The following is a 144,179-nucleotide window of genomic DNA, read 5'->3' as shown; positions in this document are numbered from 1 at the left end:
AGGCATGCAACATCCCTATAATTGCTGCCTCAAGCCTAACTAGTGTAGATTTTAAATCACTTCCCCAAATGGTTAGATCCTATGGATTCTGCCTTACTACATTTGATTCTAATTCATTTACTAAGTTATCAATCTCCCTCAATGATGACTTGTTTGATTTCTTCCTTGATTGATATGAATTGCTTGGATTTTTCTTAATGAAATCCTTAATTGATTATGTATCCTAGAAATCCTTAGATCCATCAAATAATTTTTCTTGATCCTTGAGGCCTTTGTCTATGGCCAACCTCACAACAACTTTCAAAATTGGAGCAATGGTCTTGTGCCTGGGTAACCAGAAGCATACAGGTTATGACCAAGTCCTTAGCCCTCTCTGGTGTCTAATATGGGCTGCATAATCACGAGGATGATCTTTCCTTAATTGTCCTATGACCAATTGTTCGGTATTATCATAAGCTCTATAGATGAGGCAACCCTTACCGACGTCCATTGGGCATTGACTTGATTCTCCATGATCTCCCATCAACAAGTGGTCAACCAGATGGCCTTCTCCAAGCTTCATTGGGATATATTATTTTCAGAGTCAAGTGTAATACAAAGTGGATTGGCTCAAATGTAACACAAGTCTCATTTGCACCAAACAAAATAAAATAGTCATTTCCCAATAACACAAACTAAATAATTTATGGAACTGTGAAATAAAATGTACACTTTTTTACAAATGGAATGATTAACATCCCCTGGGGTTTAAAAAGAAATCAATCAGCCGACATATTGCCACAAAACAATGGGGCAATGAGATGGTCAAAAGGAGAAGGGGACCTGTATCTAAAGATCCTATGATAATTCTGTAATTACATCACAATCTACATATGCTTCACTATGTTGTCCTTCAACAGAGAAACTGATTCCATCAGCTCCTGCCTTTCTTTTTCTGCACTCCACCTGTTTGTGGGGCTAATCCAATGTGTTCGCAAATAATCTGAAGAAATTTTTAACAGGATACCAAGAACTTGTTCACACTTGGTTAGGTCACAGAAGTTCTGCACAAAAAAGGAATAATGGCCCAGAAATACTGATCAAGTCATTTGCAAGGGGAAAAAATAAAACTTTTCAGCAAACTTTGAGAAAAATGGTGGTGGAAATAAACTGGGGAAAAATTACCAGACTTTGTAAAGTCCCATACTATTAATCTTCATTGCGCCTGGACCGTGCAAAACGCCGACGCCTCCTTGGTCTTGGGGAAGCATCTTCATCCATGTCACCATGTGACAGATGCCAGCCCTCTTCATCTCCCCCAACCAGATGATTTTCACCCCAATGATTCCTTCTACTTGAAAATGATCCAGATGAACGGCGATTCCGTGGCCAAACCCTGGACAAGCCCCTGGGTTGGGAAATATGTCTCCTTGAGTTGCTGCTGCTGATCATCTGGAACAAAAAGTAAGTAGTCCACCATGAATCACTACTTTCCTCGAATTCATTGCTTTCACTATTACCTGAGAATGCATCTCCATTGTCTATAGCATAGTCACCAACAACAACAGCACCTGGCATGGCTGAACGAATAGCACTAACAATGTCACCATATTCCCTTTGGTGCTCGAGATGTTGCCAAGCACGTTCTCTTGATGGATCAATATTGGCGGGGCGTATTGTTGGGTGAACCCTCCTAGCATGTCTCCTAAGCTCCCTATAATTCCCAAAAAATGAGCATGATTCCTGAGAACAGCTCCTGTGTTTCAGGTCAAGATATTGCCTAGCCTCCTTCACTATCTTCCAGCCCTGAACTGATCCTCGGCACAGGGGACATTTCAAGTTGGGCTTGGGCCCCAGTGAACGTAAATTTCCTGAACTAGACTCTTCCAAAATATTCATTTCTCGGAATGACTCAGAATGACTTGTGCCCACAAGATCCCCTCCTTCACTGTGATCATTTCCCCCTTGAATTCCACGAGCTTCAGCTAATTCAGTTGCCACACTCGAATCCAGATGGGGTTCAAAAGTTGGAATATTATTAGGGAACTGACCATCACTAAAAGTGTCTGGGTTTCTAGGAGAGGAAGAACCAAGTCCTGATGGGCTCTTCCCGTTATCAACTCTCAGTTTTCTAAATCGATCCAGACAATTAGAATGCCTGTAACTTGTATCACAGATGTATGACCTGCATCCCTTGTCGTGAGAGCTGCAAAGGAGGAGAACAGCATTATGTGGATAGTCCATGCAGATTGGACATGAAGCCTCATCCAATTCCTTGTGCAGAGCACGGACATCTGGGATGGTGGATGTGCTTCCTTTACAATCTGACATCTTGGACGCACTGTATTAAGTTAATAGAAACATAAAATTATCAGAAAGCCCTGTGCTCCTCTTGATTCAGATTTTAACTTGATTAGAGAACCAAGATCTGAAAAAATTAAAAAAAAAATTGAAAAAAGAAATCCCTAACTAGTCACCAGTAGCAAATTGGCAACTATGTGGCTGGGATTTTGGCCAAAAAATCACAGACCAGCCAAATCTCTGTCAGGTAACGAATTTTCTAATGCTGATGTCATCAACGGTTTACCAGCTTTTCTTCCTTTTTTATTTGGTGCTCCCCTTGGGGGGGGAGTAGGGGTTGTGTGGGTTGGAATTGGCAGATTGAAAGACAACCCATAAATTTACCCCGTTTTTTCTTTTACAACATTTTTTTTTACCTATAATAGTTTATAATGAATCTAACTAGTAGAAAAATAAGCAAAATAACCTATGCACATCAGCATATATCTATTTCTAACTAACCAATAGCCACGCCCATAACTACATTTGTCAACCATTGGTGCTAAGGGCCCAAATATGAAACCTTTGCAACTTCAATATCTGCAAGAGGTCCTAGATCAAAACATAAAATTATAACCTCACCTTGGGAATGAAACTGCTTTGCATTCTAAGTACCGATAAAAAGTTCTCAAGCATGAAGAAGTGATGAGCATACAAAAAAATCAAAACAATAAACTGCATGTACCAATTCTGAAATGACAAATTTGATATGAATTAGTCAAAGTGGCGATAGTGAAAATCATGTCAAAATACTGCACTTGCTATTCTACTATATACTGTGGCAGATCTTTTAAACCACCCTTACCCCATAACTCCCATCCCTCCTTTCCTTTTCCCTAGTGCAAAAGCTAAAATAAAATAGAAAAGAAGGAAATCAACCGTAAAAAATTGCTTTCTAGCAGGGTAGTTAACAAAGTATAAGAGGACTTTAAAATGAAAGATATTACAATTATAATCCTACCAAAGGCTGCAGTTACATAAAACCTCCTATTTGAATGAAAGCAACTAAAATTACAAATGGCCCAACAATTGCCTCTACATATAAATAGGGTTTAAGCTCCCAAATGCACCATGCATTAACATCAAATTTTCCAAGTAATTACAGGGTGCTCATATCTAAAAATATATATAGTTTCACATGGCAAGTGGGCAGTCAGTTTCCGTTTCTCATGACCTCAAAACTGGAACCAAATGAACAAGTCTCCTGTAAATTCATAAACCACATCAGAAGGATAAGGGAAAAAAATTCTGAACCATCAATAAAATTCAGAATGCTTATAACAAACTTGCTCTCTCCCTCCCTTTTTCCCCACTTTGGATTTATGTGATATAGCGACCTCATCATTATTTCTAGTTTTTTTTTTTTTTTTTTTTAAAACCATTGTGCTTTCTTCCCAGATAGTAAAAGAAGTATCTGAAAACTTTAGAATGAAAGATATAGCAATCATAATCCTGTCAGACTCTCATTCTACAAAACCTCCTATTTGAATTAAGGCAACTAAAATTATGAATAATCCAACAATGACCTCTACATAAAAATTAGGTCCCAATGCACAATCCATTAACATCTAATCTTCCAAATAATTATAGGATGCTCATGTCTAAAACTATATATAGTTTCGCAATCCTTTTCTTTTTCTCAACGCAACTATTATGCACACATGCGCATGCACATGCACACACACAAATATATAAAGATGCAGATTTTACATAGCATTCCAGTATCAAAATGATGTCCAACCATTGTATAAGAACAATTAAACCAGCCCAATGCACAATCTAGCAATAGTATGACTAAGCAATTAAACATGCAGTTTGATAAAAAAACTAAGACATATGAGAACATGCATACAAAACATTATTCAAGAAAATAATTCCAAATTTCCAACTATACCCATAATATTCTGTTCAATTTCCTTCTTTTCAAGGGCACAACTAATGACACCAAAAGAAACAAAAATCTAATGAGGAAAATACAGTAATCCATGAATGATGTTACAAATACAAGCATAGATGATTTACTGCAATTTTCTACTCCAAGCATAAGATGAGAACTAATAAATCTATATTATGATAAACTTATAGAAAAGGAAGCCCTTTGGTCTTCTACTATGTCCTGAATTAACCCTCTCTTTCTTTTTCTTTTTCTTTTTCTTTTTTCTCAATCCAAGAATCAAAAGACAATATCCTACAATTGTGTTGAAAGGCATATAGTTTCTCTACAATTCCTATCACTCTCTAACAAACCACTCCTCAAAACCACCTCAAAACTACCTTTTATACCAAAGCCACTATACATATGCTTTGCTTATTATATAATAAAAGCAATACAACTTTCCCAAGGCATAAGCCTTAAATAATCTATAAAAATTAGAAACAAAAACAAATAAAAAAAACCAAACAGCAGAAATAAAACCAAAGCTCATACACGCCACAAATCAAATGACCAACAAGCATAGGCTTTAACATGGACACTCACCTAGAGGATGAACTCTGAACTTTATTCTGTTACTTGTTGCTTCTGAATCTTTAGGAAAATAATCAGCATTAATACGTGACAACTATGATATTCTTTACTTGTTTTGAATCAAATGATGGAGGAAATTCTATACAAGCCAAGCCTTGAAATTATGCTCCAAAAGAATTCAAGAAATAATCCAGGGTCCTATAAATCTTGTAGAATTAAATCCTTTGAATAAAGCATTAACAACTAGTTCACGAGCAACAAAATCACCAGAGTCTTTAAACAAAATCACCAGAGTCTTTAAACCTGCACTTATAGGGATAAGAAACAAAGGTCTTGATTATGAAAATATCATTCAAAAAGAATAGAAATGGCAGGTGACAATAGAATCAGCTTACAAGAATAACCAATGAAACAATTGAAAATTCACAGTGCAAGAAAAAATGCATGATTGAGAAAGGAAGGTAATAAATATTTCAATTGACAAGAATGGAAAAATCAAGGGCACCGAATATAGACATGATTAAGAATTTAATTTTTTAGTTAAGAATAAAATAAAGAAACAAAGCCTTGTGGAGCGGGGATGCTATAATGAGAACAATTTAGTGGGAAAGAAGGAAACTTCATGGGACATTATACAAGCCTTCCAAAGAATACAGGAGAAGAACACAAAAGTATAGTTCAAATCCCATGTTTTGCATTGTAAAATTTCAAAACAACTCTTCGTTTGTGACATAAATCAATGATCAACTTTATTTTATTGGCACCCAAAATATTGACTAGCTATGATTGAATGATTCATAATTTATTTTCATATCTTTATTCAACATTAGCTTAGAAACCAAAAATGGAGCATAGAGGCAATGAAAACAACTAAAGATTAAGGATTGAACATCATACCAGTCCAAACAAAGGCAAAGGTTAAGGCTTCTTACCCCAAAACCAATAAAATTAAGAATAATGCTTCATTTGGTTGAAGAGAAATGAAAAAAAGAGAGAACTTTACAGATGAAAATAGAAAAGAAATGCACAGACTTCTCTTCTTTCTCTCCCTTTCTCTACACTTTTGGAGAGAAACTCCAGCCGTCTTTACCTCTCTTCTATTTTTCTGCACTTCCTTTTTTTCTATTAGCCTTGATTAAGCGAGCAAAGCCAAGGAAACAAATTTCTTTCTATTCTCTTCTAAGGAGCAAACAGCCAAAACCAAGCGAAGGAAGTTCACTTTTTTATTCTCTTTTCTCTATTTCTCCCTAACCATACAGAGCATAAATTACAAAACATGTTATTTGATTCATTTTTCAGGGAAATATAAATAAGACAACAAGGACCAAAGTATAAGCAAGACTAAATTGTCTTCATATCTTTCTCGTTAGGCTGCAGTTGTTTGCATCCCATATTTTCTTTCGATCTGAAAATGTCATTGTTGGTTCAGCATGGATCGAATTCAAATTCAATTCCAGACTCATTGGGGTGGGGGGGTGAGGGGTGGCGTTGGATTTGATGCATCTGACCAGAATTCCAATTACTTACGACTAGGAAAAAAAAAATCCATGCATCAAAGCACAGACTCTGAATTCAAATGCTCACAAACCCTAATAGACCGAAACCTTAATCCGTGCCCCGACCAATCAACAAGAACAAAAATGAAAGATAATGAGCAGATCAACGATCAAAAGGATAGATCCATCGACAAAAACAATTTACAACAAAATAAAAAAGCAAAAGCCAAATCAATAAGAATCCTTCGGAGAGAAAGGAGCCGTCAATCAAAGAAAAAAACAACGAACAAACAAACAAAAGCAACATACACGCACAGAAATAAGATTTTACAATAGCACGAAGGATAAACATCAACAACGACACTCGAGTTCCAATCCCAAATTCCCAATCAAGTGTTCGGATTTTCTAAATTCCTCTCGATTCTTGTTCTCCGTGAAAACCTATATCTCCGGCTGGTGCGGTCATTATTAAACGGAGGAATAGAATTTATAAGGAAAATTCTATTCACCGTTTACAAAGATTTTAGTAGAAATCAATAGGTTTAGCATTATAGAGTTATTATATTAGTTGTACACACATCATGTGTGTGCCTAACTTTTTCAAATTTGTTTTTAGGGTATAATGAGAAGTTTTTTTTTTTTAATTTAAATAATTCCCTGATTTTATTATTTTTTTAACGGAGAATAAGAAGTTAAAAATATTGAAAATCTAAAAAAAAAAAATTTTTAAATAAAAAAAAAATTTTTAACATTATTTTTATGTTCATAATTTGTAAAAACATTAATCATAAGGTAACTTGAAATTTTTGAAAATATATTAAATGAAAAAAGATTACTAAAAATTGTTGTATATTTATATACACATACATGTAGATATAGATACATTAATTAACAAAAACATATTATTCTTAATTTTTAATATTTTTTTTAAAAAAAATTAGTTGTAGAATGCATTAGGTGTGCATTATATGACTTTTTAAAGTTTTATTACTTAATTTAAAAATAAATAAGAATTGAAGATCATTTTAATTTTATTAAGAAAACAATTATGAACAGTTATAGGAATGTTTTAGATATGTGAAAAATAAAACAAAGTTTAGCCCATTTTATTATAACATTAATGTTCCATTGCTATCTAAAAAGTTTAATGTTTTTGTTTTTCCGAGGGTAAGAGTCTAGAGGGGGGTTGAATAAACTCTTTCACGTATTTTGGGCTTTCTCTACAAAATAAAATTATTGGCAAGATATAAGCAATTATATCATAATATATCAAATGTAAATCATGCATAAGATACAAAATAAAGAGTATAAGGTAGAGAAGCTTAACACCGGTGTTTTAATGTGGTTCGTCACCAAGTTTACGTTCACGCCTTGAGACCAATTCAAGAATTCCACAATCCACTATCAAACTCTTTCACTGGCGGAGAAGCCTTACAATACGGGAACAAATCTCTCAACGCTCACCAAGAGTCGCAAGGTTCAATCGGCCCACCAAGAACCTTCAACAATGATTCACCGAGAACCTTCAATACGGGAACCAATCCCTTTACAACAAGAAGATGAGATACAAACCAAATGCTCCTTAAATGAGCTGATATAAAATGCGATACAATCCTCACACTAATCTCTCAAGTAATGAATCAAACAAGATTAGAGAGTAAGACGTTGATGATTTTCCTACTCTGAAGGTTCTTCTTCGAGTCAACGTGGGAGCCAACCGCAAGACGAAATTTGATTCCCTTGTGTCAAAGGTTCTGAGGGCTACGGCTTACTGTAGATGTTGCAGATCTCTTCAAACTGTGGAATCGTAAGTCTGGCGGGTTGTCCAGTTTCGAAAGTTCAATATCAATTTCGATTTAGATTTGCAGAAGCGAAGTTTCATGCTTCTTCCGACACACTTTTTTTGATTGGAGGTTACTTTTTTCTTTATTTTCATTAGTTTATTGTGTTTAGCTTCAGTGGTTGGCTTCATTCTTATAGTTCAATGTTCCAGTTCTTGGTCTGTTCTTTCCTCAGATCATGAGTTGTCGCCTTTCTAGTTTATTCTGTGGGTTCTATTGTCTTCCTGATCAATTTTGTTTTCTTTTTTTTGTGTTTGGTTTCTGTTGCTGCCTTCATTCTTTTTCTTGGTTAGTTCTTTCCTCAATTCATGAGTCGTCTCCTTCCTTAGTTAATTATCGTCTTGTTCGGCGATTACTGTTCTTCACTCACAGGTTCCGATTGGAGTTGGTTTTAGTTCAAGAAGGTGCGGTCCACGTGTTCGATGTTCCGTGTGACTTTTGAATTTCAAATTCCTTCCCACAACAATTCCAATTTGGCGCTTCCTTGACCACCTATGCACTGTGCATTGAGCTTTCGATTGTCAACGTGCTTCAATCTGCCATTAGGGTGGGTGTTTCTGTCAATAGCCCACGTGAATTGGTGTTGTTTCCAAATGTTTGTCTATTGTTATGATGTGTTTCTTTGTTTTAAAAAAGTTTCCTCCAATCAGTTTGATTTTTGAATTTTGAAAGGCCAATGTGTCGCACAGTAGGAGGGGTGGATTGCCTACGTGTCACACTGAAGGAGTGTGATTGAAGAAAGGTGGATGAATAGTTTTCAGTTGTCTCCATCATCGTTCGGCGAGTTGATACTGCGTCAAATATAGTGTCATTTTCCTAGACAATGTTTGGGAGCGTTGGTTAACTTATTTTTTTCCAATCTGTTTTCAGACATATGGATGCTAATTCTTGAGATGTTTTCATCACCATTTGGAGATTGGAACGGTTCAAATATACATGCTTTTGGGGACAATTTCAAAAGCTGTTATGATGACCTCAAGGGTATGGCACAGTGGATAGGTGTTCGTTTCCTGGTTGATGCTTTTAGTCTTGGGTGAAGTGTCCTAGGTTATGTGTTTTGATGAATGCAGATAGGCACTATAGTGTTGATTTTGCCTGCTTCCAATGTGTCTTCAACCGAAGATACTTTGGTAATTTCCATTGTTCTGATTGTGGTCTGAATGGTTTTGACAGTAGGCCACTTTTGGATTGTGTCCTTTTTCTGGGTGAAGTGTCCTAGGTTTGGCTCCTGGTTGATGCTCCTAGTTGTATCCTCCTAGTCTCTAGGTGAAGGTTCCTAGGTGAAGGGTCCTGGGTTCGGTTCCTGGTTGATGCTCTCAGTGGTATCCTCCTAGTCTCTGGGTGAAGGGTCCTGGGTTTGATTCCTAGTTGATGCTTCCAGTTGTATCCTCCTAGTCTCTAGGTGAAGGGTCCGGGGTTCGGTTCCTGGTTGATGCTCCCAGTTGTTTCCTCTAAGTGAAGGATCCAGGGTTCGGTTCCTAGTTGATGCTCCTAGTTGTATCCTCCCAGTTGTTCCACCTGTACTCCTACTGCTCGGGTATGTGTGGTTGTGCAGGTGTTGATTGTACGATTGTAATGGTGCTCAGCTTATCTTGGATTTGATATGGCTTTGAGATCCTAGGTATGCCCAGGTTTTTTTGTAACTTTTGTTACTTGTGTTGTTTCGAATTGGAGCTTAGGTCTCCTTTGTTTTTGATGTAGGTGGCCATTTTGGCTGGCCTTTTGATTGTATTGCTTTGCAATTATGATGGGGACTTGGTTTTCCCCCCCTTTTCTGGGTATGCCCAGTGTATACTATACATATCCATTTTGATCAATACAATTTACCATTTACTGATAAAAAAAAAAAGATTAGAGAGTAAGAGAGAAATTGAGCACTTGGGATGATAAACTAAAATGCAAAGTGCTTAGGGTTGATGTATAAGAGATGTTTTTCACTAAAAACTTTTAAACCCTCAAATTTTTTTGTTAAATAAGTCTATGGACTTGTATTTATAGGCAAAATGTTAGGCTAGCTTTTATGTGAACGTTGGGAGTGAATCCCATTTGAATGGCTCGAGAACTAGCCGTTTTTATGCCCGTTGGATTCAGGTCTTGATGCAAATCGTCGATGGTTGTACCCAATTCGTTGATGAGTTTCCTAGGCATAAAACTCATTTAGCTACTGGCTTAATTCGTCGACAATATCCTCCAATTCGTCGACAAGTTCCCCTAAGTCGTCAACGACTTACCCCTATTCGTCAACGATTTGACTGAGCAAAGACTCACTTTGGCTACTAGTTTAATTAGTTGACGAATACACCCAATTAGTCGACTAATTGCCCTATTTTTCATACTAATGAGCCTTTTAATGAATTAACCAATTTTGGACAAAATTAGATGAAATATATTAATGCCAATGATAATTAATACTTGTCCTTATGAAGTTTCATTTGAATATAAGATATCTTGTGTATGAAAACGCATTTGAATGCTTATTTTGATATATTGTGTGCTAGTATGTCCTTTATAAAAATATACTTGACTTTCTTGAATCTTTAGGACATAAAACTCGTTTTGACACAACCGGGACCAAGTACTTAAAAGTTTGCAATACTAAAATGTTGAAAACTTGTCCCTTATGAAAACATATTTGAGTATAGTTTTTGTCAAACTTTTTGTTAATCCTTGAAAACCATGAGTATTGAGTTTGTGACTTAGTGAAATCCTATATACTCTTGTGTCCTATCATGCACATGCATTTTTCTCAACTCTTCCTCAAAAATCATGCTTGAAACAAAACCACAAGAGTTACAGACGTTCCTACCTCACCCAATCCTCATTACATATAATTCAACATAATCTTCCTTGGATGTGCTTGAGTAATTCTGAGTGAGTGCCCTTTTGATCTTTCCTATTCAAACTCTACTCGGTCTAATCTTTGCCTTTGATACAGTACCTTCATATTTTATCACTTGTACCTATACTAACATGATTTGCAAAGATATGATACACCAGGAACAACAAATAGGTTAATATCATCAAAACGCATTAAACATGATTATATAGCCACTAAGGCTAACATTTTTAATTCAGTGAAATGATTATAACAAAAATAAGTAGAAATTGAAGAGCATTGTTAATAGTTATTATGTTCATATAACACCATCAATATGTGCTAGAGTTTTGTTGGTAAGTAGGAGTTAGTAAAGGTATTATGGTCAGTGGCATGTACATTAAATATTATGAATAGAAAGAGAGATCTATCATTCAGATAAGAACTTTTATTTTACCCAATTATTCAATATCATATTAAAGCAAGATCTCCAAGTTATACGAAAACTGAACCCTAAACTTTAAACCCTACACTGAATCTTAAACCTCTAACCTACTGCTTTAGAAGGATAATCCAAAGCACTAAAGATTAAAAAAAAAACAAAGTCCATAAGTTGTTCAAAAACATTATAGTCATTGGAAAAATCCTAAACATTGCTGTCATTTCAAAAACTCAACAAAGGCCTTTATGCTTTACAAAAATAACCACATAGCCACCCACAAAATGTACTGAACCCCTGCTTTGTGAAATTTCACAATCAAAGAGTGTCCCACGTACCAACCAAAGGTTGATAGTGTCAACTTCAAGCTTCAACATGTGAGAGTGTTTTGAACAAGATTTATACTCCCACTTTTTTTTTTCAAAATGTTTTAAATACCTCAACACATCACAATTTCAAGTTTTCCATCATTTATCTTATTCAAAAAAGTCAACACTTTCGATTGTTCACTCAAAGCACTTTATTAATTATTGTTTAATACTATTAGGATTGTGTATTGTTTTCTAAGGGTTGGGGTTGAGTGTAGGCTTCTAAGTGTCCATCGATGTCCATCTTGACTAAGCTTATATTTGAAGTCTTATTCTATTTTGATGAAAGGGGTGTTTTGGACTCATTTTGGTATTTGATTGGTGAAATTATAAGAATTCCTATAGCCTCATGGTGTTTCATTGCACTTTTATGACAAACATAGGTTTAACTAGCAGAGACTTTAGTAGTTTTTAGTTAATTAGGTAACTGATTGGTCAAAGAAGATAATTAATTAAACATTTTTAGTCCTTTTCTTAGATTTTCACAAGCATGTCTTGGGCTCAGATTAATTTTTCCCCTCAACTTTACATTTTAAGCCCTCTATTTTTGAAATAAAGGTTATCTCTAACCTATATAACATTTTTCTTGTGAGATTGGGAGTACAACCATGCCCCCCCTTGGGACAAGGAGGGAAGCTCCTTGTTCCTTAAGGGTCATTTTTGAAAAAGGGAACTAGAACTGAAATCTTAGCCTTCTAAATTTTATAAAAAATGAGGCTGGGGGTTGCGGCGGGGGGGGGGGGGGGGAGGTAGATAGGAAGACGCTCAACATTGTCTCTTTTTCATCAAAGACACATTGTGCTTTGGAGGCTTAGGATTTCTTGGGTTTTCTTGTCTTGTTCAAGCCTAAGCTTTGCAAGGTATCTCCTTTTTTAGTTCATCATTGCTTATTGATTTTCATTACTTTAAGGATTCGCTGACATGCTTGAATATATTCGTCTTGGTTTGTCATCTTTGCAAAAATCATCATTTTTGTCAACATATATGTTATGTCTCTTTGAATACCTTAGGGTTTAATGGTATTCTCATTATTGCTTAACATGCTTTAATACACTTGTTTCATCTTGTTATTCCTACAAAATCATGTATTTTCATCTAGACCTATTCAATATCTCCATCCCCCTCTTATCTTTTTTTTTTTTTTTTTGTGGCTTGGTCTTCCAAAGAAGAGAGAGAGAGAGAGAGAGAGAGAATTAAGGTTAAAGGAAGATACAAAAAAGAGGAAGCTTAGGAGTTTTACAACTTAAAAGGCAAGGTGATTGGGCATGAGGGCCTGTCGCAGCATTGGGTAGTCATTGTGAGTCTAGATAGGGTTAGTAGGAAGTGCCATGGTGATCTGCAAAAGTGTTAAAGGAGAGAGAGAGAGAGAGAGAGAGAGAGAGAGAACAAGAAAAGAGAGCTTGGAGCTTTGTTCTTTGACAAAGGCCACCGGCATCTGCACATGGCGATCAAAGGCGAGGAATTTCACGAAAGCCCAACAAGGCAAACATGCTTGCTCGCAACCAAGAATGAGAGAAGAAGGGGGGACTTTTCTATAGCATTTCCCAAGAAAGTTGCCAATTAGGGTAAGTGGTATGACTAGAGCTAAGTGACCATTGGATGTCCATGAAGTGGTTAGAGCAGGCCAGTGTAGCATGGGCTAAGGTTTTTGAAACCTTCACAGTTGACACGAGGTAGAAGGTAAGTAGTGCATATCACGCGTAGCAATAATTTCTTCTTTTATTTTATTTTCCTAAATTCAGTTTATTTTTAAAAAAATGTAACAAAAAGTGAAAAAAAAATCATAAAATTCAAGAAAGTCATTTAAAAAAATAAAATAACACAAACCAATAAAAATAGGCTTTTTTTGTAAGGTTTAATCCCTTTTATTTTTTGTTAAGATTATTATTATTATTATTATTATTATACAAAAATATTAGGAAATTTAAAAAATTCAAAAAAAAAAAAAAACTAAAATGTTTTTTCTGTAGCATTTTAAGCTTACAATTGTTGTTTATTATTATTGTCGCTACTATAATAATAATAATAATAATAATATTCATCATCATCATCATCATTTGTTGTGCTATTGTAACTTTGCTACTATTGTTATTATTCTTGTTATTATTATTACTATTATTATCCTTAGTGAGTCCTGACGCATCAATCCAAATGACGGCCAAAAAAGTGATTTTTTTTGTAAAGTTACAATTTAAAAAAATTTAAAAATTGAAAAAAAAAATCTCAAGAAATTTTAAAAATGAAAAAAAAAATGTGTAGTATTTTAAGCTTACAATTGTTGCTTATTATTATTATTATTATTATTGCTATCATTAGAATTATTATTATTATTATTATTATCATCGTCATCATCATCATCATTATCACCATCATCATCATTTGTTGTGCCACTGTAACTTTTGCTACTATTGTTATTATTCTTGTTACTTGTAAGATATTACATTTTTCAAAAATATTCAACAGATTGACCCCAAGCTTAGTATTTTCTTGGATGTGATTAATTCGCCTAAATATGTATCGGTTTTGGTTTGTAAGCTAAACCTAGATTCAAGAACTAGTAGTCATGGTTTGCATAATCCGAGTGGGATGCGTGAGGGGGAAGGCATCAATACCTCCTACCCCTAGATATCAACACCCCCTACGCACCCATCCTAATGAATTGCACCTTATAAACTTCGAATTACCCATTTGAACTTAATTAAATAAGAACTGATTCTTCCATGTTTATTTTGATTACCATCCATCAAATATTGAATAGTCTTACCAATACAGAGGCTTCCAAAAGGATACCATTGTCCACCTTTGAGTTCTATCGGCGGATTCATTTTCTATTGCACACAAATTCAAGCACAAATAAACAATAATAATGGTGTGCTAGAGTGCCTAGGCACTCTCCCATAAGATCTTTAGGAGAGATGATATTTTCCCATCTACAATTTGTGTTTTCCAATCAAAAGAATTTGCACACAAATGCGACAGACTAATTTTGAGCATTTTTTTTTCTATTTTTCATAAAAATAAGGAGAATTAATTGGAAGCATATATTTTTGTATTTTGTTAAAATGTCACCGAAGTAATTTTGACTAATACCACATTTTTTGGGATTTTTAATACTAAAAATGATGATAAAATGATGACAATAGTAATAACAATCGTGATATACATAAAAACCTACACAAATATGCCAATGGATTTACACAACTCGTAAGTTCAAACATATGTATACTATGTATATGGATTTAGAACTCGATACAATGAAAAAATCTTAATATAAGCATTAAATATCATAGCATAATGATCCATGCTTCTAACTTATATACGTAAACACATCCACACATACATGAAAAAATCTTCATATAAACATCTTAACATTTCCATGGCAATATATAAATCTACTCTATGCAGGCATATTCTTAATTTTATTTCAATGTCCAGGGATAGCTCAAACAAAATTTAGTGCTAACGACAAGCTCCCTCATGAGAATGATGCTACAAAGTTTGAAAAAAATCATAGATGTCCAGGGCTGACAAAAACAACGAGGCAAGGATGATAATGCAAAGAAGGAAAAAAAAAAAAAAAAGGCATGGTTATTGGAACAATGCCTTCCATCTCTATGTATATGTATAGGGAAAGTAACAGGAAAGGTGCAGTAATTGGTTCTGAATGCTTACCATCTTAGCACAAAAAAAAAAAAGACATAGTGGTTGGGTCATACTACCGACCATTTCTGCGTAGGGGGGAAAGTAAAATATGCAGTGACCGATTAGGAATGCCTACCATCTTTGCACAAAGAAAAAGGGTCTAGTGGCAATACAGACTTCATACCATCTGTACAATAATAATAATAATAATAATAATAATAAAATTAATTATTAACTATTAATTAATTAATATTATTAAACTGAATTAATTAATTAAATGTTATATACTGAATTTATTAAATAAATAAATTATATATGTCATCCGGAAGCCAGAGGCTTCTAGAGACCAAAACGAATTTGAGAATTAATTTCTCACCCCCCCTCTCGCCAATCCCTCCCTCTCTCCTCCGCCTTCCCTCTCTCTCTCTCTCCTCATTTTCTCGGCAAATACTTGGCCGATGAGAAAATAGAAAATACCGTTGGGTTCCATTCTCTGCCACCAACATTCCTACCAAAGTGGATTTATCGTAGGAGCGACGTAGGCACCACTCTTGGAGTAAGGTAATTTATTTTTCTTTTTTTAGTTTTTCTTTAAATATTTAATCAAATCGACGATCGGACACCATCACGAGGTTCTAGCTTCGATCATCATCATTTTAACAGGAGTGAATTTTCAATTTGAATTTTCAAGACACCACTCTAAGGTTAGGGTAAGATTTAGATAATTTAGCAAATTTGCTATTTTTGAAAATTTAATTATTTATTTGAAATTTAAACGCATAGGAAATGTTAAATAATTATTGGGAATTTTGTGAACCTAAGAATATTAAGGAAATTATAATTTTGGGGTTGAGTTGATTTTATTGGGGATAATGTGATTTCAGGGTTTGGAGTTTTGAACGCTTTGGGCGTGAGTTGGAATTTTTACCAGAATTTTCAAGATTCAGGTAAGGGGATTAAGTTAAGTCAGGATTTTTATTAAATTTGAACCGATTAAATTGGTTTTTGTGTGTGTGTGTCTATATATATATGTTAACTCTACGTATCCAATCCTATTTTGATAATGACAAATCACTTGGTATTTGATCTATGCATTGAGATTGTGAACATGAACTATATTAAATATGCACGGAAGGATAACAAGTCATGGAAGCCATAAAAAATAAAGCATACATATCTTGGCAAGATCCATGGAACTCAAAGGGTACAAGAATGAAGATGCAAGCTACAAGTTCAAGAGCGTCATGAGAATAGGGTTTTTTTTTTTTTTTTTTTTCACACAAATCACTCTCTGTTTCTCTCTATTTTCATTTTGATGAATTTTATTTTATTTTTTCATTTTTGTAGGTTTAATCCATTGAAGAAAACCAAGGACAATCTGGTCGACCCTAAACCCTAAGATAAGTTATTCTTCTCTTGCATGAATTTCTTGAATTTTCTTGCATTTTCTTAGGATCCAAACAAGGTTTGGGGTATTGATTGACCTGGAGTTTCAACCTAGGTTAAGCTCATATCCGGGCTCGAGTTAAGGTTAGGGCTTTGGAAAATGGGCTAGCTGGTTTGGATTTGATGGGCCATGCATGTTTGGGCTAGTGGGCTTATACTAAATGGGTTTTGCATGCTTTTTTAACGGGCTTGGATTAAATGGGTAGTGCAAGTTTGGGCTTAAACTACGTTTAGGTTTATCGAGCCCATCTGGGCCAAGAAACATGTTGATTTGGCTAAACTTACTCAAGTCAACATTGGCTTGAAACCAAGTGTCTTGATGAGTCTCGGGTCTTTGGATCTGGGTTGGGTATTCGGATCAGTTGACTTAGGTTTGGGTTGGTTTGAATCAAGTTTCTGTAACTCCCCAACCTGAATCTACCAAGGAGCACTACATCTCTCCTCCCCCCACTTGGACAAAAAACAAAGGGGGCGGGCCTTATCAGACTAATGACTCGCTCCACAGACCAGCACGTCTTCTTTTCAATGTATTTTTTCCTCACTCACACACTTCTTAAGAAAACTTCCCAGAAGATCACCCATCCCAAGATTACTTCAAGCCAAACACGCTTAACCATGAAATTTTTATGGGAAGACTCTCGAAAAGAAAGGTGTACCTTGTTGATATGGGTAGTAACATCAAATCCTTTTACGCCTTTCTTCCACGGGGTATCATATTTTCCCCCACTTACAAAACGCAACGTCTTCATTGCGAACCCACATTTCCAAACCCAGGAGATGTGAATCTCATCACACTTCTGGCTGGGTAATTGCTCTGATACCATTTTGTAACTTATGGCTACATCTGAAGCATATCAGGGCACTTACCTTATTCAGTAAGTCCTCGAGTGGATAATTTATCTCGTACTCACACATTCACACAAATGTTACTGGTAGAAGTTCCTGAGAATAGGGAAGATTACTTGTCCATACAAGTAGCTTCCCTTTACCCTAATACATTATACAACCCAGTATGGCTACATCAAATACTAATCAAGGCACTCGCCTTTCTCAGAAAGCCCTTGGGCGGAGTGTATACTTCGCTCCAAATAAATATAATACTACAATATATAATATATATTTACTTTACTGTGTATATGTTATCTTTACAGTACTCATCTTTTCATGTTCTCAGTATTTCACATCACATAGTTCATTTTCACATTTCACATTACTCTGATTTCATGCTACTCTGTATTCAAGTCTGCATTCACATGTTTTGTTCTCATATTATTCACTAGTTAAATTAAACAATTATACATTTAGAACTCACTACCAGATGGATAATCACTGTCTTGCTTCCCCCCATGACAGATTGTTGGGCCCGAAGGCTGGACTTAACCTTGGTCGGACCACCAGAGTTAAATTAGAAAATAACCTTCTTAGTCTGTAAGTCAAATTGGCTTTCCCACACTAGTCTAGACTCTTGGAGGAATCTCTACCCTACACAGCTCAATCGACCATCCCATCTCCACACACTCTATAAGACGCGTGAGTGTACTAATCTCTACCAAAATCATACGCAACAGTATTGTGCCTCACTATGGTCCACCGAAATTCTCAAATCATACATTGTAATTTAACATTCATATCCTACTTTGATTAACAATACACATGCAATATAATCCCAATACATTTTAGTATTTCCCAACATGTCATACATATATCACAACTAAATTCAGTATTTTCATTTTACTCATGTCACACCATTTAAGTAACACGCATAATTATATCATTTGAAATAATAAAAGTAAACCCATGTTCATCATCCGCTTTACTAAAGATACACATCAAATTATCCCCACAATTTCTAGAAAACACATTACTTTAATCATTTCATTTTCACAAATAATAATTATAGCCCTAAGCTCAAAAACCACAGTTCAAACGGTTGGCTTTCTTTTAAAACTCACCTAATAATCATATACATTTATAAACACATATATTTTCCATTTAAACTAGTAAATTCATATAAACTACTGGCTTAATCTATTCCCCTTACCTGATTTCCTAAACAACGCTTGCTGGAATCCCGAAATTATACCCGTGACGTTCACCCAAAGCCTGAATCCATAAATCCTAATTTATCAATTCTGCCCCAAATAAAATACTATTTTAATATTTCCTAAACTCATAAACTTCAAATAAATAATTGAATTACCAAAAACCACAAATTTACTAAATTTCCTAAATCTTACCCTGACTTTGGATTGGTGTCTGGAAAACCCAATTCAAAAATATGCTCTACTAGACTTGTAGAGAAATGCTCCTAGAACCACGTGGTGGTTTCAAATCGTCAGTTAGGCTGAAGATTTGAGAAAATTTGAGGAGAAAGAGTGGGTTTACCTTACCCCAGGAGTGGTGTCTACGACGCTCCTACGAAAAATTCACTCTGGTAGGAATGTCGGTCACGGAGATAGGAACTCAACAGTATTTTCCGTTTCCTGGTTGGCTGAATATTTGCCAAAAAATTGAGGAGAGAGAGGAGGAGGGATGGCTGGAGAGAACATGACGCAGAGAGAGCTTTCTAGGAAAGGCGCAGTTCTAAGAATCCAATTGAAATTTGATTCAAATGGCTTCCTATATATATCTTTATTCCAATTAGCTTTTTTTTTCTTTCATACTATTCCTTTTTATTTGTTTAATTAATTAATTAATATTTTTTTCCTGGGTTACTACATTCTTCCCTCCTTAAAAGAATTTTGTCCTCAAAATTTGTGAACCGATAATTCTATTTAGATTCTATTATTAACGAACCACCCCATACACATATTCCAGTATACTTTATAACTACAAATAATTACATTAATCTAAAACCAAAAATAACTATTGCTTATCTCATTATATAAATTTATTACCTGCTCCTGCACCGCGGGCAATGTCCGCACTAGTCAAGATATAAATACTAAATTGGAAAATCAATAAACATCGAAAACCGGAGTCAATGTTCAGAAACATCACTGTCGATGGATTTACTGTGGTTTTCTGAAACTCGCGACTGAATCAAAAAATCATAGAAGTCCATCAAGGGAGTTCTGCCTCCAAGTTACAAAAAACAACTCAGAATTCTTAACAGTATCTTAATCTACCCATTCAGATCCTCGTCCTAACTCGTTCCTATACTCTGATATTAATCCATCCTAGAGTCTACAAAACCTAACAACCAAAGCTCTGATACCATTTTGTAACGCCCCAACTTAGGTCTGCCAGGGAGCACTGCATCTCTCCTCCTCCACCTGGACCAGACAATAGGGGCGAGCCTTATCGGACTAATGACTGGCCCCACAGACCAACATGTGTCATTTTCAATATATTTTGTCCTCATTCACATACTTCCTGAGAAAACTTCCCAGAAGGTCACCTATTCCAAGATTACCAAGCCAATCGCGCTTAAACGTGGAGTTCTTATGGGAAGGCTCCCGAAAAGAAAGGTGCACCTTATTGATATGGGTAGTAACATCAAATCTTTTTAAGCCTTTCTTCCACGGGGTATCACATTCTCCTCCACTTATAGAACGCAACGTCCTCATTGCGAACCCACATTTCCAAACCCAGGCGATGTGAATCTCATCACACTTTTGGTTGGTTAATTGCTCTGATACCATTTTGTAACCTATGGCTATAATTGAAGCATATCATGGCACTTACCTTACTCAGTAAGCCCTCAGGTTGATAATTTATCTCATACTCACATTCACACAAATGTTTACTGGCAGAAGTTCCCAAGAATAGGGAAAATTACCCGCTCATACAAGTAGTTTCCCTCTACCCTAATATGTTATGCAGCCTAGTATGGCTACATCAGATACTAATTAGGGCACTCGCCTTTCTCAGCAAGCCCTCAGGGGGAGTGTATACTCGCCTTTCATGTTCTCAGTATTTCACATCACATAGTTCACTTTCACATTTCACATTACTCTAATTTTGTGCTACTTTGATTTCACACTTCCATATTTCATATCATCCACATTTATTTCACATTTGACATTACTTTGATTTCATGCTACTCTGTATTCACGTCTACATTCACATGTTCTATTCTCATATTATTCACTAGTTAAATTAAACAATTATACATTTAGAACTCACTACTAGATGGATAATCACTGTCATGCTTCCCCCCATGACGGGTTGTGCGGTCTGAAGGCTGGACTTAACCATGGTCGACCCACCAGAGTTAAATAAGAAAACAACCTCTTTAGTCTGTACGTCAGATTGACTTTCCCACACAATTCTAGACTTCAAGGGGAATCTCTACCCTGCACAGCTTAATCGACCATCCCGTCTCCACACTCTTTCTAAGACATGTGGGTGCACTAATCTTTTGCAAAACCATATGCAATAGTACTGTGCCTCACTATGGTCCATCAGAGTCCTCAAATCATACATTGTAATTTAACATTCATATCCTGCTTTGATTAACAATACAAATGTAATATAATCCCAATACATTTCAGTATTTCCTAATATGTCATACATATATATATATATACCACAACTCAACTTAGTATTTTAATTTTACTCATACCACACCATTTAAGTAATATGCATAATTATATCATTTGAAATAACAAAAGCCAACCCATGTTCATCATCTGTTTCACTAAATATACACATCAAATTATCCCCACAATTTCCAGAAAACACATTACTTTAATCATTCCATTTTCACAAATAATAACTATAGCCCTAGGCTCAAAAACCACAATTCAAACAGTTGGTTTTCTTTTAAAGCTCACCTAATAATCATATACATTTATAAACACATATATTTTCCATTTAAATTGGTAAATTCATAAACACTACTGACTTAATCTATTCCTCTTACATGGTTTCCTAAACTATGCTTGCTGGAATCTCGAAATTATACTCCCAACGTTCACCCTAACCCTGAATTCATAAATCATAATTTATCAATTCCACCCCAAATAAAATACTATTTTAATATTTCCTAAACTCATAAACTTCAAATAAATAATTGAATTACCAAAAACTACAAATTTACTCAATTTCCTAAATCTAATCCTAACCTTGGATTGGTGCCTAGAAAACCTAATTCAAAAATCCGCTCCACTAGACTTGTAGAGAAACGCTTTTAAAACCACGTGGTGGTTTCAGATCGTCAATTAGGTTGAAGGTTTGAGAGAAATTAAGGAGAAAGAATGGGTTTACCTTACCCCAGGAGTGGTGCCTACGATGCTCCTACGAAAAATCTACTTTGGTAGGAATGTCAGTGGCAGAGAAAGGAACCCAGCAGTATTTTCTATTTCCCGATCGGTCAAGTATTTGCCGAGAAATTGAGGAGAGAGAGGAGGAGGGACAGCTCGAGAGAACGTGACGCAAAGAGAGCTTTCTAGGAGAGGCACGGTGCTGAGAATTCAATTGAAATTTGATTCAAATGGCTTCCTAAAGAAGCTTTACTAATATATATGTATATTCCAATTTATTTTTCATACTATTCCTTTTTATTTGTTTATTTAATTAATTAATTTAATATTTTTTTAATTAATTAATTAATTTTTTTTTTTCAGATTAGTACAGATACTCTAAATTCGGGTTTGTATTCTAGGAAAATTTTTTGAATTTAAGTGCTAGCTATAGAAATTCAAAATTGAACATTTATTAGAATATTGCAAAATCAAACCTTACTTACCTCCACCATCAAAATCTTCACATCTCTTGAATTTCCTGCTAATGCAATTGCCTTCTAGGTCTAATTCTCGATCCTTCCTCTTTGTCTAAACTTTTCGATTCTCAAGCCCCTGCTGCAATTCAATTCAATCCTTTCACTCTTCAATCATTGATTTCTTCAATCTCAATCTCTCAATAATTTATTCTTGGTTTTTTTTTTTTAACAAAATCCCTCTCCGAGTCTCTCAAGTTCTTAGTTTTCTATCTTCCAATCTCAATGCCTTGTGTCTATCTATCCCCTTTCACCCTCAGAAGGTCTCTATTTATAGGTCTAAGGGATGAAATTTAACTGAATTTGATTGACCAATTAGTTTTAATTTAATCAATCAAACTTAAAACTAATTGGTTAATCAACTTTGAATATTCAGTTTTAAATTGTTCAATCACATTTTTAAAGTTAGCTTTTATTTTTGATTTCCTAACTAACTCTCTTTTGGGCATGTGTGCATGTGCCAGCATGGGAAATTGGAGACTCCGCCTTTTTTTCTTTTTTTTTTTTACTTTCAATGTAAAAAAATTCAATTTCCTTGTATTTTATTTTATTTTTTTATTTTCTCACTTAACTGAAATTAAAAGAAAATTTACCCAATTTTTATTATATAAGCTATAGACAAAATGGGTGTCTACAACATAAATTTGTGATTTGGAATTTCCTCTCTGGTTATGTTTTCAATTTTAGTCCATGTGTCAGAAAAAGAAAAATATAAAGTATGTTTAGTTGTGAAAAATATTTTTATTTTTTATTTTTTGTTTTTAAATAATTATAAAAATTTTAGTTTATTTTTAAATTTGTCAAAATTCGTACTAAAAATGTAAAAAGTAAATAGTTTTTTTAAACGTATAAAGCAATTTTGTATTTTTTATTTATTTATAAATTTCAAAATAATCACAAAAAGATAAATTGGTTTCTAATTTTTAAAGTTTATGTAAGGTAATATTTCGGATTATGATTTTTGGGACTTATATTTGGATTTGTGTGGGTTTAGGAAAAACTTTATATATGGCTAGCACAAATTAAAGTCCAATTAGATCTAAATTTCATACTTCAAAGTAAGAGTTGGAGAACGATAAAAATAATAAAAAGATGTTTCTCAATTTTTTTTATATAAATTTCAAAAATTTTAAAAATAGGGTGACATTTTTTGTAATTATTTGAAAATTTTAAAATAAAAAGTAAAACTATTTCCATAAGCATATAGTGTTAAAATTGTTCATTGTTATACATTTAATTCATCAAAATATTATAAAACTGATAATTTTATTTTTTTTCTGAAAAACTAAAATTAAAAAAAATATATTTTTCAAAACTAAACAAGTCCATAGCATCTCCAGTCATTGAAGTAAGAGGTGAGGATTTTTTGAAAAACTAAATAAAACTATGTTGTTTATTATATTAGAAGACCAGCCCAAAATAAAAATAAAAATTTCATTCCTATATAAAGAAAATCAAATATGATGTGCAAGTTTTTTTTTTCCGACCTAAACTCATCTAAAATAAATACTTGAATTATAATTTTGCATAAATATTATTAAGCATAATTCTTTTAAGAATATTTTATCTTACTTATAAATAGCGAGGATATTTTTGTTCAAAAAATAATTTTCATTATTTATGTTTTTTATGCAGGTAAATCATTTTTTGTCACATATATTATCCATTAGTGTATTGTTGGCGCGAAATAAAATCAATACATTTCTAGAATACGACTCAAAAATTATTATTATTTTTTTTAAATTAATGGAGCGTGTCTTTTAGATTTTGGAAGACGTACTATTCATTCATTATTTTATTTATTTATCTTATTTTTGCTAAAAAGATTATGCACTCATTTGACATAGTCATATTTATTATTATTTTAATAATGAAATATTTAGAAATTAAAATATTATATTACTTTTTTGTCCATATTTAATTTATTGTTCCAAGGGAATTGATGGAACAAGAATATCTTCAGTTGAATATAAATCTTGTAGGAATAAAATAACAACATTATGCCCTAATCAAGTACGAAATGGGTATTCACATGAATATCAAAGGATACTATTGTTCGTTAAAGTTACGTTTGATTTGTGGAATGTCTACTCCTAAGAATGGATTAGTTTTACTAGGTTAGATACAATTAGTTATATAAGAAATTATGTTGTTATTATAAAATAAATAGTAATGTGAAATATTTTATGAGTCCATAACAAGGAATAGACAACTTATTACATGTCGAATGAAATAATTAGGAATATATAAGGAATAATTATTCCCTTAATTCTCAAAATTTAAACTATATTCCATTTCATTCCGATGAATAGCTATTTTGCTGAACCAAACAAGTTATGAGTAACATAGAAAGTGACTTAACCATGCATTAAAGACAATTAATAAAACCTTAATGGAAGAAATGAAGGGATATTACCTCCATAATCATATAGCTCCCTAGAATTAAAGGTAGATTTCTTTTGTTTTGGGAAATTACACTATAAAAAATATTAAGATTGCATTACATATACTTTATACAATACTAACTTGAGTGTTGAACAAGGCTCTTAGAGGCCATTAGGGATCTCCTAAGCAATCTCTATTTTTCCCTTGGTTTCAAGTGATTGTCATGATTTATGGAAGTAGAGATTGGGTTCGATTTTTTGCATCAACAAATTGGCATGTGAAGAATGGGGTTGATTGCTTTCCAAAATAACCATGGCAATTTTGTATCTAGGCCTAAAAAGAAAGTAAAAATACATAAACTGGCTTCCAAGTGACTTTGGTACTTACCTAACATTGACAATGAATGACTTGATGGATTTCATATTAGCTTGTGTGCTTTATCTATGCAATTAAAACAATCAAAGCATGTGAAATTATGAGTCATCGAGTGGTATGTGGGAAATTATACAAGAAACCTACCTCTCCATGTATCTATGTACCTATTGAAAAGTAAGGTGTGCTTCCAAGAGGGGGGTGAATTGGGATTTTAAAATTTTCTTTGAAAACTCTTTGTTTTACAAGTTCTTTAGTTAAGTATTAACCACAACCAACTTTCTTTTCAACAGTCACATAAACACAATGATCAATAATCCTTTGAACTTTAACCAACAATTTTTCTAAGTTCAATTTATATTAATTCAAATCAACTTTTCTTTTCAGATCATAACAAAGTTAAAACTTTTCTCAAGTTTAATCTCAGCTTGTGTATTCAACAATTCAGATTTCAAAGTTATATCAGAAACCCAATCAACCAATCAATATAATTCTTTTAATCAATGTTCCAACAATTCTCAATGAACAATCAGCTCTTAGCAATTAATTAAACATACATGCAATTTGTAGTAAATTAAAGAGAGTAAAGACAAGAGTTGTAGACTGTATTTTTACAAGGTTTGGCCAACGGCCTATGTCCTTGCCTCAAGCAACCGCTGTGAGGATTCCAACTTTCTTTATTAGGCCAAAGTTACAACCTCTCTCCTTCTTATGTGGAGTTCCCTCTCTAACGAGAATCCCCTCTTGCTAGGCAACGATCCAATGACCTTAATCGTCAATACAACACAAAAAATAAGAACAACTTTGGTTTGTACAAGAACACTCTCAGTTAGAGCAAATTTGTACAATTAAAATCACAATATACTTGAATCAAAATCAATATAGAAAGATGAAGCTCAAGTATTTATCACCGGGGTTCTTTCTTAGATTGAAATATTCAATAGAAGAGTTAAGAACCGTGAACTCTTTTCAGCAAAATCACAGCAGGTACTTCAACAAAAGTATTGGCAAAAGAGCATTGGAGAGTAGAAAGAATCTTGCTTGATAACAACTTGTAGGTGTGTGATTAATCTTTAGGTTTTACATGTATTTATAGATAGAAAAACCTTGATTTTCGAATTCCCCAAGTTTACTTGCAATATTTCCCAAGTTTTTACAAAGTTTCGGGTCCAAGCAATCAATTTTGGATATTTTCCCTCGTTGTTTTAAATTTAAATAACCTCAGTCGACTAAACTATCGGGGTTAGTCACCTGTGCCTTTATAATTCAGCGAAATTTCAAACACAGAATGGTGTCAGTCGCCTAATCCTGAGAGGTTAGTCGTCTGATGCTATTGTGTCTGCTCAATTTATTTAGCATAAAAATGTCAGTCAACTGATCAAATATGGTCAGTCTCCTAAGCTTGCATTTTTCCAAAAACTTTGATTTTCAATACTTTGATCCTTATATGAAACTTTAATTTTAAAAAATATTTTCCGGGATTTTCAAAAACTGGTCTCTAAGTCAATAAAGATTCCTAAGAGCTTCAACCATTCATATTGACGTTTATGAAGTACTTACATGAGACTTCTTAAAAGACTATGACTCGTCTAATCACTTAGTTTTCATGTATAACTTCCATTCTTCATGTTTAACTTGACTTTAAGCTTTAACAGTATTAAGTTTTATAAGAACTTGTAACATTAAGCTCGACCTTTTAATAGACTTTCTCAAGCACTTTGATATTGGTCACTTGAGTCATTTGAGTCACTTGATCTTGATACTTAAGTTACCTGAAACATCATTACTCAACCAAATATGTTAAGTTCTCTTGATTTGTTATCATCAAAATAAGATTATTAAACCTTGTTAGGCCAACAATCTTCCCCTTTTTGATGATGATAAATAAGGAGCAAAAGTGAGTGAACCTTAATAAGGTTCCCCCTTACAATAAGCATACTTTTAACAACATTTGAAAAATAAAAACATCGGATTTTATCAAAGTCAGTTTCAGATTCAGTTTAAGTTTATATTTCAAAATCAGTATATCAACCATGAATATTAAAATGTATATGTGTCAATTTCAGATGTAATTAGTTGTGTTGATCTCAGTTGTGCTCAAAAATTCAAATCTCAGTTTTTCTTTAAAAAAAAAAAAAAAAACCTTCTCCCCCTTTTGACATCAATCGAAAATAAGAGTGACAATAACAGTCAAACTAAGGTAAAATGCAATATTAAGCACAAAATAGAAAATGATATTCATCAAGATGTATACAAAGTGTCCAGAAACATTATGAGATACGTTCAAAACTACAAACACAGATCTGAGTTCAAAGTGCAAATAACAACAAAAAGAAACTAATCATCTGCGGCGATATCATCATCATCTTCTCCTTCTTCTTCATCTCCTTCTTCATCATCATCTTCTTTGTCTGCTTCATCTTCATCACCAGCATCAACAGAGCTTATATCCATTGGAGCTTTGCAATGTGAAGAGGATGAGTCGGCCATGTGCTGTTCAATCCGGCCAATTCTCTAGTCTAAATAAGAGTAGTTAACTTGAAGAGATGTGAAATTATCTTGAAGTAAGCTAAGTCCGGACCTCATTTTTCCACTAACGATGGTGAATTGATGATGAAAATGAAGAAACCAAGAGGGTGCAGCATCAACTTGAGGAGCAGGTTGCTGAACTTGAGGCTGTGGCTCAAGAGCTTGTCTTTGACGTCTTCCTCCTTTATGAAACCAACCTTGCTTGTGCTTTTCATATCCCATTTGTTTGAGTGTGGTAGAGAAAAGATCATAGAGGGTACGTTTGATAAACAAATCATTTGGAGAAGTAACATGAAGATGAGCAAAGAGAAGGTTCAAAATGCCACCATAAGGTAGAGTTACTCGGCCGGCTTCAGTTCGAGATATCATCCATTATAGCATTAAGCTCGATAAATCAAGCTTCTTCTCTTTCAACAAATACCACATAATGAAACGGTCCAAATATGATATGTAGTCATGAGAACCAACTTGAGGCAGAATAAATATCATATTTTGGAGGACTTGTGCCTAAAGGTTCAATTGTTTATAAAGTGGGGGATTGTCAAAGTAAATAGGTTCTTCAACCATGATCAGAGGTAAAAATTCTTCAAGAGTGAATCCTTGTTCCATGATTCATGATTACCCAAAGGAGGTACATTCAAATTCTCCTTGGCGGATATTGAAAATAGTGGCTAAGGTCTGAGGAGTAAGGGCAATGGATTTTTCCATAACTTCGGTAGTGGTTATTGACTCTCCTTTAACTATATTCGCATAGAAAATTTTTACCAAATTTGGATAGAGTCCTTTGGCTTGGTAAGTGATGAAATTTTTCCAGCCTAGGTTCCTAAACATGGGTAGGATATCGGGAAATTCTTCTTCAAAGAACGTAGTGTCCAGAACCTTACCGAGAATAGGATCAATTGTATGAAGATGATCTCTGTATAATCGATTTGCTTGAGGAGCGACAAGCCATTGCCTGATCGAAGAGTTATCATCTTGCCGAAAGGATGATGCCTTACGTCCAATTGTTTTTGTTCTTAGCATTTTGAGTTCAAGAGGAAAATAAAATCGGTAAAACCCTAGAATTCGTGAGGGTGAGATGTAGGATGATGTTCTTTAAGTTGTAATCAGATGATTTTGAGTGTAGAAACACTTGGGTTCAAAGGAAAATGAGCGATGAGAAGAGAGAAACGAGAGTTAGGTGCCTGGGGTTTTAAAAAATTAGGGTTTTGTGCACTTGAAGTATTTAAGCGCATTGAAATTTTTCCCAGACAGTAGTATGTCAGTCGACTGATGCTTAAAGGTCAGTCACCTGACCTTGCTCATCCTGAGAAACTAAGAAAGTCAGAAAGGGTTCAGTTGACTGAGACTAATAGTTCAGTCACCTGACCACACTTGCCTTTGAATATTTGCTTTAGTTACTCATCAAATTGCCTTTCTAAACAACTTCTCTACTGTGTAGAAGACCTAGTTCACGTCTTATAGATATAAACCTATCCTCTAAAAGGGGTTTGGTAAAAATATCTGCCCATTGGTCACTTGTATTTACAAATTCAAGTAAGATATCTTCTTTTTGTACATAATCTCTTAAGAAATTATGTCTTATGTCTATATGCTTGGTTCTTGAATGTGATATAGGATTTTTGGAGATATTTATAGTGCTGGTATTATCACACCTTGTAGGTATTGCTGAATACTCTAAATTAAAATCTTTTAAACATTGCTTTATATAGAGTGTTTGTGCACAACAGCTACCTACTGCCACATATTCGGCTTCAGCAGTAGACAGGGCTACAAAATTTTGTTTCTTAGAGAACCAAGATACAAGAGATCGTCCTAGAAAGTGACAAGTGTCACTTGTACTTTTTCTATCTATTTTACATCCAACACAATCAGCGTCTGAATAGTTAATCATCTCAAAGCCAGCGTCCTTAGGACACCATACACGTAAGTCAATAGTACCTATCAAGTATCTTAAGATTCTTTTCACGGCTATTTGGTGAGATTTTTTAAAGGCTGCCCGAAACCGGGCACACATGCATGTTCTAAACATAATGTTTGGTCTACTTGCTGTCAAATATAATAAACTTCCTATCATGCCTTGGTAATATTTCATATCAACTGATTTTCCTTTCTCATCTTTATCAAAACTTATGGATGTACTCATTGGGGTTCCTATACGTTTGCTACCTTCCATATCAAACTTTTTAAGCATATCCCTTATATATTTTGATTGATTTATGAAGGTTCCATTTTTAGTTTGCTTAATTTGAAGTCCTAAGAAGTAATTCAATTATCCTATCATACTCATTTCAAATTCCTCTTGCATACATTTTGCAAAGTCCTTACATAGATCTTCGATGTAGCACCAAATATGATATCATCTACATATATTTGAATGATAAGCATATCTTTATTTTTAGATTTAATGAACAATATGTTGTCCACCTTTCCTCTTGAAAATCCATTTTCCAATAGAAATGCACTCAACCTCTTATACCAAGCTCTAGGGGCTTGCTTTAGTCCATATAATGTTTTTGTTAATCTAAACACATGATCAGGGTAATGAATATCCTCAAAACCAGGAGGTTGTGCCACATAGACTTCTTCATTTATAAATCCATTTAAGAATGCACTCTTCACATCCATTTGATAGAGTTTAAATTCTTTGTGAGATGCATAGACTAATAGCATTCTTATGACTTCCATTCTAGTTACTGGAGCAAAGGTCTCATCGTAGTCTATTCCTTCTTCTCGATTATATCCTTGAGCTACAAGTTTAGTTTTGTTTCGTACTACTATACCATTTTCATCATTTTTATTCCAAATTACCCATTTGGTTCCTATTATTGAATGATCATTGGGTCTAGGAACTAATTTCCATACTTTATTTCTTTCAAACTAATTTAATTCTTCTTGCATAGCTACTATCCAAAAGTCATCACTTAAGGCTTCCTCAATATTCTTGGGTTCTTCTTGAGATAGGAATGCATAATGATTACATAAATTTTTCAATGAAGATCTAGTAGATTCGCCACGTGAAGGTTCTCCTATGATTTGATCTTTTGGGTGATTTCTTACAAACTTCCATTCTTTATGTAGTTCTATAGGTTCATCATTTGAGATTGATTTATTGCTCTCATCTTAGATTCGTTAATTTCTAAGTTTTCTAGTTTTCGTAACGTTTCAGCTTCCTCATTATCAATTGTTTTGGTGAAAGGATTTACTTCATCAAAGGAAACATGTGTTGATTCTATGATTGTAAGTGTTCTTTTGTTGTAGATTTTGAATGCTTTACTATTTAAAGAATACCCTAGGAAGTTTCTTTCATCTGATTTTGCATCAAATTTACCTAGATCATCTTTATCATTTAATATAAAGCACTTGCATCCAAATACATGAAAATAAGATATGTTAGGTCGTCTTCCTTTCCATATAAGGGGTCTTATCTAAGCTTGATCTTATGGAAACTCTATTTATCACATAACATGCGGTATTTACGGCTTTAGCCCAAAAATACTTAGGTAACTTATGCTCATTAAGCATGGTCCTAGCCATTTCTTGAAGAGATCTATTCTTCCTTCCAACAACTCCATTTTGTTGTGGAGTTCAAGGTGCTGAAAAATTATGTTTTATTCCATATTCATTACAGAATTTATCAACTTCTTTATTGTTAAATTCTCTTCCTTGGTCACTCCTAATATTTAAAACTTTAACTTTATACCCTTTTTCATTTTGGAGTCTCTTGCACAAGTTTATTAACATTTTGCAAGCTTCATTTTTGGAGGCTAAGAATAGTATCCAGGTAAACATGGAGTAATCATCAACAATGACAAAAGCATATTGCTTTCCTTCTAAATTTTGTGTTCTAGTAAGACCAAATAAATATAAGTGGATAAGCTCTAAAGGCTTGCTAGTGGAAATATGTTTCTTCTTTTTAAAACTAGTTTTAGTTTGCTTTCCTAACTGACAAGCATCACATATTTTATCCTTTACAAACTTAGTGTTGGGTAATCCTTTAACTAAGTTCTTTTTCGCTAATTTAGATAACAAATCCATACTAGCATGTCCTAGTCTTCTATGCCATAGCCATCTAGCTTCATTCATGGCTGTTAAGCATGTGATTTCTGGAGATTTTAGATTTTCAAAGTTTATACAATACACATTGTCAACACTATTAGCAAAGAATAAAACATCATGTTTTTTTCTATTTTCAACTATGCATTTGTCTTGTTTGAAAATTATATCAAACTCTTTTTCACTTAATTGACTTATGCTTAGTAGATTATGTTTTAACCCATCTACTAACAAGACATCATCAATAGTTAAGGAAGGTCCTTTACCTATTTTTACGATACCAATAATCTTACCTTTAGCATTGTCACTGAAGGTGACATATCCACCATCTTTTTGCATTAGTACGGTAAATTTTGATTTATCTCTGGTCATGTGTCTTGAACACCTGCTGTCCAAGTATCATTTTTCTTTTGAAGGAGTGGTCCTAAAGCATACCTACAAGAAGGGTTCATGGTGTTACTTTTTGGTTCCCAAACCTTTTTAGGTCTTTTTATTTCAGGTTTATTTTCAATTTTGACTTTCCATACTTTGTTGACTTTAATATTTTTTCTTTTAAATGGACATTCAAACTTTATATGTCCCTTTTTTCTTACACAAAAAGCAAGTGGTACGTTCATAGGCATTTGTGGAAGATGTGTTGGCATGATGTTTTGATTCTTTTACAAAGTATCCCATATAAAGATTCTTTTTCTTCTTATTTTCAATTCCATTGTATCCAATTCCTTCTTTATCTAATGACATTCTTTGAGTTCTAATCACCTTTTCAAAGTTTTCCTTTCCTTTTGTAAAATTGTAGATGATTTTATCTTTATCCTTAATTTTACTTTTAAGGTTACTTATTTCTAACTCTTTCTTGCTTTCACTATTTACTTACAGTTTTACCAAATCTTGAGACATCTTGTTTATTTTTTTTATGAGATCATCAATGTGTCAGTCTTTTTCATTCTCAGCTGATTTTGAAGTCTCTAGTTGATTTTTGAGTATTTCATTTTGTTCTTTCAAGGCTAAGTTTCTTTTGGTTACTCTTATGAACCTTTTATGCAAAGAAAATAGTTCAACTTGAATTTCTCTATATGAAGGCAAACTATCACACGACTCACTACAAGATTCATCACAAAATTCTTCAGATGAATTAGAGTAGTAATTTACCTCAGCATCTTTAGCCATGAAGTAGATGTTTGCTACTTCTTGATCACTTGTTTCATCCTCTGATTTACTTGAGCTTGTGTCATCCCACATAGTGGCTTTCATTGCCTTCTTTTTCTTCTTTTTGTCTTTCTTGAGCTGTGGACAATCAGGTTTAATATGCCCAACCTTTTTGCAATTATAACATGTAGGAGGTTCATTCTTAATTTCATTTTTGCTTGTTTCCCCTTTATCAGCTTTTGAGCATTTGAATTTTAGGATAAATTTCTTATTTTTCTTGAGGAATTTTCCAAGTCTCCTAGTAATCAAGGCTATGTAATCATTGTCTAATTCGTTGTCTTCTTCTTCTTCACTAGAATTTTCTTTAGAAGCTTTAAGAGCTATTGATTTCATGTGTTTGTTACCTTTCGAATTTCTTTCATTAATTGTCATCTCGTATGTGAGAAGAGATCCTATTATCTTATCTAGGGAGGTATTTTTTAAATTTCTTCCTTCCGTTATTGTAGTGGCCTTAGGTTCCCAAATAGGTGGGAGTGCTCTAAGTATTTTTTGAATCATCTCATAAGTAGTGTATTTTTTCCTTAATGTGCTTTTGAGTGTTTATGATATGAGTGAACCTAGTGTACATACCAGTGATGATCTCATCAAGGTTCATCATAAATGTTTCATACTCGCTAGTGAGCATATCAATTCTACTATCTTTTACATCAACAGTTCCTTCATAAGTTACTTCAAGTTTATCTCAAATTTCTTTGGTTGATTTGCATGTCATGACCCTATTGAATTCGTTTACATCAAGGGCACAGTATAGTGCATTCATTGCACTTAAGTTTGTTTGCAGCATCTTTAAATCATTATCAATCATCTCTTTTTCTTCTTTTGGTATTTCTTTATTGTCTACGGTTTTGGTAGGGACAAGGTCACCATGTGTGACTACTTTCCAAGCTTTCCAATCCATGGTTTGCAAGTATATCCTCATTTGTTGTTTCCAAAATGGGTGCTCTAGAGGAGGATTGACCCTCAGCAAAAGGAGATACACCTAGGTGTGCCATAGAGATCTTTGTGTAGCTTCTAATTTAAGATTTACTATAACCTTACTCTGATACCAATTGAAAAGTAAGGTGTGCTCCCAAGAGGAGGGGTGAATTGGGATTTTAAAATTTTCTTTGAAAACTCTTTGTTTTACAAGTTCTTTAGTTCAAGTGTTAACCACAACCAACTTTCTTTTCAACAGTCACACAAACACAATGATCAATAATCCATTGAACTTTAACCAACAATTTTTCCAAGTTCAACTTATATTAATTCAAATTAGTTTTTCTTTTAAGATCATAACAAAGTTAAAATTGTTCTCAAGTTTAATCTCAACTTGTGTATTCAACAATTCAGATTTCAAAGCTTTATCAAAAACTCAATCAACCAATCAATATAATTCTTTTAATTAATGTTCCATCAATTCTCAATGAACAACCAGCTCTCAACAATTAATTATACATGCAATTTGCTGTAAATTAAAGAGAGTAGAGAGAGGAGCTATAGACCGTATTTTTACAAGGTTCGGCCAACGGCCTATGTCCTTGCCTCAAGCAACCGCTGTAAGGATTCCAACTTTCTTTATTAGGCCAAATTTACAACCTCTCTCCTTCTCAGGTGGAGTTCCCTCTCTGACGAGAATCCCCTCTTGCTAGGCAATGATCCAATGACCTGAATCGTCAATACAATACAAAAAACAAGAACAACTTTAGTTCGTACAAGAACACTCTCAGTTAGAGCAGGTTTGCACAATTAAAATCACAATATACTTCAATCAAAATCAATATAGAAAGATGAAGCTTAAGTATTTATCACCGGGGTTCTTTCTTAGATTGATATATTCAGTAGAAGAGCTAAGAACCATGAACTCTTTTCGGCAAAATCACAGCAGGTACTGCAGCAAAAGTATTAGCAAGAGAACTTTGGAGAGTAGAAAGAATTTTGCTTGATTGCAACTTGTAGGTGTGTGATTAATCTTTATGTTTTACATGTATTTATAGATAGAAAAACCTTGATTTTTGTATTCCCCAAGTTTACTTGCAGTATTTCCCAAGTTTGGGGTCCAAGCAATCAATTTTGGATATTTTCCCTTGTTGTTTCAAATCTAAATAACCGAAGTAGTCGGTTAAACTATCAGGGTCAGTCGCCTATGCCTTTATAATTCAACGAAATTTCAAACACAGAATGGTGTTAGTCGCATAATCCTGAGAGGTTAGTCGTCTGATGCTATTATGTCTGCTCAATTTATTCAGCATAAGGTCAACTGATCAAATATGATCAGTCTCCTGAGCTTGCATTTTTCCAAAAATTTTTATTTTCAATACTTTGATCCTTATATGAAACTTTAGATTTAAAAAATATTTTCTAGGATTTTCAAAAGCTAGTCTTTAAGTCAATAAAGATTCCTAAGAGCTTCAACCATTCATATTGACTTTTATGAAGTACTTACATGAGACTTCTTAAAAGATTATGACTCGTCTAATCACTAAGTCTTCATGTATAACCTCCATTCTTCATTTTAGCTTGACTTTAAGCTTTAACAGTTTTTAGCTTCATAAGATCTTGTAACATTACGTTCGACCTTTTAGTAGACTTTGTCAGCACTTTGATATTGGTCACTTGATCTTCATACTTGAGTTACCTGAAACATCATTTTTTAACCAAATATATGTTAAGTTCCCTTGATTTGTTATTATCAAAATAAGGTTATTAAGCCTTGTTAGGCCAACACCTATTTTTTGGATGCAAAACATATGCCAATTGTTTCTACATTTATTAGCATTGGATGTATGAGGAACAAGATCCATTAGGCACATGTTTCACATCCAAAAAGGAGGCATATGGGCAACATAGGGTGAAATGACCCAAAAAATTTCTCCATTTTTTTTTAAACCAATAAATTACTTTGATATTCTTGCTATAATCCCTCAGGCCTCAGATAGGCACTGAAGTATATCTGTATGTAATGGGCACACTTATGCAGTGGAAAACATATATCACATAACTATATATACATACAATACCAAAATTTAGTATTTCTCATATCATAGTTACATACACCAATACCATCTCCCCAAAAAAATTCAACCCTCTATACACACTTACCCTAACACAGGGCAAACAAGGGGCCACTCTATCTGCGAGCCTGATCTGCTCGCGCTCGCCTAGCTAGTTCACTTGAAAAATATTAAAGTATGAGATGAGTCAATGGTCAGTAAGTGGAAATATGCTATTACTAGTGTGTGGCGACCAAGTTGCATAACTATATAATAACATTTGAAACTATAAAAGCTGGCAAATCAGTAAAGATACATCTTACATTTATCGTAGCTTGAAATATAATTGTATCATCTAAACTTTCTATTTTTCATATTGCTAATATCATACTATATTTATAAAATGTTGTAAAACTGTATACATATACATAACTGTACTTTTTCCGTGGAAGTCTGTATGTCATGATTTGACCACTCATTATAGGGTTGTGTGGCCCGTAGGCAGAACTTAACTCTGATTGGCCTACCAGGTAAGTCACTATACTCTACACTACCTCAGTCCTACCAAACTGCATCCTCTTCTAGGCATGGAACTAGACTGCTACCTCGTCAAATCGGCCCCCTCAACCCAGAAACTAGAGAGCTGCATCCACTCCGAGTACAATTGACGGTACCCACACACTATCTGAGATATGTAGTTGCACTCTATTCGGCAAATAGCAACGGTACCGTGCTCTATAAACTATATCTATTCGTACTATTTTCTCAGGGATCTGATACTGTATAAATATATATACAATAATTATCTTTACTGTTTTCATCATGTTTCCAAAATAACCATAACACTATAATTTTGTACTATAAATACTATAATATCTGAATAACATAATTGTAGCATCTTGATGCTAAATCTGTATAATCTATCTGTACAATCTGTCTATATAATCTGTCTGTATAATCTAAGTGTTATGGTATTTGGAAACATTGCATTCTATAAATATTGTAATATACTGATCTGAATGAAATTTGTAATATTTGTCTGATAAATATTTGTGTACATCTGTTTATATCTATATATAATGTATAACACGATATGCTAGAAAAAGCAGTATAAATTCTATATCAGGTAAATATCTGCTCAGACCACACAAACATTAAAAACTCTTATTCTGTAAAAACTGAATAATAAATTGGTATAAATCTATATACATAAAATCTCTGATAACATGGTTAAAACTCCTAACATAGTATATTTCTCTTACTTAATTTCTGCAAAAGCCCCTTACTATGCCTAGTCCTACACCCGCAGGGTTCCCCACTCAACACCCTAAAAACAACATCTCCCAAAATAAAATGTCATTATTTTTCTATGTACAACATTTTATATAACTATGGGAAAGGCAAATTCTGAATAAAATGTTTTACCCTGAAATTGGGATGGAATTCGAATTGCTCCCACCAACAATCCATTCCGGTAGACTTGTAAAGAACTTTCCTAAGAGCGTCGTGGTGGCCTCAGATCATCGATCCGGCAAGAAATGGAGTCGGGGTTGAAGAGAGAAGGGGAGAGGGACGTTTAAAGAGAAAGAGAGAGAGAGAGGGGGAAAATTCTTGCACTAGTTTCTGCCAAAAATTCGGGTTTTAGCTATTTATAGCCCCGGGTTCATCAACAAGACACGTCATCTTGTCAACGTGTCCCTGAAGAAGTTCGTCAACGAACCTGCACCCCTCGTCGACGAATTCCAGACTGCCATAAACCCCCCTCTCGGTATCTTCTCGTCAACGAGATCCTCATGTACCCTCATCGACAAATCCCTTGTGTTCGTTGACGAGACCCTGATTTATTATTCTTGAGTTATTACATTCTCCCCTCCTTATAAAATTTCGTCTTCGAAATTTACTATTTATGTTGAACACCATCCATACAATCTATCATCCCATAGAGGCAAACGGTCTACTTATTTTATTACTTACCCTCACTTATGGCGGAGGAATACCGTGGTTACATTCAAGATCCTAAGAGATTACAACTACAAAATAAAAAAATTTTCTCCCAAAACCAAAATACTACCTATTCTAAAGTCTAAAGAAAATTTAACTATACATTCATTATCTTACATTAAACAATATAAAACTATTATTCTTGAACTTACAAACTACTACTATATACCACTAAACAAATGCGGGTATTTCTGTCTAATTTCATCTTCAAGCTCCCAAGAAACTTCTTCTATAGCATGGTTCCTCCACAAAACTTTCACTAGCTGAATTTCTTTAGTGCGTAATTCTTGTGTCTTTTGGTCTAAGATCTGTATTGGTGCTTTCTCATAGGCTAGTGAATCTTTAAGCTCTATCTCTACATAGCTAATTATGTAGGATGAGTCTGGGACGTATTTCCTTAACATAGTAACGTGAAACACGTCATGTATTCTAGACAGAGCTGGCGGCAAAGCTAGCATGTAGGGAACTGACCCCACTTTCTCTAGTATCTCAAAAGGGCCAATATACCTAGGGCTCAATTTGCCCTTCTTCCCAAACCTCATAACTCCTTTCAAGGGAGCTATCTTCAGGAATACTCGATCCCCTACATCAAACTCTAATTCCCAACGGCGAGTGTCTGCTTAGCTTTTCTACCGACTATGTGCCAAACTGATTCTTTCTTTAATCAGTCGGACCTTATCATAAGCCTGTTGCACTATCTCTGGACCCAAAACTCGCCTTTCGCCTACTTCATACTAGAAAAAATGAGAACGACATCTCCTACCATACAGTGCCTCGTAAGGTGTCATGCCGATGCTAGCTTGGTAGCTATTATTATAAGCAAACTCGACTAACGACATAAATTAGGTCCAACTACCCCCAAAATTAAGCACGCAAGCACGAAGCATATCTTCTAATGTCTGGATCATCCTCTTGGTCTGTCCATCTGTCTGGAGGTGGAAAGCAGTGTTGAATGCTAACTGTGCACCCATAGCCTCCTGAAAACTTTCCCAAAATCGTGAGGTAAACCAAGGATCTTGGTCTGAGACTATGGATACCAGTACGCCATGGACACGAACTATCTCCTAAACATATATTTCTGCCTATCTGTCCATGGAATAACCGAATTTAATAGGGATGAAATGAGCGATCTTCGTCAGACGATCAATAACCACCCAAATTGCATTCAATCCTTATCATACAGGTGGTAACCCAGTAACAAAATCCATAGAGACGTGATCCCATTTCCACTCTGGGATAAATAGTGGCTACAACTGCCTGCTGGTCTTTGGTGCTCAGCCTTAACCTGCTAGCACATCAAACACTGCTATACAAATTCGGTAATCATTCCACTCCACCATAAATACTCTCACAGATCCCTATACAGTTTAGTACTACCATGATGAACTTTGTATAGTGATTTGTGAGCTTCCTCTAAAATCGTTCTTTTAATATCATCATCCACAAGCACACACAGTCTGGTGCGAAATCTCGGAACTCCGTCATTAGAGATACTGAACTCCTCTCCCTGACCTTCCTGCATTCTAGTCATAACTTCTGCTAATTCTGTGTCATCACCCTAAGCAGCCTTAATCTTTTCATATAGCATCGGTTGCACAACCAGGCTGGTGATAAATGCCCTTGGATCATCTACTACCAACTCCACGCCAAGTCTCTCTAGATCCATTAGGATCGGATGCTAAACCTCTATAACTGTCAGTGCTGATCCCACTGATTTCCTGCTCAGAGCATCTGCTACTACATTCGCTTTCCCTGGGTGGTAACTAATAGTGCAGTCATAATCCTTAATAAGCTCCAGCCACATTCTTTGCCTTATATTCAGTTCTTTCTGGGTAAAGAAATATTTTAAAGTTTTGTGATCCATGAAAATTTCGCACTTCCCATCATATAAATAATACCTCCTGATCTTTAAAGCATAAACCACTATAGCTAATTATAAGTCATGCACAAGATAGTTCTTTTCATATTCTTTAAGCTGTCTAGACGCATAAGCAATGACTCTTCCCTGCTGCATTAGCACACATCCCAGACACTTCAAAGAGGCATCAGTGGATATCACAAATTCATCCCCTCCTGATGGAATAGCTAAAACCGGTGTCGAAATCAATCACAACTTTAATTCTTGAAAACTCTGCTCACAATCACTGGTCCAATCAAACTTCACATTTTTCCTCGTAAGTCGTGTTAATGGACCCGATAATCTGGAGAAGCCATCTAAGAAGCTCTGGTAATAACCTACTAATCCTAGAAAACTCCTGACCTCCTGAACACTGAACACTTCCCGACCTTTCCCAACTCACCAATGCCCTCTATTTTACTCGAATCAACTGATATACCCGCCTCAGAGATCACATGGCCGAGAAAGGTAACTTGCCTTAACCAGAACTCAAATTTCTTGAATTTTGCATACAATTTTCTTTATTTTAATATCTGTAACACCAGCCTCAAATGATGTTCGTGCTCCTCAAAACTTATTGAGTGGACTAGTATATCATTAATGAATACAACCACAAACTAGTTTGAATATTGATGCAACACCCGATTCATTAAATCCATAAATACTGCTGGTGCATTAGTCAACCCAAATGACATCACTAAGAACTCGTAATGCTTATATCTGGTTCGGAATGCGGTCTTCGAAATGTCTTCTACTCTAACTTTCACCTGATGATAACTCGACCGCAAGTTAATTTTAGAGTAAAGCTAGGTCCCTTGGAGCTGATCAAATAAATCATCGATTCTAGGGAGAGGATATTTATTCTTGACTATCAGTTTGTTTATCTCCCTATAATTGATACACAACCTCATGGTCCAGTCTTTCTTTTTCACGAACAGAACTAGCGCTCCCCAGGGCGACACACTGGGCCTGATAAACCCCTTATCTAGTAATTCCTGTAACTGATCTTTCAATTCTTTCAATTCGACTGGAGTCATATGGTATGGTGCTTTAGATACCAGTGCTGACCTTGACAACAAATCTACAGTAAACTCAATCTCTCGGTCTGGTGGTAATCCAAGCAATTCCTTCGAAAAAACATCTGGAAATTCTCTCACCATTAATATATCAGTTTGTTTTAGTTCTTCTTTTGGCAACTCTTTTATGTACGCAACATACCCCTGGCAACCTCCCTAGAGCAGTCTCCTCACCTGCATAGCCGACACCAGCTGTGGCAAGGCACGCACGCGTGAACCCACAAATCGGTATTTTTGCTCACCCAAGGATCTGAAAATCACTTCTTTATGATGGCAATCTATGCTGGCATGATGAATAGCTAACCAATCCATACCCAGTATCACATCAAACCCCTGCATATCTAGGACCACGAGATCAGCTGGTAGTACTCTCTTGAATACTTACTGGAAAATTCTGAAGCACCTCCCTGCATCTTACCACAGATCCCGTCGGCATACCCACAGACAGTTCTACATCTAATAGTTGTGTCTCTACCCTAGTTATTCTTACATACCCCGCCGATATAAAAGAATAAGTGGCACATGTATCAAATAAAACAATAACTTTATATGGTAAAGTAATAAGGGTACCTATGACTACGTCTCCGACCATCTTGGCATCACCCGACGTCAACGCATAGACTCTCCCCGGCGCAGTATTCCTCTGCTAACCTTCGCGGGGCACTTGGTATCCATCCCGAAATGATCTGGGAGCTGAAGCATAATTCGACGACATCTGACGCGATCAAGCCATATGGTAGGGTCTCTCACAGCGATAGTAAACATTCTCTCCTACCCGGCACTCACCTGGGTGTCTCCATCCACATCTGGGATAAGTGGCAAGAGGCTGTCCACCCTGAAATCCACCGTACTCTACCATCTGCCTCTGACCCCCACCAGATCTATCTCCTTTCCATGGTCCTCAGCTGGACCCCACCTGAAAACTCTAGGGTGTGGTCCTCTTCTTCTGGTTCTGTATCTCAGTCTCTATCGGCAAACTCTCCTCTGCTATTATGGCTCGGTCAACCAGCTCTGAAAAATCCTATATTCTCAATACTACCACTTGTCTGTAAATATCATGCCTCAGGTTTCTCTCGAACATTTTAGTCTTCTTAACTTCATCTGGAACAAAATAAGAGCAAAAACGCAATAGCTCAATAAATTTCACCACGTACTGCTGGACGGTCAATGATCCCTAGGACAGGCTCAGAAAATCCTGTACTTGAACCTCTCTGACTAAGGCAGGATAATATCTATCAAAGAATACATCACTGAATCGAGCCCAGGTCATCGGCACTGGAATCGTCCTCTGCTCCTCCAACAATCTAGTGGTCATCCACCATCTCTTGGCCTCCATTGCCAGTCTATACGTAGCGTATAGGACCCTCTGCTCATCGATGCAGTGAAGTATCGCTAGAATCTTCTCTACCTCTTGCACCAAATTCTCCGCAATTGCAGGGTCAGCCGCTCCTGAAAATTTCGATGGGTTCATCTTCATAAATTTCTCTATAGTACATCCCTAAGCTAGAGATGGACCTCCCTGCTCTCTAGAGCTCTGAGCTATCTCAGTCATAACTTGCTAAGCCACACTGCGTAGCACAGCATCTGAATCCCTACCTCCTGCGCCAGAAGGACCCCGCTCCGTCATCACCACTAGCGTAAGCGCTACTACCTCCTGGGTCCATCCTACAATATTACCAAATTGTCTGAGTAATCGAATCCTACAATACTATACTAGCTAAAATACTCCTCCTCTCTCATTACTAATTTAAGGTCGAGCCCTGCCGCATGAAAATAGAAATCATTGATAGTTTACTATGGTTTTCCTGAAATCGTTGCCCTAAGAAAATCACAGAAACCACCCCGAAACTCTACCTCAAAATCGCAAAACAAAACCCTAAATTCTCATCCTAATTTCCCCAACATCACTTTCACTGATTCACTATGCCACTCTTCTTAAAATTCCATTTCTAAATTCTGGTATTGTTTTCCGCTGCACTCTAAAATCTACAAAATCTAGTAACCTAAGCTCTGATACTACAATGTAACGATCCAAAAAATTTCTCCATTTTTTTTAAAACAAATAAATTACTATGATATTCCTATTATAATCCCTCAGGCCTCAGATAGGCACTGAAGTACATTTGTATGTTATGGGCACACTTATGCAGCGGAAAACATATATCACATAACTATATATACATACAATACCAGAATTCAGTATTTCTTATATCATAGTTACATACACCAGTACCATCTCCCCAAAAAAATTCAACCTTCTATACATACTTACCCTAACACAGGGCAAACAAGGGGCCACTCTATCTGTGAGCCTAATCTGCTCGCCTAACTAATTCACCTGAAAAATGTTAAAGTATGGGATGAGTCGACGCCCAGTAAGTGGAAATATGCTATTATTAGTGTGTGTCGACCAAGTTGCATAACTATAATAATAACATTTGAAATTGTATAAGTTGGCAAATCAATAAAAATATATCTTACATTTATTGTAACTTGAAATATAATTGTATCATCTGAACTTTCTATTTTTCATACTGCTAATATCATACTATATTTATAAAATGTTGTAAAACTGTATACATATACATAACTGAGCTTTTTCCCTAGAAGTTTGTATGTCATGATTTGACCCCTCATGACAGAGTTGTGCGGCCCGTAGGTGGGACTTAACTCTGGTTGGCCTACCAGGTAAGTCATTGTACTCTACACTACCTTAGTCCGGCCAAACTGCATCCTCTCCTAGGCACGAAACTGGACTGCTACCTGGTCAAACCGGCCCCCTCAACCCAGAAACTAGGGAGCTGCATCCACTCTGAGCACAATTGACGGTACCCACACACTATCTGAGATATGTGGTTGCACTCTATTCTGTAATTAGCAATGTACCGTGCTCTGTAAATTATATATGTCTGTACTATTTTCTCAGGGATCTGATACTGTATAAATATATATATACTATAATTATCTTTACTGTTTTTATCATGTTTCCAAAATAACCATAACACTATAATTTTGTACTATAAATACTGTAATATCTAAATAACATAACTATAGCATCTTGATGCTATATCTGTATAATCTATCTGTACAATTTGTCTATATAATCTAAGTGTTATGGTATTTGGAAACATAGCATTCTGTAAATATTGTAATACTAATACAAATAAAATTTGTAATATTTGTCTGATAAATATCTGTGTATATCTGTCTATATCTGTATATACTATATAACATGATATGCTGGAAAAAGCTGTATAAATTCTATATCAGGTAAATATCTACTCAAGCCACACAAACATTAAAAATTCTTATTCTGTAAAAACTAAATGATAAACTGGTATACATGTATATACATAAAGTCTCTGATAACATGGTTGAAACTCCTAGCATAGCATATTTCCCTTACTTAATTTCTGCAAAAGTCCCCTATTGTGCCTGGTCCTACACTCATAGGGTTCCCCACTCAACACCCTAAAAACAACATCTCCCAGAATAAAATGTCATTATTTTTCTATGTACAACATTTTATATAATTATGGGAAAGACAAATTCTGAATAAAATGTCTTGCCTTGAAATTGGGATAGAATTCGAATCGCTCTCACCAACGATCCACTCCTGTAGACTTGCATAGAACTTTCCTAGGAGCGTCGTGGTGACCTCAGATCATCGATCCGACGAGAAACAGAGTCGGGATCGAAGAGAGAAGGGGAGAGGGACGTTTAGAGAGAGAGAGAGAGAGAGGGAAAATTCATACTTCAGTTTCTTCCAAAAATCCAGGTTTTAGCTATTTATAGCCCTAGTTTCGTCAACGAGACACGTCATCTCGTCGACGAGTCCCTGAAGAAGTTCGTTGACGAACCTGCACCCCTCGTCAACGAATTCCAGACTGCCACAAACCCCCCCTCTCGGTATCTACTCATCGACGAGACGTGTCCTCGTCGACGAGATCCTCATGTACCCTCATCGATGAATCCCATGTGTTCGTCAACGAGGCCCTGATTAATTTCTTGAGAAATTACAAAACATATCCTATGTATAATTTCTTGTCGTATAGTTACTGGTAACACCTCTATGGGTACCAAAGCATGGGCAAAGAGATAAATTTGACCCAAATGCAACTTGAAAGAGCTACGCCTACCCAGCATGTATATTTAGACGAAGAAAGGCCCGGTACAATAATGCGTAATTAGTACTATTGCTAGGCACTAGCTAACTATTTGAAGAAATTCCCACTCGATGAATATATAATGCAAAAAGCTTGTACAACAGTAACTCATGTTCAATTAGGGCTTTGGCTATATCCTCTTTATCGAATATATGGCCATCATGGAAGGGTACATCTTTATTTATGTGAGCCTATCCCCCTATTTTTTTTTTAGTCAAATATTTACACTTGCACTTAACATATGCATGGAAATAAAAACTTTGGTGTGGATAAGGAGAAAACATTGATGCATAGTGGTCGCTTAGTGCTTGTTGAAAGTACTCTGAGAAGAATAATAAGTTTGCATGCATTTTCAATTCTTTATGGAAAAAATTAACTGTCTAGTGTTGCAGGGAACGACAAATTTTCAAGGTCACAAGGTCCCTTTGCTTTAATCTACCTAAAATGCAACATAGTGATGCCCACACAACAACAAAATTACACCAAGTCTTCTCCAGCTATACTCATCCTTATCCACAAAAATGCTCCAATTCCAATTTAGTGGTCAAGCCTCACAGTATGACAACCTTTGTTATAACTAAAATTTGTCACTATGGAACCATGATTAAAATAGTAAGAGTTTTGAACTCACATTCCACTAGAATTGAGGGCAACTCCCATCCCCACAACATGATCTCCATGTAAGGACACTTGTCACTTACCACCCAATAGTTGAAGCTAAGGGAAGTGACAATATGCACTACCAAAGTTAGATATATAAAAAACCTTGATAGTCCCATTGGATATAGGATGACACCGCCTAAGAGTATATCCAAGGGCTAACATAAGTGTAAGTCCCAACCTCTTGATCAAAAGTGACGTGCAACCTCATTCTTGAATGAGTTGTCCATGGGGCTCCCAATCTTACACAAAAGGCTCGGAAACCCCTCAAGGATGTCAAAAGCCCACTCTAAGTGCTCCTCAAGGTGCTTAATTAATTAATGTTCAAGAGGACGCTAGGCGAGGGAGGCTACTCACTTGAAGTTCTCCATCAAATTCTCATTTATGCACGAGTAACCATCCATGGCAAGTCTACTATCTTCGCCTTGTTTTTTGCCTATGACAATTGTTTGAATCCACCATAACACATAAAGATGTTCAAAATGGGTCCTTTGACATCTCCATAATCAAACTCATATTAGCCAAATTTCCTTCCACAACCTATACACATGAGTATTATATCCTTCCAAGGTAGCCTAACAAGCCATTTGACATGTATCATAAATGTAAGAATATAGCATTGTAACATCTTCCCCCACTACATCTTATCAACATCCTCATTGATTAAGACACACATCTATCTTTTACTAAAACTCCTATAAACCCCACATAAGGATTCTTGGAACAACTGAGCTTTTGTGACTCATCTTAACATGGTGCACTAAATCACCACAAATTCTGAAGTAGCCTTTAACCTGACTCATGAGATTCTTGAAATATCTCTAAACACAATTCTCATCCGATGATCCTCATTAAACACATTCCCATACACAAGGTCCTCTACCAAACTCGGACTAGAAGTGATATTTAGCTTCCTTTAAGAACCTTGCTCTTATCTTTGACTCTCCAATATGTCCAAGGGCATTACCTGAACTTTTTATTCATTAAGCATTCTTATTACCACAAGTTTCAGAGATTGAAGAACACTCCTCCCAAAATTTACCTTACTATTCTTGATAAAGATCCATATTTCATCCTTGTCCCTCCGAGACACAAACTTTCTCACAAAAGTGAAGAAGATTCAACATTTGATATATAAACCAAGGCAAACACCTTCCTTAAAGTTGACTTCAACTCTAAAATCAATCGAGACCCATATAAATTTAGCTCAAGAAAAATTTATGCCTAAAATACCATTACAATCATGATTCCTTCCTCAAAATCTATCTCCAAGATCCTTTCAAAATATGCATAACTTGGAGGTTGTTACTAATTTTCTTCGGCTGCGAAGTAGTTTATCCTATACCCCTTCTTCTTAAAAGGTTATTATCCTGAAGACTTCTTTCCATTTCTTCATCACAGGTTAATAAGTTCCCAGACTTGATAGACCATCATGACTTATTCATGACATTCACTTAAAGGATAACTTGATGAGTCCCTAAAATGTATGATTTTAGACCCTCATTTACCTTTGTTTATCCTCATTTATTTTGTATGCAACCCTTTGTTATCATATTTCGGAGTTATGCAAGGTTCATTTGTGTTTCAGGGAAAACAAGTTAAAAACCCTAGAATTAGGCATTACGAGAAGCTAAGGGAATATTTGGGACACTCAAAGCTCAAATCAGATGTTTAGCCAAGTCCCTAGAGCTTCAGTGCATTTAAAGAATAAAGATTTTGTTCGACCATGTGGAGCGACTAGCTACCAACAGGGGCGACCAAGGTAATAGACGCAGCCTCCAAGGTTCAAGTTTGAAATAGAACAACTACAAGGTTCGATCAAGTCTTAGACACAATGATTTTCTAGGGCAACTAGGTCCAGAAGCTGAAATTGACTAAGGATAGAATTACCGAGAGCCTCAACCAAATGCTTGACCAGAGAGACCTTCATGGGCGACAGAGTCAAGTTCCTAAGATTTCCTAAAGCTTGAGATCCTACAAGCCTCGACCATAGACTCGACCAAAGAGACCCGACTGTTCGACCAATCAAATTTTACAGACGAAGTTCTAGATGCCATTACAACAGTGCTCTGATACCAATGGTCGTGTAAAGCACCCCTCAAACAATGCACAGCGGAATATATAATTGTATAAAAAATCAAACATAGACACTGCAATAATCTAAATGATGAATACAGAAATATTCCACAACTACAACAAGTAAATAAAACAATAACAAAAATAATGACATTAGGAATTACATGATTCGACAAAACATACATCCACGGGAGCAAACGACAAAAATTCACTATCTCCTTGTCCAAATTAGATGAACAATACATGAATTCTCTCAAATCTCTCTTCAACCACACTTGACTTCCTATATACAACATATTATATGTATATATAAGCTCTCACGAAGGTTTTCCCCCAAAACCCAACCATATTAACGTCCAATTATTCAAAATTCAAAATTCAAAAATTCACGCATACTGTTTGAAGCCAATCTGTCAACTAATTTAGTCAATTAGTCGACGAATTGGGTCAATCAGTCGACTAATTCAGATAGAATATAATTGTCTAAATTCTGAATCAATCAATCGACTGTTTGCTACTGCTCCATAAATTTTCTTCATGCCTTCCCTTAGAATGTGAGCCACATTCACAGCAAATGTAAAGATATTATATTTTCTATACTTTTTCCATAAAATATCTTCTTCTTGATGCTATTATTTTTTTTACTTTTTATTTCAAATAAATGAACAAATTATGTAACAGATGCTTTTACTGCTCAAAGTAAGATTCATTTTTTAAAAATATATATATTTAAAATATAAAAATATTTTTCCCAAAGTACTTTGCATGATTAGTAGTCTTGCACTTTTATATAGAATACAATCTAAATTTACGTATAGAATAGATGTAGATTTTAGTCTAATTTAAATATTTTTGAAGATGTTTTCTTCGATTTCTAAAGGAAATAATTTTTAAATATTTTTGAAGATGTTTTCTTCGATTTCTAAAGGAAATAATTTTTGTTCAAAAATTGATGCATGCAATTTTTGCTTTATGGACACGCACAAAACAGTGTGTGTATGTGTGTGTATATATATATATTGCATAGAGCTATATAAAGATTTCTAAGCGAAATTTAAAATTTTGGACTTACCAAGTTTGAATATTTCAAACAGTAGGAAGTCGTAAGAGATGGGGCCCATGCAAAAGGTTAATGCTAAAAAAATAACTTTCATTTTACCATACATAAAATTTTCAAATTTGCATTTCAAATATTTGAAAATTTCATGTGCAACATGCTTACCTAATAAAAATTAAATAATTACAAAATCTCTATAAAATAATTAAATATTATTTAATTAAAGGACTTTCTTTCAGAAAATAATATTCTTGACATTTTCAAAATACCTTATTCCTCTCTATCACATAACCTTTTATGTTTATGATATCTTTCACAATAATATCGTTGGGTTTATATTGCCATTTCATAGAATAAAGAAATGAAAATTTTTCTACAAGAATTCCTTGGCTTGTGTACATCTAACACTTTTTGAGAGGTTAATAATTTTCAAATCTTATTTTTAATGCTCCACACTTTTCAAAAAAGAATTTTGACAAAACTAAGAAGAAAGAAGAAGTGGCATTTGTATTTATTAGATTCTTTTGTGGCGCTATATAAATATAAGAATTTCATGTTTGATTATATGTTCTATATTTAGTAGTGCATAATTTCAATTAGCATGTTCTTGTTTTGAACAATAGGAAGGAATTATTTAAAGAAGGAATCAAATATGTTTAATCAAAAGAGAAAATTTTTACCATCAGTTGCCGAGAATGATTCCTGAAGAGAGGCCAGCAGTGGGATTCTCTTTTCTAGTGGAGGTCCAAGTCTCATGTAAAAAATAAAAATTAAAAATTAAAAAAAATAAATAAAACAGAGAAGAAGAGTTGACAATAATATTACAATTTAACATATTATTTTATATTATTTGTTCAACATAATAAATATTAATATGCATACAGTATGAAAAACTTTAAAAAATACTATTATATAATATAAATTTATTTGTGGCTGTTAAATTTAAATATAAAATTAATTAATAAAAATAAAATAAAAATATTTATATTTTTAAACAATATAAATTTAAACTACTTCTATATATTTAATAGATATAAATATAAATAAATAATAAATAAAATAAAAACTTATAATTTGAATTAATTTTATAATAGAAAAATACTGAGAAATGAAGTGATGGAAAGCTATTGAGTTGGGATCATTTTTGAAAAATTTAATTATTATAATTCATTAAATTTCATCTAATAACCAAAAAAAATTTTAAAAATTATTTTTTAAAAAATTTAATGGAATCAATGTGGAAGAAATAGGAATTTAGGGGCTCACATTGGACAAAGAGAAAGGAAAGAATTTAAAAATAAATTTAAGAAGATTTAAAAAAAAAAAAATCAAAGATCCAGCCTCAGGTGTCACCGCTGCGTTGAATCCCTCCTATATCACTAGGGCAGCCAAAGAGAAAAAAAAACCAGCGCCAAGTGTCAGGCTGGGTTGTTATGATAACAATTTATTTTTTCAAAAAAAAAAATCTAAAATACATCATAAATTATTTGAACATATACTCAAGATCATAATACTAAAACCCATTACCTCCCACAAACCAAATTCGAGGCAAGCCAGTGTTGAACCGGACGATCAGTCAAAATCCGTACCTGCTGAGAAAGCAAAATGACTTTCCTAATGCAGGAATCAGATCTTTTCATGCAAGGGGTTTGAAGAACCAAGTGTTGCTTTCCTGCAAACCCCCATGTAAAAATACAAAAACAATAACGTACTCTAGCAAGTTTTAAATTAAAAATCAAAGCATCTAAAACCATTATCACTTCCTTTCAATATATTTCAATAATAATAATAATAATAATAGTAATAATACAACTTCTATCTAAATTGTGCCAAGTAATTATCTTTAATTAATTCGACTATAATCACTACCATAAAAAGGGTATGGATGTTCACACCAACTCGTCCCCTATCCTCGTAAATCAGAAAGCCTTGTGGTCTAAAGTCGCCCTATTTATAATTACCAATATCATCTTATAACATCATAATCTCCCCCCACCCCCGGGCTCGAGCACCAATCTCACAAGCATGGTCACCGCCAGTTCAATTTTAAAACAATCCTCGAGATTGCACCCTTGCATTTACATTCAATGCGTCTCTTGAGAAACATCCCGGTTTAAAAAGCTTGATACTAAACTTATAATTCTATAATGAAAGTTTCAGGTTCCAACTCGATGAGAGTGATGATGAATATAAAATTTGGGATGAACAACCTTTTGATTATATAACCCAAGCCCAATTCATCCTTCAATCAACCCGAAAGTATTTAGCAATGGCCAACAGTGACATGGAAAATCCAAGAACAGATATCCAGTCTCCTTGCAATGACGTAAAATCTGCAGGGGTTGCTAAACAGGCACATGATTTTATTTGTTTATCCATTTTTGCCCTTGGTTTTGTTCATTCAAAATGAACGCTCAGATTCTCAGTTCTCAATTTAGGCCAGCTGGACATCACAACCTTCATGGATTTTCAGCTAATAAGCTGCAGACGGTTCTCTTCCCATCAGCTGGATTTTCCAGGAAACACCAAAGTTGACTGCGCAATTTAGCTCCATCTATCATTTACATCATCAAATGGCCCAATTTGAACTCTTGATATGATCATAAGTCAAATACTACCTATTACAAAAGTATGGTTCCTCCCATGCGTACATCTACAAGAGACTTTACAGCAGATAGACATAACTAAGCTTTTTAAAACTTTGTCACAACCTGAAAACAAAAGCTCACCTACAGCTATGATCATCAGATATGGTCTCCTCAGACGATGCATCACTGCCGATAATGATCAAATCATCGCGTTTATTAACATGATAAGAAGAAGCTCCAATGGGTTCTGGTGTCCCAAATTTCATTCCTAGGGAAAACTCTGCACAATGAGCACTGCAAGTTGACTGCATATCACTAGCTCTTAAGCCAGCCAACCTACCATTAATTTTGCTCAGTCCACAATGTGGCTCACAAGGCAATAAATATGGTTGAGGAAGCCGTGAAGTACCTGGATGAGCAATAGATGGAACAAGAGATGTAGTAGAATCCTCTAGCATTGGATGAGATGAACTTACAGCTTCCCTAAGCCAGTGGGGCAAATCTCCCTTCGCTGTCAAATTAATAGAAGAGCCACTGGTTGACGAAAAATCAACTCTTGGTGCGGCTTTGCCATCGAAACGGTTGAACCCTCGGTTGAAATTCCCCCTTCTGCAATCTGAATGAAGAGCCCTTGTGGTTCTAACTGATTTCTGGGGCTGTTTAGAGCCATTTCTTTGATTATTGGTGAAGTTGAATAGTGGCCTCTTCGATAAACTACAATCTTTTTGGGCATATACATCTCCAAGTGAAAGTTGGGTTTCATCTGTTGTGTTTTCCGTATCGATTCCTATGCTGGGATGCAGAAAGTCTTTGTCATGGTCCAAAGAAAGGTCAGTTATCTTTGAACAATTTATTTGTGAAACAAGTGAGCCATTCATAAGTTTAAATTGTTCCTCCTCCCACCGCTCAGCCAGGTCCCTTGCAACCCTCCATGAAGAAAAACGCAACTTTGGGTCCCTTAGCATTGCATCCCAGTTGTCCCTTCCATATCTCCTCACACCTATCCACAGAAAATCTAATTCCTCTTCGGACCACATTGAATTGCACAGCTCAAACTTATCCAAAAAACTGCTTCTATTTCCCCTCAATGCTCTAGCCCGAGTTATAATGCTGTCAAGCATCACCTTGTGCCTCAGAAATGATGATGCATCACTTGACAAAGAACGGGGCAGCACATCTGGAACAAATTCTCTACTTTTGATGCCAGAGGCTGTCAATGGCAATGTAGCCATGCTCTTCCTAAAGATCCGTTGTTCCACTTTAGGTTCTGCTGGTAGGGCTAAACCTAGAAAAAGTGAATTTGCAGAAGCCTGTTGTGGTCCATACTTTTCACTTTCCAGATGAAGGTTTTTTCTTTCTTCAGAACCCCAATATGCAGTCCCCTCCGGTTGTGCAATCAAGTGCAACATGTCATTTGTTTTGTCCTCCAAAAATAGCTGATAACAATCAAAAGTAAATGACGTAATATTTTGGCTGATAACATTATATTTTTAGACCCAAGAAATAACAAAATGTTGCAAGAAAGTAATTCAACAAGATCATTAACAAAAGCAACAGTTACAAAATGCTGCACAACCAACCTGCAAACATTTGTTATTTGACGTAACACCTGTATGGTACACTGAAGGACATGCCCTTCCACTATCTTTGCAGTTGGAGCTTCCTTCCTCCACAAGGGCATGTGTATTTTTAGAAACTTGTTCATCATGAACGGACAGAGTTTCCCCCACTGTACCGTTTGTGGTTTCCAACAATTCCAGAGCATTGACTTTACGAGTCGCACACTGTAAAAAATTGGTATGATTTCTGCTTCCAGAGTCAAAGGAATCCATAGGTGTCATTGATGCAGCTTGATTGGGTCCTTTCTCACATGAATCTGGAGTGTTATTACAGTCCACTGCAGCACATAGTCTCTCGCATCAGCACTATGAATAATTAAACAGTAATGCTGAGTGAAATCTGCATATATGGCTTTCACAGGCATGATGGCACTGAACATGTAACCTCATGGTTACGGCAAAAAAGCCAACCAATGGAGCTACTGACTCAAGCCCTTATTCAGTTCATGTTAAAAAAGGCAAAAAGTAATAAAGTAGTTACCATAGGGAGGAACAAGTAAGTCCGACGATGCCATAGAGACTGCTGTGGTATTGCAGGGCGTAATTATTGTTTTCACACTACTAGCAGGCAGAATTTGAGATTCCTCTCCAGAGGACGTATGAGGTTTAGGCACCACTCTGAACGCATTTCTAATTACAGCATCAGAATAAGAGTCTTTCACTGCACCATTTGAAGAGATTCCGGAACAATTAATAGGTAAATCTTGTTGGATGTCCACAAGAATATTAGTACTCCCGCCGAGATCTTGTTCAGCAACAGGTGAGGCATTCTTGGACATGTTTTGCCCATTAGTTGGTTGTTCTTCCTCATTCACACTATTAAAAATGAACAAAGCAATAACATAAATAAAAATCAAAAAATAAAATTTGAAAAATTCATTAATTTCATCAAACTGAACATACATCTTGTTTTCGGGAGCATTTCCTGTCTGAATGCATGTAGAACCAACATCTGTTTTCATCTGTCATCAATTCAAATAAAATGACTTAATTCTCTGCCGCAAATAGTGTCATGCTTACCAAACTGGGAGTAACATGAGCATAAAACCAAGCACTCTCCCTTCACCAAAATGTATTAGCTTCAAACTTAACAAAAGCAATGAAAAAGATTTTTTACAGATTTTTTTTTCCCAGCCATATGCTAAATTAGATATAGATGACTCATAAGCAATTCGGGGGCAAAAAAAAAACCAAAACAGACAGGTACGAAATATTGTTGCCAGATTAATCCCGTGCCACACCAAAGAACTCAAAAAAATAAACTTGTCAAACAGTTCTACTCCATTAAATCAAATAAGGGACATAGAAAGCACCAAAGAATGCAGGGGTTCCAATGCACCTTATAAAGGAAATTTCATTAATACTTTTTGCCTTCCCAGACCCCTGATATGGCATTAGAGTTTTGTGCACTTGGGTGTTGATTAATATTTTCTTCCTCCCCACTCAAAACATGAAATTTGTACCACACAAGATTTTTCAGTGGCTGTGGCTGATCCCACTTGCTGCAATCCCCATATAGATTTGACCACCAAACTGCAAACATTTGCTAAATGTTGCATCTCAGTACATTAAAAATCAAGTATCTTGCAATTGTATGTGTTCATATGACACGAGATCACAAGGCCACCATGCAACCTGTTATTCACATCAGGCCTCTATCAGATCCAGTCATTCAATCTCAAGACCAATCAAATTTACCGAATTGCACATCCACCAAGCCAAATTGCTCACCAATGATCTACATCACATACAAAGAGTGAGACGCACATTATATCTTATGAATTTGACCAGGAAAGAAGGATGATGGCTCAATACAGCCTTTTAACTCATGTAACTTTACCCAAGGCCACACAGTTTTCTACACTCCATACATTTACAAGGATTTCGCCAACAGAGTACACCTTACAAATGGTTCAACTTGGCCAAATTGGAGCTGATAACATGGTCAACACAATTAAAATATGAGATGAAAGGAGAGATGATAACCATTTTTTACAAAGAATGAGCATGATAATTGTTCAGACCTGCATGGAGATTTCAACCATATGGTTTCATTTTCACTTAAGACTGATTCCTGACACAGAGATGCATACAAGCAGGGTCTTAAATTCCACAAAATTATTGAAATTTCTGTTGAAACTTCCACTTTTCATCACCCTCAAAATCAAAATGGCAGTCAATTTTCGTCTTGCATAATTCCATCAAAATTTCAAAATATCATCCAAAATTTATCAAAATCTCAAAATTTTAAGGAAACTAGTCAAAATTTTAACTACAAAGTGAAATTTCCTAAGAATTCAAGTGAGATTTAGATGCAAGGTGAATTTTTTCTCTCTTAATTTATCTTTTCTTATTAAAAAAAAATTATTACAAGGCTTTTGAAATTATATGAAAAATTAAATTTACAGCAACATTTCATTAAACCATTCATGTCCAAATTATCTTTTTTTGCACAATAGATAACACGATTTATGAATTTCATTTATATTAACTGAATATGTTTAATACACACATTATACAAATATGGTTTATGAACTTCATTTATATTAATTGAATATGTTTAATACACACATTATATCACAACTATTGTACCTCATACACAACATCGATGTACTTAATTTGTAATATATTAGTCTTAAAACTTATGTTATTATGTCTATTAACCATTTCTAAAATTTCACAAAAGAATTCCATGCTTTACTAATAATATCCATCCTCCCTTCAAATCAAATCGAAATTGACATCAAACTCAAAATTTCCATCAAAATTTCCGTTCTTTTGGAGTATCAAAATTTTAGTTGAAATCAAAATTTAAGACCTTGCATACAAGTACTAACCTCAAGCAGCATTGCAAGTAATGATTTTGCATACATCACACTCCAGTGATATTTCATACATCACAGTAACTATTAGGCACACAGACGGTCGTACACAGCTATTGCACCCATTGCAATAAATAGAAATTCAAACAGGAACTCAAGAAACCAATTAGTTCTTTTCATTTCCCAAATATAAACAGTGAAGCTGTTATATAGGGTAGTCGATGGGACTTTGGGCAGCCAATACCAGTTCGAACTCCTAACATGGTGACGATTGGCAAAATGGCCACAACATTACTGGAGCAGTTCTAACAGCAGTTATTGTTCCATAAAGGCCACAACAACTCTTTGCAGTACAATGATGGCACTTCAGCACTTAAACTCAATATTTGTCTTGTTTTCAATTTTTTCTAGCATTTCTCAGCATTCTAACTTTCTACAAGGGCAATCTAGCATAGATCAACTGATCTAGCACTTCAAAAATACTAGATCATGACCAAAAAATACAACCAAAATTTGGCCAACTTCCCACATTACCCTTCTAACGTCACCAGATATCATTTTTGCAGTTTTTGTTGTTTCATGTTTTTTTATTTTGGTTAGGAACTCATCTCCTGACCTTGATATATATTAATGAAGAGCAAAATATATCTTTTTTTCCTTTTTATTTGGTTATATTGTCAATTATTGAGCTGTAATTATGGCAGCACAAATTACTAATACTTAAAACTCAATTAATATCAATTTTTCCATTATATTGTAATAATAAGTAATAATAATTAGTGCTATCTATTTTACCATTACTGTAATAGCATTTTTTGTTAATATATTAAAAATTGATAAATAGTAAACTACTACTTTTTTCGCAAGAATATTTCAACCACCCAATAGTATTTTTAGCCAGTAATCAATATCTTAATTAGTTATTCTTAGTAATTAATATTTTTCTTATTTATGTCATTGTTTTGATAAGTACTAATCATAGTTTTAAGGGTCAGTTTAGTTGTGGAAGACAATTTTCACTTTCTATTACTAGTTTTTCAAAGAATTACAATAATGCCACATTGAAAATGAAATTGATATCCACAACTAAACAGACACTAATATATTTTAGATTTATCACTAAACAGTCCATCAATTACCCCTTCATCTTCTGCATAGAATTCAAAATGTCACATGAAAATAAGGGAAATGAAGAAGCTCTCAATGTTAACATGGGTTGGTTCTAAGGATAATTGGTGACATTTGATAAAATTCAAGTGTTAAGCCATGAAGTATATTAAAGATCTGGATATAAATACAGAAAAATTACCCAAATTATGCATACAGGAAAAATTATTCCAAACTACAGCAGCTCACAGGGGGAAAATTTGCATCCTCACACTGTTTTGCACAAAAACTACATCCTCCTGCAGATCCTTTTAGAAATTCACAATTTAAGAGGCTTATATAAAAATTTGTATCAGAATAGATAGAAAATGCAAGACGGGCTGATCTTGCATCTAGAGGTGGATCTAGGTAGTAACCAGTGTGGATATAGCCCCATTGAATGACCAAAAGCTTTGTGTATGTGCGTGTGTGTGAGAGAGAGAGAGGTATTGAGATTTCGGGAGCTGTACCCACTCAAAGAACCTACATGAGGTCAAAGACTACCCCAAACATCACCACCATCACCACCTAGACTATGTCCCACTCCACAAGGTGGGAAGGGCTACATGAATTCTTTTCGTCAATCTTGGGAGACCTCTAACAGAATGAGGGTTGTTAAATCCTTAATTCACTCTCATTCCAAGTTATTCTAGTTCTACCCCTTACCCTTGTACTACCACTGACATTAACTAGTTCACTCCTCCTCACTATCACTGACGCATCACTTGGTTCGCATTGCAGGTGCCTAACCTTCTCAATCGCCCCTCTATCTTATCATGTATAGGTGCTATGCTTAACTTACTCTAGTTCTACCCCTTCCCCTCCTACTGGTACTAACATTAACTAGCCCATTCCTCCTCACAGTCAATATGCATTATTTAACCTACATTGTGGGTACATAAACCTTGACAACTGCTCCTCCCTTATTTTATCTTGTACAGGTGGTATGCTTAACATACCACAAAAGCATTCATCCTTTATTTATCTTGGTTAAACCTCCCATCCACATTAGCATTCTCATTTCTATTTTCTACAATTTTTACTTTTTTTATATGTCATCTCTTAGTTGCCCAACATGAGGTCAAAGACATTCCCAAAAAATATCAGACTTATTTCAGATTTATTTATATTAAAAAAAAACTACAATGTGAATTTATTAAGAGAGAGATTGAACGTCTCGTGTGTGCATGCACATATGTTTGTGTGTAGAGAGAGAGAGAGAGGCAAGGAGATAGACACAATGACTTCTCCCTAGCTACCTCCAACCGCTCCCAGCCTCCTGTGCCTCCATCTCCTTCATGCTAGCCAACATGCAGTAACCAGGGACTCCAACTGTTCATATCTGACATCCAACAAGAATCTGAATGCCCATGTTTTAAAACTGTAAGAATTGCCTTTTTTATAAAACCCTAGTAATTGCTAGTTTGCTAATTAATGTTCAAAAATAAAATAGAATAGTGTGCATGCAAAGAAGTGGACAAAGGTCCAAGTGATTTCATCGTTTTACTGTTAGTCTGCTACTGCCAACTGGTTTGGCCATGTGCGTTTTTTCTACAGGTAACAGGATCAGGAAGGTTTAAGGGTAGCAATAAAAGGAAGTATGTCTTGTTAGTTATGTACAAGGGACCTAGTTTTGTAAATTGTTATGCATGCATGAGTCTGCCAGCTTGTGTTTTGGGAAGTTTTAAAAATTCTGCTGTTCTTGTGCTCAATGATTGATTCTTGATTTTTGTTTATGTTTTTTTATATAGAAAAAAGACAATTTTATCAAAGAGAAGATAACGTACAAAAAGATAATAAGAAATCCTCCTTAGAATATACAAGTACAAAAACAGAAAAATATAAAAACAGCACTGCCCCCCAATTGCACTGTAAGTCTGACAAAGAACAATCCAAGACCACCTGAAAAGGACCACAACAAAGCCAAATACTGAATCCTATCCCAAAGCATAGACGAAGAAATTTTCTTTCCGGTGAATATACCTGCACTCTGCTCCAACGAAATCCCTCACAATAGAGCAAAAAGCCCACAATTCCACAATGCCAAACCATCTCTACCGCTCTAAAAAACCTGAAAATGAGATAGCCCAGCCCACCAACTCCAGACACCCCCAACTGACCCAAGTCTCTTCAAATAATCCAAAAAGATAAATCCACTCACTCCATAAAAAGGAACAAATGAGAGACAGATTCTGAACCATCGGAACACATAGAACAAACATACGGGTATACCTTAGAAGACCTCCTACTGTGCAGCAACAGATTGTTAGTGTAAACTTTATTGAGAACAACTAACCAACTAAAAGCCTTAATCTTAGAATGGACTTTGGCCTTCCTACAATGAAGTGGGAAAGACATGTATCAGTGGATCAAACACTTAAAAAAAAAAAATTATTTGCAACACTATTGCTAGTTGTAACTCTACTGAGAACAACTAACCAACTAAAAGCCTCAACCTAAGAGCAGACTTTGGCCTTCCTACAATGAAGTGGGAAAGACATGTAGGAGTGGGTCAAATACAAAAATTGTTTGCAACACTCCCCTGAAGAATCAAGGAACCACAACCAATGTCCATCCTATGGCTACTACCCTCCAACAAACATAATAAGGAGGTAAGCTCCAACATCTCTCTATCATTAAGAGATCTGTGATAGTGAACATCCCAAGAGAATTCATCCATATTAGAAATAAAGAAGGAAGAAATAGGATCATTATGCAAAGAGGTCAGCCTATACAAACAAGGAAAAGAAGCATGCAGAGCAGAATTACCCACCCAAATGTCTTTCCAGAACCACAAGCAGTACCTATGCCCACAATAAATTTAGTATAAAGAAAAAAAAGATCATAAATCTGCAAAATACACTGCCAAGAACTCAAAAGAACATTTCAATCCCAAACTAGCAACCCACCCATTATTATCCAAGCCAGATTTATTTTTAGTAACACTGCATGCCAAAGGGGAGGCTCCTCTAAATGAAAACAACAAATTTATTTACCCACTAAAGCAATGTTCTTAGACACCAACCTACCCAGACTCAACCACCCTCCTCCTTTTTAGACCTACTCTTCCAACTAACCAAATGATCTCTTATTTCCCCCACCCCAGACCATAAGAAATCCTTCATCACTATCAACAGTTCAAGCAATCCCCACAGGAATTCTAAAAATAGACAAGAAATAGAGAAGAAATAAGAATGATCCGCCATCAAGAGAATAAATCCTTACACCAATCCAACCGCTTGGATGCCTTCTCCACCACAGAATTCCAAGAACCAAACAACCTAGGACTACCACACAAAAGCACTCCTAAATAACTCGAAGACTAATCAAAAGTAGCACAACCTGCAAAGGAGGAAAGCTCCGGAAATCTACGGTCGCTCAAAGTAATACAAGCAAACCCACTCTTCCCCAAATTTATTCTTAGAATAGAGACCCTCACAAGACATTTAAAAAATAGTAATCACATTTAAAAAAGCTCCGATCTTCCAAGAAAAATAATAGTATCATCAGCAAACTAAGATGAGACACCACCACCCCTCACACCCCGTCGCAACCCCTCTAACAAATCCTCTTTCAACGGCCTGAATCAATCTACTTAAGACATCAACCAAAAGAACTAACAAAAATGGTTAGTGGGTCCTTGCCTAATCCCCTCAGAGCCCTAAATTATGATGCTGGCTCTCCATTAATAATAAATTGAAAATAGGCATTATACAAGCCTTCCTTCACCCAAGCCCTCCATCTTTCACTAAAACCCTTCCTCACTTCCTCATAAAAACTGTATCAAGAAATTCCAACTCACTCGAGCATAAGCCTTTTTCGAAGTCAATTTTAAACACAACCCTCTTTTCTTTCCTCCTACAAACCTCGAACATCGAAGGAAGTTTTAATGCAACAGAACAATATCTTTGTGCAAAGTGTGGCGAGATTATGCATAGGAACACTACAAGAGATGGATTGAAGTATTCAGAAGGACAACTTGCAGAGAAGGGAAGCAGCTCACAGCAGCGGCAGCTAGGGTTTTACAATACAATTCAGAATAGTTGACAACAAAGTGGTCAGAGGCCCAACACTCAATGGTTAGTGGCAGAGTTATCTGTGAGGTGGATGAGAGGGATTAGGCTTCATTCAAAGAAGGCTAAAGCTAAATAGGCTCCCTTTTCTGCCCAAACTTCTAATTTTCACAAAGAAGGTAATCAGCCCATTTCAAGTTTTAGAAAGGGATAAATAAGCCCATTACAGATAATTCCCATGTGGAGAAGGAACCAGCCTAGCCCATCCGCAAACAAGGTTTACGCCACATCCATATTGTGGAAAAGGGGATCCAAGTCTTCCACTCTGCAGCACAAGGTGAATCAACTGTGACCAGGGGCAGCAGCATTTTGGTTATTCTCGGTTTTCAGTTGATGCTCCTGAACTTTTGGTTTGGAGGCTTGATGCCAGGATAAAGGCATTAGCTAAGGGAGCCAATTACACTAAGGTTCAGAAAAAAGGTATGGATGATATCCAAAGGATTACTGTCAATGAGGGGCATAAATCTACGGGCAAGGGAACAAGTTTTGAGAGGGTTTAAGAACCACCAAGTAGATAAGCGAGATAATTCTTCTGTGACAACAGAAAAAGATGTAAGAAACAAATGAAAGTCCTCTGTGTTGCAAAACCCAAGACAGAATGGGAAGCACGGATGTGAGCAATAGCGAGGTAAGGAGAAGGGCAAATGGAGTGATATATCAAATAATGATAGTGTTGATTTTAGTGAATTTGTGGGCGAGGGCATTTTGCTTTTGGATGATATTCGAGAACAGGTTTGCTATGATTCTGAATCATCTAATTTGCTTGGGGACTGCCACCATTTCCAAAAGGTTTAGAGGGTAATTTTGTAATTGAGGATGGGGGCTAGGAGCAGGCAGCGCAAAAATGGGATTTTGCCCACTCCAATAGATGAGGTTGATCGAAAGGACTTAAAAGCTCAACAATTGATGGATGAGATGGGTTTGTGGTTTTCCAGTCCTAAAACTAACAAAGTTTGCTTGAGTGAGGGTAAAAGGAATTTGACGAAGGGAGAGCACAAATTAGTAAATTTGATGTATTTAGAGAATTATGAAGGCAAGGGTTTAAAGAGGGAGTTTTTAATTTTGGATTGTTGGTTTGGTTCCTTTTTTTTTTGGTTCCTTTTTTTTTTCAATTTTTATTTTCTTTTTTTATTTTCTCTTGATGATTCCCCAAAAAAATGGAAGATAATGGAAGAAAGGCCAGCATGAATTAGCAAATTTCAGTGGCTTGTTAACTATGATGATAAGGGGTTAGATTTTGTTGGTTTTTTCTTCGCTTTATTTTATTTTTAACTTTTTTAGCGTCTCTCTCTATTCAGGATTTTTTGTCCTCTTTTAGGTTGTAATTTCTCTTCTTTTTTTTTCATGCATTTACTTCTATTATACTTGAACATATAATGCCCATAAATTTATTCAATATTCAATTCTATCTTTTATTTTTATAAACGGATTATTCATTAGATAACTTGCATGTATCTATGGGAAAGCAAAATGAAGCCATTTAAAGGAAGAATAGGCATTTATGTCACATAGCACTGTCCCTCAGTCCTTGCTTTTTCATATGCATGTTCCCAAAACTTCCTACACGTGTTTTTCTTGCTGCTTGTTTCTGAATTATCAGCATGTCCTACAAAGGAAAATTCTTTCTTAATTCTGTACCCTAAGGCCTTGTATTTCCTTGTTCTTTTTATGAGAAGAATAATTTTATTAACAGAAGCAGAATGTACAGAGGGAGGACAAGAGGTCCTCCTAAGAAGAAAGTGAAATACAACCAAAAACTTAAAAAACCAATTACAAAAGCATGGACAAGCTCAGGCAGCACAAGCCCCCTAAGAAAACCGAAATAGTGGACCCATAAGGAGGCTAATAAAAAACAGCTGACACAAAGCGTCTACAAAATATCAAACCACAGCATGATACCAAAGCACTTCTCCTTTCTTGCTCTTGCCAAAACCCCAATAACTCACAAGCAAAAAATTCACCCACAGCCCCATCAGGCACCCAACCTTCGCCAAAGCAACAGAAAAGGGCACTCCAGAGATGGGTAGCAACCCTACACTGAATGAAAAGGTGAGCATTAAATTCACTGGATTTGCAGCACATCACACACATGTCAGCCATAAGAGTGAAGATTGAAGAAAGTCCTTCTGATTTGAGGCAAAGCAATGAGAGTGGAGAAAGTCCTTTTGATTTGAAGTAAATCATGCTTGTTAATCCTACTCATAGTCACTGTCCAGAAAAAGGCTTGAATATTGAATCGGACTCTATCCTTCCAAACGATGCGGTTCCAATGACACAAGATGAGTACAATAGATTTGACGAGGTGAAGAAAAAAGGATTTGGAAGAAAAAAAGCCCTAACAGATCACCTACCTACACTCTCTCATCAGCCCTCCTAGGAACAAACGATCCCAAAATATTTGAGTAAAGTGATCAATTTGACAACCACTCTTTTGTTGAGACTCATAAAGAAATGGAAATCCCATGAACAGAGGTATCTGTTTTGGTCAAGGTCAGCATGTTATTCCTAGCAGTTCAGTGTGTGTTTGTCAAGTATTCTAGAACCTAAAAAGGCTATAGGTATTATGACGGCCAAACTCATAAAAACTATGTCAAAGAAAACGTGACTCTTTTATACAGAACACATAATTTTTCAAGTGCTAGTTATTCTTTGGATTAGTCTTTCTTAGTAATCAGCTTTTATTGGTTCTCCCTTACGTGTTGATCATCATGTTTTCACCGTTCCACCCTCATTCATCTAGAGGAAACTTCTATTATTAGTTGAAGTACACCTATTACTATTCCAGATAAAGTATTCAAGGTATACGGGCATTGCAAGGAAAGAAATGACAACACGTAACCCTGTACAAGCCTTTTAGCCCTGTACTATATCAAAATATGGTCCTAGAGATCCATCTGAGCTAGACTTGAATTTTCCTGTTACTCATACGAAAGGTTAGAACTTGTAGTAGAAATTTTTAGTTACTTACCCTATTGGCAACTATATTTGAGTACTTCATCTTCCTTCTACTGTTTGTCCTTTTACTATATCTATTTCCTTTGTTTCTCTCCTTTCTTAACATGTTGACGCTCTTGTTGATCTAGGTGGGAGCACGCACTGGACGTAGTGGAGGCTTTGACATCTGAAGGAACATGGGTTGATCTTCCTCCTAGTAAGGAATCAAGTTAGGTGCCATTGGCTGTATACTGTCCACAATGGTGAGCTGGGATCTTTTAGAGTGACCTTTGACTTACTTAGGGGACCCTTTAAGGGGCAGTCCTAGATCTATGAATTTTTGGAGTCTGGTGGTGGAAAGAGTAGCTAAGAGGTTGGATGGTTGGAAGGGGCATTTTTTTCCCTTGAGGGCAGAATTACCCTTATCCAGGTTTGTTTATCTAGCATCCCCTTATATTTATATGTCAATTTTTAAAATTCCAGTGAGGATTGCAAATAAGATTGAGAAAATAATGAGACTTCTTAGGGTCAGGATGGGGGGGGGGGGGGGTTATTGGGATCATTTTAGTTCAGTGGGAGGAGGTTTGCAGGTCTAAAAAGGAGGGAGGGCTGGGTCTTGGAAATTTGGTGTCTAAAAACATCACTCTCCTAGCTAAATGGTTATGGCATTTTCCCTCAAAAGATCATTCACTTTGGCATAAAGTGATTAAAAGTAAGCATGGGTTGGATGTGATTTGCAATGTTCTTTGAGGAGTCCATGGCAATCTGTTTCTAAGATTTATCCCTTATTCACACTCCTCACATTAATTTTGTTGTCAGGAGGGTTCTCATATTCATATTTGGAAAGATCCGTGTTTGGGGAATTATGTTCTATCCACATCATTTCCTTGCCTCTTCCAATTGAGCTCAGGGCAAGATAGTAGATCTCTTTTTCTGGTGGTCAATTCGGGAAGCCCTCTGGTTTCTAGGAACTTTCATTTTAGAAGATCTCCAAATGATAGAGATGATGGAACTTTCCACATTGTTGTCGTTACTGAATAATTGTAATTTCTTCAGATAGGGATACTTGGTCTCGGTATTTGGATCATTCAGGGGTTTATTCTTGTAAATTTTTTTTCGAGTTTTTGACCCGTTCCAACCCTTGTTTTCCTCTATTTTCGCGTATTTGGAAGGCTAAAGCTCCCCCAAAGATTAAGGCTTTCATTTGGCTGGCTGTGCTTAATAGAATCAATACTAATAATCTATTGCAAATTAGGAGACCTTTGAAGGCCTTATCTCTAGATGTTTGTGTGCTTTGTTATTTGAATTCTAAGTCGGCTCCTCTTTTGATCTTACACTGACTTTTCTTCGAGCATCTAGAATAATTTTTTTAGGCGTTCAGAGAAGCTTGGGTTTGCCTAGCATCTGTTGGATGGAATGTTGGCCATCTCTTTTGAGGGCTTCAAAAGCAAAAAGGATAGGACTGCTCTGTGAAAGAATAAAATTTTTGCAGTAATGTGGGGTTTATGGTTGGAGCAAATGCACTGATTTTTTCAGGAAAAAAATTGAGCAGGCAGCTGGTTCGTGAGAAGATTCATTATTTGGATTCTTTACGGTGCATTGGCTCTAGTTGCTTTAAGGGAGCAAGCTTTTCAGAAATTCAGTGAGATTGAATAAATTTTTGCTGTGATATTTCAAAATATTTTGTGTTTTCAGTTTCTTTATTTTTTATGGATTTTTTCATGTTTTTTATGGGAGATGTCTTATTCTCCTTTTTGTAAATTCTTCTCTTTCTAATGAAATCTCATCTTTTTCTATTAATATATATATATATTTCAAAGCCTCTTTCTTGTCAGCGAAAGTTCTAATTTCCTAGATCATAAATTTCATAGGCACTTATACCAACTAAATGATAAGAATGATTTCTTACAAGGGAATTGAAGGGAGGGGTGTGCATGGAATAACCTCCAAGATATGTTACTCAGGGAAGGTTTTCAAGTAGCATAAATTATTTAGGATCTTTGCAGTCTCCTAGGATCTGTATGAAAAATTTAGTATGGCGACCAGGTTTGAGAAAATCACCTTCGTAGTTTTTGGCTTCAGCCTAATACGGCACAGCTTTGATGTTGTTATCATTCATTATCACAACCAGTGACCTTAGCAGGTTGCACATGCTGAGTGTTGGCTTTAAAACAATTTCAAATCAAGGACCTAGGAAACATTCATTAATTTTTTTGGTATTAAGATTGCCAGTTGCAACAAACTTAACACTTTTCTAGGTAAAAATATATTTTAGACTTCCTAAATGAGCCTAGTTTGAGAGCTAAACCAGTTGATAATCCTATGGATCCAAATGTGAGGTTATATGAGGATAGAAAACCTAATTCTGAAGATGTGTCAAAAATAAAAAGTTGTTGGCCATTTCTCAAAAAAATAAAAAATAAAATGTATCAGAGAGAAAAACGAGAAATTACATCCTGTTGGTTGGCTAATTGATTGCCTGTCACTAGATCAGACATACCCTTTGCTGTTAGTGTGGTCGTTAGTGTCTGAAGAACTGCAAGAAAACACATTGGCATGTTGATTTTAGGATTCTTCAGTACTCAACAGCTCGAGGCGAAGGGCTAGTATAATATAATGTGCAACAAAATCTTTGATTGCAGAGTACTTTTCCGCAAATTCTGTTGGTTCATTATATTTAAGATAGAATGTCTATTAATGAATATTGTACACTTTTGGGTGATGATTGCGTTACCTGGCGTAGCACAAAATTGACATAGGGGGCAAGAGCTAGCAAAAGTACTAAGCTATGCATATACGGTCAGTGAGTTTGTATCTCTAATTTTGGAGACGAGGTTTTTTTTTTTTTTTGTCCTTTGACAAAGCCTATGGGTATGGTTTATGATAATTAGGTTGTAATCTGCATTGCTAGCAATCCTATGTTTCACAACAGGACAAATGTACACTTTTGGGTGATGATTGCGTTACCTGGCGTAGCACAAAATTCACATAGGGGGCAAGAGCTAGCAAAAGTACTGAGCTAGGCATATACGGTCAGTGAGTTTCTATCTCTAATTTTGGAGATGAGGTTTTTCTTCTTCTTTTTTGTGACAAAGCCTATGGGTATGTTCTATGATAATTAGGTTGCTATCTGGCATTGCTAGCAATCCTATGTTTGACAACAGGACAAACCACATTGAAGTTGACTTCCATTTGTGAGGAATGATGTGATGAAAAAGGTTGCTGCTACCAGATTTGTGAATTTTCTAATTGCTAGGAGATACATTAGCAAAAGCCTCATATGTACTTGCTAGCCTAATTGCTATAAAAATCTGGGATTAGGTAATAATTACACACCTCTGATTGAAGGAGAACCTTCAGAGTGGTGGCAGACTATTACTTAAGGAATTACACGATTTTTGGGATGATTCATTGGGCATGTTCTCACAGAGTGACACTCCACAATAGAACGTAAAGGAAGAATAGACATATTGTGGAAGTTACTCGTTTATTTTTATTTTTTTTCAGCAAAAGAAATTCATTGATTGATTAAGAATGTACAATCAGAAGAAGTGACATCTCCTCAACAAACTCTGGGAGACCCCCAGAGAAAACAAAAAAAGAAAAACCAATAGGCACAAAAAACAATACAGGAAAATAAGCACGCCCTAATAAGTCAACAAAGAATGCCAATCGTGCTGAATATCCGAAAAGCACATCCCCTTAAAGTTTCCATTACCCACACACCAAAGATAAACCAAATAATGTATCTTCTCCCACAGCAACAGAAACAATAACTTTTTTCCCTGAGAATATGTGTGTGTTACCTTCCACAAACCAAAAAATACTGCAAATAAAGAACAGTTCCATAGAGCCGTTCCTTCCTTTTTTCTACTAAAACCAACAAAAGAAATTTCCAGGAACTCCTCCATTGTCACTGAACAAACCCAACTTTCTCCAAAATAATTGAATAACTTGTTCCAAACCCTCCGGGCAAAATCACAATGCAAGAAAAATGCAGAGCAGATTCTGAGCAATTAAAACAAAGAACACATATATCTGGAGAGAGAGCCTTTAGAGCCTCCTAACCTGCAACAAATTATTAGTGTTGATCCTATTAAGCACAACCAACCAGATAAAAGCTTTGATTTTAAGGGAACTTTGATCCTCCAAATAGTTTTGTACAGCAGAAAGGAAAAATCAGTACTAGTCAAGAACTCACCAAAATATTTGCAAGAATAAAACCTCAAGGGGTCCATAGACCAGGATCAACAAACAGCTTCTGAAGTTACCAACAATTATTAAACAAGACTAACAAGGAGCATAATTCTTCCCTTTTCCCTATCATACTCCAAATACATATTCATGAGGAATAAACACCATTAACAAATAAAACAGTACAACCCTACACTAGAAAACTAATGCTACTCAAGCACTGCCCTGCAAACGGGAAGTGAATAAATATCACCAAATCCCAGCTTCATTCAAGCAGCAGAGAAAGCAGGTCTAAACACAGACTCAGTAAACAAATCTCCTAGATGGTTATAGGACTATACATACAGAGTAGCCACAATCTTCTTCCTCCCAACATTTCTCACAAAATGGCTCGACTTCAATGTGCTTAGTCCTCTCATAAAATAACATAGTACTTGCAGTGTAGTTAGTAATTTGTTTATCAAAAAACACATTAACAGGCTTTACAGCAAGAAACTCAATGACATAGACGATACTAATTCGCTGAATGGATGGTCCATTGCTGTGTAATCCACTTTATACTAGACCTCACAGCTGTAGTCCACCAAAAATGTACCGAGTTGTACACGGCCAATCTCCCACCAAACCAACCCAGTTGACACCATGGCATTGTAGTACCACAGAGCAATTTCCTGTTACACACTCTTATTTCAAGAGCTTTTGCGGTACTCGAGGATTCTACATACATCCTTGTATGTTTGCTTGGGATTCCATTAACTCATTAACCACCCCAACAGTAAAGGACGTGTCTGATCTAGCCATTGTCAAATAAGTTTTCCAGCTAACTTCATGTTTGTATTTAAAATTGAGTCCATCTCTGCATAACTTCACATTTGGCTCCTTGGGAGTATCATCGTGTTTAACTCCCAATACAACAGACTTGCCTTGCAAAACTAAAGAATATTTCTACTGTCACAAGCTTAATCCCATGCTATTCCAGACAACCTCAACTCCAAGGAAATAACGAAGGACACCTATGTTCTTGATTTGGAATTTCTTCTAAAGCCAACAGTTTATATCCCCAAATCCTCTACAAACATAAACCTCAGAAGCACCACGCCTGCCTCCTTGCTCCAATGATAAGAGTATTATACAAACCCAAGAGCAGAAACCACCACATTATTTTTTTTATAACAAAAGAAATTCATTGATAGATTAAGAACGTCAAACAAGAGAATAAGACATCTCTTTTCTAAACTCTGGTTTACCAGGAAAAAAGCAAAAATGGAAAACCAGAAGCACTAAAATTGACTCAAAATAAACAGCATGCCCTAACAAGTCAATAATGAAAGCTAATCACGCAGAATATCCGAAAAACACACCCGCACGAATTTCCCAAACCAATAGAAATGACTACTTCTTCCCTGAGAAAATATGCGCATTTTGTTCCATCCACAGGCCTGAAAATACTGCAAAAAGGGCCACAATTCCAGAACTCTTTACCTTCTTTTTTCCTACCAAAACCTACAAAATGAATTGCCAAAAACTCCCCCATCATTCCCAAAGATAATTAAATAGCTTGTTCCAAATCCTCGAGGCAAAATCACAATGCATGCAAAGATGTAAGCAGTTTCATAGCATTTAAAACAAAGCACACATACATCCAAATAGAGAGCCTTCAATGATCTCCTAATCTGTAACAAGTTATTGGTGCTGATCCTATTAAGCACAATCAGCCAGAGAAAAGCTTTGGTTTTAGGGTGGGACTTTGGCCTTCCAAATAGTTTTATAAAGAAAAGGAAAAATCAGTGCTAGACAAGAACTCACAAAAGATTTGCGGGAGTAAAACCTCGAGGGGTCTAAAGACCAAGAGCAGCTATCAACTTCCAAACAGACTTGACAATCATTCAACAAGGCTAACAAAGAGGATAACTCCTCCATCTCCATATCTTTCACGAATCTCCGAAAGTGGAATTCCCATGAAGATATAAGATCATCCGGCTCTACAATAAAAGAAGAAATAGACCCATCCAGTCCTGAGCTCAAACAAAATAAGTGAGGGAAAAAGGTCAACAAAACAACATCCCCAACCAAAGGTCTTTCAAAAATAAAATATTGCAATCCCTGCCTAGAAAAAAATTATGGGGAATGTAAGAAGGAATAAATCTGAGAAATAGCTTTCCAATGACATTTTGAAGAACATCTCCGACCCAAATTAGTATCCCACCCATTCTCATTAAATCCAACCTTGCTTTTTATAACTTTATGCCACAAGGACGAACCCTCTAGCGGGAATCACCAAAGCCATTTGCCCAAGAGAGTCGTGTCTACAGAGACCAAATTTCTAAGACCCAAACCACCCTCCCGTTTAGACCTACAAACCACCTCCCACCTCACCAAATGGTCCTAAAAAACCCCCACCTCTAACCAAAGGAAATCTCTCATAATTCTCACAATCTTACTAGCCATGCCCACTTGAATTTTGAAAACTAGAAAGAAATACAGCGGAATACTAGAAAGATAAGTCTGAATGAGAATAATCCTACCTCCTAATGAAAAACGAGCAACCTTCCACCCATCTAAACACTTAGACACTCTTTCGACAATTGTATCCCAAAAACCAGAAGGTCTAGGAATACCCCTCCCCCCAAAGAAAACCCACATCGGATTTATCAAACTAGGCCCTAGGAGATAAAGTCCATAAATGTCTTATTCAACTTACAAAACTTGCCATACTCCTCCTGAGCAAAATAGTTTGGCGGTAGCTCCATGCACACATCTCAAGTCTTCCATCATCATACTATAAAACCTTCTTTTTTCTTTTTCTTTTTATAGGAAAAGAAATGGTATTAAGGAGAAGAATTAAAAACTAAAATTGGACAAAAAATCCTCAAGAAAAAATTGAACAAACAATAAAAAAACAAAATAAACAAGAAAACTAATTAAGAAAACCCTCTTCAACCCTTCCCATTGTAACACACCAAACACTGCAAATTAGCTAATTCCCATTGCCATTTTTTCTTCTTCCTTTTACCCCCATCCAACCGAACTTCAAGGCCTCTAGGATATGACAATCACAAGCCCACCTTATCCAGCAGTTGAGCTTCAAAGTATTTCCCATTTATCTCCTTGACAAGGAGTAGGAAGAATCCAACCCTCACACGGTTGTTTTGCACCCATTCCATCATCCTCGAAGATATGAATACCCCCTCTAGACCTTCCATTGGCGATGGAGGTACACATGATGAAATCCCCAAGTAAATAGGGTGAAACAAAATCATAGGCTTCATAGCCAGAGCATTCTTAACATCAAACTACAAGCCAATCAAAATTAACAAATAAGGAAATGAACACCCATTAGCTTTGGATATGCCTTTTAGCCACCATTAGGTTTCTAGGCGTTGTTTGGTTCAAATACTAAGCAAATGAAAGCTAGAAACGAAAACATAAATACCAAAAACAAAAACTATAAATCGAAAACTAGTTTGGTTTAACATTTCTAAAACAAAAACAAATCAAAAATTTAGATTCAAAAAATGCTCATTTTGTCTTTGAGTCGAAATGACAATTAAAAAAGTGATGAAAATAATAAATTACAAAAAGAATACAAACTAAACATATTATAATAAAAATGCAAATAATCATAATTATTTTACTAAATTATTATATTTAAAAATTCACTTCACAAGAACAATCTCATTGCACATTACAATAGGAAAATAGTATAAATATTTTTTAAATGGATTTTATTATTTTCTAAAATTTTATAGAAATTTTTATGGACAATTTTTATTATATTCTAAATTCACATGTTCATTTTATTTTTATTTTTATTTTTATTTTTAATCAAGAATTATTTATAAAAAGAATGATTTAATCCACAACAGAAAAAAAAGGTTTGGCTACTAAAGTGTTATGATATTAAGTTGTAAAATATCTAAAAACCATAAATTTTGGTTTTTGAAATGATCAATTTTGAAAAATTAATCTCTCTAGGCCTAGTGACTCCATCTGATTTTAGATGGAGTCACAGGAGTTCACATGCTAGAAATAGGAATGTAATACTTAGCTTTCGATGGAACGATTAGGTTGATACTTAATGTTTGGGGGGGTGTTTGGTGTGCACATGATAAATGAAGAATTTTAAGGAAGAGGGACTACGAACATAGAAGAGCAAAAAAGAAAAGACCAGGGAGAACAAGATATTGACCCATTACAGAAGGAAAGTAGCTACGCAAAAGAAGTAAATACAAGCCAAAGTGACAACCAATCCCATTCCATGTCTCCAAAGAACATTACAAGAAGTGGCAACACCTTTAAAGATTCTAGCATTTATTTCCAAACAAACATGCACCAAATAACAGCAAAATCAGCACACCGCCACAAAACCTTTCCCCTCCTAAATCCAGGTACCACTTACCTACAAGGCGTAGGACCCTATTTAATCTTTCTAGCCTGGAATGAAAAAGGAAAATGATCATACATAGGCCTAGACAAAACCATTTCAGAAGGCATTGAAAATTCATCTTTCCAATCGCCACAAAATAAGAACTTATCCAAGCGGCCTTCCACTATCACATCTCTCTCCCCAGCCACAAACCAAGAAAATAAAGCATTATCCATTTGAAAGTTTCTTAACCCACACTCCCTAATAACATTAATAAAACTTAGTTATAAAAATTAACAATGTTTTAAAAGGCGAAGGCGCAAGGCAAGGCGTTTTAACCCTCCAAAGGCGAGGCATAAGCCTTAAGGCATTGGAGCGTAAGCCTTTTGAGAATTTGTTTTTTAAGATAAAAATTTGTTAAATAAATTATATATATTTAAAATAAAGTAAAAATTAATAAAATCACAAATATAATGTAAAAAAACGAAAAACTAGATATACTTTGCATAATACTTGTTGGCCATTCAAAAATTGCTAACTTGAATACATGACATAAATCATGACAAGAGATAGCTATACCATACCAAAGTCCAAACTATTTTCATGATATAAGATACAACTCTTAGTTATTTTGGAAAGGTTGAGGTTCAATAGTTTTAAAAACAAACTCATATTATGACATTCCTTTTATACAAACATGTAGTTAAAATTTTTTAACCAATTCTAACTTGAGAATCACACACCCAAAATGCGTAAGCCACAACTAAAAAGGCGCAAAAGGCGTGTTTTTTGTAAAAAATGCGTAAGCCTCGGCATGTAATGCGTTAGCCTTTTTGGAATTTAGTATTTTAGATTGAGCCTCAAGGCGTTTTAAGCATGGCTTGCCTTGAGGCGAGCCTCGATTGAGCCTTTTAAAACACTGAAAATTAATCACGTTCAAAGAAAACTTACATCCCCCATTTTATCCCCCATGAAACCTCAACACATTAAAATTGCCCACCAATAATCATTTAGGCAAACAAAACCCAAAAAACAGCATATAGCTCATACCAAAAAAAGTTAACTAAATGCGGGCCCAGAAGGACCACAGGCTAACGTAACCTACTGCTAAACCGCTACCTTCTAACAACACAAATAGAGAAAAGAATCCACTAAACCATCAACCTTAGAAATGGAGCGTGTGCCCAAATAATTAAAAACCCCTCGGCAGCTTCATCAAAAGGAAGAAACTAACACCTCCTTACATCCCTCTCAAATACCCTTAACCGACACTGCCCCCCCAACCAAATTCACCTTCTTAAGTTCAGTTTCCTCAATGAAAACAATATCAAGAGCACATCGACAAAACTTCCTTCATGGCCCATTTCTTCCTCACATCCCACAAGCCTCCAACATCCCAACTAATTATCTTTATAGTTTAACTAATTTACTCCCCCTGCCTAACACTCCCCCCCCCCCCCCACCAGGCAACTAGCTAACTTATTTAACTCCTTTCCACTTTTTTTTATTCCTCTTATGGGTGTTAGGACCGATTAACTTTCAAATCCTTCCCCAAAAGGCTAGCTTAAACACCACCTCCTCAAGGAGTTCTTCCAAGTCGCGGTTGTCCCCACACTCCACGAAAGTATTAATGACTTAAGTTTTGCACCTCATTTGACTCTTCTCTTTCGCACAAGTTATTTTCAAATACTTTGAAGCATACTAGGAAAGGGCATAGTTGTCAATTCAAGATTCAAATCGTGAACCAAAATTCCAATTTTGGAAATCGACAATTGAGAATCAAATCAAATTGTAAGATTCGGTACAAATTTCCAAAATCAATTCTTGATGACATTAGTATATTGATATACGAACAACAAGCAAAATAATAAAGCACATTTAAACCTTGACAATGTTGATGGTTATCTTAGTCATTTAGCATTATTAGTGGGTGAATGTTATGTAAACAAGTGAAAGTTAGCAAGGGCATTATGGTCATTGGCATGTAATTTGACATATATAAAAAAAAAGGGAGAGACCAATCATTGTGATTGGGTCTTCCATTTCACCCAATTATTCATCATGGTATCAGAGCATGATTATGAGACCTAAACCCTAATTGTCACAACCACCATCAAAACCGAAGCCCAAAACCCTTAATCTGCCGCATGTGTGCCATCGTAGAAAAATTTCAAAAGCTGTTGGAAGCCAAAGAAATCACCGGTAAATTCCTAGGTGACACTACCAATTCAAGAACATAAAATCCACAATAGATTTTGGAAAAACAACACCACAGTCACCCACAGACACTACCGATCTGCTCCCCACTAAAATCTCATCTCTAGTAGTTTTCCCATGCACTAGTTGATGGCTACCAAGACTAGCCTCACGCACCGGTGCATGAAGCCAATTTCAAGCATGTTTATGGCCTAAATTCTTCCAGCAGGACTTGAATCCCTCTATAAACATATTATTGAAGTTTTTCATGATATTTTTTTCTCCAAAGATCTCACCTTTTTTAGTTGCTCATTTACAACATATGAGGAATGGTTGTTTGATGCTTCTTGAAGATGTTTTCCAATGTTTATTGCGTTCATTGAGCCTGAAACAATGGTATTTGTAGCATTTTTTATTGGTACGTTGTGGGCTTGTGGTTGGCATCAGTCGTCAAAAGGTTGTCTATGTTGGGATTGAGTTAGTGAATTTGAAAAACATGTTGCCTGCTGTGTATTTTTTATTTGCTGTTCTATCGAGGTTGTCTTTGTGTTGGGATGGAGTTCCCAAATCCCAAAAGTGTGACTCCCTCATCAGTTACTTGTTTGAGTAAACAGCGTACAACAACTATTTTAGAGGGATAGTATTTAAAGTTCCTGCAGTATCAAGCATAATCTCACATTGCATGTTTTGATCATAAAAGTAACCATACCATCTATATGTCATCCGGTATCTATCCCACTAGTCCTTGGGTTATCGACTCTACTACTAGTGACTATATGATAGGTGTCACCAACTTCTTTTCTACTCTCCAATATTCTACAAATCTACCTCGAGTTATCCTTGTTGATGGGTCCACTACTGCTGCTAAAGGAATTGGAGGAGAAAATCCTACTCTCTCCATCCCTCTTTCTTTTGTTCTTCACATTTCTAAATCCCCATTTAGTCTCATGTCTGTTAGTAAAACTATGAAGTCACTAAATTGCTCTATAATCTTCTTTCCTGATTCTGTTCTTATTCAGGATCTGAAGACGATTGGCATAGGACATGAGGCTGATGGATTTTACTACTTTGAGTCGCTCTCTTCTCCTATTGTCTATAGTGCCGCTACCACACCACATCAAATCCATTGTCACCTTAGTCATCCATCATTGGACAAGTTAACATAACTAGTTCCTACTTTGAGTCCCGTGTCTAACCTTGAGCAAGTCTTGTCAGTTAGGCAAGCATCATTGTGTTCCTTTTTCCTCCCAAGTCGATGGAAGAGTCGTTAGCCCTTTTATATTAGTCCATTCCAATGTTTGGGGTCCTAGTCATGTCACGTCAACGTTAGAGTTTAGATACTTTGTCACTTTTTTCAATGACTACAACAAAATAACTTGGTTGTATTTAATGAAAGATTGTATTGAGTTGCTTAATATCTTTTGTGCCTTCTTTCTCAAATAAGGACTCAATTTGATATGCCAATCTACATACTTCGTAGTGATAATGCTAAAGAGTACTTCAGTACTCAATTCATTACCTATATGACAAACTTTGGAATGATTCATTAGTCATCTTATACCCACACTTCGCAACAAAATGGAGTTATAGAGCGGAAAAACAACCACATTCTTGAAGTCACTCAAACCCTTTTGTATCAAATGAATGTTCCCAAAGTTTTTAGAAGTGATGCTATGCTCACCTCTTGCTCTCTCATCAATAAAATGACATCATCTATGTTTGGTGATAAAATCCCATATTCATTATCTTCCACAAGGCTCCTTTGTTCTCCCTTCCTCCTTGTATGTTTGATTGGGTGCTTCATTCATCAGTTAAATCCAAGAAGGGACATATTGGATCCTCACGCAATCAAATGTATTTTTCTGGGTTATTGTTATACTCAAAAAGGATATCAACGTCATAGTCCTATTTTACATCGATTCTTTGTCTCTACTAATGTCAGCTTTTTTTAGCCCACACCGTACTATTCTGATTCCTTGATTCTATTGACCTTAATGAGTCTCTTCCTCTACCTAGACTTCCCGATCCTAACTCATTTCCTTCACCTAGTCTTCCTACATCTCCATCTAGTTGAGTCCTTCTCGTCACTTGGACCATCCCAATCTGCAAGTGTACATGCAAAGACTCAAAGGAGGAGAGCCTCTTCCAGCTTCCACTTCTACGCCTCCAGCTCCCTCGTTAGATGATCCCCTTCCCCCAGTGATTCCTCCTATTTCCGTTTGAAAAGGTAAACGCACTTGTACCCAACATCCAACCTCTAAATTTGTTTCTTAAGATTTCTTGTCACCCTCATACTACATTATGTTAGTAACTTGTCTTCTATTGCTCTTCCCAAGTCTATTTCTAAAGCCCTATCCCATTCTAGGTGGAGGAATGCAATGATGGAAGAGATGCATGCTCTACAAGATAATGATACTTGGGGCTTGGTACATCTTCCTCTAAACAAGTCTGTGGTTGGTTGTTGTTGGGTGTACACTGTGAAGGTTAATCCAAATGGTTCCCTAGCTTGATTGAAGGCCCACCTTGTTGCCAAGGGATATACTCAAGTTTATGGCCCAGACTATTCAAACATATTCTCCCCTCTAGCCAAACTTGCCTTAGTACGTTTGTTCATCTCCTTAGCCACCACCTATCATTGACCTCTACATTAGCTAGACGTGAAGAATGCTTTCCCACATAATGATCTTTAGGAGGAGGTCTATATGGAGCAACCATCTGGATTTGTTGATAGGAGAGTCAGGCTTAGTGTGTCAGCTCAAGAAGTCCCTATACGGTTTAAAGCAATCTCTGAGGGCATGGTTTGGTCGCTTCAATGTTGTAGTACTTGAGTTTGGCCTTCAACGGTATGCTGTAGATCGTTTTGTATTTTATCGTCATACCTCATTCGAAAGGATTTTGCTTAATGTGTACGTGGATGATATTGTGATTACTTGTGATGATGATCAAGATATTCAGAGCCTAAAGCATTCCCGTAGACTAATTATCAAGATCTCGTATCGGAACTATCTTGTCATAGAGGAAGTATGTTCTTGATCTTAGGATTGAGACTAGACTGTTGGGATCCAAACCCATTGATACACCTATGGATTCTAATAGTACGCTAGTGTGAGATATTGGTGATTTGTTGCCCAACACAAGACGATATCGGAGACATGTTGGAAAGTTGAATTATCTTATGATCACTCGGTCTCTTATATTAGGATCAAAGTCACACTCAAATTCAAGGATATACTGATGCAGATTGGGTCAGGTCACCTTCCTATAGAAGACCCACAACTAGGTATTGTATCCTTCTTGGTTGAAATTTGGTTTCTAGGAGTAAGAAATAAATTGTGGTGGCTAGGTAAAGTGCTGAGTCAGAGTATAGGGCCATGACTCACACTATCTTAAACTTGTTAAGCTAAAGAACATGTTGGAAAAACTAGGTTTTCCACATTCTCAATCTATGGAGCAATTGTGCGATAATCAAGATGCAATTCATATTGCTTCCAACCCGGTCTTCAATGAGCGGACAAAGCACAATGAAGTTGGTTGCCACTTTGTTTAGGAGAAACTTGTGCACAAGCTCATTACCACCACTCATGTGAAGTCTGATTTACTAAAGCCTTGGGGATTTGCTCGTGTTAAATTCATTTGTAACAAGCTAGGAGCATATGATATCTATGCTCCATCTTGAGGGGGAGTGTTGATGGTTATCTAAGTCATTTAGCATTGTTAGTATGTGAGTATTATGTTAACAAGTGAGAGTTAGTAAGGGCATTAAAGTCATTGTCATGAACTTTGACATATATAATAAATAAAGGGAGAGACCTATCACTATGATTAGGCCTTCCATTTCACCCAATTATTCAACAGACAATAATGAAACATGATCATATTTCATGTGTATGTTTTCCCTAAACAAATGAAAAGTAAGAAAATGAGTCAAGAAATATTTATTATAAATGAACTTAATGTTGTTTAAGGGAAGGAAACAAGAAAGAATAATAAAAAATTGAACTTTCGGTGTTTATCAACAATTATAAAAAAGAAAATATTTTCACTTTTATTCTTTCTCGAATCAAGGAAAAATAATTAACCCAAAAATTGAGAAGAATTAAACAAACTAATAAAAAACCAACTTTTGAATCTTAAAACCCAATGAAACATGAGAACCACCTCATCAGATGAGTGTTTTTCATTTTTTCCCTTCTTCTCAATGGCAAAACACTATACTCCAAGAGTGAAGAATGGTTTTATAAAGGTAACATAAGACCTAAATTTCTATTTTTTCCTCTTCTTTAGCACAAAACTAAAGTAGACAAGGAATGGAAAGTAATCATGTAAAATTAAAAGCAATAAAAAATGTTGTTTTGGGGGTTTTCAACTAGTTGGCTCAGTCAAGATATGATAGATCTAGAATTGTGTGAATCCATAGATTAAGATTGATTGATTAGAGTCACGAGGTGAATTTATAGATTCAGAAACAATTCAGATGTTTTTCAATTTAGTAATATGATTTAAATCGATTTGGTCTAGAATTGACACAAATCATATGAATAGAATCGTGAATCGTAAGATTTTAACAACTATGGGAACGGGTAAATACCAAAGGCAGCAAGAAAAGAGGCTGCAATGACTACGACGTCCACTTCTCACCACTGAACCCTGTCTTCCACCCTCTTATCCCATGTTCCTACCTACAACAACGCCTCTAAAGCCCCTTTTCTCAAAACCAACCATCATCATCAGCTCTATCCACCATCCCAAAATCTCTGATAAATACGATCATATTTACAAAACCTAACTTTTCTAAACCAAACACAACCAAATCAAGCCTCACTACCCATCAAAACCCATTGTCTCCATACTGCAATCATTGCTGCCCCACTCCTACCAAGTAGCAGGCCTCATTCTTTTCGTTTTAACCTCCTTTGCATCCCTTACGGGGAGTTTCAAGTTCATAATCAACAAAAGATGCTTCACCATCGAGGAAAGGGTCGGGCCTTTGTAATCATCGAGAGAGCAAAACGCAGTCTTTTTTTCATTCCCTGTAAGAACAAGAGAGACTGTGGCTGTCAAGGGAACTAACAACCTTCCTCTACTCAAAAAGCAACAAGTCCTTGGGTAAAAACCCTTAGGGCTACCAACCATTTCATTATGCTTCAACTCAGAGCAACCCTTGGTCGATTTATATTAATGGAGAAAATACCAACAAATGGAGTGATTCAAATGGTGTGCAAACCAAATCAAAAGGAAGCCATATAAGATGGAAATTCTAGGGGTAGTTACAAGAGAACAAATAGCTTATAACAGTTCAAACGAAAACAGGACCTTGTAGGTTCCATGTTGTTGCTCCTATAATGTTTTTTATGCAAATTAGCGGTAGCAACAGCCTCTGCTGGAACCAGACCTTCTATCTTCATGAGATTGCAAGCATCATTTTGTTAGAAATGATGGACTCAACTAGGGGGATTTAGGAAGAGTCTCTAAAGAAGAAGTTTGACCAAGCATACAAGAACAAAACAAAAGAAGGAAGATCTTTCATGATTTAGACAACTTTCCAAACTCAAATCCAATCCTAAACCTCCCTATTGGGAACACTACGGAAATGGCCCACAACCAGTATAATAAAGCCCAATACCTTAGGCCCAATGCTGATCCATCTCAAGGAGAGGCCACACATGAGTTTCAGCCCAAGAAAGATCTGGTTTTTAACAAATGAGACGGAGAGGCAAAATAAGCTCGCAGGAAACCATTCTATAACCCAGGTGAATTAAGGCACAAGGCAGAATAATACGAAGGCCACTACTTCTTCTTCAAAGGCAGGACTATTCAGGGTCCAAGTTGTCTCAAAGAATAAGAGGGAGGTAGGAGGAAACAAGGAAGAGGGGCAAGTTGCTAAAACTGAGAAAGAATCTCAGCGTCTTAGCACAAGATGAGTCTCAAATGTGTGCCATGAGATCAAAACAAAGATGGCAATGGAGAAAACTGATCTGAGGAACAAAGATAGATAATTGAAGCTAATGGTAGTGATTATACACCACCTCCCCTAATTAAGATAACTCGGCTTCTACTTCCTCTTATGGCCCTGAAAGTCAGGATTTCTTGGTTGAGCACTCGCAGAAAATAAAAGGAGCAACTGATGATCAAAAAGTTGAGAATGGTCCTTCCCCTGTTTCTTTAATGATTGCCAACAAAATGAAGAGGAGGAATTGAAAACAGAGGATCCAAGTCAAGATAATTAGGGTAAACACGACATCAAGGGTACACAAAGTTCGAAAGAAGCGCTGTTTTTGGAGGAACTCCTCTCCCCTCACTTATCGAGAATATCTCCACTCACCTCACTTCTTTGGAAATTTCAAACTCAATTCCTGTCCCTACACCAGATAGCCCAATTTGTAACCCTGGGATCAAACCTCTTGAGGCTTATATGACTAGTACAGCGAATTCAGCAGGTATTCTTCCCATCCAGAGCATTCCATTTCTATATCCAATACGCTTGTGCCAACAGGGGTTAACTAAAATGCAGAACTTGCAAATAGTGGATCTCCTAGGAGATGAGAGGGACAGTCACGATCCCAAGACCTAATTGAGTAATTAGGCCTTAGTCTTGGGAATTGTGTGAGAGAAGTGGTCAGGATTATGGGCTGAGTAACGAGGGAGAAAAAAGATCTGCTTAGCTGAGTAAGGAGTTACGTAGGGTCACCTCTTGGTCTTTTTCTTTTTTTATAAATAAAGAAACCTATTAGAAGAGATAAGAGTGTACATCAAAATAAAAAAGTGGGAAAAAAAAAAAGATAAAAAGCGGGAGCATAAGAAATACTCCCTTTACAACAACAACAAAAAATTACAATAGAAGATCATCATAATCTAAAGCCAAACTCAATGAAATAGAGCTAACCAGTCCCGCTACAAGCCTTCCAAAGAAGCATGACGAAAATAGCCATTAGCAGACCGCTCTACTCCAAAACAAATTATTAGCTATTGCCACCCTTTTGAAAATTTTGGCTTTTCTCTCCAACTAAACACACCAAATAATAGCCATAATAATGCATCACCACAAGGCTTTCCTATCCTTCCCTTTTCCAAAACCTCAAAATGTGATACAGCAAAATGCCTTCAAAGTGGAGGGACAAATCCAGTCATCACCCCATATACCAAATAATTTATTCCAAACAACCTAGGTAAAGGGGCAATGAAAAATCAAGTGGGAGCAAGACTCCCCACTTCTCAAACAAAGGACACAAACATCCGGTGATAGGGCCTTATTAGGCCTTCTCTTCTAAAGCATATCATTTGTATTAATTCTATAAAGCACCACCGTCCAAATAAAAGTTTTTATCTTTTAGAGAAATTTTAGATTTCTAGATCAAGAGTACAAACCAAAAGGCTCCGCATCAAGGTTGCGAGTCAAATAAGAGAAAGATTTACAAGATAAATCCCCAAAAGGATCTAAACTCCAAACCCCTTAAATCATTCCCCAAATGAACATGAAAAGAATCAAGCAAACTTGTCAAAAATTCCAACTCATCAATCTCTCTATCGTTAAGATTTCTCCCGAAATGGAAATTCCAAGAGAGACTATCCCCTTGCAAAAGAAAAAAAAAATCACAAATAGGGGTACCATGAAGAATAGAGACTCAATAAAACGGGGAAAAGAAATAGCCAACGGCATCTCCCCAATCCAGTGGTCCTTTTAAAAATGAATGTGCTCCCTATTACCCAACCAGTGCTAGGCATTTGGAAAGAAATAATCATAAATATGAGACATAAACTTCCCATGACTCACATGAGTAATATTGACCCCAACTTTAGCATCCCATCCATTTTGTGGTAGACCAAATTTACTGCGAATTACCTTATAACAAAGAGAATTAGATTCCAAAGAAAAGATGCATGACCATTTCCCCAACCAAGGATATGTTTTTGGACAACAAATTATCAAGACCCATACCTCCCTCCCTTTTAGACCAACACAGTCTTCCAACTTAAAAGGTGATCTCTTGGAATCTCTCCCCCACTCGGCCTCCGGGTCAATTATGACAAGGTAGAAAGCATATGGGTGGTGATAGTAGCTATTCATTCTTGAAAATTTTGAGGGTTAGGAAATAGCAAGAAGCAAAGGGCAGTGAGAGAAATAATTAGCAGGGTTTTTCCAGATATTTATTCTATCAATCTAAGATCGTATTAGTATCTGCCCTCTTGGGGAGAAGTATATAGGAGTCCATGCTAAGAGATCAGGTGTTCCTCCCCTCTTCAGGTTCTTCGGTGAGGGGGAGGGGGGATGTGAATCGTTGTCTGGAATACTAGGGTTGCATTGTTTAGGGATTATATTGTCGGTGATTTCTCTCTTTCTACATTGTCAAAGGTAAAAAGGTGATTTCTCTCTTTCAGCATTGTTGGAGGTATACGTGTTTGGGATTGGTGGTTTACATCTATTTATGGACCCATACTTTCTCATTTGCAGATTTCCTTTCTTCAAGAGTTAGCTAGTCTTTTTGGCCTTTGTAACTTGTATTGCATGGTGAATGGGAATTTCAATACCATTTGAAATAAAAAGGAGAGGTTGGGTGGTCTAGGGTGTCTAACAAAAAAATTTTTTTGTTCCATCATCCGAGTATGTGTGCTTGAGGATTTAAAACTGGTTAATGGCCACTTTACCTAGGTAACTTTTAGAGATGAGATTGCTTCTTCTAGTATTGACCCTTCTTTGTTCACCATAAAAGAGAAGACACATTCCCAGATGTTGCTCAAGTCATGGTTTAACCAACTTCGAATCACTCCCCAGTTCTTATGGATACCAACCCCATTTGCTAGGACCCTACCCACTTTCGCTTTACGTGAAGGAGAATAGCCTTTATGTGAAGAATGAGAAGTGCTCCTTCGCTTAGAACTTAGAAGAGTATCAAATTCCTTAGAAATGAGGACGTTCATTAAGTCTTGGTGGAGAGAGAGCAGTGTTGAGGGATGGTCGGGTTTTAGCTTTATAAGGGAGTTGAAGTGAGCGAGAAGTAGATTGAAAGTCTAGAATAAGGAAGTTTTCAATAACTTCAAAGGGCAAAAATTTGATTCTAAATAAGATTGAATGTTTGGATAAGTGGGAGAAGTGTGATTTGGCTAGGGAAGAGGATAGCGCGAGAAGGGGCCAACTTTATAAGGACTTAAAGGTAATCCTCTTTAGGATAAGTATAAGCTAGAAGCAAAAATCTAAGATGAAGTGGGTGAAAGAAGGGAATTATAATATCAAATTATTCCATAAAGTGGCCAATGGGAGGAGGAGAAAGAATCTGATCAAGTTTGGAAATAGATGAGGGAAGTGTGATGTGGGATTCAAACGAATCGGGGAAGCAATAACAGATTTCTATAAAAGATTGTACACCAAAGAGTGTACAAATAGGTTGATGATTGAAGGTATAAACTGGAGCCCTTTAGATGAAAAACTTGTAATTGGCTGGAAAGGCCTCTTGGCATTAAGGAGATCAGGGGGACAGCTTTTGAAATGAATAGAAAATTAGAAATAAGGCCCCAAGCCCCCAATAACTTCACCATAACTTCTTTCCAAGATAGGTGGGACATGATTCAAGAAGATCTAATGGATTTTTTCCAAGAGTTTCACAAAAATAGCATAGCAGGGAAGAATGTGAACTCCATTTCTATAGCTTTTGTCCCTGAGAAGCATTCAAAAAGGGTGACAAACTCCCAACCATAAGTCTGGTTTCTATTTTGTACAAATTCTCACCAAGTTCATATCTAAAATGCTTCAAGAGGTGTTAGGGACAATAGTTACGTTACGACAGTCTACGTTTTTTAAGCATAGACAGATTCTAGATGTTGCTACCTTGGTGGCTAACGAGGTGGTGATGGATGCAAGGAGAAGGGGAGGGAGGGGAGTCTTAAATTAGATTTTGAAAAATCTTACTACATGGTTAGTTGGAGTTTATTGGATCATGTGTTGACTATGAAGGGTTTCATTGGGGGTTTGGAGAAAGTGGATATAAAGGTGCCCCTCCTTGGTGACACTGTCAATTATTATGAGTGGTCACCCCCCAAGGAATGGTTTTAGCCCTCACGAGGTTTGAGGCAAGGGGATCCTCTTTCCCAGTTTCTTTTTACTTTAGTTGGGGATGTGCGCAGTAGGATGATCAACCATGCCCAAGATTTTAATGTCATCCTAGGTATCATGGTAGGTAGGGGAGGAGATCATAACTCCGATCTCCAATTCGCCAAGGATACCTTTCTTTTTCTTGAGGATAGTGTCCTTAACTTTCGCAAGAATCTTACTTTATTGAAAATCTTCAAGAATATTTTAGGCCACAAGATTAACCAGTCAAAAAGCATAGTAGCAAGCATCAATTTAGGTTTAGGCTTTGCTGACCTAGTGGATCGCACCATTTTGGAGTGGCCTCTAACTTATTTGGGTCTTCCCCTTAGAAGAAGTGCTAATTATATCTTGTTTCAAAATCCTGTGTTGGAGAGAGAGGGTAGTAGACTAGGGGGACTGGAAAAGGGCTTACTTATCATTAGGAGGTCACATTACTATCATCAATGTGGCTCTTTCTACACGAACTATATATTTTCTTTTCCCTTCTCAAAATTCCAGCTTAGGGAGCTTGCAGTAGCAGAGACTTTGGCGAGTATAATGATGGATTTTTTCTAGTTAGAAGTTTGGGAGGGTAAAAAGACCATCTTCTAGCTGGGATAGGATTAGAAGACCTAAGTCTAAAATAAGTTCAAACCTTCGGAATATGGCATCTAAAAACATCTCGCTAGTTGGAAAATGACTTTGGAGTTTCCCCTTGGAGGTTGACTTCCTTTGCACATGGTAATTAGAAGAAAATATGGTCAACATTGAAATGAATGGGACCAAAGGAAGTGAATGCGCTTCTCATGCAAGCCCTTGGAAATTCATCACTCAAATAGCCCACTTATTCCACCCTCTTTCTCATTTCCAACTTGGTAATGGAAATAGCATTAATTTTTGGGAAGATACTTGGGTGCATGAGGTTTACGGCTAGTTTGGTTCGACGGAATAGTTATTCCCTGGGATAAGATGGAGCACAGTTCAAATTTTGGGAATCAAGGGAATAGTTTATTCCTTGCATATTCCTAATTATTTCATTCAGCATGTAATAAGAAAGGAATAGAAATCCCCATGATGAAATTTGGGAATAGTTATTCTTTATCTATTCCTTATTATGGACTCATAAAATTTCTCATTGTAATGGAAAGAGCTTTAATTTTTGGGAAGATACTTGGGGGTGTGAAGTTTATGGCTCGTTTGGTTCAGCAGAATAGTTATTCCTTGGGATAAGATGGAGTATAGTTTAAATTTTGGGAATCAAGGGAATAGTTATTCCTTGTATATTCCTAATTATTTCATTCAACATGTAATAAGAAAAGAATAGACATCCCCATGATAAAAATTTGGGAATAGTTATTCTTTATCTATTCCTTATGATGGACTCGTAAAATGTTTCACATTGTTATTTGCCTTATGATAACAACATAATTTTTTTACATACCTAATTGTAACTAACCTACTAAAACTAATCTATTCTTAGGAATAGACATTCCGCAAACCAAACGTAACCTTAGTTGGGGTCTTTAGTCCCCCATCTTTTTAGACTACCTAGGTTACATTATTCCCCAATTATTGATTTCTCTTCTTTGGAAGGGAGCTCTGTCTCTTGGGATTTTCAGTTTTTCAGGATTCTTAATAAGAGAGAGGCTAATGACTTGATTATTTCGTTGATATTTTTGGAGTTTTTTTCTTCCAAGTGAGAGATGACTCCAGGATTTGGGTAGGGGATTCCTCTGCCTCTTTCCACTAAAATATTTTCTCTCACAACTTATGAAATCTTTGAATCCTTACACTTTCCCTTTGAATAATTTCATCTTGACGGCTAAGGGTGTACAAAAATTACCGAAAAATCAAAAATCAGACCGAAACAAGACCGAAAACACAAGTGGTTCGGTTTTCAGTTTACAATTTCAGTTTTGGTTTCCAAAATTCAAATTTTCAGTTTCGGTTTCGATTTAAAAATATAACCGAACCAAAAAATCGATTTATATTAAAAAAATAAATATATAAAATAAAATGACTAGTTAATATATATATATAGGGGATTAGGGATTTAGGGTTTCACACTTTCACTCCACATTTCTCTTCTGAGTCGTCTCTCTGCCCATGCGTCATTTCTCACTCTCTCATCTGCAAGTACCCCTCCTGCTAGCCACGCTGAATCTGCCTCTCCCACAGATCAGACTCTCTCACTCTCAAATCTGATCTCAACTAGGTCTCTCTCTGTCTCTCTGTCTCTCGTCGTCTCTCTCACTTCGAGTTTGAGCTATCGCCGACTCTGCCTCTCTCAGGATCTCAGTCTCTCTCAAACTCTCAGCCTTCGAGCTGCACCAGCACCACCTCTGCCTGGCACCTACGACTCTACCTCCCTCCCCTGTATTCAGAACAGCTGTAAGTTTTATATTTTTTTCTAACAAACACTGAATTTTTTGTGTGGGATGATCCACATTTGGATGTGCAAGGAATCTAAGCTTCATGCTTGAGTTTGGTTTCATTTGAAAGGTTGAATTAGTTTTTGTACATGCTTAGCATAAGCTTTGTGTTTTTGTAAAATAGGGCCAAATAAATAGGATAAATAGGGTCATCTCTAAATGATCTTTTGCAACACATAGGATCATTTTTTTAAGCTTTAACAATGAATATATATATATATATATATATAGTAGTGATTTCTTATCATATGTGATGGCGTCCACTAAGGCTTTGGGGGGGTTTCCTCCGTCTGTTGTGGCCCTGTACGGCACTAGTAGCTGCTTGCTTGCAAAAAAGCATCATTATTGTACCTTACCTATTATTTCTCAATGACTTCATTTCACCACTTGTTTCCTTATCTCTGACAATTGACATTTTGACAAATGCACATTTTTGTGAAAAACCATGTATAATGGTTGCATAAATTTTGTTTAGTTATTTGCTAAGCTTATTTGTTTTATACTTCTTTGTTTAACCTAATTGGAAACTTGCTATGATGAATTGTGCAAATGAATGATACATGTTAAAGAAATTTGAGGTTGCTTCTTAAAATTTGTTCAAATCTAAATAAATACAAATTCATGGTCCAATATCATTGGTTCAATGTAAAAAACTTGTGCATAGATTTAACAAACATAATGATGTTTATTTATCTGGCCCTATTTATCCTATTAAAATTATATAAAAATATACTCTTTGGACAACAAGTAGTTTCTCATCAGCTTTGTGTTTTTGTAAAATATAAGGAAATTTAATGCTTCTGCCATCTGTTGTGTGAAGGTTTGCTTAAACATGCCTCATCTAATGAATTTGCACTTATGCATGAATTTTATAGATGTCTGAATTTGGGGACAAAACAAGTCTCAATACAACTCCTAGTTCGAGCCCATGCCCAAACCGAAGCCCAAGCATGAATACAAAATCAAGAGATAATGTTGCTACTTTAGGAACAGAGTTGGGTGAGAAGAGGATGTTTAAATCAAGATCAGAGGTATGGAACCATTTTACTAGATTATGTGTTGATAACACTCCAGAGGTAAAAGCTCAATGTAAATGTTGTCCGAAAGTGTTCTATGCTAATTCAAGAAGAAATGGAACAAGAGTTTTGTGGAATCACTTGAATATATGTGCTAAGTATCCCTATAGGAGATCTCATGATCAAAATCAATCACAAATTAACTTCAAACCAAAAACAAAAATGGAAGAAACACAATTAACATGCCAAAAGTATGATGTCGGTGTTCTTAGAAAGGCTTTAGCATATATGGTGATAGCGGATCAATTACCTTTCAGATTGATGTAAGGACAAGGTTTTAAATAATTTTTTAGCCTCATGGAACCTAGATTTAAGGTTCCATCACAAGTGACATCGGCAAGGGATTGTCTTCTTTTATATAGAGAAAAGAAAAAAGAAATTGAAAAAAAATTTGAAACATAATTGTCAACGAATTTGCCTTAGAACAGACACTCGGTTGTCTTTATAGAATGTTAGTTACATGTGTTTAACTGCGCATTTTGTTTACATTGAATGGAGGTTACACAAAAGAATTTTAAGTTTTGGTCCAGTTCCTAATCACCGAAGGGAAGTGTTAAGTTTTGCAATTGAGAAAGCTTTGTTGGATTGGGGAATAGATTACTGCCTCCGTGTGGTCTTGATTTCAGGGTGAGGATTTTTCTTTAATCTATCATAAAAAACTTTGCAATCTTTTCTAAGATTTTGGTAATTGTCCTTCAAATCTCATAACAAGTTTTAACACATAAATCTGGCCTACCACAAACATTTGTCTACGTAATGTTAAAATTTGATAAAGTTTTTATTATTACTGTAGACAATGCAAGTTCTAATGGTACAGTCATTAGTTACTTAAAGAGGAGGGTGAACAATTGGAAGGGTAGTGTGCTCAATGGTGGGTTCTTGCACATGAGGTGTGTTGCGTATGTCATTAATTTAATTGTGCAAGATGGATTGAAACTTGTGGGAGATTCGGTACTTCGAATTAGGCAAGCAGTAAAATATACTAGGCAATCACCTTGTAGAACTGCAAAATTTAAAGAGTGTGCAGATGAGGAAAAGGTTAATTGTAAAAAACATTTGTGTTTGGATGTGCTGACTAGATGGAATTCCACATGTATGATGTTGGACACTGCTCAAAAATTTCAAAAAAATTTTGATAGATATGATGAAAAAGATTGAGATTTTGCACTTGATCTTTTGAGAGATGGTGGAAAAGGAAAGCCAGTGGAAGATGATTGGGATACTGTGAGGAAGATGGTGCAATTCTTAGGATGTTTCTATCACTTCAATTTGTGTATTTCTGGTTCTAATTATGTGACTACTAATACTTTGTTCCATGAAATTTGCATGGTTAATGCTTTTTTCTAGAAAATTGGTGCAATAGTGATGATTTTGAATTAAGTGAAATGGCATTCAAAATGAAACATAAATATGATGATTATTAGGGGATTCCAGAAAAACTGAATATGATGATATTTGTTGCCACCATTCTTGATCCTCGATACAAGTTAGAGTATGTGGACAGGGGCCCTTCTCAACTGTTTTCTCCTCCTAGATCTTCAGTTTAGAGTAAAAAGGTGAAGGATGTTATTTTTTTAATGTTTGATGAGTACAAAAATGGGGGTAGAGTGGTAGACAATTCCAATGCAGTTGACCTAGTGGTAAAACTGCCAAAATTGGCTCTAGTTCTTCTAGTGGTATGGACTATATGATGGACGATGATGAACCAGCAATGAAGATAATGATGCTTATGGTAGATAAATTCAAGAGGCATAGGTCAGAAAAAGATGGTGGGGAAGGCAAGAGTGATCCTGATAGGTATCTTTCTGAGGCACTTGAAGAGGGTAGTCATGAATTTGATATTTTAGGATGGTGGAAGATAAATAATCCAAGGTTTCCTATCCTTTCACAGTTACCACGTGATGTTTTGGCTATCCCCAGCTACTGTTGCCTCTGAGTCTGCATTTAGTACGGGAGGTCGTGTTCTTGATTCTTTTAGGACATTGACTCCTAAGATTGTGGAGGCCCTTAAATGTTCTCAAGATTTGTTGCGAAATTCACCATTACCAGTGAACTATGAAGAAAGCATTGGAGAGCTTGATAAACTTGAGAAAGGTAAAACATAATTTCTTACGGCATCTTTTTCACATTTCCAAGTTGTTTTATTCTAATTATTGTTTTGAATTTATTTTCTCTAATTCATTGACTTTTTTTTTTTTCATTCATTTTAGAATTTGATCAAATTGGCGTAAATTCTTCTACTATTGACACCGTCGATGATATATTGGTAAAATTATGTATTCATCTCTTTTTATAAACAATTGAACATTAATCGTCAATTTAATTTTATCTGATTATAACTTTCATATTGTCTCATTTTATTAGGAACCATAAATGATGAATGATGCTTGCGTGGAGATTGGAAAATTGAAGCTACAATCTTGCAGATTGAAGAATATGGATTGAAGAATGTGGATGACTTCAATTCCTTAAAATTTTAAACCACTGATTTTATCTTTTGATGAACAATTTGAATGTCTGTTTTTTATTTGTAATTTGGGATATTTTATATTTTCTTTGTTTATTGTGAATGTTTGCTTGCTTGTTTTGTGAAATTAGGGATAGAGAGATTTAATTATTAAAGTGCCCAAGGATTGGGGCATTGTGGTTAATTGATATGTAATTCGCACTTCGATGGTTTGTAGGAACTATTAAGCTAGTAGGATTTAGGAACAAAGAGAAAAACGTCCAACAAGACTAACACATTTTTAGTTGTCCAAATAATTTAACAGGTTTTATTTTGTTAAAATTTATGAAACATTATAAAAAATCAAAATGCCCAATAGACTTTCAACAACCCTTATGAAAAATAAATGTTAAATATTTTCAAAATCGGTTAAAAACCAAAAAAACCGTAACCGAACTGCCAAATGTTGGGTTCTCCATGGAAGAACACATTCGGTTTGGTTTCGATTTCGATTCTGAAATCCCAAAAAACAAAATATTCGGTTCGATTTTCGGTTCTAGTCATAACCGAACCACACCAAACCAAGTATGCCCCTATTAAAGGCAAAGGTACCCTTCAAAGTAAGAGCTTTAATGTGGACCTTGGTTCTTTACCATCTTAATACCAATGACTTGTTGCAAACAAGGCGACCTTATAAATCTATAAGTTCATTAATATGTTTCATGTGCTGAGTCAAATAAATCTATCGACCACTTGTTCATTCACTATTAGATGGCTACTAGGCTTTGGAATTTTTTTGTTTCCAATCTTTAGTGAGGTTATGGTACTCCCCCGAACAGTTGATGCCTTTTAAAGGAGCATTACATAGGTTTTGGGGGATGTAAGGGAGGGTTCGTTCTTTGGAGATGTGCTATCATTGCCCTCCTTTGGATTCAGTGGACAAAAAACCGAAATGCAAGGATTTTCAATGGTAAAGTGAACCTACATTGTCTCCTTTGGAATAGAGTGGTTCTCCTTGCAACCTTTTCAGCTCATTCTTGGATTTTCATAGGAACTGGAGGGGGTATTATTGTAATTTCAATTGTTTCTTTTGTTCCTTTGTTTTAGGAGGACCTCTTATCCTCCACCCCTTGTAAATTCTTCTCTTTCCAATTAATGAATTTCTTTTTCTACCAAAAAAAAAAAGGAATGGGTAAATACCTAGTTGAGAATCTAAGTCCGCTTCGTAATCCTTGTTCCATTAAGTGTCAACCTTATCCACATTCATTTACGAATTAGACACATTAGAGATGGCAATAGGACAATGATCCAAATGAGAATGAAAAGCCAAAAAACCCTCCTCAATTACATTTTCTAATTGATTTTGCATTCTTTAATGGCAAACACTAATTTGTGCTTCTCGAGAAGAGCTTCTAGGTCCTTAATCCCCAACTTCCTCTTGCCCAAACAAAACACCATCCCCAACAAATAAAAGGTAATCAGCAGACCCCCACCAAAACTTACGAGAACTTAAATACTTATCATCATCAAAAAACCATTTTCTGCCATCAATTGATCTAGCCAAAGACCCTTTTCGTTTTCACTTAGACTCTCCAGCTCATCATCTGAAACCTCCTCATAAATATATATCAGTTTTTTTTCCATAGCAGACAATATTGATGACATAGCTGGCTGAACTGAGACACTGTTTTGTATGCCATATAAGCCATGTCCTCTTATATCATCAACATCCACAAATTTCTAAGAATTAGCAGCAAAAGCCCCAAAAAAAAAAATCCGCAATTATCTTTGAATTAGCGGCAACAACCTGCTCTCCCTCTGATTATTGAAATCTAGAATCATTCCCTTGCAAATTTCCAGATTTACACCTTGAAAGGCTCTGCGTTAACCCCTCTTGGTTTCGATTCGGGAAAGAGCTAGAATCAGCATCTCCAGCCCCAATCTCAAGATTGTGTGACCCACCTTGAGAAAAAATACACTGCCCCTTTTTACTTAAATTGCCCGACCCTCCACTTGTAAGGAAACTGATCCATCTGCATCTTCAATTCCTAGCACACTATCTCCCTTCAAGCCCAGTTTATTATTGTTTGGATAAGGCCCATCCTGCCCCCTTTCTCAGCCCAGATTTTATGATTGTTCAGCTTAGGCTTACCCACCTCCACCCATTTATATTTTACAGGCCAAGACTTATCCCCATTCCACTTAGGCCCAACATATGAAGGCTCAAATCTTCTAAAATTAAAATTCCCATCGTATCCTCCCCTATCAAGAATCCTTCCCTTAAAATCTGAACTGCTCCCCCGATTTCTCCCTTGCAATCTCACCACTCCATTGCAACCACCGACACTGAAATAACCCTTTCCGAAGGTAACAAAATTCTTCGCCAGAGAATGACACAGCATGTCAACATAAGAAAGATTCTGAAAAATCGACCTTGATTTCTCACAGCTTCTGATGTTCCTTGAACCACAATCCCAGCAAAAAACCCTATTGATTTCTCCTCAAATACTCTTTCATACCAATCGAAGTACTTGTTAGAACTTTCCATAAGCTTCACCAACCTACTGCTTCATTTCCTACTGGTACTATAATTAGTTAATTGCGCCTTTCCCCTTCAATTTTTCCAGGCACAAGAAACAACCTCCACTGTTAAACAGCAATTTAAGACTGAGAAAAACCCCCTTCAATCCTTAATTCTGTTCCCCCTGAACCCTTGTCTAGTGGACAATGTCCCAACCAGAACACATTTATTCCATTAATCAACCCATTCAAGTTCCTTTACATTCAGATTCAGGTATGAAATATGTCTCCCTGCAAACTCCGCAAGATGAACAGAACCATCTTTCAAATAATCCAACATTTTTTAAAATCAAGTTTGCAAGTTTAACCAACATTAAAACATGGAAAATAATACATGGGAATGTTAGATAAAGATGATTTGTGCAAGACCACACTACTCTTAAAGATATGCAACCATATTTTTAATTAACATGACTCTTCAACTTTTTACAAAACTATAACCCAAGACGTAGGAGCTAAGTTTAAAAGATAAAGGCTTTGCTCATTATTCATATGCTAAATGTATTTACACTTATTTGACTCCGAAAAAGTGGAAACAGTTACCTCCTCATCCTCTTGTCCTCCTATTTTCATGACAACCACTTACGAACCATTTGGTTTGCAAGAATGAAATGGAAATGGATGGAGATGGGAATGTACTGAGAACTAAAGACGGAATAATCATTTTTTTTTTATAACGTTGGGTGTCCTGGGCTTACACACCAGACTAATCCCACACCTACGCCAGCCATGCCCTCAGCCAACAAGTAGGAGGTAAGTCACGGAAGTGCGCTGCAAGTGGCAGGGTTCGAACCCCAAACTTCACCCTTGTCCAAGGCACTAAAGATGGAATAATCATTTTCATTCATTCATTTGGTTGCTACAAAAATAAAATGACCCACTGTTAAGCTATTCTGTTTCCTTGCATAAAACAAACTTGGGAATCGGAATCGAATTCCCATTCCGACGTATCAAAAGGAAAGCAGTGAAAACATAATTCTAATTGATATCTAACAGCTTTCATTGACTATACAACCATTTAAAGAAAAAACAACAACAAGAACAATCAAAGCATAAGGTTACTAGGGTTAGAAGTGACAGATCCGACACGTAATTCAAGTGACATGCCAAGAAACCTCCTGTGAAGAGGAAATATAACTTACATTCTCCTGATTCAGACAAAGCAAATGCTCCATATCAGCATCCTCTCCTGATGGCTTCAAAGCTGTTGAATGGGCTCCTAAGCAGCCTTTACGAGATGTTGCTTCACATGAAAAGGTAAGAAGGGAGAGATCACTCCCTTTGCTGACTAATGGACACATTTTCTCAGCAGGTGGTAACTTGCTTTGTATATCTGTCCCACGCAAATCCTTTTTTCTCTTGGACCTTCGACTGAAAGTAATCAATGGGGCGATCAACTTCCTTTCTGTAGGTGCTTCACACTGTAAGTTAATGCCCATCTCTTTAGAAACTGAATCGCCAACCAAATTTAATGTTTTCATGACAGATGCCCCTGTACATTCAGATTTGCACTTATCTTCCAAATCATTTCCTGCACAAACAAACAACAAACTCTTTTCAGTGTCCATCTCTGCCGCCTGAGAAACTAAACTACTTGGGAAATCCTTCACTGCATGCAGAGCCAGAATTCGAACAGAAAGAGGAACCTATCTGTAACTCATTACACACAGAGCCAGAATTCATATATGAAGATGAACCCATATGCGTCCAACTTGATATCTTTTCAAAAGCATGATCTATAGATGGCCCATCGTCAATTTTGGAGTTAATCTCACCAGTATTTTTCATCAGAAGTAAGTCAGGAGAGCTCACAGCCAGCTGCTTTTTATCAAATTCTTCAACTTGTTTCTTTGCCCTCAGTCTGCTTGATTCTCGAACTTTCTGAGAGCATGAATAATCTTGCTGTTTGTTACAATCACTGCATAGCCATTTACCCCGACGACTACCCTTCAAAAGATAAAAGATTGAGAAAGAAGTAAGATTTACATCATCAAATTCATAGAAATGATACCATTATATACACATCAATATCAATAAAGAATACATTCTTGCCTCTGGTAAAAATTGAGATACTCTAGGGCAATGATTAAGGCATCGAAGATGATATGGTTGAAGGCAGCTATTACAGTGCAACAACTTGCCCCCAACACCACAAACAACACACATGGGACATACCTACAATACAATTGGAACATGAGCATAAAGAAAAAGACAAACTATGTATCTGGAAGGAGAAAAAACATATTTGTTTGCCAAGAAGAAAACGACTTAAGCTTAATAAATTTGGTCTACAGGCAAGTCACTTCTTCCTATGTCTTTACCATTAAAATGATAACTTCAATGTCTTTACCATTGAAGTGATAACTTCAAAAAGAGTTCAAACAAATAAAAATAAAAATAAAAATGGAACCTATCTATGTCCAGTATCATAATAAATTTAATCATCACAACCCAACCAAAACCAAAATACACACATACACATACACGCACATGCATATTATAGCAAAAGAAGAAGATTTCATTAAAGGATCAAGCATGTAGAAGAAGGAGAATAAGACACCCTCCAAAACAAAAAGTATAGACAGTAAAAAAAAAAAAAGCCAAAAACACCAAGCAAGCCGACAAAGAGAGTCAATTCCATTGCATATCTGAGAAGCTTAGTCCTTTAAAGCACCCAGAATCAAGAGCAGCTAGATAATTAATCTTTTCCATAACAACAAGATATTCAGCTTCGTCCCAGAAAAATACGCGCATTACATTCCAACCATAAACCCCACAGCAATGCAAAAGAAGCTTGTCTCTGTAATGCAAGCAAACCCTTTTCCTACCAAAATTAAAAATGCATCTGTACAAACCCCATTCTCTCCCCATAAACCAAAAAACTATAAATATAAAATTTAAAAAATGTCAAATGTGACAAGTACAAACCAAATCCACAATGATAAATGATCTCAAGAGAGCCTTGTTTTTTTAATTTTGGCATCTATATCGCATTCCAAGGAATAAACCTTGTTAGAATACCAATTTACCTAAAAGCTTAAGTTTTTAGGTTGTGGGCCAACAATGGATATAAACCTTTAATACTCCCCTGCACATGCAGCCCAATAGCACGTAGAAAGAGATAAACACACAATAAATAATGCCAACAATAGGGAACATAATAATTTTTTAAACACCACACAATAAGCGTGGGCAACAAGGTAACCAACTCTGATACCATGTTAGAATACCACTTTACCTACAAGCTTAACCTATTAGGTTGTGGGCCAACAATGTATATCAAGCTTTAACAAACCTCTTGTGCAAGATTCAACATACAACTCATATCTACAATCTAGTTACACAGCCACACCACAATTCTCCTAAAGGGCAAAGTTTTGCCTCACAAAATTAGCTCCACCTAAAAACTATGAGAAGTGCTTCATCCACACGCTAGAAATACCTTGAGAATAATTTTTTATATATTATTCAAAGAAGTGCAATAACAAGAGTTGCCTTTCTCTGGAACTTTATTTTAGTTAGTAGTTCACTAACACAAAGCAAACAAATTAAGAACAGAATCAAAATTTACAAAGCTATTATAGCAATGTAATAATATCAATTTTGAGGACAACAATCTTTCAAAGCAAATGTCAGAATAAGCTGCAAAGATTCCCAAAGACCAACCACTGCTGTAATTCTTTTTTTTTTAGATAACAAACAAATAAAAAATACATTGAGAAAGATGAGTGAAACTGCAACCTAAGAGAGGGCAAGAGATCATCAAAATAGAAAACAATAAAAAATAAAAATAAAAAAGGTTTTAAAAAAAAATCCTAACAAAATCTAAATTATAATAAATAAATAGACAAAAACTATTTAAGCACTATATATCATAGTTGCCAAGCACTACAAAATTGCTAAACCACACTGACTTACTTTAACCACCATCCACCCGAACAGCCACAACCGATCTTATCCTCAGTTGTAGAACTTCGAAATCCTTCACATTAACCTCCTCCATAGGGGTGACTAAAATTCCATCCCTACTTTGATTACTCACCAGAAACTCTTTACCTAAACCACTCCTCAAAAATAGATATACCTCCAAACCTTCAAGGCAAGATGGAGGCACATGAGAAATATTCCCAAGTTCAAAAGAATCAAAATATACCTAAATTTTTCATGAACCTCATCCAATTATAAACCATCATCACATATAAAATCACTACCAAACTTACTCTCCATTTCTTTTCTTCAATACAACTAATTTCATTGTCCTTCTCTCGGCCTATCTTAGAACAATTTTGAGACCCCTCACTATAAATATCCCCATCTACATCTTAAAACTGACTCACCCACATATAACTATACAAGACTAATTTGGTTATTAATATGAGAGTTTTTCCTACCCAACCCCTCATGCCTCACTATCCAATGTGTTCTGTCACATCCATGTTTTTGGCTCGTGGACGGCTGTGAGTCCATCTAAAATCCAATGGAGTTACTTGGCCTAGGCAAGAATTTGTTTTGCTAAACCGTCATTTGAAAACAGCTTAGAAACCAATTAAAAAGTGAATATTTGTTGAAAACACAAGACACATACATATATTTCATAAAGCAACTAAAAACGTTTTACTTCTAGTGACAAGCTCTTTACATTGGGTTGTACTTTACATACAACATTCTTCACACTTCCTAGTCTACATGCATAACCGCCAACCGAACACATGCTTAGTATTCCTATCGTCTTCCTACCAATCTATAATACATGTCAAAATAGTAGTCTCTTGGGGAAATTACTAAGTGAGGCTCTCCTTCAGTTTGGACCTGAAAATATTAAGGAGTAAGGTGAGCAACCACGAGCTCAGTAGACTAGGTTATGGTTATTACATGTTTCATACTACTATTCACATGCCTAATCTAGCCTTTTTACCTTAGTAGGTTTATATAGTATAAGTGATACCTCATATAGTCTATACAAATATTATATATTGCATTATTTTATGTATATTACAACAACAACAATAACAAAAAAAAAAAAAAAAAAACCAAGCCTTAAGTCCCACAAGGTGGGGTCGACTACATGAATTCTTTTCTGCCAATTTATGCGATTATGGATTTATGCATATTACATATTTATATTTAATAACATTTTATATCCAAATCGAACTTAAATTTCACTAAAAACATAGAAATTCTAGTCAAAATTTTGAGTTTCAGAGGGTATCAAATTGACACCCATTTTCAAATTTGTTTTTGACAAATTTCAACTGAAATTCAATGTTTTGGTAAATTTTGATGAAAATTTTGAAACTTTTGATGAATTCATCATTGTAGCTCAATTTTTTATGGAAAAAATTGAAAAGAAAAATGAATTTTGAAGCCCTAAACTAAGCCTACCTCATTACTTCACCCTTGTTTTTGAAGCCTTAAACTAAGTGTACCCCCATATTATTATAATTGTTAAAATGCCCTCTCACCCTTGTTTTACTATTTTGCCCTCACAATTCCCAATCAAGCCTTACCCACCTACAACACTTACCCCACTATTTTACTATGGCCTTATTATTACTATAGATGTTCTTTACTACCTTGCTTGCTTCAGGATATGCAATTTTATATACCCTAAACACTAAAAACATGTAAGCTTTTTCCAAATTTATTTTGATTCCAAATTATGTATAATCATCTATTTTAATGTTTCTCAAAGTTTCATTGTAAATTTCTATCATTTACTATAAACTTCCATCATTTCTTTAAATCAAAATCGAAATTTCCTTAAAATTTTTGCAAATTGGGACCATCAAAATTTCCATTGAAATCAAATTTCAAGTCCATGGGCACAAGGTGCATTTGGGCAATGAGGCTTGCACCTCACCAAGCTCAAGGTGAGGTGACCTTCAAGAGGCGCAACAGGGCTCACCGAGGCCTTGTGAGACACACCTTATGGATGTTTACTTTATGTTTTCTTCTTCTGGCATAACATGCTGCCCTCAGTCAAATCTGCAACCCCATTTTTGATCTAGTGCTTTTCTTTTTCTGTCTTTTCATGCCTCATGCACGATTTACCTTATATTTTGTTTTTTCCTCTAGTTCTCCTTCTTAACTACTCTGCTGCTCGTAGTCGGAGATGCTCTGAGCCTCTGAGCCCCCTTCTTGAGTTCTTTTTTTCTTTTTTGTTCTTATTTTCTGGCTTATAAGGAAGAGCAAGGACTTAGGAAATGTAAAATGCATAAAAAGTGAGGATGATATTGTCCTGGTTAAGGATGACGATATTAAAGAACAATGGCGAAGTTACTTTAGTAAGTTGTTTAACGAAAACCAAATAGAAGGCTTAAACTTAGAATTGTCAAATGAGGAAAAGACTAAAAATATAAGATTTATTCGCAAAATTAAAGTTAACGAAGTTAAGTTTGCACTAAAAAAGATGAAAAATGGGAAAGCCATGGGACCAGATAACATCCCAATTGAAGTTTGGAAATGATTGGGTGATAACGGAATTATATGGTTAACTAATTTATTTAATACAATTGTAAAAACTAAGAAAATGTCAGATGAATGGAGGAAAAGCACTTTAATACCTATATACAAAAATAAAGGAGATATTCAAAATTGTAATAACTATCGTGGAATTAAACTTATGAGTCATACGATGAAACTATGGGAAAGAGTAGTTGAACAAAGATTAAGGTTAGAAATGAAGATCTCAAAAAATCAATTTGGTTTTATGCCTGGGAGATCTACCACAGAAGCTATTTATCTTTTAAGAAGATTAATGGAAAAGTTTAGGGAAAAGAAGAGGAACTTGCATATGATATTTATTGACCTTGAGAAAGCATATGATAGGATACCTAGGGAAGTTCTATGGTGGGTTTTAGAAAAAAAGGGTGTATGTTGTAGGTATACCAATGTCATTAAGGATATGTACGATGGAGTAATGACTAGTGTAAAGACTATAGATGGAGAAACTAGAGAATTTCCAATTACCATAGGTGTACATCAAGGATCTGCTTTGAGTCCTTATCTTTTTGCTTTAGTGATGGACCAATTGACTAAGAGTATTCAAAAGGAGGTTCCAGGGTGTATGTTGTTTGCAGATGATATTATATTAATTGACGAAACTAGGGATGGAGTAGAGGCTGAGTTAGAATTATGGAGAGAAGTTTTGGAATCTAGAGGCTTTAAGATAAGTAGAAATAAAACAGAATATATGAAATGTAATTTTAGTAATGATAGAAGGAATATTGGAAACAAAATTAAACTTAATGATGAAGAAATAAATAGCACTTGTAGATTTCGATACCTTGGTTCTATTATGCAAGCTGAAGGAGAAATTGAAGATGATGTAATGCATAGAGTTAAAGCAGGTTGGGTAAAATGGAGAAGTACTTCAAGTGTGCTATGTGATCGTAGAATACCCTTAAAATTGAAAGGGAAGTTTTATAGGACGGCCATAAGACCAGCTATGCTATATGGATCGGAATGTTGGGCGACGAAAAAACGTAATATCCAAAAAGTAAAAGTTGCCGAGATGAGGATGCTTAGATGGATGAGTGGTATAACATTGAAAGATAAATTAAGGAATAAACATATTCGTGGTAAGTTAGGTGTAGCTCCTATAGAAGATAAGATAAGGGAGGGACGACTTAGATGGTATGGACACTTGGAACATAGGCCTTATATTGCATCTGTGAGGAAGAGAGACTTAGTTATTGTGGGGGGCAGTAGAAGGGGTAGGGATAGACCTAAAATAACTTGGGAGGAGATAGTGAGTAAGGATTTAATATCCTTGAATCTATCAAAAGAAATGGTCCATGATCGCATAAATTGGCAGAAAAGGATTCATATAGCCGACCCCACTTAGTGGGACTAAGGCTTGGTTTTGTTGTTGTTGTTTGTTGTTATTTTCTGGCTTATCTAGAAACAATGCTTTTTTTTTACAGAAGAATTTCATTTTCTTGGCATTTCTGCTTATGTTATCTCGAATGTCATCCAAAAGCAAGCTGCCCTGGTCTGCAAATTCACTAATATCAACACCATCATTATCAGGCATATCACCTCATTTTTCCTTCTCCTTACCCTTGCAACTCCTCATGCCTATACCCCCTTCTGAATACCCTGGAGATTCACAACACAGAGTACTTCTGCATTGTTTTTTTTAAGATAAATTCTTTAGAACAGGAAGAATATACAAGAAGGAGAATATGAAGCCCCACTCAATAAAAGGAAGAAAAAAAAAAAACAATAAAACAATAGAATCAAGAAACAATAATCAGAGTAACAAAGCAAGCCAGTTCATTGAATATCAGAAAACCTCACTTCACAATTTCTGCATTGTTTCTTGAATCTTTTTCTGTTGTCCCAACAGAATTTCTTTCTTGCCCACTCAGCAAACATAAACCCTCTTGAAATTCCTTCCTTACCAGTAGATTTTCCCCCTCGTCACCAGCAACCCTTTGGATACCATCTGCACCTCCTTCCTGTACCTTAGTGCAAGCTCTTTCGTCTGCTAACACCAATGGCAGCTTCTTGATTAAGCCCCCCTCCTGACAGCAACCCACTCGAACCAAAAGTGCAGAAGCATCAATTGAAACCCCAAGACTAACAGATTGCTATTATCCCTGGTCAGAATCTACCCTGCAGGATTCTCACGTGCCAATCCCCCTTGTGCTGCTCAGTGGAAGGCCATGCAGTGTTAACCCTTCTCTGCAGAAGGGGTAGGGACAGTTTATTCACAACAGCTGTACTGTTCTTATTCAATCCCCTTCAAGAACTTGAAACGAGCTGATTACGTTTTTTATGATAGTTAGGACTTTGGGTCTGACAAGAAAGACCATTTAAGCATAACCTCCTTTGGGCCCAAGCTTCACATGAATTTTGGGATTCTAGCCCTGGTCACCACTTAAAACATTCGGACTTTTGAGCTGCTCAATCAGCCGGTTGAATTCCTCAAATCGTATACTATACAAAATCCAGCACAAATCCAAATTAATTGTGAAGCACCTTGGCCGCCTCCATTCCATCTTCAACACACTCCCACCCCACAACAAAACCCCAGCCACCTTTGACATTGGTGCAGTAGTCCATATGCAGAGATGCTGTCATGCCATCAATGGATGAACATATTGTTGCTGCACCTGCTGCATCTGCATCTGCTGCTTTATGTCTGCGGCAGTGCCTGCTTCTGCTGTGTCTGCATCAGCGTTGCACAACCTCCTCTATAACAACATATCTTCACCATCATCACTACCTGGCTCCATGAATGACTGCCTCTCTGAAAACCTTCACGTACACCATCTCCATTAAGGAAAACCCTAACGAACGCACAGAATTATTTCACAAACATTTGCCATCCACCCCCTTTTGATCCACTCGAAACAAGAACCAAAAAACATCTTCCTTTCAATTCCAAAACCATCTCCAAGTTTTGTTGGTCTTCATACCAACCAATATCTCACACTACCAAATCTAATACTTTGGAAACCCATTCCCGGCATGCCAATAATGCAAAAATGGAAGCCAAACCATCCAAGAACCACTTTGTTGCTTCCAAAGAAAAGCCTCACCCATCAGTTATGAGTCGGATTACATTTGAGAACAAGCAAAAAACCTTCCTCTCCCACTTTATCCAATCTCATATCAAAGGTTTTATCTTTGATCTGAAGGGATGGAAACTGGAAAGCAATTGCCTCCTTCTATGTTCTAGGGCAGCCATGACGACACAGAGCAGTTATGAGAGAAGAGAGAGGAAAGAGCCACAATTTATTTGACCTTTTTAGCTAGGAACCTAATGAATCTTACTTGCAGTTAGCCATAAACATGAATCTTATTGCATTTTAACAATAGAAACAAATTTAAATAAATTCAAAATTAGGCAATATTGGAGCTGTACCCAATTATAACTCCTCCTTTTCATTAATGAATCCTCTCAACTTGATGAAACCTCGTGTGGACTACAATGGTCCTCGCACGAATTCTTCTGTACAGCAACATAACCTTATGAAGCCTTCTGAGCCTCTTCATTGCTCAAACCCACATATGAACATCCCTAGCCCCGTATAATCCTTTGGCGGAACCACAGGCCTTCACATGAGCCTCTTGATTACCAAGCTTGTTCATAAACTAGCCCATCCAGGAATTAAACGCAGCTCCTCTCCTATCCAATAGTTGGCTCAAGTCCAAACAATTGTTAACATCTTCATTGCACCAATAGCCCAAAATGGAACCCTAGCCACCTTTGTTGTGGGAGTCATGGCCTCCATACAAGAATGATTGGCCACCAGTGATGTATGAACAGACTTCTCCACTTGCATTGCAGCACCACATTGTGCGTATACCTAATTCTTCTCCATCAACGCTACCTAGCTCCATGCATGAGTACCTTACTACAGTCCTTTGCTTGCACCACATTACCAAGAAGAATATCACTTGCAAATAATTCTTCACAAAACATTAACATACGCCCCTTTTGGCCCACCAAGAACAAACACCAAGAATCACTTTCCTTCCCATCCCAACTTTAATTCCAAAAATGTCCCCAACTTTGTTGGTTGAATACCTCACACTTCCATAACAAACGCTTCAAAATCCCCTTTTCCCAACCTTCCAAAAATCAACAGCAAGCATCCAAAAACTTCCCTGCCAAAGAAGAAATCCTCACCGACAAATTTCACGTCAGATTGTGCTCGAGAACAGAAAGAAAAGCTCTCTCACCCACTTTATTTAGTCTTATATCTTATATCGAGGTCTCTTTCAGTCTGAAAAGATCACTGCAGTCCCCTCCTTTCATGTCCTATAGCAGCCATGGCAATATAGCTACAAGAGTGAAAATAATGGAGAAAAATACTTCTCAAGATAGACAAATCATAAGCAAAATTACTCACAACAGCAAAGCAAGATAAGATATTTTCCACACCAAGAAAGGGGGGCTCCAACAATTTTCATTTTCAAATTAATTAGGAACTTAATTAGTTCAAACTAACCAACAAATATATCATTTTTTAAGCATTTCATATTATGATTTTTTTTTTTTTTTTTTTTTTAAAGAAAAGGCATTTTATCCTTGAAAGATCAGGGAGGCCCACGCTCAAACTAAACATAATTCTGCTCATTTCTGTTCTTATATTTGCGGCACCAGAACAGCTACATAGTGGTAATTATGATTCAGTTTGCCAGGGCCCACCCCAGAAGGATGATTAGCTCTGCCTCTACAGACTCATATTGACACACTACTAAATTAGTCCAAACAGCATGTGTTGTACGATATCAACTATGTCATTCTGGAAATATAACTTAATCAACAATGATAATGCAACTAAATCAACCCATATCAACTAAAACATATAAGTTTCACATGCCAATTTTGTATGATCTCACCTCTGAAACTGTCCGCTGATTTTCGGATACGTGCTCTTTACCTTTTTCTCCATGTTTGTCTGGTTTGATTAAAGAATTATCAGCTGGGTGTTCAAAAGAACTAGTGCAACCATTTTCGTGGTTTAAACCAGAATTTGATATTTGTCGCTTCCGCTTGTACGTTATAACAACTTTACCGTCAACCATTTAACCTTTCACCCAGAATTCCTCTAGCAATGCTGAAATCTATATCATTCAGGTGGTCTAAGAATGAAGTATCTTCTTCTTTGACATTGATAGGTACAAATCTAGAGACTGCCTACAGTTTACATCATCAACAAAACATGAGCACAAAGCTAATAACCCTCCACATGAGTCAAAGTTACTCAAAGACAAAAAAGCCATGACAACATGAAGTAGAAATAATATACAACTTCAATTTGGTCAAATTGAATCCAAAGCAAGTGCACATAGAACAAATAAAACTCATTGAAGAAGCACTAAGTAGACAAAGGTTGTAACATGGGCACAACCACATTAAGTGGGCACCTTTTCTAGGCTGGCCAGAAACATAGACCAACTCTGCAATAAAATAACGGATCATTAATAGGTAATCAATTAAAAAAATCTATGCATCAAAGTGTCAGTCAGAAAAAACATTGTTTCACCGTTATTGAACATTCTAGTCATAAAAGTTCTCATTCTGTATCCAAACCAACAATTCCATATTCTGACTTCCAAGCATGATGCTTCATTATTTATCCATTTATTCAAGTCATTAGGAACCTGGATCTGAATTTGATATTAAAATTTCAAAGTTCCAATTGGTGTGAATTCATGGATTTCAAGTAATTCTTGCAAACAAGAGTTGGATCGTTGATATGGTGATTTTCATTTGAAATGAATAGAGACAAAGGGCAGCTACATTTGCATTCTGGATGCCAAACAATCAAAAGGCATTGTAATGTAGAAAAACACTTACGATCAAATATTGTAATTTCAGAAAAGTACTTCCAAAGCGCCAATCAAACAATACAGTCAAAATACACTCTCCCCGGCCCTTGCTACTCAGCTTTAAATCTCAACCACCAAAACACATTCATATCCCACCATAAAACATCAAATTCATAGTTCCATACCAGGAAAAAGCTGGGGAAAACAAATGACAGGATGAGTCTCAAAATTTTGCTTTATTTCCTTTTCTTCTTTCCTTAATTTCTAAGCAACCAGACAGAAGGAAACAATGATCAAACTCAGTTCCATAGATGATTTTAGATTAAATGTAGTTCTCGAACAAATGCACAAATGAACTGATAAAAATGCCACACCGGATTGAAAAATGAAATCTTTAGGTGCAATCAAAGACTACAAACCAAATGCAAACAAAAAAAAAATTCAAAACATAAAGTGAAAAAGCTGAGGTTTTGCTTTTCTTTTTTTTTTTTTCTTGAACATCTTCAAGAACATATCAGTCCGAAACCCAGCATTCGTGCAGTCAAATAGAGGTGTACAGAAGCAATGGAGAAAAATCAAACCCGTTAGCAGAACAAGGATGGAACGACCTCGCAGCGACCACCACCGTAGCAAGAAAAAGGTTCGCCTCGTCAGTCCCTCTCTCTCCCTCTGGAAACTCCCTGGATTTTGTCGACAGTAGGAGTAGGAGAGAAGGGGGTTTTATGGAGAAGAGTATTTTAAGTGCGTTTTTGGGGGAAATTTAAAGTGTGTTTTTTTTTCTGCAGAGAGGAGAGAGAGAGAGAGATTAACACTGGTGGCTGCTGATGGAAACGTTCATTTGCAGAAACGGCGTCATTGTCTGGCGGACACGAGCGAAGTGAGGGCCCGCTCCGTCCTCGGGCTCGCACGTGGGTACGGAACAGCGCATGTGACGCGTGGCTGAGGAGGGAAGCTGTCACCGTTTCTATGCGTGACAGCGTGAACAGGGAGAAGAGCCCCTTTGCAGGTTGAGCCAGTGTGAGATTTGAGATATCCTTCCTTCCTGTAAAAGCATTAAAATTACGTTCATCTCCCTTAGCTTTTCCCCGTCTCTTGACTCGTTACATTTCGAACATTTCAAATACGGACGGAATTATAAATAAACACTCCCCCTCTAAATTTTCCTAATATGAAATTTTATTTTCTTTTTTAGATTTATTGTGAGAACTCCAGCCACTTTTTGGACCCCCCGATACGGCACCAAACTCACGAATCGACGGTCTTCCCCCTAGTTCACTAGTCAGGTTAATCGAATGCAGTTACGGGTTCAAATCAGTCGATTGAACGTTCGAGTCACAAACGGCAATATCCACTGTGTCAAGGCACACTTATATTCCTCCAAGAGTATCTCCCAGGGCTCGAACCCTCGATTCTCTATCTTACTTGTCAACTGATAACCACCGGGCTCATGAACAAAAAAAATCTCTCTCATTGTCACTGCATTTAAAAACATAAACTTAGAATCTTAAATTTAAATTTAAATTTAAATAAATTTAACTCACTTTTAGTATAAAATTATAAAATTTAAAATCGAAACCTAAAATTTGGATTTGGATTTCTCTAAATTAAATAAAATGTAATATACCCAAAGGCAGCTCAAGAATGGGGATGAATTTGTTTAATTTTTTTTATTAGTAAATGATAGATTATATTGTCCAAAATGGATATATACTCTGGGCATACTCGAGAAAGGGAAGATTAAATCTCCCCATCAGCAAAGCAATTACAATAAACCTGGGCATACCCAGGGGCACAAAAGGCCATCACAAACTACTCAAAATGTCAAAAGCCGAATAGAAAAGTATCTCAACAAAAGCACAAAAGGTACCTTTGAAAAAGGTTCGACCAATACCAGAAAGAAAACTATGTTGATTAACACTACTGCTAAAAAGGAAATGTGCATCTCAAAAGATAACCTTGGTGCAAAATCTTTGAAAACTGCTTGACCAACACCGAAAGGAAAACCATGTTGATTAACACTGCCTCCGAAAAAACCAAGTGTCAAAAATGGAAAACCACGATGTAGAATTAGAAAAACAAATTCTACACCAATGCCGGAAAACCAGAACCATTCAATTGTTGCCAGAAACCAGGAACCTTCTCTAGAAAACTAGAAAAAGTCATTGTAAAGCCAGAAACCTTCACCTGAAAAAGATCCAAGCAAGAACCTAAAAAACCAACCCCAATATTACTTGGGAGATAAGCACATAGAACTCTAGCCCAACTTCACTTCCAGCGAGAAAAACACAAAACCTAACTCTCAAAGCTCAATTCTCAAAACAACCAGATAACCAATAGTAAAACAACTATTAAGGATTTAGGAACAATAATCACACACACAAGCAAAATAATCACATAAAATAAGAACACCAGATTTACGAGGTTTGGTCTACTCTGACCTATGTCCGCGGAGCACACCGAATATACTATAATCTGGGAAAAAAATAAGAGGAGGAGACACGCACTCAACTCAACTCTTCTCACACTTTTCTCTCTTTCACCTTCAACACTCTCACACTCCTCACTCACTCACTTCACTTCACTTGCACACTTCATACAATACAAATTTTCTTATTTATAGATACATAGGATAGATATAGAAGGAAAGAAGTTATTGCATTCTAAAGGATAATTAGCACATGGTTTTTAATGGATTATTTGAGCATGTGATAATTGTGTTTTTTTAATGGAATGAATTTGGCATGCTCATTCTCCTCCGCTGCAGCTCATCCTCTTCAAGGCGTTTCCATTTTCTTCGTTTCCATATTTTCTCCGTTTCCATTTCAACTTAACAATCTCCCACTTGAAGATGGAGATACTATCTCAACCAGTATATAGATAATGATGTGTTCAAATACGTCTTTAAGTATGAAGACCAACTGAAGTTAAGCATAACTTCAGCTTCTCTGTAGTCACCACCTTTATCAACATATCTGCCGGATTCCTGCTACCTTGGATTTTTTCCAGTGTCAACACTTCATCCTCTAATAGAGATCTAAGGAAATGATAACGTAATCCAATGTGTTTAGTTCTGGAATGAAATACAGAGTTCTTTGCTAGATGTATCGCACTCTAATTGTCGTTGCGCAAAACATTTCTTTCCTGCTTTATTTTGAGCTCTGTTAACAAACCTTGAAGTCAAATCATCTATTTACTGGCTTCTGTCACTGCTACATACTCAACTTCTGTAGTGGATAAAACAACAATCTTTTGTATCTGTGACATCTAACCAATAGATGTTGTGCCAACAGAAACACATATCCGGTGGTGCTTTTGCGATGATCAATTTCACCTGCAAAATCAGCATCAACACATCCTTGAATTTTCAAATCTCCTTTGCCGAAACATAGACACTTATCAATAGTGCCACGTAGATATCTCAAAATCCGATTCATTGTTTTGTAATGAGTCTTCCCTGGATTTGACATAAATCAGCTAACAACTCCCACTACTTAACTAATGTCTGATCTTGTACCAACCATGACGTATATGAAACTTCCAATGGCTGAGGCGTAAGATACCTTAGCCATAAAGTCCTTCTTTTCATCTGTCTAAGGAGCCTGATCCTTGGAGAGATGAAAGTGACCAGCCAATGGTATATTATTGCTTTGGCGCTGCTCATGTTGAATCTCTATAAAACACGGCTAATATACTCCGACTATGATAACTGCAACGTTCCCTGTTGCTTATCTCTGGAGATCCGCATCCCAAGTATTTGCTTGGCTAAACCCAAGTCCTTTATGTCAAACTCCTCTAACATTTGCTGCTTAAATTTCCTGATTTCTCCTATATCTGGTCCTACAACTAACATGTCATCGACATATAGCAATAGTATGATATAGCTAGAATGATACCTCTTGAAGTAGCAACAGTGGTCAGCATTACACTTCTAAAAATATTTTTTGCGCATAAAGTTGTCAAATTTTCTGTACCATTGCCTGGGAGCTTGTTTAAGACCATACAAGCTCTTATTCAATCTGCACACAAGATCCTCTTTATCTTTTACTAAGAATCCTTCTGGTTGGTGCATGTAAATCTCCTCATCAAGATCACCGTGAATAAATGTTGTCTTCACATCCAACTACTCGAGATGTAGACCCTTTGAGGCAACAATTCTCAAGACTGATCTGATGGTTGTTAACTTCACAACCAGTGCAAAAATGTCAATGTAGTCATATCCTTCCTTTTGATCGAAGCCTTTGACTACCAATCAGGCTTTGTATCTCTTGGATCCGTCATGCTCCTCTTTGATCATGTATACCCACTTGTTGTGAAGAGTCTTCTTACCTTTAGACAACTTAACTAGTTCCCACGTTTTACTGGAGTTGAGCGACTTCATCTCTATACCAACCCGAAGAATAATGATATTTAAATAATAAAGAGGGTGGGAAATGAAAATAGAAATAGAAGGAGGCAACAGACTTCGTCGACGACATTGCATTTTGGATATAATAACCCAAAGAATTTTCTAATGGCCTCATCGACAAACACAGGGGATTCGTCGATGAGGGTATAAGAGGGTCTCGTCGATGAGAAAATACCAAGAGAATGTTTTGGGCGATTCTGAATTTCGTCGATCAAGGGAAGAGTTAGTTGACAAATTTCCTATTAGACTCATCGACGAGATGACGTGGCTCGTCGATGAAGGCCGCAATATAAATGGTCCTAAACTTGGTTTAATCGCAGAAATTCGACGAAAAACTTCCTCTTTCTCTCTCTCTCTCTCTCTCTCTCTCTCTCTCTCTCTCTTCTACGGTTTCTCCTCCATCTCTCTTCGATTCCGGCCCCATCAGTCATTGGATCGACAATCTGAGGCCACAATAACGCTTCTAGCAAGGTTCTCTCCAAGTTTACCAGAGCGAATCGTCGGTGGAATCGAGTCGAATTTCTTCCCAAAATTAGGGTAAGGTCTTTTAGTCAATTTTTGACCTTCTGACAATTGTAGGAAATGATGGAGACAAAGAAATAATGATATTCTGTTCTATCAAATGTTGCTTTTAGGGTGTTGAGTAGGAAGCCCTGCAGGTGTTGGACCAGTACACAGTAGGCGCTTTTCAATAGTCAGGTAAGGGAAATATGTTATGCTAGGAAACTCTTTTACGATTTTAGCACGAACTATATATTTTTATCAAATTATTATTTAGAATATATATATTTACAGTTTCTAGAACTTGATAGTATTAATATTTACTTATGTGGCTTGAGTTGATAACAGAAATAGTATTATATTTATAGAAGTTGTGAATACTATGTTTATAGTTATTAACAGAAATACCATGATATTTGCATGTTTATAGAATGATAAATTTTTCAGTGTACAGTATACTCAGAAATACGCATTTTCAATAATTTCATAAGAACACGTTTATCAGTACCATAACGCCCCAATATACAAATATTCAGACAGCAGCTCAGTTATACAGAAATCAGATTTCCAGTCAGTTTATTTAGAATTTCAAATAAATTTTATGGGGTTATGGTTATTTTAGAAACCACAGTAAAAACAGTATATTACAAATATCAGTTACCTATATAGTATCAGACCATGATGGATCAGATAGTAGAGCACGGTACCATAGCTACAGATTTTCAGTTTAGAGTGCAACCACTTTTCTCAGATAGTAAGTGGTATGAGGTCCATCGTGCCCACGTCGAGACAGGCTCTCCATCAGATATGGATTGAGGGGTCCGATCAGACTGTCGGAGTTCAATTAACTTACCTTGGTCGGCCAGCCAGGATAGGTCCCGCCTTTGGGCCTCACAACCCTGTCATGAGGGGTTAAATCATGACATACAACCATCTAGGGAAGGTTTCTCAAATATTATTATAAGTACATTTCCAAAAATAGTAATAGTATTATGAAAAGTAAATTTATATAGTTTTAATGTATGTTTCGTATACCAGCATTTACAATTCCAGTTATCCATGATATTATTTTTGATATACAGATTATTTATGCAGAAATATAACTCAGCAGCCACACACTAATAATAGCATGTTTCGTCTTACTAAGCGTTGGCTCATCCCAGTATTGAATTGTTTTTCAGGTGAACCAGCTAGGCGAGCAGAGCAGGCTTGCAGGTAGAGGGGTTGTTGTACCGCCCTTTTTGGGAGTGAGTTTTATTTTTTGGTGGCATGTTTTGTAAACCCTTGGTATCAGTAAGGGTAGTTTGGAGAGAACAACGATGTTTGTATATTGTAGGATGAGTTGACACTCCGGTATTGTATTATGTGTGGATTTATTTTATATGATTGGCTTTCCGCTATTTAGGTTAATGATTGGATTTAAAATTAGGAAAAAAGATTTTATTTAATTAGCAGGTCATTTCAATCTCATTCTTCATTGCAAGCTCCCACTTGCTCGAATCTCCCGCCTGACATGATTCATCACAGCATTCGGGTTCTCCTTTATCTGTAAGAAGTAAATAATTTGTATACCTCTTATTTGGTGCATGCTACTGAGAAGATCTACTAAGCTCCGAAGTTGGAGTAGGAGACGGTGGTGCGACAATCTGCTCCATAGGTTCCTCTACCTGAGGAATCTCGGTATTTTGCTGTTGTGTCTCCTCTGCTTGAGGATTCTCGGTGTTTCGTTGTTGTGTCCTGTCACTTTCTAGGACATTATCCAAGTCTACATAGGTTGTTTCATTTTGAACTGGTTCTGCGGGTTTTGTTGGTTATGTTGTGTGTTTGTCTTTGTACATCACCTTTTCATTAAAGATCACATCTCTTCCTCTAATCACCTTCTTGTTTTCATCATCCCAAATGCGATACCCATACTCATTTTCATCGTAATCGACGAAGGTGCATTTCCAAGACTTTGGATCAAGCTTGTTTCTGACATGATCATTAACATGCACATATGGTACACAACCAAAAACTTTCAAATGTGAAAGTCTCACCTCTTTTCTGCTCCATACCTCTTCTGGTAGATTGTTGTCCAACGGTACTAATGGACTCCTGTTAATCAAGTATGTTGTTGTATTGACTGCTTTTACCCAGAACTGCTTTGGTTAGCCTGACTGCATACGCATGCTTCTGGCTCTTTTAGTCAATGTTCAGTTCATCTGCTTGGATACGCCGTTGTGCTGAGGCGCACTTGGCACATTTCTTTCCATCTTGATACCATGCTCATAGCAGAAGCAAACTCATATCTTTTGAGAATGATCGTCAATAAACGCCATGAAGTAATTCCTTCCACCTAGGGATGAGACCATCGTCGGTCCCCATACATTTGAGTGGATTAGTTCAAGTCTCTCCTTCTTTGGGGTACTAGTGAATGTTTGGAAACTAATCCTCTTCTGTTTCCCGAGTATACAATCCTCGCACATATCAATCTCTACTGACCGTAGATCACTCGACTTTCCCTTTGAGTGCATCACCTTGAGTCCCTTCTCACTAATGTGACCAAGTCATTGATGCCAAATGTTGCTATCGAGATTCCTATAGTAACTAAAATAGACATACATGCATTAGAAGTCACATAAGGCGTTCCACTTTTCTTACCTCGTGCAATCGTCAATGCACCCTTTGAAATCTTCCATTGATCGTCAATGAATGTTGTGATGTATCCCTCATCTGCTAGTTGACCAACTAAGATCAAATTTTTCTCAGGTCTGGAATATATCTAACATCCTTCAGCTTCCATACTGACCCGTTCATCTTGATCTTCACAATTCCCTTACCAGTTATGTTGTAAGGTTGATCATTACCAAGGTATACTTTATCAAAGTCACCTGGTATATACTCCTCTAGGCAATCTTTACTGCAAGTGGCATGAAATGAGGCTCCAGAGCCTAAGACCCAAGACTCCTTCTTTTCTGAAGCAACACTTGCTTCTGTCTTCGCTTCGTATTCCTTTTTTAGACCTTTGCACTGGTTTTTGAAATGACCAAACTTTCCACATTTCCAGCACTCAATGTTCATTGTGCCTTAGGAACCTTTGGGATTTGTGGATTTGGAACGCCTAGACCTAGATCTGCCGCGATTGTTTGATCGACCATGCCCCACTTCCTTTCCATGAATCTCTCCCTCTGCTTTCCACATTCAATACTAAACTTGAAGTGGAAGCAGTGTTTGACATCTTGATCTCTTCCGTCAAAATCATGTTGAAGACTTCATTAAAATTTAGCTTTGATTTCCTGCGGAACAACTTATCGTAATAACAATACCTTTCCAACTCTCATGCAACTGACTAAGAATCAGTAAGGCACAGATCTCACTATCAAACTTGATTTCAACTGAGGAGAGTTGATCTGAAAGCTCATTGAAATTATTTAGATGTCTACTAAAACTTTCACCTTCGGACATGTTCATGGTAAATAACTTTTTCATTAAGTGTACCTTATTGGTGGTTGAGGGCTACTCATACATGTTGGAGAGCGCCTCCATAAGAGACTTGGTGGTTGTCATGTGCTTGATATTAAAGGCAATAGACTTCGCTAGCATCATCCCAATAGCTTTGAGAGATTTTCGATCAAGCAACTCCCACTTGTCCTCCTTCATGGAATCTGGCTTTCCCTTCAATGGAAAGTGCAACTCCTTACCAAACAAGTAGTCTTCGATTTGCATCTTCCGGAAACCGAAGTTGGAGTCGTTAAACATCTCAATCTTTGAGCTATTTTCATTTGACATCTCGATTCGTCAATTTAGAGATGGAATCAACTCAAATGGACAATACAGTTGGATTCGGAACGACTGAAAACCTTAGAAATGGTTCAATTCATTCAAAGAAAATATGGTTAAACCTTATAGTCAAAATCGGTCAACTTTCCGTTAAACTTAATGGAACATACTCCCACTTAAGAGAATATTCTTACGTCGTTACTAACGACGTTAATTAACGCTATTAACAAACTACTGACATGACAGGTGGGACCCGATGATGACGTGGCAGTGGAGCCTAGTGCTGACGTGTCTACAGACGTGGCAGTGGAGCCTAGTGCTAACGTGTCTGCTTACGTGGCAGTGGAGCCTAGTGATGATTGTGTTAAATTACACTAGGTAAATTCCCAAGAAAGTGGGGGGTCATAATGGACCACTTAAGTCAGACTTTCCTAGATAGAATTTTCCTTAAACACGTAATTAGCACAATGTAGCTCTTGGGACCTCCAATCTGCTCCAATCTGGAAATTTTGCTCTGATTTGGCGACTTTACTCCAACCTGGCTCTGATACCACTTGTTAGGGATTTAGGAACAATAATCACACACACAAGCAAAATAATCACAAAAAATAAGAACACCTGATTTACGTGGTTCGGTCTAATCCGACCTACATCCACGGAGCACACCGAATATACTATGATCTTGGAGAAAAACAAGAGGAGGAGACACACACTCAACTCAACTCTTCTCACACTTTTCTCTCTCTCACCTTCAGCACTCTCACACTCCTCGCTCACTCACTTCACTTGCACACTTTACACAATATAAATGTTCTTATTTATAGATACATAGGATAGATATAGAAGGAAAGAAGTTATTGCATTCTAATGGATAATAAGCACATGGTTTTTAATGGATTATTTGAGCAAGTGGTAATTGTGTTTTTTTTTAATGGAATGAATTTAGCACGCTTATTCTCCTCCACTGTAGCTCATCCTCTTCAAGGCATTTCCATTTTCTTCGTTTCCATATTTTCTCCGTTTCCATTTTAGCTTAACAACAACCACTATGCAGTGTCATACAAATAACTCCAAAGTTCAACATTCACAAAATACCAAAATTCAATTCAGATATTGCAGAAGCAGAACCAGGAGTGCCATTACACAAACCTTCTCAGCAAAACCATTTTCTAAAGTTGCCAGCATCACCTCCAACTCGAAATCAACAACTAATAGCAACAAATATCTCCAACAGGGATCACTGCACTATCATATCAGAATTGAAACCAGAAGACTCAATCTCTTGAGACTCAATCTCAATATGAGACTAAAGCCCAGAAATTATTATTTAGAAACCCTTAAAAATATAACCGAACTGTACCATAATCTCCCAAAATTACCATAAACCATAACCAGAATTCAAAATGGCATCAGAAACTCTAAAGCTGCAACTTCAAAATCCAACCTCCAGACACCAAAAACATCAACTGAAATCTGCTTTTGAACTTTATGGGAAGATTGTCAAAACACTGTTTAACCAGTTCTCAAAGCTGCAAACCACCATTGTACTTATTTCACAAACAAGTATTCTTCAAACTTTCAGGACCCGAAAACTCAAGCCTCCACCATAAGGAAAACCAAGAAAAAATGTCTCCTGAGGAGTAAACAGTAATCAATACTTCAGTGCTTCAAATAATCACTACAGAACTTCACACACACAGCTGCAATATAAACTTCTTAGAAGTCCTTATGCCACGCCCCAAACCCGATAATGGAACCCAGGGGTGAATTAGCAACCTAACATGTCTCTGTATCATACAAATAGCCAAGGATACAACACCAAATGAATGAGGGTCCGACCCCATAGGGTTCCCAGGCACCTAATACACATCCATATACATATAAAAACACAGTGGAAAAAGGTATTTCTATACAAATACGGTACCATACCAGAGTCTATACAAAAAGAACTAGGATTCATAATACAATACAAACCCGAGTGTCAGCCAAAACCACAAAAGACCACCTAATACAATCCTAGTACTTACCTAAGCACCTCTCGCAGTACACCAACCACTACGCTCCCACACAAGAACGCTAGTTCCTGTTACTCGAAAGGCCTGAAAAATATGTACGTACAGTAGGGGTGAGACACCTCTCAGTAAGGCAAATACAGGTTATATTAGTGTGTGGCATATGAGTGTTATCATGACATAAAACATACACAGTTAAATGCAATTCAAGTATTTTCACAATACAATTCCAGTACAATGCATACACGCACACATACATGATCAAGCAACCCGGTGTCATCACACCCTTTGGCCCGAAGCCGGCCCACATTACACGGCGTCCCCGGCACTTGGTGTTGCCCTAAGCTCCCATGGCATCATATCGGTACAATTGGTGGATCCTCACCCTTCGGTGATCAGCCAGAAAGGCTCACGCCCTCAGATATAGAGCCGGACACTCTTGCCAAACATGGCCAGCTATTTCATACGCCCTCGGATGTTGAGTCGAACACTCTTTCAGTACCTGGTACAACTCGGAACCCAGTTCCTATTGCATTTCAACAAAACCTAACCATGCCTGCTCATATAACCAAACAAACTACACCCATTTGGTAATCTAAAATCATGATTTTCCAAAAATAAACAGTTTAAACAAGTCAATGCACAACCATCCCTATAACACAATATATATCATAGTATATTTATGGTTTTCCAACAAAACCAGGGATGCAGCCCGTCGCCCCCTTTTTCCCAAAACTATTACGTGAAAAACCCATAATTTTACCCGTTAGATTCCCCAAAATGAGTAACCAAAACGCACACAGGATCGTGAACCACAGTTCTATCGAGTTTGATTTCACAAATAATCGACATAAACTGAATCCCCTTACCTTTCCCCAAACGACCAACCCTGAACTCTACAACTCCTAAACAGTGAACCGAGTATGCAAAACCTATAAAACACATAACAGAAAGTACTCACAACTCCATTATCTACAGAACTACCAGAATGAAAATGAAAACCGACCCTCACCTCAATTTTACGCCAAAACCCAAAAATGCTTGGAACGAAGATCCGATCCACAGATCTTGTAGAGAATCCTTCTCTGATCCTTGGGGTAACGTCGAATCAACGATTTCAGCGATGTACGACGAAGAAATCTAGAGAGAGAGAGAGAGAGAGAGAGAGAGAGAGAGAGAGAGAAGATTTTTAGTTTACTTAGCTTAGAATAAAAGGGAAACTAATATTTATAACCCTTTGACTCGGACGACCTCGTCAACAAATGGCAACTTCGTCGACGAGCCCAAGAACATGGTTCATCGACGAAACATTGGCCTCGTTGACGAACTTGAGATTCCCGGTTTCCCGAAATCTCTTGGCTTCTCCTTGTCGATGAGTGCCTGAAATTCGTCACCGAGTTGTGAAGGGCCTTTGTCAAGGAACTCTGGTTTCATCAACGAAGCTTGCTCAATTACCATTTTACCCTTATTTTCCCTAATTAATTCCATATATCACAGTTCGGGTTCTTATAACCTCCCCTCCTTATAAAAATTTCGTCCTCGAAATTTGCAATCTCTCAAATACGAACTCATTCGCACACTCAAACACAAACTCGACTCTAGAAAGAACCGGCGGCTATCACAATGAAGCCCCGTTACAATACATATATAGATACCCTTACTTGTGGCGGAGGAATACCGTGGTTACATACATAAACCGTCTCAGGAGTCCACAAGAATACACACTCCAAAAGACTAACCACTTATTCCATATAAAGTAGGGTAATACACATATACTTAGAACAACTGTGGATACTTTCGGCGTATCCCTACTTCTAGTTCCTAAGAAACTTCCTCAACCTCATGATTCTGCCAAATTACCTTCACTAGTGGTATATCTTTGGTACGTAACTTCTGGACTTTACAATTCAGAATCCGAATATGTACCTCCTCGTATGCTAAAGTATCTCTAATTTCCAAGTCCTCATAACTAACAACATGTGATGGATCCAATGCGTACCTCCTCAACATGGATACGTGGAACACATCGTGGATCCTCGAGAGTGCTGGGGGCAGTGCAATCCTGTAGGCTACTAGATCCACTCAGCTCAAGAATTTCTAATGGTTTGATATATCTCAGGCTCATCTTGTCCTTCTTTCCAAATCTCATCACCCCTTTCATCGGAGCGATTAGTAGAAATACCTTAGCCCCACCTCGAACTCCAATTCACAGCAACGAACATCTGCATAACTCTTCTGCCGACTCTGAGCCGATTTAACCCTATCTCGGATCAAACCCACCTTCTCATATGCCTACTGCACGAGTTCAGGTCTTAACACCTGACGTTCACCAACCTCATCCCAATACAAAGGAGACTGACACCTCTGACCATACAGAGCCTCGAACGGTGTCATCCCGATACTAGCCTGGAAGGTATTGTTATAGGGAAACTCCACCAGTGGCATAAATTGTAACCAACTACCACCGAAGTCTAACACGTAAGCCCGTAACATATCCTCCAAGTTCTGTATTGTTCTCTCCGACTATCCATCAGTCTGGGGGTGGAACGTTGTATTGAAAGTAAGCTTCGTCCCTAGTGCTTCTGGGAAGCTATTCCAGAAACTAGAGGTAAACCTCGGGTCTCGATCAGACACAATGGACACCAGCACTCCGTGCATTCTGACTATCTCTTGCACGTACAGGTCCGCTAGCCTACTCAAAGGGTAGCTAACCTTCATTGGTATGAAATGAGCATATTTCATCAATCTATCCACGATCACCCAAATGACATTCTGCTCGTGAAGTGTTGGCGACAATTCGGTCACAAAATTCATGCAAATATGCTCCCATTTCTATTCTGGAATAGCTAGGGGCTGCAACGACCCTGTCGGCCACTGATGCTCAGCTTTCACTTGCTGGCACGTCAAACATTGCTCCACGAACTAAGCAATCTGCCTCTTCATACCAGTCCACCAGAAGGTCTTGCGCAAGTCACGGTATATCTTCGTGCTTCTAGGATGTACCGCATATGAAGAATGATGCCCTTCCTCTTGAATCGCCCTCCTAATCTCGTCATCGTTTGGAATGCACAGCTTGATTCCAAACCTCAAAACATCTCCCTAGGAGATGTTAAAATCCACAGCCGACCCCTGCTACACCTTTTCCCTAGTCTCAACTAACTCCGCATCACTAGCCTGCGTAACTTTAATACGCTCAAACAAAGTCGGTTAGACCACTAAACTAACAATGAAATCCTAATGACCACCAGCTACCAACTCAATACCAAGGCTCACCTGATCTCGTTTGATGTGACGTTGAGCTACAAACGCAAATACTGCCACATGCTCAGACTTCCGACTCAATGCATCAGCCACCACATTAGCTTTTCCCAGGTGATAACTGATGGTGCAATCGTTGTGAGAACCCGAATAATAAAGGTATTTAAATAATAAAGAGTAAGGGAAATGGAAACAGTAACAGAAGGAGGCAGCAGACGAAGCGTTCGTCGACGACATTGCACTTTGGGAATATTAATCGAGGGAATTCATCAGGTTCTCATTGACGAACACAGGGGATTCGTCGACAAGGGAACAAGAGGGCCTTGTTGATGAAGACAAGTTTCGTCGACAAGAAGATACCGAGAGAGAATTTTAAGGAAATATGAAATTCGTCGATGAAAGCGTAGGTTTGTCAACGAACTTTCTATAGGACTCGTCGACGAGGTGATGTGTCTCGTCGACGAATCCGGCCTTATAAATAGTAAAACTCAGATTTTTAACGCAGATATTTAGAAAAAATCACTCTCTCTCTCTCTCTCCCTACGGTTTCTCTCTCCTCTCTCTTCAATTTCAGCTCGGTCGTTTGCCGGATCGACGATCTGAGGCCACCGCGACCCTCCTAGGGAAGTTCCCTCCAAATCTGCCAAAGCAAGTCATTGGTGGAAGTAAGTTGGAATTCATCCCTGAGTTGAGGCTAGGGTTTTTATTCAAAATTTGATGTTTCCACAGTTGAAGGAAATGATGTACTCGAATTAATATTGAAGTTTAGTTATGGGAATTATCAATTTCAGGGTACTGCTTAGGGTTTCCTACGGGTGTAAGACCAATATTATAGAGGGGCTTTTCGGTTGCTAGGAAAGGGGATAAATTAAAACAGTTACCTTTCGTTGAAATTATTATTATTTAATAGTAGAGTAATTTTCAGAAAGCATGCGACAATATATAAGTATAATTGAGAAAATGTAAGTTTGGGAAAATACTGCAATTGTACAGGAAATGTGTTTTCAGAACGGAATTTATGGTTTCATTTAATTCGTATGGCATGAATATTATTTTATCTATATATTATACCATGTTAAGTTAGATTTACAATATAAAGCATGTTGATAGATATTTTCAGGAATAACATGATAAACACAGTAAATTTTGATTTCAGAATATATGATATGTTCGGCGCAAGGCTATAATTGATGATTGGCGCGAGGTCATATTTACTCACGTTATTCGGCGCGAGGCCGTATTTATTCATGTTTTCGGCGTGAGGTTGTAATTATTATGTTGATGTAAGATTCAGAAAAATGCTATTAGTTGATTTGTGATAAACAATATATGTTTATGTACTATATGTTATCAGAACCCGGATGTTAGTTTAGTTCAGTTTTAGGAGCATGGTACCGTAACTTATAGATCAGATATTTATGATCAGATTGGTGCTAACCACCCCATGAGAGGGTGGCAGATGGATACTTGTTGTGGCTTTCAATGTAGAGTGTAGACGTCCACCTGGAAGTCCGGACCAGGGTGTGGCTAGCCCATCGTACTTTTAGACATTTTTGACTCGGTAGTGGTCGGCCAGCCATTGTCGGGTCCCGCCTTCAGGCTGTACAACCCATCATGGGGGGTAATACATGACATCAACTAGCTATACATCCTGGGCAGTTTTTAGTATTATAAATTATATCAGATAACACATGATTAGTATGATTACTTGAAAGTATGAAATTATATGTTTATTTAATCATATTATGATTTATGTTTATGGTATGTGAAATGTATGGTATAGGTATTACAACATTAAATATTCATGTTGCCACACAGCTGATTTTAATTTATCTACCCTTACTGAGAGGTGTCTCACCCCACATATTAAATGATTTTTCAGGAAACTCGGAGGGACCGGTGGGTCAGGACCGCCGCTGAGTGAGTTAAGCTTCCCTACTAGAAGGGTAAGTTCTGATTTAGGATCAGGAGATTTTTGTTGTGAGATCCTAGGTTTATTTTGGTATTTTTGGGAGATTGTATATAAACACAGGTATTTGGTAATGTAGTTAACTCTGGTGTTTGGATTTTATGGTTACGAAAATGTGATTTAAATTTACTGCTGTTTAGGTTTTCGCTGTGTATGACAAATGTCTCCGATACCCACGGGTTCGGGTTGACCATTTTATTTATTATGTTTCACTTTATATTAAGATAAGCAGGTCATTACAATCGTAGTTCTTGATCAACTCAAGCCCCCATCTCTGCCTGATATTCAACTCATTCTGTGTGAAAAAGTACCTGAGGCTTTTGTGGTCAGTGAAAATCTCGCATTGCACACCATACAAGTAGTGTCGCCAGATGTTCAGTGCATATACAACAACAACTAATTCTAGATCATGCGTAGGGTAATTCTTCTCATAATCCTTAAGTTGCCGAGAAGCATACGCTACCACCTTACCCTGTTGCATAAGCACACATCCTAAGCCCTTCTGAGACGCATCGCTATAAATCCCAAAACCGTTATCTCCCGAAGGAATGGTTAAAACCAAAGCAATAACCAGACAGTGCTTCAACTCTTGAAAACACTGCTCGTAATCACTGGTCCACTCAAACTTCACTCCCTCCCTGGTTAAATGTGTCAGAGGCCCAGACAGTTTAGAGAAACCTTCCACGAACTGATGACAATAACCCGCCAGTCCCAAAAAACTTCGAAACCTCCTGAACACTCTTCAGCCTCACCCAGTCAACCACAACTTCTATCTTGCTAGGATCAACTGAGATACCACCCTTATACACCACATGGCCTAAGAACATGACCTGATTCAACCAAAAGTCACACTTCTTCAGCTTGACATACAACTTCCTTTTCTGTAGAATCTATAGTACCAACCTCAGATGGTTTTTATGCTCTTCTGAACTCCTAGAATATACCAGAATGTGGTCGATGAACACCATTATGAACTGGTCCAGGTATTCATGAAAAACCCTGTTCATAAGATCCATGAACACTATTGGAGCATTCATAAACCCAAAAGGCATGACTAAGAACTCATAGTGGTCATATTTGGTTCGGAAAGCACTCTTTGCAACATCTTCATATTGAACCCTCGCCTGATGATACCCTAACCGTAGGTCGATCTTCGAAAAGTCCTGCGTCCCCTGCAGCTGGTCGAAGAGATCATCGATACGAGGAATTGGGTAACGATTCTTCACAGTCACCTTGTTGATCTTACAGTAATCAATGCACATACGCATCGACCCGTCCTTCTTCTTCACAAACAGTACTGGAGCCCCTCAGGGCGAAACACTTGGTCAGATAAAGCCCTTGTCTAGTAAATGCTGCGACTGCTCCTTCAATTCCTGAAGTTTCACTGGAGCCATCTGGTATGGAGCTTTAGAGATCGGTGCCTTGCCAAGCAACAACTCTATCGCAAAATCCACCTCATGATGCAGAGGTAAACCGGGTAAATCTTTTAGAAACACATCCGGGAATTTGCTAACTACTCGAATATCCTCGAGCCTCAACTCATCCCGCGGTGGTTCCTTCACACAAGCTTGGTACCCCTGACATCCATCCAGGAGTAGCCTCCTCGCCTGTAGTGCCAATAAAACCTGTGGTGTTGAACGTAGACACGATCCCACAAACTCGTAATTTAGCTCCCCAGGAGGTTTAAATACGGTACCTTTCCACGACAGTCGATCACAGCATAACTGGAGAACAACCAATACATCCCTAGTATGACATCAAATCCCGACATATCGTAGATTACAAGATTCGCTGGTTGCAGCTTTCCCTGAATTATCACTGGGCAGTCTTCTAACATCTTACAGAATGATATACTCCCAGATGGTGTTACAATAGACATTTCTTTATTCATGACTCGGGTCTCAACCCCACACAGTTTTACAAAATTAGCAGATATAAAGGAATGGGTTACACCCAAATCAAATAAAACCACAACTCTATTTTAAAACAACATCAAAGTACCTGTCACCACATTCCTTGAATGCTCGGCATCCGCTAAAGTAAGTGAGTATACTCTAGCTGGAGCTGTGTTCACTTGATAAGTTCCCTAGGACACCTGATTACTCCCCTGATTCTGATTCGAAGCGGGTGCACTCCTTTTTGGTGCATGACAATCCCAAGACATGTGACCTGACTGACCACAGTTGTGGTAGTTACCCCCAAAAGGCTGGCACTCACCGCTATGCCATCTGTGGCACCTGGTACAACGATCACTCGACTGGCTCGCCAGAGAACCCTGATGCTCGATATTCTGACTGTAACCTGAGCCCTTGCCCTTCTTCTTCCATAATCCCTGACGAGATCCTGACTGAGAGCCAGAAGGTACTGACCTCTTCTTTAATTCCTAATCCACCTCATCCTCTCGGATGCCGATCTCGATCACCATGGCTTTATCCACCAAAATCGAGAACTCGCGGATCTAAAGCATACCCACTAGCCTGCGGATAACCTTCCTCAAATCTTTCTCGAACCTCTAAGTCTTTTTGTACTCGATCGAGATCAAACACGGCACAAAGCGGGATAACTCAATATACTGAGCAGTATACCCCTGCACCGTCATATCAACCTGTGACAGAGCAGAGAACTCATCCGCCTTCACATCGCGAGTGGAGGCCGAGAAGTATCTCTCAAAGAACACCTCCTTGAAACGGCTCCACGACATCTCTGCAACACTGGCTCTCTGCTTCTCCAGTAGATCCACCGCAGTCAACCAACGCCCCACTTCCCTAGACAACTAGAAGGTAGTGTAGAGAACTCTCTGCCTATCTGTGCAATGGAGGACTTCCAGAATCCTCTCAATCCTCCTAAACCAGTCCTCAGCCATCGTCGGATTGGGTCCTCCTAAAAACATTGGAGGGTGCATACGTGTGAACCTCTCGATGGTACACCCCACAGCAGTAGGAGAACGTTCGCGTCTCCTACCACTCCGCCCGATCTCTCGCATGACCTGCCTCGTCAAACCCCGAGGCACTGATGGAGACTTATCACTCATAGTCTCCCCGGAGCCACTCTCCAAGCTATTATCCTTGGGCTCCATTCTGAAAATTCAATAGGAACCTATTAGCATTCCTACGCAAATACGGTTAACACAATTATCTACAATTAATAATGTTAACTACCACCTCTTAGGTCTAGGTCTGTCCTATCACACCGACACAGAAGTCATCAATGGTTTGTCATGATTTTACTAAAATTGTCATTCCAGAAAAAACACGGAACACCGTCAACGAGTCCTTATCTAATAACAAAATAACCCTTGACATATTCTACCCATTTCCAAAGTCCTATACTATGGTATATACATACAACTATACCTAACCAAGTCTACAAGCCTAACAACTTGGTTAGCTCTCATACCAAGCTGTCACGCCCCAAACCTGATAATGGAACCCAGGGGTGAATTAGTGACCTAACCTGTCCCTATATCATACAAATAGCCAAGGATACAACACCAAATTAATAAGGGTCCGACCCCATGGGGTTCCCAGGCACCCTATACACATCCATGTGCATACAGATACACAGCGGAAAAAGGCCTTTCTATACAAATAAGTTACCATACCAGAGTCTATACAAAAAGGACTAGGATTCATAATACAATACAAACCCAGGTGTCAGTCAAAACCATAAAAGACCACCCAATACAATCCTAGTACTTACCCAAGCACTTCTCGTAGTACACTGACCACTATGCTCCCATATAATAACGCTAGTTTTGGTTACTCAAAGGACCTAAATAATATGTACGTACAACATAGGTGAGACACCTCTCAGTAAGGCAGATACAAGTTATATTGGTGTGTGGCATATGAGTGTTATCATGACATAAAACATACACAGTTAAATGCAATTCCAGTATTTTCACAACACAGTTCCAGTACAGTCCATACACGCACACACAGATGATCAAGCAACTTGGTGTTGTCACACCCTTCGACCCGAAGCTGGCCTGCATTGCACGGCATCCTCGGCACATGGCGTAGCCCCAGGCTCCCATGGCATCGTACTGGTACACCATACCCTTTGGTGATCAGCTGGAAAGGCTCACGCCCTCGGATATAGAGCTGGACACTCTTGCCAAACATGGCTAGCGATTTCATATGCCCTCGGATGTAGAGCCGAACACTCTTTCAGTACTTGGAACAATTCGGAACCCAGTTCCTATTGCATTTCAACAAAACCCAACCATGCATGCTCTTATAGCCAAACAAACCACACGCATTTGGTAATCTAAAATCATGATTTTTGAAACATAAATAGTTTAAAAAAGTCAAGCCACAGCTATCCTATAACACAATGTATATCACAATATATTTATGGTTTTCCAACAAAACCAGGGATGCAGCCCGTCGCCCCCTTTTTCTCAAAAATGTTACATGAAAAACCCATAATTTTACCTATTAGATTCTCCCAAATAAGTAACCAAAACACACACAGGACCGTGAATCACAGTTCTACTGAGTCCGATTTCAATAACCAACATAAACTGAATACCCTTACCTTTCCCCAAATGACCAATCCCGAACTCTACGACTCCTAAACAACGAACCGAGTTCTCAAAACCTATAAAACACAAAACAGAAAGTACTCACAACTCTGTTATCTACAGAACTATTAGAATGAAAATGAAAATCGAGCTTTACCTCGATTCAACGCCAAAACTCGAAAATGCCCGGAACAAAGATCCAATCCACAAATCTTGTAGAGAATCCTTCCTTGATCCTCGTGGTAACGTCAGATTGACGATTTCAGTGATGTACGGCAAAGAAATATAAAGAGAAAGAGTGCCCTTCGAGTTCTAGAGAGAGAGAGAGAAGATTTTTAGTTTACTTAGCTTAGAAGAAAAGGAAACTAATATTTATAGCCCTTTGACTCGGCCGACCTCGTCGATGAATGACGGCTTCATTGACGAGCCCAAGAAGATGGTTCGTTGACGAAACGTTGGGCTCGTTGACGAGCTTGAGATTCCCAATTTCCCAAAATCTCTCGGCTTCTCCTCGTCGACGAGTACCTAAAATTCATCGCCAAGTTGTGAAGGGCCTTCGTTGACAAACTCTGGCTTCGTCAATGAAGCCTGCTCAATTACCATTTTACCCTTCTCTTCCTTAATTAATTTCATATATCATAGTTCAGGTTCTTAGACCTCAGAACCAAACTCAGCTCCCTCAGAGAACTAGATTTGGTAATCACAATTCAAAACTTGAGACAATCAAAATTTCCAATTTGTATCAACACCAATTGCTCCTTAATTTTGAAGCTGTCAGCATACTCCAAAATCAGTAATCTTCAAACTTTCAAGACCTTGAACATATCAGAAATCACAACCAGCAACTCAAGCACCAATTGAAACAGAATACATTCAGTCTCACAAATACTTTATATCCAAACATTGTAGAATAGGAGGAAATCTATCAAGGATTATTCCAAAAGCGTGGTTCTTAATTACTTTAATTATGAATTTTGATTTAGTAATAGTGCCATCAAACTTCTTTTTGTTTTGAAAATGCCAAATGAATTAAATCATTGTAGCCAAGCAAATTCCCTTTGCGATTGCCTGCACTCTTGTACCCTTTGCCTCCTTGTGCATCCATTTAAGCGCTGCTTTAATAGTTGACATAGACCTCCTCATGTCCAACCATCCTTTCAAATGATTCCAAATAAGATTTGTGACTCTGCACTTGAAGAATATATGGTCCAATGTTTCTGTGTCTATCCCACAAAAGACACAGAATTTATCAATTCTGATTACGTGTTAAAGTTGCATAATTAGGCGTTTAAATTCGTGCATTAAAGATTATAAATTTAATAAATGCCTAATTATGTTCAAGATTTTAACATTGCGCTCAATTTATATTATTTGGGTTTTATTCAATAATTTATGAATTTTTGTTATTTTATTATTATAGGGTAATTTATGGACATTAAAGCCAACATTACTTCGTAATTTGGGCATAACTCTCTCGTCCGAGTTTCGATTGAGATGATTCAAACTATTGTGGAAAGCGGAGAAAACGCTCTACAACTTTTGTGTTTTGAGTTTTAAGAGATACAACCTGAAGGAATGCCAAAATTGGGTTTGAAAGTGAAGGGCAGTTCGTGCCAAGTTGAGATGAAAAGAAAAAAAAAAAAAACCATTTACCCTGTATTTGACCTGCCCATGCAACAAAGAGGCGCTAGGTCTTTGCTGGGGCTTCAAATGTGCGCTGGGGAGTTTTCTTTGGGGGTTGAAAAGTCAACATAGAGGAGGGTTTCTTTTAGGTTTTGGGGGAAGGAATTATTTTTCTTTTGGGCTTTGGCCTGGGAGGCGGTGTGCGCTGCAGCAACAACAGCTCCAATCTCTCCACGACTTGCTTTCCATCTCTCTCTCTCTCTCTCTCTCTCTCTCTCTCTCTCTCTCTCTCTCTCCTTGAATTCAATCTTATGGTTAAGCTTTTAGTTTTTTTATTTATTTAAAGTTAAAGTTGGGATTGAATAAGAGTGCTTATTTTAATTTATTGTTGGAGAATCCTTTTATTAGATTAATTTTTATTTAATCTCTTTATTAGAGTATTGTTAATTTCAATTTGTTCTTTCTTGCTTTAAAATAATTATTGAACTTTAAATTGTGGTTGGATTATTCAGTAGTTTGTCCTCTTTTTTTTATTTAAACATCTTTGTAGGATTTAAATATTCACTTTGAGTATTCTTTTTATTAAAGTCAGCATTTTTATTTTGTTTAATCTTGTTTGGGCTTGTTCTTAAATTCACTTTTATTATTTAGTTGAGCTTTATTTATTAATTAGTTTAGTTTATTTTTTAATTAATTGGATGATTGCAAGATTTATTTACTTCGTTTTTCTGGTATTGAGTCTAACATCTATTGAGTTATTTTTATATATGTTAATGTTTTAGTTAGGGTTTACGTTATTTTAAATTTCATTGCAAAAAAATCTCAAAAATTCCAAGAACCTGAATCTGAACTTTGTTCAGTAAAATTTTCTTTTCTTATTTTCTTTTGGAATTACTCTAAGTTTGGAATTAAACTACATTCGTTGAGGCGACAATATGACTTTTGGGTTAATTATTATACGACTGAACTCCTATACTTGGGATAACTTTGAAGCTGCTCATTGTTAGAGTGAGTCAAATTCCTTCTACCTGGACTTTGTCACTAGTAAGCAGTTTAGCCTTTCCACATAGCCACAACACAAATGAGTATTTGGGAGTACAACTTGATTTCCAAACCATTGAATCCCACACGGCCTTCTGACCCTTTGCCCTCTAGAACTTGTATGCCTTTGAGCAATTCATCTACTCTCCCAAAACCCACTGTCTAATCAGATTGTTAGCATCTTCTTGGTATCTACCTTCTTGAAGAATCATATTCTTTATCTCTAATATCTTCTTAAAAAGAGGAGACTATTCATGTTTAGGACACGCCTCCCAAATGTTACATCCCCTCAAGTATACTTGATTCACCCATTTAGACCATAATGAATCCTTCTTATCATGAATATTCCATAGGGTTTTGGTTAGCCCTATTCCAAATTTTGAGGTCAAACACTCCAAGACCTCCTTCTTTCTTCAGTAAGCAAACCTCTTTCCATGCCACCAAAGGTTTTTTCTTGCCTCCCCATAAGAATGCTCTACACAATTTAATCACATGATTCAACATTGATTTTGGTATAGGGAATATTGCAAGCCAAAAACAATCCACTCCTTGAATAACTAAATTTATTAGCTCCAGCTTCCCAGCATATGATAAAGTATAACCAGGCCAAAAAGCAATCAAGCTTGCAATTCTATTTATTAAAGGAGAAAACTGCATTGAGTTCAACCTGGTGGAAGCAAGAGGGATACCTTGGTATCTGAAAGGGAATTCTCCTTCAGAGAAACCTATAATTCTTATAATTGCCTCTAGATCAGTATTATCAAACCAGCTTAGAAAATATTTGATTTGAGGTGGTTTGCATTTAGCCCAAAGCAATCAGAAAACTTTCCTAGATGCTCCATCAATAACTCCACCGATCAAATGTCACCTTTTGCAAATAAAATTAGATCATCCGCAAAAGCTAAATGTGTTATCTTCATATCCCCACATTTAGGATAGAATTTAAAACCTGGATTGTCTTCCAATGCCTTCAAAAGACTCAAAAGATATTCTAGACAAATTACAAAGAGTATAGGTGAGAATGGATCCCTTTGCCTAAGCCCTTTCCTACCCTTAAAGAAACCATGAAAGACTCCATTCAATGAAATAAAGTATGAGGTTATTGTAACACGTTGCATGATCTAGCCTATCATGGTGCTTGGAAACTTAATGTGATTTAGCATATCCTTAAGGATTTCCAAGAGACTGAATCATAAGCCTTCTTCAAGTCAATTATCAGCACACATCTAAGGGATATCCTTTTCCTTGCATATTTTCTAACCAATTCCTGAACCATATACACATTTTCGATCATACTCTTTTGACTCACAAACCCAGACTGAGCAGGGTTTATAATGAGGTTGAGCATGGTTTGATTCTATTAGCTAAGACTTTTGAAATTTCCTTGTACACTACATTGCAATAGGAAATTGGTCTAAAATCCTGCACCGATGAAGCATGATTTGACTTTGCAATCAAGGGAATAACAGTATGGTTTATTTGCTTTAGTAATTTCCCTTTACTAAATAATTCCTTTATTGCCTCAATAAAATCTGAAATTAGGAATAGCTTCCCAAGAGGGGGGGTGAATTGGCTTTTTAAAAATTTCTTTTAATTCCATTTGAGATACCTTAAACTTCCTTAAACACTTAACCAATTCTTTAACTTGTTTGTTTAATTTCACCAATCACACAACAACTTAATTAAACAACCAATCAATTAAACACAATCTTCAAACCAAACAATCAATTTATTTTCCAAGTACAAGTCAAACAACAAACAACCAAACCAAGATATAAAGTATTCAGCACTTTGGTAATATAAGATCTTTAGATAGTTTGTTTGTTTATATAAGCCCTGTGATTATGAATTTGTAAGCCCTGTAGTTGAATGAGAATTTATGCTTGCTGATGTAAAGCCCTGTATAGATGAATCCAATCACCCTTTCCAAATATTTAGAACTCAAATAAACTCTTGGTAAATTTATCTTTGGGATGTTAACAAAGTAACGTACTCCCGTAAGGTTTCCGCAAGATATGGTGTAACCAACGTACTCCCTTTTGGTTTCCGCAACCCAAATCAAAATTAAACCTTAAGTTTGTTTGATTTCCAAATATATGTAGTTTATATAATTTTCAAATTTAAATCATCCACGCAATTTAAATATGCTGAAAATAAAGAGTAAAGGAAAGAGAGAATGAGACGGAGATTTTTACGAGGTTCGGCTTATACCCAGCCTACGTCCTCGCCTTTGGCAAACCACCAAAGGATTCACTAGTTCAATTTCGTTGACGGGTGAAACAACGCCGATTACAACACTCCTTGGTTAAGACTAGAGCCTGCCTTCTCCAAACGATATTCCCTCGTTCAGTCACTCCTTACATAGGTTAGAGTCAGTCTCTCTAAGCAATGTCCCCTTGCTTAGCCAACGATAAAAATGACCCTTGAAACGTCAAAGAACTATAAGAAACACAAGATAAGATTTTGCATACAAGTATACTCTCTCAAAGAGCAAGTTAGTACAATTTCAGCACTATATACTTTGAATGTAAAATATCAATATGAAATACAATGAAGCTCAAGTGTAGAATTCACCAATATCCTTCTTAGATAAGGATTAACAGTAGGAATTCAAAGGTGGAAGAATTAGCACTTTAGAATTTCTCAGCAAAATAGATTTGCAATGAGTGAGCAAGAGAGCTTTTGAAGAACAAGAATACTTTCAGCTTTACAAGTAGATTTTTCAATTTTTGGATAAGTTTTGATTTGCAAAACCATGTATTTATAGGCTTTCAAACTTGTTTTCATGTTGCAAAAGTTTCTTTTAAGTGTTTCCCAATATTACAGAAAGTTTGGAGCTCAAACGGCTATATTTTAAAATATTAGAATTTGAAAAATTTTCCCGTTGAACAGAGTTTAGTTGACTGAAGTGTCTTGGTCAGTCAACTGAAGTTCCTTAAACCCCTTTAAAATAGAGTTGGATACAGGGTCAATCAACTGAAGTTAGAGTTCAGATGACTGATGTCACAAGTTCAGTTGACTGAAGTCACAAGTTCAGTCGACTGAACTCACTGCTGCAACTTTCTACCTATTCTAGAAATACTTCAGTCAGCTGAACTTATTTTTCAGTCGACTGAAGTCACTTGTTCAGTCATCTGAAGTCCCTCCCGTGAACAGTGTTCAGCTGACTGACAGCAGTGACCCCACTTCAGTGTTTTAGCCATAACTTTTTCTGTATAACTCCAAATTAGGTGTTATTGTGTCAAAAGAAAGCTAAGAGAAAATACCAAAACTTTCATGTTCATCACTTTTTAAAAAAATGAAGTTTTGATAATGAAAAATACACTTGAATACAGCTGTATCAAAATTGATAGCAAACAGAAAAACCCTTTTTGGTGTTTTTTATTCCAAAAATGATTCTAACCCTTTTAAAATAATTTTTAACTTTATAAAATTATTTTACAGATATTTTAAAAGGTATTTAGGTCCAAGAAGTTAACCTAAGAGCTTCAAAATATTGCAACGATATTTTAAACATTTAAAGTACTTACATGAAAAATTCTAAAACTTTTCCCATTCTACGTTCTTGAGTCTTCTTGTTTTGTTTCTTCAAGCTTCAAGCTTTCATATTATTTGAGCTTTCTCACTTTGCTTTTCTTTGGTTCTTTGGACTTTAATATTAAACCTTGGCTTTCAACAACTCATTCATGTCTTCATACTCTTCAAGGTTTAATATATCATCTTTAATCTATGCTTGGACTCTTTTAAGCTTCATTTGATTCTCTTGAGCACTTTGACCTTGCTTTCATCATATTTGATCCTTGTGGGCACTTTAACCTTACTTTCTCATATATGAGCCCTGAAACAACATTACTCACACAAATATGTTAAATTCTACTTGTTTGTTAGCATCAAAACAAGATAAGAAGATTTTAAGCCTTGTAAGGCCAATAAAATCCTTCCCCACAATATTCCAGACTTTTTTGAAAAACCCAGAAGAATACCCATATTACCTTGGGATTTGTCTTCCCAAAAACTGAACAGCATCTTTTATTTCTTCACCAGTGACTGCAGTCATCATCTGATTAGCTTGGTTCTCATTCAAAGTCTTCCCTTTTGCAACTATTTGTGAATCTAATCAAGCACAGACCTCTTCTGAGCCCAGTAATCCTTTATAAAAAGAAAGGAATTCCTCCACTACTTGCTGTTAAGAAGTAGTACTATCTCCATTTTCCTTTGTGATGGTTGCAATGTAGTTTCTACTAGTATGTCTCCTCATCAAAGAGTGAAAAAAAGAAGTACTTTTGTTACTTTCTTTAAGGTATCTAACCTTTGCTTGCTGAGCTAGGAAAGATGTATTAGCTTCAGCTAATCGAACAACTTCTTCTTTTTTATTTATGATTCTTCTCTATAACTCTTCATTCCCTAGATTGTTATGTAATCTCTGTTGAATTTCTATTAATTCCACATTTTCCTTGTCAGCCGTTGCTATAATATGTGAGAAGTGGAGTCTATTAAGGTTTCTTAGAGGCCTTTTCAAAGCTTGCAATTTCCTTGCAAGCCTATATAACCTGCATCCCTGAACTCTAAATTTCCAACCAGTTCTAACCACATCGTGAAAATCACAATGATTAGACCACATTTTAAAAAATTTGAAGGGCCTTCTTCCCAAGTCAACATCCTCAAACAAAGACACAATACCTGAAGAGTGGTCTGAGAGAATTCCTGGCAGTTGAAAGTGAGCATAAGCAGTAAAACCCTTCTGTACCTATTCATTATTAATCAAAGCTCTGTCCAACTTGCACCATACTCTTCCATTAGTCCATGTATGGTAGCACCTAGATGAATTAAGGTCTATCAACCCAGCTTCAGTATAACAATTCCTCAAGTCTTTGGTTTCATATGTTGTGACTAGTACTCCATTCCTCTTCTCTTTAATAGATAGAACACTGTTAAAGTCCCCAATAATCATTATAGGGCCAATAAACTCTCTAATAAGTTGAGATATATCACACCACAGCTCCCTCCTAGCTACTATAGTGTGAATCCCATACACAAAACTAATAGAAACAGAGTTAGAGGTGACCAGACACTTTACAAAGTAATGAATAACCTGTGCAGTACTGCCTTCCACAGTAATGTCCACTTTCTTAGGGTCCCATAACACTATAACTCTACTAACTGTGTGATGTGAGAAGTTGTTTACTTGACACCAATTAGGAAACTTTTTCTTCATGAGCTTCTCAAGATTATCCAATGACATTTTAGATTCCAAAACACCAATCAAGTCAACATTATTTTTTTCGAATGAGATCTCCAACCCCATTCTGTTTTAGGGGCTTATTTAAGCCCTTAATATTCGAGGAAGCAACTTTCATTTAGATTTTAGGGGTCTTATCCCCCCTTTGTTACCAGTTTGATTCCTTTTCTTTTTACCTTTGTTCTTATTTTTATTCTTTACAGGGGTAAAACCTTTAGTTTTGACAGCCTCCTTTTGAACAATATGACCAGAACCTTCACTCCTACCTCTATCTTTATTTATTTTCTCCGTTCCTTCACTTCTGCCCTCATTTTTTGTTACATTTGCATCTGTATGATCATCAGTATCAGAATCCGTTTCATTATGTCCTTTCATTTTAGAAGTTTGTGGATCCCCATACAGATCATACACTGAGACCCTTTCCGATAGAAGACTCCAATTCAAAACACTATCAACCGGTACAAATTTCTCATATAGTTCCTAAACAACAACCTTTCCTTTATCTTTTTTAAAATGCACATTTACCTCTGCTTCTTTTATATCAATACTGATAACCTGTCCCCTCTTCTCAAATTGAGGAACTTCTAACAGGTCACCATCTAATATCTTTTCTCTTTCATTTATTGCCTTCATTGTCACCTCAACTTTCTTGCCTGCACTTTAGTTCAAGTCGTCATCTTCTTTTCTACTCGATGTATTATCTGATACCATTATCCTCTTATCTCCCACCTCAAGGTTCTTTTGCTTATCCTGCTGAAAGCTTTCTGTACCGTTAAGCACCTCAATGTTTATACTAGATTCCAATTGTTTCTCTCGTACATCCTCAACTCTGCAATTTGCTTTCATGTGGCCTTGTTTCTTACACTTAAAATAGACCTTTGGCTTATTGTTTGCATTGCCTATTGTGTGCTTATTATCTTCGGTCCCTCTTCCTCCATTCTGAACCTTAATCAACTTCTTAGATTCACAGATTCCTTCCTGGTGCCCCACATTCTTATTGTTAAATAAATAAACTGTATTATTCCGGAATTGATTAAAGAAGTTATCTTTACAGTGGTATTTATGCTAGTATTTATACTAGTATATAAAATGAAAAATACAACTGAATTAACAACTAACAAATTAACAACTAAACTAACAATTAACAAACTAACAACTCTAATACGCCCCCTCAAGATGGAGATGGGGAACAAAGATTTAACATCTCCATCTTGCGGTAAAAAAAAACATAACGCATCAAAATCTGATTGCAATGCAAAATACAACGACAAAGATCAGAAAATTTACAGTTTTTTTTTTTAAGATTTCACACTCTTAGGCTTCGCGCTCTTTGACGAAGTTGCCTTAGCCAGTGCTTTCTTTGGAGCAAGCTTCGAAGCTACAACTTTCTTTCCCTAGTGAAGTCCTGGTTGAGATTCTTAATGCTTTAATCGGCTTGTTCGTTGGCTTTGTCTTTGTCTTTGCCACAACTTTTGGCTTTGCTGCAGGTTTTGGTTTTCAGCAGCTTTAGCCTTCTTTGTTTTGGCTGGAGCCTTAGCCTTTGTCTCTTTCGATGCCTTTGCAGACTTTACTTTTGTTGCTACTGCCGTCTTCTTCTTTGCTGCATCAGTAACTACTGGCTTCACTACCGGTGACCAAGACCAGATCGGTGGTGGCTTCACCACCACGAGCAGCTCCTTTGTGTTATTCTTTCGAACACTTGGAGCACAATCAGCAATTGCCATAGAAGCAAAATGCCATAGAAAACTCAGCTTCCATCGTGAATCACCAACTCCTTTGTGTCATTTTTTCGAACACTTGGAGCACACACAAGTAAATCCTTTGAAATGAAACCATACTAAACAAAATTCCCAAAATTTCATAGCAGAATATGGGAGAAAGAAAAGAAAAAAAAAAAGGAGGAAGCAAGAATAAAAAAAACAGAAAATCCGAGGAGTGTTCTTGATCCTAAATGAACCCATGAATCTTGATTGCAAGAACAATTTACTTGTTCTTTGAATGCTGGAAAAATGGCTGAAATTTGCAGACTTTGCTCCAACAAACACCGTCATCCTTGGTGAGTAATGATTTTTTTTTTTACTTGATTTGTTGTTCTGCGACTCTTCTCCATTTTAGAAGTAGGCTATCTCCTCCTCCGCAACCAGAGCCATGAAGGATTCACTGGGCAGGTTAATTTGAACAAATTGCAGCTTCATCTGACAGAGAAGGAAATTGAGGATCTTTTCCATTCCTATGACATGGATTCTTTATCCGGTAATCAAAATTTAAATGCTCGGATTCTAAAAAGGGTGAAGTTGATTATTGGGAGATTAGAGAAGAAGCAGCTCTGCGGGAGGATCTCTATTCTGCAGACCAAAAATTTGAAGAATACTACAATGTCTTAGAACAGATATTGGGCGTACTTGTTAAGCTTGTCAAAGATCGGAACAATCAATCGGAGCTCGGTGAGCGGTGCTCTAAGAGGTGAACATCGACTTGCACATACAAATCGCGACGATCTGAGACAGCTTCGAAGAGAAGCGAGTCGAGCTCCAAGATTCGACGATCCAGCGATAACGACGAATGGTTCGTCAATCACCATTCGCAAGCGGAGGGAGAGAACTACAGAGAGCATTATAAAATTTCTTTGATACCATGTTAAATAAATAAATTGTATTATTTCGGAATTGCATATAGAAGTTATCTTTACAGTGGTATTTATACTAGTATATAAAATGAAAAATACAACTGAATTAACAACTAACAAATTAACACCTAAACTAACAATTAACAAACTAACAACTGTAATACCTATAGTACTTGTAGAATCGTGGCATACTTTCATATGCCACCTCTTGATTGAATGAATCTCCATTTGGCAGCCATACAATGACTTCATGTTTAGCTTCCTTTGCCACATCAACTTTCACAATTATTCTTGCATAAGTAATCCTCTGCATATTCATAGTTAGCTAATCTGTGAAGATAGGACTCCCAATTTCAGAGCAAATTTTCCCTAGGGCATTGGAATTCCACAACTCAAGCGAGAGATTCATTAATTTTATCCATATAGGTAGGGTGGTCATTTCTTCCTTAGAAAATCTGAACATACGAGGCATTATTTTGAGAATTAAAGCCTTACCATATGCCATATATGGACCTCTATGGAGGACTTGGCTTAAATCCTCTTCTTTATTGAATTTAAATACTATCCAACCACTACCGTGATGAATAATCTCTACTTTCACCTTCCATGTACCTACCAAATAATTCAGAGCTGGGTTTCCTAGGTATTTCCCAACAAAATACCCAACTAAGCAATTATTCCTTATTCCGAGTGGTCAGTCACATCCTCGACACTCAATCGTGCTCCTTCTCCTTTTGACTCAAATCTAGGCACCGTCCCACAACATTGAGGTTGCCTGTTTTGTGCAGAGAGCATTGTCCAGGGCACTTGCTTGTTATTCCTTATTATAGTTCTTCCTTCAAACTTCTTCTGGTCTTTTATCTCTCGCAAATTAGCCTCAACACTCTCTTTTATATCCTAAGAACTCATAGTGACAGATGCAAGGGAGTCATCGTTGCACGGTGCCATATTTCTTAACGAAGGCATTAGAGATACCTACTTCTGATTTTCTGATGCGTTTTGTTCTCCAACCCGCATTGTTTGAGACATATTACTCGATATTTCATCTTCGATTTCCTTGTACCTCTATTTGTGGGGCTTGGATCTCTTCACTATTGTCTTTGCTAGGGCTTCTCGACATATCTTACTGGCAACTTCAATCTCTTCCAGGGCAGCAAATTGATTGCCACTCTCAATCGACTCCATTAACTGACTCCTCATAGCCTTGCAATCATATTTTTGACCCATGGCCCTATCAAACTTGTTACTTCAATCCAAAACTACTCTGTTCAGAAAACCCTAATATCCATGTCATTGCAAATCTCCTATTCTGATTCACAGCCACAATATTGGGTGTTGTGTAGGGGACTTGAACAACAAGAAATAAAATGAGGGTTTCTGCTCGGCGATGGAGGTGCCTGGTGTCACGAGCTAAGCTTGTTCAGGGCATTATGCTTGCCTGTGACCGCTTATGTCGTGTGCTTGGGATGGGTTTCCATCATGTGAATACTAGTGTAGGGTTATTTTCTGCTAGTAGAGTCTTTGTAAGCCAAATAAGCAGTATGACTCCTCCTTCTCCTTGATGTTTCCTAGTGCCAAGATGATAATTACATAAAAACCTCTTTAGGGGAGGGTGAGTGTTCATCAGTTATTGTAAAGCTTACTAGCAATTGTCAACGTGCTTAGCCTACTTGCCTCCCTCGCTAAGTGTCAACAGAGGATTTGTTAATAAATTATGTTTGCTTCAATGTTTACTGCTTGCTTGCCACAACTTTCATGAATTGATTACTGTTTCCGCTGCTATCTGAATGAATGTTAATGAAAGTGCTTCGTGGATGAATGTTGGTAAACGAAAGGCTGACTAGTTAAGAAAGAGTTCTTTAGCTAGCGCTGCACGACCCTTCACAAGTGTGTGAAAATAGTCAGACCATGACTTTTGGTATTAGAGATAAGTCGGTGACACTTGGTGAGAGCCCAAGGTTGAGTTGCTACGTGAATTCGATTGCCTTCATTGTTGGATTTGGAAAGCTTTGGTAAGTGACCATGGCACCAAACAATGCTGAGAGGATCAGCATGCTGGAAGCATAGGTTGAGACAACAACCAATACTATGGCCGTAGAGGTGGCCCAGATGAGAGAACTTGTTGATGAAGTGATGGGATCACAAAAACATCAAGCAAGTTTGATAGGTGACATGTCAGAGGACTTTTGCTATGCAGTTGAAACTTTGCAGTCGCAGATGGCTGATCCTCAACTGGATGCAAAGGTGAATCTGATGGTTCTTGCTATGGGGAACTCCAGCACTCCAGGAGCTAGCAAGACCAAGGTGCCAGAACCCAGGACATATGGGGGTGCCCGAGATGCCAAAGAGTTGGAGAAATTTTTGTTTGATGTGGAGCAGTACTTTCGCGCTGTGAGGATGGCCTCAGAATAGGCAAAGGTGGATACTGCGACCATGTACTTGGTTGGTGATGCCAAACTATGGTGGCATGCCAAGTACCAAAAGATTGAAACTTGACGCTGTGTAATTGATAATTGGGCAGACTTGAAGAGAGAGCTTAAGGTCCAATTCTTTCTTGAAAATGTTGAGTACAATGCAAGGAGAAAACTGGGAGATCTCAAGCAAATGGGGTCGATCGGGGAATATGTGAAACAATTTTCTGCTTTGATGTTGGATATTCAGGATATGTCGGAGAAGGACAAGTTGTTCTATTTTTTAGAGGGCATGAAACCGTGGGCAAGAACTGAACTTCATAGGCAAAGAGTTCAAGACTTGTCAATTGCACAAACGGCTACAGAATGTTTGACTGACTACGCTGGTGATGATACCACTTCGTCCAAACGGTTTGGCAGAGAGCGAAACAGTAGAAGGTCTTCCGAGAATGGCAAACCCAAGAGTGGGGGAGTCGACTCCAAATAATCAACCTCAAAAGAAGCTTTGTTGTCTTAAGGGTTCAACACACCCAAGGAAAAGGGAAGAGTAAAATTTCGTGCTACTTGTGTGGTGGATCTCACAAAATGAGTGAGTGTCAACACAAGAAAGTACTCAATGCCTTACAAGCTTCTACTTCAGGAAAAGCGGTGGAAAGAGGAAGAGGATCATGCCTCGAGGGTGGGTTCAGTGCGGCTAGTGAGCGCATTGCAAAAGCAGACATGAGAAAAAGGGTTAATGTTTGTGGACTTGAGAATAAATGGGAAGAGTACTTATGCTATGGTGGATACGGGGGCTACTCATAATTTTGTTTCGCAGTTGGAAGCATGGAGACTCAACTTATCCTTAGAGAAGGATACAGGACGCATGAAAGCATTTAACTTTGTAGCCTAGCCTACTCTGGGAGTAGCCAAGCAAGTGACTGTAAAGCTTGGACACTGGGAAGGTCATGCGAATTTCACAGCGGTGCCATTGGATGACTTTCTAGTCATTTTAGGAATGGAGTTCCTAAGGGGGACGAGGGCAGGGCAGAGTTTGCCCAAGCCTATCTGGAGAAACCTTCTGAGCAGATGAAGAAGTGGGCAGATAAGGGGAGAAGATAGTAGTTTCACGTCAGCTGCCTCAAGCCGTTCAACACGAACACCAATGACCTGAGCAGAAGTTAGTTTAGCAGAGTAGAGTTGAAGATAGTGTAACATGACAGACATGACATTGAAGAGATCATTGCAGACAGAAAGTTCATATCCTTAAGGAAGAAGCGGCAGAAGTTCCTAGTGAAGTGGAAATGCCTTGATAACAAAGAAATCAGCTGGATTTCTGTGGAATATATTCAACCGTTCGTGGGCAAATTTGAAGTGTACCTACCGCCAAAAGTTTACGAGGATGTCAACCGCATAAGTGGGGGGGAATTTCATGAGCTAAGCTTGTTCAAGGCATTATGCTTGCCTGTGACCGCTTATCTTGTGTCCTTGGGATGGGTTTCCATCATGTAAATACTAGTGTAGGGTTATTTTATGCTAATAGAGTCTTTGTAAGCCAAAGAAGGCAGTATGACTCCTTGGTCACTTTGATGTTTCCTAATGCCAGGATGATAATTACATAAAAACCTCTTTAGGGGAGGGTGAGTGTTCATCAGTCATTGTAAAACTTACTAGCAATTATCAACGTGCTTAGCCTACTTTCCTCCCTCACTAAGTACACCATGTCAATGGAGGATTTGTCAATAAATTATGTTTGCTTCAATGTTTACTGCTTGCTCGCCACGACTTTCATGAATTGATTACTGTTTCTGCTGCTATCTAAATGAATGTTATTGAAAGAGCTTCGTGGATGAATGTTGGTAAACGATACGCTGACTAGTTAAGCAAGAGTGCTTTAGCTAGTGCCACACAGCCCTTCACAAGTGTGTGAAAATAGTCGAACCGTGACACCTAGAGAAGATGAAGGGGTGGAGGCGTGGCAACGACTCTCAATCTAGGTCAAAGGCCTCTCTAGGGAGAGGTGAGAGCTTCTCTCTCTAACTTGACCCCATCTTTCATGAATTTGTTTAATTAAATTAAATGAACAAGATGCAAAAAATGAAAACAATTAAACCAACCAAGCAATACACAAATATGAAAGTAATTAAAGAGTGAAGTCGTGAAGGGAAAAGAAATTCGAAACTTCTTTTATTATGATTCGATTGTCTCCGGCACATCCACTCTCTAAAGATTAACCGTCTTAAAGTTTTACTAATTCCTAGTACTTTAATCGTGGTAAAAACACCAAGTATACCCCTTGTTTTATGGAAATTAAAGAATCAAATCACCTTACTTTCGTGGAGGTAAAGACACTAATTTAGAAAAGAGATTACAAATGAAAATTCCTCATAATTAATGAATAATTTACACTTTAATGTTCCCACAAAGAACAAATGAAAGATTAAGAGTTTTTCTCTCAAACATTTGCAATAAAAAAACAAAAAGAGAGATTGAGAGAGAATGAAAGCAAAAGCACTTAAAATATAATTATAGGTCTATTTTCTAATTTTTTTTAAGGCCTAGAAGGGCATAATTATGGACTTTAGATGAAAACTAATCATTTTCTACCCAGTGGTCCCTTTTGAATTTTAGATCGTTTGTTCGCTTACAAGGTTCAATCAATCGCTTACTAACCATTAGAGACAAGAAGAAAATCATTGCAAGTAAAACTTGTCAAGCAAGTCAACCGCCTTCAAGGCCTAATCGATCGCCTCTAGCCTCTACTTGGGTTGGTCAACCGATTGATCCCTCCCTAACACAAGGTTGAATTCATTCTACCTTTTGTTCTCCTTTAACCATGTTTGTATATGTGTGTTATGTTTTATATTTTCTCATGATTTTAGAAATTGAAAAACATCACAAATGAGAAAGAAGCGATACAAATAAATGAAATTAAGTCTTCAACTCGTTCTCTCAAATCTTCAACACTAATGGCTTAAATCATGTAAAAAACTATCTTAAACACTAAGCCATTAGTAATCAACAGTTTGTTATCATCTAAGTTAGGTTAAAAAAACCTTAAGGCTAGCAATCTCCCCTTTTGTATGATGACAAATAATTCACAAGAAATATGAACAAATAATAAAGCATTTAAATCACACACAAATTCCTATTTTCCTATCTATTCCCCTTTAACATCAATAAACCCAAAATAAAAGGGGATGAGGCTAAAGAATTAAACATTTAAAAACGAGGTTTCCATTACACCATGTTCATCATAAAAATATATCAATATGTTTCACATAAATTAATTTAGCATTGACAAAATTATGACAATAAATGATACAAAATTTAATGCATGGTCATAGTCAATCAAAAATTGGTACCAACTAACATTGATCATAGGTCAATTAAGCGAATATTGATACCATTTAACTTAAAAATAAACTTTTTTATATTTTAAAAAATTCTCCCCCTTTGTCAATATCGAAAGGAAAAGATGTAAGGTATGAATTTTTTAAGAAAAATGATTCAAAATTTTAAACTTTAATCAAAATTTTCAAAAACTCTATCATATTTCGATCATTCAATAAAACTATGACTTTTAAAAGTTTCAAATTTTTACAATAGTCATTTCATTCAATATTTGCAATCATTTTGAAGAAATATTCCCAATTGCACTTATGTTTTCAAAAAAAAAAATTCATATTCAAAAACTTATGAAATTAAAATATATTTTTACTTATTTTGCTTTTCCTCAATAAATATTTAAAAGTTTTTTTTGGGCGGGGGAGTGTCAAATTCATAAAACTATCCACAAATATATTTCAATATCATCAACAACAAGTTTAATATACTCAAATTTATAACAAGTTGAATATCCACAATGAAATATTCAATATGTTCAAATCATCATTATATTCCAAAAAGGTCATTATTCAAATATTTCCAGCATTACTAACAAAGTATTCAATAAGCTCAATCATATACTCAATTTTTATAACAAGATATGTTCCAATAAACTCAATATACACCAATCTTATCAATGTGATTAACTTATTATTATATATCTAATATGCTCAATCAATATATGATATTAATTTTAGCTCAAATAATATTCACAACATAATATTCATTTAAGCATGTTTTTCACATCATCAATATATTCAATGCTCTTCAACAGTATAAGCTTAATCAACAGATCATATTCATTTTTCTAAAATGATCACCAATTTACAAAATCAAACTATTAAAGGACATAGTATTCAATTTTAGCACAAAATATCACAATATTCATTTACACAAGCTCCCCTTGAATCAATGAATATGGTTTAAGATTTAATCATAAGTTTCGTAATGAACATTTCAATTATAAGAAGATTTCAACTTTCATTAACACCCTCAATTATTCAAAATATTTATTTTTCCTCAAGAATAAAAACAAATGAATATATATCACTCTTAAACAATACGTTTATTTTTATTTATTTATTGTGCCTTTTATCACAGTCATTGGATCGTCTCTAAAATCCAACGGTTGTGTGGTGTCATATATATGTTTGTAAGTCATGGGAAAATAGAGGGATTGCTTGTCATTTTGTGCAAGTAGAGTTAGAGGGGGGTTCTCTTGAGGAAGAACTTTTTTTCAACGGATTGAAGGTGAAGGGGTGTACAGGGGATCTGGGATCAAGGAGAAACTGATCAGATCTTGTATTGCCATCGTTTCATAGGGGATTTTTCTCCAGGTGCATGCTCCGTGAACGTAGGCAACCTTGCTAAAGCACGTAAAATCTCTCGTCTCCATTTTTTTTGTGAATGTTCTTTGTGTGATTTGTTTTGTTGATCAGAAGACTAAAATTGCTGTGCGTCAACAAGTGGAATCTGAGCACAGTTTTGATTGGGTGTAGATTTGATACATCAAATCAGATCGAAATAAATTTTTTGGTTCTGAAGTTTTTCCACGGGAGTGCTTAAGATAAAAGCGGTTCGTTCATATCGAATTTAGGTACGTGAAGATTCAG

General features: G+C 36.6%; 2 protein-coding genes across 14 annotated transcripts; both read right to left on the bottom strand.

Moving 5' to 3' along the window:
- Positions 1-657: 657 nt before the first annotated feature.
- On the bottom strand, positions 658-6,817 carry LOC131153573 (uncharacterized). Of its 5 annotated transcripts, none has more exons than XM_058105979.1 (5): positions 6,614-6,817; positions 4,799-5,089; positions 2,782-3,523; positions 1,165-2,320; positions 658-1,043 (listed from the first exon to the last, which is right to left on the bottom strand). In XM_058105979.1, exons 3-4 carry the CDS (start codon positions 2,814-2,816, stop codon positions 1,189-1,191), a joined length of 1,167 nt encoding a protein of 388 aa, XP_057961962.1. In that variant the 5' UTR covers positions 2,817-3,523; positions 4,799-5,089; positions 6,614-6,817; the 3' UTR covers positions 658-1,043; positions 1,165-1,188. The 5 variants fall into 5 exon arrangements, with proteins under 5 accessions (XP_057961962.1, XP_057961963.1, XP_057961960.1 ...); XM_058105980.1 differs by having other exon boundaries at positions 6,592-6,812; XM_058105977.1 differs by having other exon boundaries at positions 6,598-6,812.
- A 44,707-nt stretch (positions 6,818-51,524) lies between these two features.
- Positions 51,525-106,631, bottom strand: LOC131154579 (uncharacterized). Of its 9 annotated transcripts, XM_058107441.1 has the most exons (10): positions 105,860-106,520; positions 105,427-105,459; positions 104,899-105,196; positions 95,585-95,715; positions 95,316-95,482; positions 94,683-95,071; positions 54,116-54,174; positions 53,694-54,028; positions 53,174-53,490; positions 51,525-53,029 (listed from the first exon to the last, which is right to left on the bottom strand). In XM_058107441.1, exons 3-10 carry the CDS (start codon positions 105,082-105,084, stop codon positions 51,731-51,733), a joined length of 2,883 nt encoding a protein of 960 aa, XP_057963424.1. In that variant the 5' UTR covers positions 105,085-105,196; positions 105,427-105,459; positions 105,860-106,520; the 3' UTR covers positions 51,525-51,730. The 9 variants fall into 9 exon arrangements, with proteins under 9 accessions (XP_057963424.1, XP_057963422.1, XP_057963426.1 ...); XM_058107439.1 differs by lacking the exon at positions 105,427-105,459 and having other exon boundaries at positions 106,413-106,626; XM_058107443.1 differs by lacking the exon at positions 105,427-105,459 and having other exon boundaries at positions 95,316-95,487; positions 95,593-95,715; positions 106,413-106,624.
- Between the last annotated feature and the right edge of the window lie 37,548 nt (positions 106,632-144,179).

This window comes from Malania oleifera, chromosome 4 (assembly GCF_029873635.1).
Source record: "Malania oleifera isolate guangnan ecotype guangnan chromosome 4, ASM2987363v1, whole genome shotgun sequence".
NCBI lineage: Eukaryota > Viridiplantae > Streptophyta > Magnoliopsida > Santalales > Ximeniaceae > Malania > Malania oleifera.
This window is presented reverse-complemented; position numbering and strand designations above follow the sequence as displayed.

Coding starts and splice junctions, on each gene's coding strand:
- LOC131153573 (XM_058105979.1), bottom strand. CDS start 2,816: ATGGTTGACAAATGTAGTTATGGGCGTGGCTATTG. Junction 2,321..2,781: donor AGTTATGGGCGTGGCTATTG/GTTAGTTAGAAA, acceptor AACTTAATACAG/TGCGTCCAAGATGTCAGATT.
- LOC131154579 (XM_058107439.1), bottom strand. CDS start 105,084: ATGGTTGACGGTAAAGTTGTTATAACGTACAAGCGGAAGCGACAAATA. Junction 95,483..95,584: donor TTTTTACCAGAGGCAAGAAT/GTATTCTTTATT, acceptor TTTGAAGGGTAG/TCGTCGGGGTAAATGGCTAT. Junction 54,175..94,682: donor TTTGTCTGAATCAGGAGAAT/GTAAGTTATATT, acceptor AATTGATGACAG/ATGAAAACAGATGTTGGTTC.